Raw genomic sequence first — 142911 nt, 5'->3', positions numbered from 1 at the left:
AGAAATGAGACCCAGGAAAAAAGTTTACTTTTTCCACATGAGAGCAAGAACTTGATAACAAGGCTGTTGACAAGAAATGTTTAAAGTCCCAATTTAAGTTACTTTATATGTGAGCCAGATCAGAAAGAACAGAAATTTAAATGAAATTGCAAACTAGAAACATGTACACACACCCTTGGCCACACCTACATTCATTTCTCTAGGCTCCCAGCTCCAGGTATTATTAGATCATTCTCAGTGATCACAACTTGCTGGGATAAAGAAAGGTGGGCCAGGAGTTAGGTATGTTCTGGTCGTCCTCTCCCCATTTCAATGCCTGAGATGCCACGTCCCAGCCGGATTAGAAGGCCTGGAGGTACAACCAGTCCCAGCGGCTGAGCAATGTGTGGGGTTGTGGGGCAACAGGATCAAGTTCAGGGCCCAGGGTAGGCGTTGGAGGCATCCAGCTCCAGCAAGCCCTACATCACAGAGACCCCGTGAGGCCTCGTTCACCCAGCCAAGCTTGTGTGGGGCTCCTGAGCATGTCTGAGGCCTCGGCCTCAGATTCGCGTTTCCATACAGCACAGGTGGAACCAGAGGCCCAGGAGGAAAAATGGACAGGCCACATGGACGCCACAAAGAGTGGCCTCTCCTGGACACAGGCACAGCCTAACTGACAAGGCCCAGCCCACTAGCTCCTAGGACAGTGTGTGGATGTGCACACGTGTGTCCCATGTGGCTTCCCCTCGGTGACCTGCCAGCACTCCCTTGACCCCTAATGTCATCAGGGCTTTGGGAAACCTGAAATTCCTGCAATTACCTCATCAAGCAATGGAGGAATTTGGTGTTGGAGTCTGGCATTAAAGGTGTAAACCTGTTAATTTTTATCTTCGCACAAATAAGTTCCAGGTGATGGTGATGAGCCGCTCACCACCGCTGTGGGGGAACACCATGACCTTTGTGATTCAGTGGTTCTGGTTTAAGGCAGCCTTGTCTTGTCCCTGCGCCCGAGATGCCAGGGAAGCTGGTGCATCTCCCTGTCCCTGGGGACAGCAGAGAGCAAGTTACACGCAGCCCTTGTGCCGAGGTGACCAGCTGGAACTGAAAAGGTGCAGCTAGTGCCATGGCGATTTCCTCTCCCCTGGAATCCCAGGGCGTTTCCACGGCACCTATTTGGGAACATTCATTGGAGCGTGATGGCTGACCACCCATGAGCGCAATGCAGGGATTCAGTTTAGCGTGGATGTGCCTGAAACTGCAGGACCGACATCCGGTGGACGCCTAACAGCTGCCCGGGGTGGGTTTGCAATCATCTGCAAGTCGGTGTGAGAAAGCAGTCCAATGGAGCGACAGACACTGGCTGAGGACGCCGGCCCTTCCCTGCCGCCGTCTGGGACCTGGTGCATGTGGATCTTAAGCCAGTGGACCAACACCTGGCTGGACGCATGCCCTCCAGCCAGTGAGCACTCGGTGGCCGGACAAGCTCTTCACTGAATTACTTAATACACACAAGTCATGCTCTAGGGATCACACCAAATGGCATGTCGTTGAGTTCTAATTATAGCTTATAATGGCAGCAATGTCCTTATACTGAAAATTACCAGAAATCCCAGAAGTCCCTGAATCAGTAGTTTGTGGTAGAAAATTTGAGGAAATGAATTGTGCTGTTTTCTGAGCCTGCAATGGGGTTCTTTAAAGGAGGGGAGCACAGAGCCCAGCAGGCAACTGAAACCGGCCTTAAGAGAGAAGGGATTTGGGAGGAAATGAGCTGTACAATCTCAGGAGCCGCCTGAATAGCCAAGAGGGAGCTCAGGCTGGAGGGCACCGGGGCCGGTGTCACAGAGCCCTTGGTCGGGGCCGCAGCGCCCGCCGCGTCCGGGCGGCGGCACACAGTCAGCGCCGCGGTGCCACGGAGGCAGGGCGGCCCCAGCACCGCACAGCAGACGGGCCGCCGCACCGCCCCCTCCCTTTTAGACTGTCCTTGTCTCTTTGTACACCCATTCCCAACTTAACATCCAAAAATTTAACATTAAAGCTACAGAAATTCGGTACAGAAATTTCAAATAAAGTACTAGACTTGGCTAAAGATCTGAAAACTTAAGTTTCACTAGCCTAAGTCGGCAAAAAGGCGCTCTGAAGGGGACTTCTTTCCTCAGTGCATTTCTGGTGACCCAGCTGCTGAATTCAGAGCTGTCGGAGCCTTCAGAGTCATCAGTGGCCAGTTTGCAGCCACTGCTTTAGGAGCTCACATGAAATGCGTGCGTTCTGTGCTGCGTGGCTGAACAGGCCTCACTTCTGCTTGTTACGGGCACTTGCTGACGGCTAGTCACTGCAGATTTGACACTGGCGCTCAGCTTCAGCCATGTGGGCCTGTTTACATTCACCTCTGAGTGCCAGGCTCGCCAAGGAAACCAGCTGATCATCCAAGCAGCATCCCAGCCCCGCCAGGTGCTCAGATGGTGCTTCCAGCCCAGGCCAGGGCTGCACCCACAGCTCTGATGCTCAGCGTGCGCACAGTCTGGTGTCAGTCACCTGGCAGCAGATCGGAAACACAGAGTCCAGAGAGACTGAACAGCACCTGCATTTTCGCCATCTCCATGGGCAGTTCACGTGCACACTCCTGTTTGTGAAGCCCCAGGCCACAGCCCCCAGACTGGGGTAGGCTTCATGGGCACCCACGGTCCCGTCCTGGGGCTGCTCACCAGCTCTGCTCAGCTTGCCACCAGGTCTTGGCAGGGACAGACTCAGCTTAGAGACTGCCTGCTCGCCAGGGTACCTGTCCCAGCCTAGCACCCCTGTGCTATAGACAGCCTCTGTGTCATGACATCTTGTCATCTGTCAGCTTGAGATGGTCAAGCCCAGTTTCCCCCAGTGAGACTGTGCTGGGAACTTCACGCGTGGATTCCCCCAGATCACAGCACTTCCCTGTCTCTTCTCCAGAGAGGCACCTGCAGGGAAGGAGACCCAGCAGTAGGAGAAGCTCCGGCCCACCCCAGCAAGCACCCAGCACCTCCCAGGGCAGGTCTCTCTGGGAAATTCTGATTGCAGACCGCACAGCTGCCCTCCTGCTCCATCTGACTGCTAGCCCACCTGGACAACCCGGGGATGGCACCTGCCCACGTGGGCCAGCCCTGTGCAGCACGCTCCCTGCAAGGGGGAAAGCAGAAGGCAGGACTCCTGCTGCATGGTGGGAGAGCTTCGGCATTTTGCTCCAGTCTCTCAGGGAGGAAGTGAAAGAAGACGCGGGAAGCAGGCCTGCAGTGCCCGCCCAGGAAGAGAAGCCGCTGAGGAAACCCCTCTTTTTGGCAGGAGACCCTGCCTGGCAGGCTGACTTCTCAGCAACCGCACAGAGGGCCTGCAGAGCTTTCTGCTCAAAGAGCACTTGATGAACGTGTGCAATGTGAAGCCCAGAAACAAAGCCTATGTCTGGGTGCCATTCTGCAGGCGGGCTGTGTGTTTAGCAGAGTCCAGGCCATTCCCCAGTGATGACCAAGCACTGTTTTCCCACGTCTGCAGTAAAGGGAAGGCCTGTACCCACAACCCTGCTCCTTTCCCACCCAGGCGACCAGGCAGCAAGGCCAGTGAGATTTCTGCTGTTCAGCCTGCAGGGCAAGCGGGCAGGCCGACAATCCTTTATGCTGCCCTCTTCTGTTCTCATGGGGAGAAATTTACCTTCGGGAAGGGACAAGGCTGGTATCCAGGCCAGCCAATGCGGAATGCCAGATTAAATGTGGAGAGTTCTCACCGCCTAAGGAATCCACTTGGAATCTGTGAGGGATTCCACAGCTGGGCGAGGAAGCCCCTTCCCATCAACCACTGTTTTGTTTTCATGACCTCCTTCAGGTCAGGCCCTCCACACCACCAATGGCTGAATCATTACGAAATGTGAGATCTGCACTCACTCTCCTGAGGAATGTGCAGTGAGCCCCACCTGTGTGGCGTGATTTGTTTCGCTCTTGCAGACCTTGGGGATGGGAATTACCGCTCTTTTCTCTGTTCCCTGTTCAGCCTCTCCCATCACTTTCCAGGCCCTGTGGTCTCCAATTCCAGCCGGCTTCCCGCTTCCACAGAAAAGGAACAGGGCTGGTTCACATCCCCTTTCTGCCCCAGGGAGTGTGAAAGTGACTGACCTTCTCCAGCTCTGCATTTCGATATCTAGAAATCAGGGGTAATATCTCCCCAGACTGTCTGACAGGCCCTGGAACCACGTGGCCAGCGGCAGCTTGCCTGGAGTCCCTCCCGCCCTGCCTGGCCCTCCTCCCCTGCTCACCCCTGCCCGTCAGGTCACCCCGCTTCCTGTGTCATTCCCTGCCTTCCACCCATTCTCACAGCCTCACGGGGAGAGAGAATTAAATTTCCTAAGCACCCTGGTGGACATTTTAGGAAGAAACGCACCTATTCATAGGATGACCCTTTTTGGCACAGACCTCTGGGCCTCACATCCCCAGAGTCCTTGGGCCCTTACCCAGCCAAGGGAATGTGCATGCCTCCATCTGGAATTCCACAGCAGCCGGTCCGACTCCCCACAGCCACATGCTCTGAGAGGTGGGGACTTGTGAGGCGGGCTGTCTGCTACTTTCACAGGACTTGCACTTAAGATTCAGTGAGTATAAGGTTTCTATAAAAATAAAAGTATTTGGTCGGATGTGAGTGTGTGCATCAATGCATTAGAGAGGATTGCCTTGTTCCAGGAACTTCATGAAGCGCTGTGTGACATCTGTGTCCAGCTGCAGTGCCGCCCAGCTCTGATGGCCCCGAGGTCACCCCACCTCTGCTGCCTCACCCTGCCTACCCGAGGGTTTGGTGCACCCCATGCAAAGCTGTGTCTGCCTGGGAAGGAGTGTGCTGGTAGTCACCCGCCCTCAGCTAAACCCTTCGTATGCTGTGGCCTGAGGACGGATGCCCTGGCCCATCACACATGCTCTGCCTCCAGCCTGTGGCCCTCGCCACTCATGCCTTGGTCCAGAATCACCTGAGGAGACTGAGGACCATGGACACCTGGGCGCCCCACCAAGCACTTGCCCAGAAACCTGGGGTGCTGCCTGGTCCCCAAAAGCAGCCCAGAGGGCGAGAACCACTGTCAGGGCTGTGAGCGGGCCTTCTCGGGGACCCAGGTCTCAGGTGCGTCCACCTTGGGCAGGCTGTGAGCTTCCTCCCCTTGTCCTGATCCCAGAGGGGACAGACAGACAGGCCCCAGGCCACAGAATGGGGCTGGGGGCAGTTCTGCCTGCTCCTGCAGGGCGCGGAGGCCACTGGTGGCAGAGAAGGGGTGGGGTGGGGATGGGAGAGAAGGAGGCATGGCCTGTGGCCTGTCCCTGAGGTTGGGGCCTCCCGCCCAGTGCTTTGGGAGCAGCCATGCTTAGAAGCAGCTCGGCAGCCCGGGGGACCCAGCCGGGCTGGTGGTGTGGGTCTGCTTCAGGGAGAATTCTTTCTGACTCCTCTTTGTGTCTGGGCTGCCCAGACACGGGTGGTCACCTGTCCCTCTTACACACTTTTCAAAGCAGCCACACTGGTATATTTCAGGCATGGCACTGGCTTCTAAATGTAAACTACTGTCTTGACCCACTTCCAGAATCCAGCCAGCGTATCTAAGGTCTGTAGACCTCAACTGATGGTTAAAGCAAAAGGAAGCCATTGTAAGTGGCATTTGCTGGAGGACCCTCAGGCCTTGTAAAGGGACCAAATTTTCCAAAGAGCCTCATATTGCTCAGAGGAAAGGAAGTACAAACAACCCTTTGGCAGACTTAGACACAGCACCACCAGCATCTGGGGCTCTGCCTTGACCCTAAAGGCAGAACCCCACCAACAGCAAGCAGGAGCCTAAGCTGGGAGCTACATTTTAAAAGCCTGGAAGGTAATCACATAATAATGATGATGATGATGATAATAATTTCAGAAAAAAATCACCAGTAGATGCTAAAACCACTGGAGAAAAATGATTGAAGACCAGAACATTTACAGAATCCAAAGACTGTCCCCACAGATGACTTCTCAGTGACAGAGAGCAAGATACCTGGGGAGACTGGTCGACACCACCTTACACACATGACTGAAGTGAATGTCACCAGGGATGGGACACTCCAATATCACGTGTCTCCTGATACTGCCCGTGTGCTGCTTCTGTCAAAAATCTTCACCTTGAATCTAATTGTCAAGAAACCACTGGAGAGACAAAAATTATTGTAATATAATAACATACATAAAATAGTATTTTTTTAAGACTGTTCTGTGCTGTTCTAAAATGTAAATGACATCGAAGACAAAGCAGAACAGTTGTTCCAGATTCAAGAAAGGTAAAGAGACATGATGGCCAAATGCAAAGTGGGATCCTGGGCTGGACTCTGGGCCACAAGGGAGAAAAGGCTGTGAAGGACATTTTGGGGACAACTGGAAGAATTTGAAAAAAAGACTATTAGATAGTAATAGTACATACATGTTAAATTCCCTGAATTTGATCATTATGTTGTGATTGTATAATAAAGAAAAGTCCTTTCCTTTAGGTACTTCTTTGTTAGGCAGAAGTATTTAGGGAAAAAGGGCCATAATACCTGTGAGCTACGCTTTTTGGTGGCGGTCTGCAGAAGATGCCCAGGAATGTAGCTCACCAGGGGAACGAAAGGAGGAAGAGCAGGTCATCAGCCTGGCGCCTCGCATGGCTGAAGGAGAAAATGTATTGGGTGTCTGCCCCATCTTTGCATCCTTCAGTGACACTTTTGTCCATGTCACCAATCTTTCTGGCAAGGAAACTCTGCCGTGTGCCTGATTGAGTGAGTGTGAGGGCTGACGGAGACTAGGCCTCCGGTTTGCTCACAGGTTGGTGGCCAGGATGCAGCCCAGGGTGCAAGGAGCTGGGAGTTCCTGCCCTCCGCATCACTCTCTGTGCCCCAGGAGGAAACGGACCACAACCCATGGACCTGGGGCCCAGGCCCCTCAGGGCACTTGTCTGCTCAGGAATGAAGAGGGGCGGAGTAAGGATTATCTTGCTGATGGGTTTCAGCCCTGGGCAAGTTCGCTGTGGATTCAATGTGACCAAAGACATTGACAGCAAAACGTTCTTGGGGTGAAAGGGTTATACCCAACTTTATTTCCAGGTGGCAGGTCAGTCACTAGAATCCCATTCACTCAGAGGGAGTTTGCATGCAGCAAACTGGTCTCTGCCTCTGGGCCTCTCTGCCTGCACAACCGTCCCACACAGCCGTCCTCCGGGCCTCTCTGCACAGCTGTCCTGCTCAGCCGTCCTCTGGACCTCTGTCCTCAGCCCTGCCACCACTCCAGCCTCTGCTCTGCTCTCCTGCAGCCTTGCAGCCCTGCCACCATGTTGCGCTCAGAGCACTGGGTGGAGCTCTTTATATAGAGTCAAATTGTCCACAGGTGTGCAGTGAGCTAGTCAACCAGGTCCAGGTGAGAATCCTGGCCACAGGAACTCTCATTTTACCTACAAGCATGTCAGCCCCATCCCCTCTGACAGCACCCACAGGAATGGGGTTATGTGGTGGCCATCCGCGAACAGGACTCCTCAAATTGTTGTTTTCTGTTAATAAGTTTTCTTTGTGTGAGCTAAAAAAAAATACCTGCAAGATAGTCTCAAAAGAGTCAGCAAATAATTGTCATCATAATGTGTATATGTATATGAATTATTTTTTAATTTTATCAAATGTACATCACAGTGGTTCAACAGTCCCCCTCTCTCCACCCCTGCCTAGTCCCCTCCCCTTGGTAATTACTAGTCACTTCTCAGTGTCTGTGAGTGTAATGCTGTTTCGCTCTTTCTGTTTTGCTTTGTTTTCATACTCCACAAATAAGTGGAATCATGTGGCAGTTGTCTTTCTCTGCCTGGCTTATTTCATTGAGCCTAATACCCTCCAGCTCCATCCATGTTGATACAAATGGCAGGATTTCTTTTCTTTTCATGGCTGAATAATATTCCGATAAATGACTCATCTGATAAGGGGTTAATATCCAAAATATATAAAGAGCTCGTATGTCAGGTGCCCTCTCATGTGGCCGAGGCATAACACATTGTCATGGAGGCTGCAAATTAACTTCCTCAGGATGTTAGAGCAGGTTTGGTCCTTCAGTTGTGCTAACGGACAGATCCTGGGGCAGCAGGAAGGGGGGAGTTGCAGTCCTGACACTTGCACTGCACTGCTCTTTGTTCACTTGGGTTTGAGAAGAGTAGCCAGGTGTCTGAAAGTTTTATTTAAGGATTTCAGAATGATAGAGAAGTTGCACAGTTTTGGGTAGTTTATGGCTCATTGTGAATTGCTTGTTCCTCAGTGTGGGTAAAATCGTAACATTTCCAGAATAGCTCACCTGGCTTTGGTACATCTGCATATCAACAGGCGTTCAGAGGTGGAAAGAAGTATGGCTTTAGTGCATTTGCATTTTCCACAGGGGTGGAGAAGTGCATCTCCATATCAGTGGGTAATTACCTGGGCAACAGGGGGCTCATCTGTACCTGAACAGTAAGGGGAGGCCCGGTTTCTGCTGCTGCTGGCGCAGGAGAGAGAGATGGGCCGGACTGCAGTTTTGTAAGCAATAAACAGGTTTTAAACTTTATTTCTCCCTTTGACTAATTTCAATTTTTAGAGGTATTTTGCCCTGGGATTTCCTCTCCTCGGACTAAAACTCAGAAAGAAGGAAAATGATACAGAGGGTCAGAACTGAGATCTATAAATATAAAAAAAGTTAACTGAAGGTAAAACAAAATCTTGTGTTTTTCTCGTGGATTCTATTCCCTCATCCCCACTAACTGACCTGAACCAGGGGAGAGCATGTCAGGGTCACGTAGGCTCCTCCCCAAATAAAACTGCTTTGAAGCGTTCATTTTTAATACTTTCTGTACCCATATCCAAACTTCTCATATAGCCCTGTTTCCTATTTATCTCTTCTCCACCTCGCAAACTGACATGTAAGCACAGCTGCTGTAGGTGTAAGCATGCCAGTGTGGCCCTAGGGGATTGGACCCCACTGTCACCTCACAGGCAATCAGGGTCTGGAGGGGACTCAGGCTAACACCTGTTTTTTGCAGAAAATCCCTCTTCTTGGACGAGTTAGACATAAATAAGTCAGTGGTGCCTAACACTGAAAATGGCTTATTGTTCCCTGTCCACATCACTTTCTCTGCTCGGTTCACTTGCCTACAGCCATCAGACCTTCAGTATCGGAGTGTGAAGCATGTCTGCTGTTGTGAAGTCCAGGTGGTGCAGAAAACATGTTTATGTGCAGGCTGAGTAAGAACCAGAGGAGAGTGGCATCTGCCCCTCAATCACCGGCACTCTGGTTACCAGCTATTCCCACAGAATTGTGTTCTGCCCTTGCTTGACTTACCTAAACTGTGTCAGCCTCCTTTCTACCCCACTGATACAGTCCTGACTCCCAGACAGATTTCATTTCCTATAATTTCTGAGACAGTAAAAACAAGTAGTGTAATGTATGTTCTCAGTTTTACTTCTTTTTTCCATGTGTCCTGGGGATTCTCCCTTCCCTGTCTTACTGAAAGAATTAACTCCAGTTCTGCAAGACTTCAGCTATAGTGGGAGGAAATGTTGACATCATTTTCTCAAAAAAAAAAAAAACAAGTTTAAGAGCATGAATCCAGTCCCTTTATTAATTCAGCTAATCCTTACTGACTCATTATGTGCCAGGCCCTGGGAGTGGCAGTGGATAAAACAGACAAAAATAGCAGGACTACATTCTAGTGGGTAAGACAGGAAAGAAGAAAAACACACACCCGGCCTTTCAGCAGGAGCAGTGGAAGGAGAATAGGAAGGTGGAGGAGGGGTCAGGGAAGGTGTGGCTGCGACACGGACCCCTAAGCTACCGCTCTCCCTGGAGTCGGGGGGGGGGGGGGGGGGGGGGGCTATGGCAGCATGGGGTGTCTTGGAGCCCCACATGGAAAGGCAATTAGATGGGTTTGGAGGTAGGCGTCTGGTACCAGTTAACGATTCTGGTCACCAGTGCAGATGTGGGTTTTTTCCCCACACCATCAAGCAGTGGTCTGACGCCAGCTGGATGCCCTACAGTTTAACTTGTTAGAAAGAAAAACCACAGCCCCTTAATGGAATCACGCGAAGCTGGGGCCCCCGTGTCAGTAAAACAAGATTTAACATCTAGTTTAACAGCAGTTTCAGGACGCTCAGCAATGTCACTGTCAACCAGCCGGACTGGAATTTCCCAGCGGGAACCCGGTGAGACCACTCCCCCTATGGAGGGCAAAATTCCTAAGCAGTGCATTCCCTGCTAAGGATTTTCTCTTATGCTCTTTGCCTTTCAAAGCTTTAGCCCATTAGAGCTCCTCTCTAGTTGCAAGATGGGAGGCTGCCAATTCGTGAATCATTTCATAACGTCAGTTAGATCTTCAAATTTACTCAGTTGAATTTTGTTTTTGTTAACGAACTCAATTCTGACACTATGTACCAGAGATGGCACCAGATCCCACAGTTTAAGGCACAGTGCCCCTCACTTCAGATACCAAACCAGTCTTATCACCTATGTTTCCAAACACCCACTACAGAACAGGGCTTCACATCCCACTCCTGGGGGGTTGATCAATTTGCTAACATGGCTCACAGAACTCAGAGAAACATTATATCTTCTACATCACCAGTTTATTATGAATATATACAACTCAGGAATAACCAGATGGGAGAGATGAAGCTGGGTCCCAGAATCATTAAATGAAGAAGGTGCAGAGCTTCTGCACCCCTCCCAGTGAGACAGGGACACTGGGATTACACAGAGTACGTGTGGGCCTCCAGGAAAAAACAAAGCAGGTTAATTATAGCCAGGACAATGTAACAATGTGCAAAGAAACCTTACCAAAACTCCAGTGTTAAACACTAAGCAAAGTCAGAGTCACATTAATTCTCTAAAGTAAAAATATCAAACTAGGACTATGGGCATTCTTCAGTGAAGTTAGTTAAAACTAAAAAGCCTGAAGTAACTTGGCCTGGAATGTTTGAATATCCCCCAGATTAGAAAATACCTCAGCACAGCCCATGTCTTCATTGTGTCAATTAAATCATGCTATTGTAAGATTTACTTTAGCCTGCTAAAAGGCCCAACTTAATTTCTTTAACTTTACCCAGATGCTGCTTTTCTTCTTCCAGCCCTAATCAAATAATTTTCAACCTAGGCAATTAATTTAGCAAGCAAGCTCAGTCATAAATAACAGTAAAAACAGTAATGATTCCATCTTAAAGATAAGATTGCATTTTAAAACCCAAAAAGTAAAAAAGTTAGTTTCTTACCATAACAGACAATGACTCAGCCCACCTTGGGAGCGGGACAGGCAGTCTTGATTAATATGCTCCCAGACCAAGAAGCTGCTATCCTGGGAAGGAATCAAAGCAGTAAATGTCTTGTGTTAAGCTAACTTTGCAGAATAACCTGGAAGACTGATAAGAAACTTAGTGTCTCTTCAAAAATAAACATTTTGGGACCACTTAGCAGGTCTGCATCCCTAGCCCTCTGTCTCTCAACTGCCTGTAAATCCCCTAGACAAGGCACCATCCCAGGCTCTCTTGTCCCCTCCTGGCCTGAGCTGGGATCCCTGTCCTCTCACTTTATCTCTAAATAAAAGCCTGTACCTTGCTCTCCTACCTTGACTATTTGTGAAGCTCATTCTTCGACTCCATGAACAAGAGCCCTGGCATCACCAGCACCCCACTCTCCCTAAACCTTGTGTTCACTGACCCAGAAGCTCCCTGAACCCCATCCTTTGGGTTTTTACAAGGCTTTGTTACATAGGTATGATTGATTAAACCATTGGCTATTGACAATAGAGTGCCTTGTAAATATTCACAAATAAAGTACAAAATAAATCACTAGAACATTCTCTTTACTACTTTGACCTGATTTAGGCATATCATTCTGTAGAACTATTTGGCAATCTGTATCCAAAAAATCTCTGTAGCCTCTCATCCTATAATCCAATTCTAGAAAGAACACAATACAAAATATTCACCAAGATTTTTTTCCCTATAATAGTGTGTATCACAATGCTATTTATCATAGAAAAGAAAAAAAGAAAAACTGGAAACAGCCTTAAAGTCAACCTTTAGAGAAAAAAATTGAACTATGGAATAACTAGTTGAACAGGGAATAAAACAGGGCTTTCAAAGACGATTGAACACTCTGAAAAATGCTCATGATAAAACGACAGTGAAAGAGCAGCCCTGGGTTACAATCATCATGTGGTCTGTGTGGTAAAATGTGCATGTGTATTCACGTTTACACACAGTCACACACACACACATAATTTGTCTTCTTTATACTTTTGTTTTCTTAATTGCTTTTATAAAGAACATACTGTACTAACTTGATTTTTTTAAAAGAACTTTTATTTTCAGATATCAAGGAAAGTTGAATAAATCCGCTCTTTGTCTTTTAAAATCAGATTTTCCTCTACTGATGGTTGAAACATTTATTAAAAAATAAGAACTAGCTCAGAAGGGGGAAGTTGCTCCCTGTCAAAAAGAAAAGAGGAAGGGACAGCAGAAGTCCAAGCAACCCGGAGTCGCCTCCTTGTGCAGCAGGGCGATCAGACCCTCCCAAGCCTTGAGAGGAGGTGCCTCATGGCAGCCAAAGGCGGACTTACAACAGAAACAACGGGGATGAATCTCAAAAACATCAGGCTGGGCAAAAAAAGCCACATAGAGAAATGGACATACTGTAGAATTCCAGTTATATAAACTTCTAGAATAGTCAAAACTAATCTATAATGAAAAAGAAATCAAGCAGTGGTTGTGTCTTGGGGCAAGAGCCCTGACTCCCTGGGAAGGGGTGAGGGAGCCTTTGGGGTGAAGGTCATGTTCTGTATCTGATGGGGCGTGGGCCACACAGGAGTCTGCGTGGATTTGGGTATTTCACTGTAGGCAAATTTTATAGCCAATGAAAAAGGTGTAAATGTATACGAACCTCTAGTTAATTCTATGCATGCTTAAGTGTTTAGGGGTGAAGAACACTGATGTCTTTAACTTGCTTTTAAATGCGTCAAAAGATGAACGGAGAGATGGACAGATGGATAGACATGATCATGTGAAGTACAATATTAATAGTAGAATCTAGGTGGTGAGTGTGTACAGGTGTTTGTTATAAAATGCTTGTAACTTTGCCACATGTTTGAAATTTTTCATAATAAACCGTCAGCAGAAAGGCACCCCTCTCGCTGACCTTCCTGCCAACCCCCCACTGCTCCCCAGCCGCCTCTCCCCCCTTCGCTCTCCTCCATCTCAGGCCCCTTGGCTCCTACTTGGCAAGTATTTTCACTGTGTTCCAGGGAAAACTTGGGGTCTGGCAGAGCACCAGCCTGGAGAAATATTTTCTGACCTGGTTAAAACGATAAGGAAGACTTTATTTTAAATTATTGCAGTAAGGAATCAAGACTAACAAAATAGGAGAGTTCAAGCTCAGCTCTGAATCCAACAAGGACAAACGGGGGTTTGTAGCTGCGGGGAAGGGATTCTTGCTGACACGGCCAACAGGACTCCTGCAAAGACTCAGCACCAAAGTGAGGGATGAGGAACTTGACCAGATATCAAGGGGGGCAACTCCCACTAGGACAGGGCTCATGGGCAGGACAAGGTCAGGGCAGGCCAAGGCCGAGGCCTCACAGAGAAGTGGCTCAGACCAGCCCAACTGCAGCTTGTTCTAGTCCTTGTCACGAGGTCCCGCTCCCTGGTGGCTGGCAGGAAGGGAGGCAGAGTGCCATGTTGGGGGCAGGGCTGCCCTGGCTGGCCTTGGAGGCCCAGCCTCAGCTCAGTGCGTCCGTGTGGATTTCACGCTCTCCAGGAAGGAACAGGAGCCCCTCTGTGCCCCACATCAGACGCTGAAGGGCCTGGAATTACAGGTCACACCAGCACTAGTGAGAAGTCACAGAAGTGTCCATGTCACAGATTTGGAAAGGAGACCCCAAGCACCCAGAGATGCCGTGGGATTGCTTGACCCGACCCAGAGCCATCCTGTCTTCCCTGTGGCTGGGGCTGAGGCCCAGAGAAGCGGTGGGGTGCCAGCCACACAGGCCACCTGTGGTGTCCTGGGAGGCCCTCCCCTGATCCTGCCCCCTTAGCCGTGATGCTGCAGAGAGCCGCTCTGCTCCTGGAAATAAATGCTGATAGGAAGCAACGAGGCCGTGTACACGGTGGGCTCTGAACAGAAGCTCCCAGAAGGACCCTGTCCTCCCTCTTACCCCGTTCCGCAGGGGCTGCCAACAGGCTTTCCTGGAGTTCACAGGTTCATGATGATAGGGCGCCAGTTCCCAGCCAAGCCCTGAATGCTTCCCCAACACTGGAACACGTGTAGCAGGAGCCCGTGTCTCTCTGAGTCGGGCAGTGGGGGCCGAGGGGCAGACATGGGTACGGACTTCGGAAATTGGCCCCACAGAACCCCATGCACCCCGTCAGAGAGGTTCCGATGTTTTCACGTTAAGATGCCGCCAAATCTCGTGACTTGCTTCATCCAGGCTGTCACTGTGATGCCAGATTTCATTGCTTGAAGCCCAAATGTTCAGAACCTCAATTCTTGGCCAACTCAGTATGACCACTTGCCACTTTAGGTGAGATTTTGTGCACTTGGTCGTTTATTACAATATCATTTGATATCCACTTACTATTTGTTTATTTATTACTGAGAACTGTCACTCCCTCACCTTAATTTTTTCCATCTATTAATCCAGATCATGAGGTCAACAGTCACATACACAGCCTTGTGGGAACATGGTTTTCTCTTCATTTGGCAGAGGGAAGCATGCTCACTTCCTGGACAGAAAGCCTCTTTCCTCCATGGTGCATGGATGCCAGAAGCCCCACGCCTCTATCTTATGTCACAGTATGTCTCTGAGTCCCCATTAGCTTATTCTTGAAGCTGTAGACTACAGATCAGGGCAGGATCTGCTCTGGCACTGTAAACTATGCTTACATCACCACTAAAGGTTGCTTGGTCTGAACGCCCAGACACTGTGTTTACAGAGTAGCCCCTCTCCAGATCTGTTCCATTGCCCAAGGTCAACTGGAGGTGACCAGCCTCATCCTAGCCTTCCACTTACTAGACCACACTGCAGATTGCTCTGGTAGCTTCCGTGAGCACCTTATGTTGGGATTAGAGATGTCTCTGTTCCAAGATATCTGCCTCCTCCATGCAGCAGAGGACACACCTGACAGAGGATGGTAGCAGGCGGTGTAATTGGTGGACAGCAGCGTGTGTCCTCATTCAGGCCACTCCCCACAACACACTTGCACCTACCACTGTGCTCCAGCTACCTGGGTGCCCTGCACCTCCCTCCTGATGACAACAGTTGGGAGGATCTCTTACATTTCAGCTTATCCTTGTAAGACTGGATCCCCAGCTGTCCAGTGTGGGCGGGGAAACCACCATGAGAAACAATTCCCACCCTTCATGGACAAGTCTGCTCAGAAACATCTGGCCAGGCAGAGCCCCCTCTTTTCTTGCTCTGCATACCTGCCCCTTTTCTGTTTAAGAATGCACTGAAGACCACCTCTTTCTTACCAGGCTGCAAACACCACCCCTGTTACACTTGGGTGTATCTAGTGGGGTCTCATGATTCTTCTAGAGAACCCCAACTGGGTTAGAGGGTGAGGGGGAGAGAGGGGGAACAGAGGACACCCCAGAATGTGTCACCTTGGCATGTAGATTATTTTGAGCTGTAGGCAATCAAGACCTAGCTGACTCGGGAAAAGCTTTTTACCTCCTCAACTGCCTCCAGTAATTTAGACAGGGGCCTGTACTTTCTCCTTAATAATAAATTAGACAGGGGCCTGTACCAGAAAGAGAGCTATTGCCAGAGATGCCTTCTCCATCTGAGAGACCTGCTTGCAGGCAGGGCAAACCCCTGATTACGGAGCACCTGCTCCTCCTACGTCCTAGGGGGCCCTTCTCCCCTCTGATGCCCCAGCCCCTTCCCCTTTCCTTAGTTCAGGATGGCATGTAGCCCTCAACTGCCCAACTACCTTTGAGTTTCATATTGTCATGGGGCTCCTCCCACACATACAAAATTAAATTCGTTTTTCTCCTGTTACTCTGTCTTAGGTCAATTTAATTATTAGACCAGCCAAATAACCTAGAAGTGAAGGAAAGTGTTTTTCTGCTTCTTCAGTTGTAAGTAGGCCTTGGGCAACAGGGGCTCACACCCTAACAGTGAGTTCATTATTAATGCCATTCTGGCATACCAGACGGCTGCTGCTCCAGCCCCAAGACCACAGAGGGTCTGGGCGCACGGTGACGGGCAGTCGCCCCTCATCACTCCCAAAAGACCTTCCGGGTGCACTTCAAGGACCCAGAGGCCTCCGGATATTTCTGGAAGGTCTGCCCCTTCAGGCACGGAGCTTAAGAATAAGAGAAGAAATGCAGCTGCTATCTGCTTGGAACAGCCTCCTGTCCTCTCTACTCCCACAGCCATATTCAGGCCCAGACCTGCAAGGTCCTGAGCCAGGGGCTCTGTGGCCCACACAGCACCCGGCTGCCCCTGTCCTCTCAGTCTGCACAGGAAGAGAACAACTAGGTCAAGGCAATGACCAGGGAAACTCAAAAATGGTGCTGAGTGAAAGAAACCAGACACACATGCACCCACACCATGTGATTCTGATAAGAAAAAATCTGAAACGTCCTAAATTAAGTGACTTAAGGGTCAGAGAATGAGGGAGAGAGATAAGGGAAGGTAATCAGTCAATAGCCATGAGCCACAGTAACCCGAAACTCCACATTCTTGGATGAAGTCACTTCAACACCCGCCTAGAAGGTTCCCAGAACCACAGCATCCCTTTTGCGCATGACCAGTGTCTGACCCGCATCAACGACCCATGCACAAGCCTCCTCTGCAGACTAACCACCTATCCCAGGACCTTCCCCACCTTCCTTCAGGTTAGCCCACCTTCCTTATCTGTAGCCAATTGAATTTGGCGAACTTTGTTTTCTTCAGACCCCTTCATAAACGTGCCTGTTTCTTCAGTCTGGTGGACAAGTTGTTTTTGTTAACTGGCCTTGCTGCTGGCAAAGCAGAAACTGCCTACCCTGGGGCTCAGTCCTTTTTCTGGCTACACCTGTAATGGCTCAATAAAAGCTTTTGTTTCAGAGATCTCTCTGTCTCTAGAGTTTCTGGTTTGTTAATTTCATTTGCGGGGAAGTTCAAGGACAAGTGAAAACCGGGGTCTGCAGGGACATTGCCAGGAGCCTGGGTGGGCACGGGGCCTGACTGCACACAGGCGTGAGAAAGCCTTCTGGAGTGATGGAACTGCTCTGGATCTCGATGGACAGCTTATGCTCATGTGCACATTTGCTGAAATTCCTCAGTCTGGACCCATAAAATCGGATGTTTTGTTGTATGTAAATGATATTTTATTTAAGTAGATTTTTTGAAAACCAAGACAGTTTTCCAAGGGGTGCACAGAAGACCACAGGCATCACGTGGCTGCCTAAGGGGGAAGCTAGAGCAACCCACGCCCTGGGCCATTCGTTCCCTCGGAGGCCCGCCTCCCTTCACTGTCTCCTCCCACCCAGCACCTGCACCCTCCACCTTTGACCCCCACCCACAGTGAACTGTCCACACAGCTGCCAGGGTGGGCTTCCAGATCAAATCCCTTTCCTGGACAGGGTTGTCCAGCTCCCCCCACCCCCACCCCAAGGCCTCTGCCCCTGCTATTCTCCTATTCTCTCTGCCCAAAGCTCATTCCCTGTCTGGGCAGGTCTCCTTGGCCTTTAGGTTTCGGCTTAAACGTCTGTCTTCTCAAAAAGGCTCCAATAGGCGTTCCATTACACTTCCCACGGGCCATCCATCACTCCCTGATCTTGATCGCTGATCACTCCCTGCGGCCTCCACCGACACCCTCACGCTGGGCTGTGCAATGCCACAGCCACTAGCACACCTGGCTGTGGGCGCTTGAGATGGGCCGGTCCAAACCGACACCTGCTCTACAGGTAAAATATACACACCACTTCAAAGACTTGGTACACACACAAAACCATGTAAAATATCTCATTTACAATTGCTTGTATATGTTGAAATATTCTGGATATATTGGGTTGAATAAAAAGTATTAGTTACTGTCACTTGCTTTTCCTTTTTTTAACGTGTCTACTAGAAAATGTAAACACATGCGTTCACGTCGCCTCTCTATTGCGCATTCATTGTACAATGGCAAGTTTGTGGCTCACAGCACATTCGCTCACGCCACCGGTTTGTTGACTGAATACATAATTGAACTGTGAAAAAGACAATCCGATGATCACTTCCCAATAAAGGTTAATTCCTTTATGTATAGTAGAGAAGTTCCCCAGAACTGGACACCGACAGGATCTTCCTCCGCCTCTGAAACCCACCCCTTCTCCAGATTCCTAGACTTCAACCAAGGGCTTTGACAATCCCCGGAAGCTGGGCCGCCTTTCCCCCTTTCAAAGGAGAGAGATCGGGGGCTACAAGCTTCGCAGTCTGCGGGACGGTAACACCTGAGACCCCAAAGTGGGCTGGGCTTGGCAGCGCTCCAGAGAGCTCGAACTGGAGGTGGGGCGCTGGACCTGGGGCAGCGGACCAGGGTGGAGGGGACAGGCCAGGGGACAGGAGGGGTGGCGGCGGAGCCGCACTGTAGGGCAGGGGGAGAAGGGGCGGGGATGGACTCAGGGGCGGGACCGGGAGGGGAAGAGCCCCTGACCGGGGAGGAAGGCAGGGCTGGAGAAGAGTGCAGGACTCGGGGACGAGGCCCGGAACTGAGGGTGCGGACCCAGACTCGGGGAGCAGGACTGGAAGGGGCCGGGCTGTGGGAAGGACCGGCGCGGGCACGAGCGCGGAAGAGGGGCGAGGCTGAAGCGAGCCCAGGGGCGGGACCGGGGCGGGGCGGGACGAACCTGGGGGCGGGGCCTGGGCGGTGGGGGGGGCGAAAGGGGAGTGGTGGACACGTGGGCGGGGCTGGTGGAAGCGGCGGGGCGGCCGGAAGGGGCGGGGCGGACCGCAGGGAATAAAAGCGAAGAGGCGGGTGGGGCAGGGATCGCGGCCTCCTTCGCTCCTTGCTGTATGTGCCTCCGCTCTCCGTGTCCCGAGCAGACCATGGCCCTGCGTGCCCCGCTGCTCCTGCTGGCCGCCCTGGCTCTGGCGCTGGCCGTGAGCCCCGCGGCCGGCTCGAAGTTAGGCGGCTCTCAGTTGGTGGGCGGCCTGATGGACGCGGACGTCAGCGAGGCAGGCGTGCAGCAGGCGCTGAACTACGCGCTCAGCGAGTACAACCAGGCGAGCAACGACGCGTACCACAGCCGCGTCCTGCGGGTGTTGCGCGCCCGCAAGCAGGTACGTGCGGTCGGGGCCCGGGGCGATCGGCCTGGGCTGGAAGTGCTCCGGGATCGGGACGCGGCTTGGCGGGGGTCCGGGAGGGGCCGGGCCGGGCCGGGGATGTGGCCTAGAGGGAGACCGGGAGGGGCCGGGCCGGGATCGGGACGCGCGCGCTCCTCAGCCGGGCGGTGTCCGGGCCTTTCCCCCCGCCCACAGCCGTGCGCGAGCGCGTTCCCGGGCGTGCCAGGGCCTTCGCGTCCTGCGGCGCCAGCACGGCCGGGAGGCCGCGGCTCTGGGATAAGGTCCGCGTCCCGCCCGCGTGGCCCCCGCGCAGCCCTGCGGGACACAGGGCTCGGTGCGAGCTGTCAACCCAATGACCGCAGGGGAAGGAAAACAGACCCTCAACCTTGGCTGCCTTTCTGGTCTGTCAGTAAATGGTTTTTTAAGCATTCTTTTCCCTTTAACTTCTTAAACTCAACTTCAGATTTACAGAGCAGTTGCATAGAACACCGCAGATCCTTCATGCAAATTCCTCAAACGTTAAAATTTTGTCAAATTTGCATGATCCCACATACGTGTGTGTAGGGTTATGTGCACTTTGCTGAACCTTTGAAACACATCAGTGTATATTTCTTAAAAACAGGGTCATTTTCTTACATAACAGTATAGTTTAAAACCAGGAATCAATACTGGCAGTTACCTAATGTACAGACTTACTCAGATGTCTGTGGTCATCCCACTAATGTCCTTTGTAGCCAAGGACACTCCTGGGTCACGAACTGCAGTCACTGTCCAGCAGCCCCACTGCTCTGGGGCAGCCCCTTGTCTGTTTCAGGACTGGCCTTTTTGAAGGGTCTACCCAGTTGTGCTGCCGACTGTCACCCAGTTAGGGCTGGCCTGATGGTTCCTGGCTCCTCAAGATGACACTCATGTTATGCAGAAGAGCTGCGTTCTCCTCCGTGCCTCTCAGCTGGTGCCTCTAAACTAACATGGCCTCATCCAGTAATGGCGTTTTGGACCAACACTCCAAACGTCCTTCCTGAGGCAGGGACCCTCACTGCTTCCCTGAACACCCAGAGGTCATCAGCAAACATAGATGAGCCCGTGAGCTGCCTTGGTGTGCAGTGCATCCCAGAGCGGAGGGTCTTGTATAAAAACCAAACCTGTCTAGAGATCGTGGAGCATTGCTTCCCAGCACAGGTCGCATCTATGGGAGTAGCCTCTTGACCGTCACATCTCATCCCCACCCCATCACTGACAGCAAGGGTAGTTGCATGTCACTGGGGGCAAAGAGGACCACACCTGGCCTCTGCGTCTGCCAGCCTGCTGGGGAATTCTGGCCAGATAAGGAGCACAGTCATCAGAGTCAAGAGCAGGCCAGGAGGGAGTGCTGAGAGCGGCTGCTGGCCCTTGAAGGAAGGCTAGCATTAAGACCAGCTGGACTGTGTCCCACTGGAGAGCAGAACACAGCCACTCAACAGCGGAGTGTGGTACTGCATCAGCAGTTAGGGCTCATTTCCACCTTCTCTTGAAACTTCAGAAGATGATGGGTCAATACCAGACCCATTTCTCCTCCTGCAGCAGTCTGCTGGCACTGTCCCCTTCGGACGGGACCTGCTTGCTCATCCAGTCCTTGCCAGTCTGCTCCTCTCAAGTGTGACACTAGCTTGGTGTCACAGCCCATCAGCCCACATGGGAAAAGTGGCACCAGAGGGCTAATGGGACTTCCCTGTGGTTCCACCGGGCAGAGGCTGGTGCCTGGCCCTGGCCACTCGTCCCTTGTTCCCCAATTCTGATGAGGCACATCTGTGCTTTACCCTTTGTGAAGGCAGGGCTGACTTCTGTAATCTCAAATATAAAAGACACACAACTGTGTGACACACTTCAGAACTATCCCATCAAAAACAACACTTAGAAGGTAGGCATTCTAGGGGCAGTCTGTTATTAGCCTAAAACATCCACGTGTGTGTGAAGCATCTCATTTCCTACTGTTAAGCAAGGGAGTAAATAAACCTGGGTTATTTGGTGGGATTGAGGTTCTGTACAGACTGAACACTGAACTGGAACTCAGCTTACACATAGTCAGCAGGTTAGTGTCCCCAGATTGCTGTCGTGTAGGGCCATCACCATGCTTGGCCCTCGCTCTGGCTCCGGGCGCTGGCACCGTTTATTCACTGACACCCTGGCTGGCTTCCCAGAGCTGCGCCTTCTTTTCCTGAAGTTAAGTAACAGAATTTGGGCCCCTGGCTTCCACCATCTCTTTTCCTGCTTCTCACACTCATCTGCGTGAGACAGCTTTTGGAGCTGCTCTGTCAAGTCACAGCAGGCGGCCTGGGGCACAGCGGCTTGGCCGCCTGAGGAGATGGCCAGGTGCCCTCTGGGTCCTGGCTCTGGCAGCCTGTGACTGCTGGCAGTAAGGCCCAATGGCAGGAGGGTGACTGAGTGTGTGCAGAAGCGGCTGGTGTCCTGAGCAAACCCTGCTGTCGGCATTTACAGGTCGTGGCCGGGATGAACTACTTCTTGGATGTGGAGATTGGCAGAACCACATGCACCAAGTCCCAGCCCAACTTGACCAGCTGTCCCTTCCATGAGCCACCACACCTGAGTGTATGTGCCTGATGTGGGCTGGGACCCAGCCATGCAGGGTGGGGGGCTGGGGCGTGCCGGGGGTACTCCATGTGTGAGTGCTGGGGGGGGTGCTGTGTTGGGTGCATGGCGAGGAAGGGTGATGTTTGTGCGTGTGACTGAGGAGCTGGGGCTCTGTGTGTCCGGGATCATTGCCTGTTGCTTAGAGGAAATAGTGGCAGGGGTTTGCTGGGACAGGAGACGCGGCCATTTAATCCCAACCTCAGCCACCCAAGCAGGTTAGAGGGAATTAAAGACCCGTATGTGTAGACCCTGCTCAGTGAATACCAGACTTTCCCAAAGGGCTTGGCTAGATCGTAGGAGGTCTCGGTCCTTGGAAAGAGCTGTGCTCCTCCTGCCCCACCTCTTTTAGGGGGTTTCCGAGACCCAGGTCCCAGCCCCTGGGTTCTTCCTCTGGCCCACTGGAAGTGGAGGGAACTTAGGGATGGTGCCCTGCACCCTCTGGGGCTTTGAGGGACAGGCTGCTCCTCACAAGGCTGTGTGGGTATGATGGGACTCCTGCTGGCTGGGGCTGGGGGCTTGAAGCCATCTCCGGGACCTGGAACAATGGGAGGGGTGACCATGAGCCACTGCAGTGACCCCTTCGTGTCCCGGGGCCCGTCCGGGTAGAGGCAGAGAGTCCCGTGGCCAGCATCCCTTCCTGCACTCCCTGGCAGGCTGTGGCTGGGCATTGTCCTCCTTAACTGTCACCCAACCTGACGTGCCTCTCTTCCCTTTTACAGAAAATGCTCTGCACTTTCGAGATATACACTGTCCCCTGGAAGAACACAAATTCCCTGACGAAGTCCAACTGCCATAGTGCATAGAGGACCTTGTGACAGACTGGGCAGCCTGACCACCTCCCACCCGCAGCCCACCTCGCACTCCTACCCCTTGTGAGCTCCTAAAGCCTTAGGTGGGCACCCACCCTGGCAGGAGCTCCCTCAGTGTGCCAGCCCCAGGAGACAGACAGAGAAGGCTTCTCCAAAATTCTTGGAGTAGTGGTACGACCCTCATTTCTTTCCTTTAATTGCTTTCCGAGTGGACAGACACAGTGCATGTGCTTTCCCATGTCACCCAATAAAGCAGGAATGTCAGCTGCTGCTTGTGTGGTTCACTGTCTCGGGGATGCGCCCAGAAGGCCCAGGCAGCTACCTTATGAAGAGTTGCTTGCACAGTGCTATCTAGAGGGCAGGCAGGGAGCGCAGCCCAGACCCATCGTGGCAGGGGAGTGTTCTGACACCTTGCTGGGTGACTGACAGGCAGAGCTGGGAGCTCAGGCTCCTGGTAGTCAATCCGCTAAGGGAGAGGAGAGGACCCAGCTGGTGGCCCTGAAACAAAGATGGCAAGCCAGGGTTGGACAGCAGGGAGGGGACTGGGAGCCCATTCCAAGCCGCCCTGCAGGGCTCCGCCAGGTAACAGATTTCAGCCATGCGTCCTGAGCTGATTGGACTTCTGGGGCTGCTCAAGTTCTCTGGAGGCCGATACAGTGATTTACGTCTCCTTTCCACAGAAGGCTTTAGTCACCTATGGAGACAGGACTAAACTATGTATGTGTAACTGATGGGGAAATACCAGCCAAATCAAGGTCAGGAGTGAAACGAGTGAGAACAGTGCTTCTCTGATAAATGCCATTACTTTGTGACCTACCAGGGCTTTACTGATTTATACCGTACAGTCCTTTTCTAGGATCCCATTTAAAATGCCCTTCTGTGGAGTTTCATGTAAGGAATGTAGAATTTAAAATAAATGAGACTGACACACGGTAAACTTTCTTTTTTTGAGGACTTGAATGAACAGGGAACATCTCTCCATGTCAGTGTCCATCTGTGGAATGGTGGGTGCTTTCATGCCCAGAACAGGAAGGAACCAGTCCTAAACGGAAGACAGCTGAACATGCTCTCTTTGGCTCCTCCCTTTCCTGTCCACCCCAGGGGCAGCCTTCTCAGGGCTGGTGCGGCTGGGCTGCCTGCAGGGCCTGCTGTGAGCAGCAGGTGTGAAACTGGGCTCGCAGCTTCAAACCCGGAGGGTGAAATGATGGGAAGCCCACCAGGCCACTCCCAGGCCCACTGCTGCACCCCACCTGGCAACCCTAGAACTGGGGGTGCCATTCCCTTCCAGTGCACCTCCCAGCAACTAGCTGGGCCCCACGAGTTTGCGCCCCTGTCTCATCTCCACCACACTTGCAGGCAGAGCCTGCTCCCCTGGACTCTCTTTAATGAAAGGGTTTTGGGATTAGAGAAGTGAAGCGCTGCCGCCAGGCCTGAACTGGTGAGATTTGGACCCAGTCCCGGGCCCTGCAGGGTGTCATGGACTTGGGGATGATACATTTATGTTGGCGTGGAGGAACCGAGGCAGAGATGCTGAACACAGAGCGGTGGGCTGGGGCAAGGGCCTTCCCACAGCATCTTTCCTGCCTTGGTGAAATATGGTGATTGCACAAGCAGCCAGCATCCAGGCACCACAATGACAAGCTGATTTCATGTAAAGCCACCCCTTTGTGGACACTTCCCACTCTTCCTCGTGGAAGTTGGGAGCAGGGGTTGGGTACACAGTTCAGCTCACTGGCACTCCCCACACCTTCCCCCATGGGTCTGCTCCCTTCTTCCGCTACCAAGGCCTCCACAGCCCAAACCACAGGAGCTTGGCTTGGTGCCACTCCAGGTCCCCCCAGGTACCCATTGGGCCTATGGATGCAGTGGTGTGACCCAGAGGATCTCCAAACTGTTGTCACTGATGCCTAGGGGAGGAAGGACCCCTGCAACTTTTATCTGCACAGTTTTATGTTCATTTTAAATGTAAATATGTGTGTATTTTTCATAAAATTATCCATATAAATAGATTTAGCATAGCGCCTGGCTCTGAATAGGTTTTAGGTAGTTTTTCATTATCTAATTATAAATTTTGGTAAGTTTAAAACATGGTCCTGATAGTCTTTATACATTGAGAGGAGGAGTCTGTGAGCCTCCTCCTGACCCTGGGTGGGCGTGTGACTGCTTCAGCTGACATCTGCAGAGGAAGTGACCCTGGACCTCCAAGGAAGGGTCGGAGAAGGCCCCAGGGTTTCTGGCGGGCTCGCTCGCACACCTGCCTGGAGGGGAGCCAGCAGTCCACGTAAGAAGCCCGAGCCCCCTGAAACTGCCATGCTGGAGAGGCCCCCGCAGGGTGGACAGCCCAGCCAGAGCCAGCAGCACCTGCCAGCCAGGTGGGTGGGCCTCCGAGGACGTCCAGCCCAGCTGAGCTCTCAGGCGGCCACAGCCCTGGCTGCATCTGATGGTGGCCACCTGAGAGCCCCCCACAGGAGCTGCCCAGCTGCTCCCTTTCCAACTTCCTGATCAGCAAAACTGAGCAAGAAAAAAATGTTTGTGATACCATACCTCCAAGTGCCAGGGTGACTGGTCACACAGCAGTCGTGTCTGGGACATGCCCGGGTGTGTGAAGGGGCTGCAGCCCAGGCGCCGTGGCGTCAGAGGCCCGGGGTGAGAAGCCGGCTGTGTGGCCTGGGCAGCTGTGTGCTCTCGCTGAGCCTCAGCCTGTGGTCGGGCCTCGGGTAGCACAGGCCCTCCGGGTGGGGCTTTCAGAGCCCAGTGTGTGCACATCCCTAAAGCCTCTGGAAGAGCACGGTGTGTTATTCCAGACTGCCAACAGATTTTACTTTTGTATGGTATCTTATGAGTCTAAGTAAATGCAGACAGACAAAACCAAGTGACAGGGTGCTTGGCCCAAATTGTTTGTTAGGTGGGCGAACCTCTGAGAGATTTCAGACAGCTCAGCAGGTGTGCAGAGCAGTGATTCTGACCTCCTCAGTGCCAGCACTGGACATCCCTGGCCTTCAAATGCCATTGGCCTCACTTCCAGCAGTAGTGCCCCCTGACCTTTACCACCGAGTCATGGACCTTATCTGTCTCACTGGCTCCTCTTCCCCACAGCACTTCCCGTTTGTCCACCCCATCCCTTCCCTCCAGATCCCTCAGCAGGTCCAAACCCTCCCTCTGTGGGCAAAACAATTCAGCTCTTTCCAGAACTTCCCACACCCATGAAGGTGTTCAGAAAATATACGGCTTCCTAGTGGAGAGGATCCACCCTCTTGACAAGGTGCTTATGATCATGAATTGCAACACTTATTTTTCTTTTATCCAAATCCAGTCCCCTGAGGAGCAGACTAAGGAAAATGCCCACCTTTCCTGAATGATGACCAGTCGACAGATGGCACTGATGACCGCTTACCCCACGGGCTGTGGTTTGTCATGGGTCACACTGTCCAAGTGGAGGCAGTATCCCTGAGTCCCTGGGGTCTGTGCTGATTCACAAACCAGTAAACGCTCATCTTCTAATGGTAACATGGAACGATCATCCATGCAGCCACACCCACTCCCTCTCACTCCACCTGTTTCCAGAACACGGACTCTACCTGTTGCACCAGGACTTAGAGAATGTGACCTTGCCAAAGGCTGTCAGAGCAGCCCATTTCCTGCCCCCACAAGCCTTAGTGATTGGCTTAAAGGTGGCACGTGACCCAAGTCTTGCCACCTGTGGATCATGAAGCTTAATGGTAGGATTTGTTTGAACAATTTGAAAAGGAGTCTCTAACTTTCTCAACATGAAAATGGGAAGACAGAGAAGCTCTTTGAGAATGAAGCCACATTACTGGTGGCATCAGAACTGAATAGAGAGAGAACAAAAAGCAGGCCGGTTACATCACTTGAGCCCCAGGACCAAGCAGAGCCCAGTGACAGCCCTTCCTCTGAACATCTTAGGTATATGAGCCAGTAGTTCCCCTTCTCTGGACCTGTCGGGTTGGTTTTCTGGCATTTGTGCTCTTAGGAGTCCTCTAATTGCTAAAGAAGGGTAAGGAGTGAACTCACCACTCATTTCTCAGACCTCATAGTCCCAGGACATTTCTCAGATGTTTCAAAAATAACACCCCAAGGGATCACTTTGCAGAAAGTGGAGGCCCTGCCCTCTGGACCTTGGAGGCATCAGACCACCCTTAATATCACAGTGGTGACAGTGCAACTGTGGCTGACAAGTAGAGGCATGAATCAGACCATTAAGAGACAGTAGGGTGTCCACCCACTATAAAGAAATCTTAATGTGAAAGGAAAAACAGATGTTGTCAATGGAATCTTGGAAGCCAAAGCTGTAAAACTGGTCGATCATTTAAAGGTTGTTAGAACACAAGACTCCTGTGCTGACGACCTCAAGTAGTTTCTGTGCAGTGATGTACACGAACGCAGCACGATCCCCAGCCCAGTGGCACATCCTTGTAGGTATTGATCTGTCCGGGAGACTCAGGCCCAGCTGGAGGAATGGGATTCTCGGGTATGAGGGACTGTGTGCTCCACCTTCTGGCACACATGCTCATTTATGACTAAGGACGGTGCTCCCAGAAGTTGTAGATGTCTACAGAAATGCAAAAATATTACTAAAAATCTTAGAACTTCAATGGCCAGTAAGAGGGACATCCCAGTTAGACAAGATCATTCACTGATGAAGTGCCCTTGAATGCAGGGCTTTCCAGTCAAGCAACTGAAATGGGATTAAATTAGTATACAGACGGCTCTGAAAAAAGTCAAGATTCAAAAATAACTTCATGAAAGATTCATTTCCAAAGGTAAATAAGAAAGTGAAGACCTGAAACAGAAGCCTGTAAGACCAGTGTGCCCCTCCTGCTCCCCTCTTTTCTCCCTTGCCTGAGTGCTCGCAGCCACTAATCCTCTGTCCAAATTGCCTTCCCACCCCGAGACTAAAGGCCCAGAACTAAAGCCTACTCGTTAGTGGTTTCACAGCTGCAAGAGCTCCAAGACCAGAACCCTAAAACCATACCTGGGCTTCCCCGCTGCCCCTCCTAGGGGTCCACCACCAAAACACTAGCCCAGAGTCAGCGTCTCATTCGCAGGCAGCCAAGGCACTCACCCCGAAGGTGGCCCCCACCTGGGCGGTGCCGGGGTTGGCAGAACCCCGGGAGGCTCTCCAGTACCTGCTGCCAGTCATCCCCTTAAACAGCGAAGAGGAAACCAAAACAAAAAGTAACAGAAAGCCCTGCCAGATGGATGCCCTCTGGTAGATACTCAGGCTGCACTTTCCACTTTAAAGCCCCTTTCTCTAGAGCCTGCAGATGGGATCCTGAGAAGCCAGCCAAGGGTGAAAATTCTTACCAGAGCCAGCTCTCCCAAACCCATGCCCATAGTGCCAGGCTGAGAAAAGAAGGGCAGAGTTTCATGCTGTCCTTCCCTTTCCAGATCCAGACTCCTGTGAATCTGGCTTAGGGGTGCCAATTAACTAATCCCTCCCCCTGCCCCAGGGACAATCATTTCCTTCACAGTTAACACGATTAGTGCAAGGGAACTAAAGATATTTGGGGCTTTTAGTCAATCTGTGTTGTGCCACATTGAAAAATTTACTATGAGGAAAATACACTTCTAGAAATTGTGAAATGTATTTATGAATTTGCCAATCCACTGGATGCTGCCCTAAAATCGTATACATTTTGGCTTTCACAAAGAAGTACTAATTCTAAAGATTAAGAATTCTTATCAATTAAAACTGCTTGGAAATAATAAGAGTGAGAGGAATCAACTGTATATGAGAAGTAGGTAAGGAAAGTAGATTGGGGTTTTTTTTTGTTTTTTGTTTTGTTTTGTTTTTTGGTGGAATAAGGAAAGGTATAAAGCACAGGTTTTTCAGCTGTTAAGGGAAGAAAAAACTAATTTTGTCCTAAGGTAAAATAACATGTTGTTCCAAATTGAGATGGTAGGGAAAAAACCCATAGGACAGAACCTGAATGGATACTAAAAAAGTTGTAGAAGGTTTATTATTATTAGAAAAGGAATCTGAGAAAAGGAATTTTATATGTAGGTAAGCAGGCTAAGATTGGAATGGATGTATTTATATATTTTAAGAATAAATTTTAATAATAAAAGTACACTGAAGCAAAATCAGAATTTGGTTTCTCTCTGTTAAATGGGCAAAGTTTTCTTAGATTATTGATCTGCTTTTAATAAGAAATTGTAAACAAAGATTTTTCTTTATCTTTTAAGTAATCAGCCTAGAAAGCAAAAATGTGTCTTACCAAAATAACTTACTATGTTTCACATTGTTTTATTGGGTAGTTGATTATTTAGGACAACCCAGTCCTTTCAATATTAAAAGAGCTAAGGCTTTTTTTTTAAACAACTATGTACATTTCTGTATTTGCCTTCAAAATCTTTGTCACTTTAAATGGAAAATAAGTGTTATTTCACAGTGAATTATGATCCAGTGTAATGAAGTGTTTTAAAACCTTTGAAATTTTTTTTATTTTATAATTTATTTTATCTTAATTTTTTATTGAAGTATAATTGGCCTACAGTATCCTATTAGTTTCAGGTGTACATCAGAGTGATCTGATATTCTTACACATTGTGAAGTGATCCTCACAATAAGTCTAGTTAGTAATCATCACTAAACAAAGTTATTGCAATATTATTAATCCCTATACATCACCATGAGTTTTTTATTTTATAACTGGAAGTTTGTCCCTTTAGTCCCCTTTACCTATCACACCCATCCTCCAAACCCTCCCAGCTCTGGTAACCAACAGTTTGTTTCCTCTGCCTGTGAATCTGTTTCTATTTTGTTTTGCTTGTTTATTTGTTTTGTTTTGTTCCACATTCAGATTCCACATATAAATGAAACCATATAATATTTGTCTTTCTCTGTCTGACTTATTTAACTTAACCCTCTAGATCCATCCATGCTGTTGTTAATGGTAAGATTTCTTTCTTTTCTATGACTTAGTAATATCCCACTAAATATATGTGCCATATATTTTTTTATTCATTTACCCATCAATGGATATGTAGGTTGGTTCCATATCTTGGCTATTGTAAATAATGTTGCAATTAACATACAGCTGCATACATCTCTTTAAATCAGTGTTTTCATTTTCTTCAGATAGATACCCCAAAGAAGAATTGCTGGATAGTATGGTAGTTTGATTTTTAATTTTTTTGAGGAACCTCTATACTGTTTTCCATCATGTATACACCAATTTATATTCCCACCAGGAGTGTACAAGTGTTCCCTTTCCTCTATATCCTCAGCAATACTTGCTATTTTTTGTTATTTGGTAATAACCAGGCTGATAGGTGTGAGTCTCATTGTGGTTTTGATGTGCATTTCCCTATTGCTTAGTGATGTTGAGCATCTTTTCATGTTGGCCATCTGTACATCTTCTTTGGAAATTAAAAAAAATCATAAGGTACTATTATGAATAATAACATATGCCAATGAATTCAACAACTTAGAAGAAATGGATAAATTCCTAGAAATATACAACCTACCAAGACTGAATCAAGAGTAGACTGTATCAAGTGCATAACAGTAACAAATAAGGAGATGGAATCAGCAATCAAAAAGCCTACCAATAAAGAAAATCTTGGGACCAGATGGCTTCACAAATGAATTTTACCAATACCCATCTTTTACAAATGTTTCTGAAAAATAAGAGAGAGAATGCCTCCAAGCTCATTTTATGAGGCTAGCAGCCAAAGACACTACAAGAAAAGAACACTTCAAGCCAATCAATATCCTCAATGAACATGTATGCAAAAATCTCAGTGACATATTAGCAGACCAAATTTGATAGCCCATTAAAATGATCATAGGCCATGGCCAAGTAGGATTTATCCCTGAAAAACAATGAGGATTCAAGATACATGAATCAATTAGTGTAATACATCACAGTAACAGAATGAGGGACAAAAATCATGTGCTCATCTTAATAGATGCAGAAAAATACGTTTGACAGGGTGGATGGGTGAAATTGGTGAGGGGGATAAAGAGGCATAAAATTTCAATCATAATTAGTCACAGGGATGAAAGTACAGCATAGAGTCACAGGGATGAAAGTACAGTCAGTAATTCTTTAACATCTTTCTATGTTAACAGTAACTACACTAGTTGGGATGAGAGTTTAATAACATAGATTACTGTTGAATCACTATGCTGTACACTTGAAACCAATATAATATTGTATATCAACTATATACTTCAATTAAAGAAGTTAAAAAGCATTTGACAAAATTCAATACCCTTTCATGATAAAAATCCTCTAAATTAGGTGTAGAAAAAACTTCTCAACACAAGAGAGGCCATAATGAAAAGCCCAGAGCTAACATTGTACCAACAGTGAAAAACTGACAGCTTTTCCTATAAGATCTGGAAAAAGCTACGATGCCCACTCTCTCACTTCTATTCAAGATAATACTAGAAGTCCTAGTCAGAGCAAATATGCAAGAAAAAGAAATAAAAGTCATCCAAATTGGAAAGGAAAAATAAAATTATCTCTGTTTGCATATGACACAATCTTACAAGTAAAAACCCTTAAAGACTCAGCAACAACATTAAATATGTTAGAACTAGTAAATAAATTCAGCAAAGTAGCAAGATACAAAATCAATATACAAAAATCAATTGCATTTCTCTACATCAACAATGAACTATCCAAGAAGGAAATTCAGAAAACAATCCCATTTACAATAATACTAAAAGGAATATAATAATACTTAAGAATAAACCTAACCAATAAGGTAAAAAACTTGTAAGCTGAAAACTATAAAATGCTGATGAAAGAAATTGAAGCAGACATAAATAAATGGAAAGTCTTCCCATGTTTATGGATTGGAAGAATTAGTATTGTTAAAATGTCCGTACCACCCAAAGCAATTTACAGATTCAATGTAATCCCTATCAATATCCCAAAGACATATTTTACAGTAATAGATAAAACAATCCTAAAGTTCCTACGGAACCACAAAAGACCCTGAATAACCAAAGTAATTTTAATCAAGAAGAACGAACCTGGAGGAATCACGTTCCTGATTTCAAAATATATTACAAAGCTACTATAATAAAAACAGTGTGGTCCTGACATAAAAATAGACATATTAATCAATGGAACAGAATGGAAAGCAAAGAAATATATTTTTTCAACTGATTTTCAATGAGGGTGCCAAGAATAAACAATGCAGAAAAATAATCTCTTCAATAAATAGTGTTGAGAAAACTGAATGTCCACACCCAACAGAAAAAAATTGGACCCTTATCTTTCACCATAACAAAAATTAACTAAAGATGGAGTAAAATTTTGAGTAAAGGTTTTCAACCCTAAACTCCCAAAAGAAAACATAGGGGAAAACTTGACACTGGTCTTGGCAATGATTTCTTGAATATGACACCAAAAGGACAGGCAACAAAAGCAAAAACAGGTAAGTGCTTTTTTTAACATCAAACTAAAGTGCTTCTGAACAACCAACAGGGTGAAAAGATAATCTACACAATGGGAGAAAACATCTGCATATATACGACAAGCAGTTAACTTCCATAATAAAGAACTCCTAAAACTCAAAAGAGAAAAAAACCCAATAACCAAATTAAAAAATGGTCAAAGGACTTGACTAGATATACAAAGGGTCAACTTGTACATAAAAAGATTTTCAGCATCACTAGTCATCAGGGAAGGGCAAAGCAGAACCACAATAATATGTCACTTCACACCTGTTAGGATGGCTATTATCAAAAAGCTAAAGATAACAAGTGTTGGGAAGGTGATAGAGAAATTGGAGCTGATACACCGTCAATAGTAATGTAAAATGGTGCGGCTGCTTTGGGAATAGTATGGAATTTCTTAAAAAAATTAATAAAGAGCTACTACATGTTCCAGCAATCCCACTTCTGGATATATATATATACAAAATAATTGAAATCAGGATCTCAAAGAATCAGCTGTATTCCTATGTTAGTTTCAGCATTATTCAGAATAGCCAAGATATGGAAACAAACAAATTTCCATGAACAGATGAATGGATATGGTATAGATATATACATACATATATATATATATATATATATACCACCATACATACATACATACAATGGACTAATTATTCCTCTTTAAAAAAAAGAAGGAAATCCCATTTGTGACACCACAGATAGGCCTGGAAGACATTATGCTAAGTGAATTAAGTTAGTCCCAGAGGGACAAATACAGCAGTATTCCACCTATCCGAAGAATCTAAAATAGTCAAGGTACAGAGGTAGACGATGCAGTGGTGGTTACTAGGGAATGGGGGTGAACATGAGGAGTTGTTCAAAGAATATAAAGCTGGTTTTACAAGGTGAGTAATTTCCAGAGGTCTGTTGTACAGCATGGTGCCTATAGTTAACAATATGGTATTGTGTTCTTAAAAATTTGTTAACGAGGTACATCTCGTGCTAAGGTGCTCTTACCACAAAAAAAGAGGGAAACACAAGGGCACTTTGGGAAGTGATGGATATGTTTATTGCTATGAGTGTAGTGATGGTGACATGAGCGTATGCATACGTCCAAGCTCATCAAACTGTATATATTAATTATGTTTGGGTGTTTTTATATCAATTATACCTCAATAAATCTGAAAGAAAGTTATTTTAAAATAAACACACCATGTGATTCTGGATTGCATCTTGGACTGGTGAAACAATTGCTGTGATGAACATTATGTGAATGAAATTTTTATGTGAACTATAGTTTAACTGTTATTATTGTATCAGTGTTCAATGTCCTGATCTGTATAATTGTCTTGTATTTATGAAAAGAATGTTCTTGTTTTTAGAAAATATAACTGAAATATTTAGGGGCATATACATAATAACAAAATACACATACAAAGAAAAAATGATAATAGAAATGTGGTGAAAAATGTTCATAATTGGTGAACCTTGATATATGGGAGGTTTGGACTATGTTTGCAACTTTCTTATAAGTTTTAAATTATAGCAAATAAAAGGTTAAGAGGCAAAAAATAACAGTGAAAGGGCAGAATTGCTCAATACCCTCACTGACCCACAATCCTTCTGCTCACCTCCCAGCTAATCATGACTCACTGGGTCACACCCAGAGGCAAGGGGACTGGAGGTAGTGTCTAGGCAGATGGTCATACGCCAAGTTACAGATCAAGAGTTCTGTTATTAAAGAAAAGAGAAAAGATGTAATATAGTAAGAGTGAGAAGATGGACCCACTGTTATTCACATAAATTAAAAATACGAGCATATCTGCTTTCTGTATTCTATAAGTTAAATTTCACCATTCATGATATTAAGCAAAAACTGACATTTTGTGAATGCAGAAAGCACCATCACCCTTATATGTGGCTTTAGAATCAAGGAGGGAATCTCTACCTCCATGAAACATCTGCCTGCTCTTGTCTGTCCTGGGTCCATTTGCTTGCGATACGCACAGCCTGCGGAGAGGAATTCCCTGTACAACGTCCCTCTCGCCTCCTCCTGGTGGCAGCCTTCCCCTGGCTCTGTCCCCTGCCGTCCCTCAGCAGAGCCCGGCAGGGAGTAGCTGGCGGGAATATGCTTCAGCCTGGGCGCCAGCGCCCCGGGCCAAGATCGGAAGGGGAGCTGTACTGCCCAGAGGTGCAGTCACTGAGACGGGAACGTGGTCACGGCCCCTTGTTCAAGATAAATCTAAAACTTTAAGCCCAGCTTACCTGTATCCAAAATTTTTTCCACCTTTTAGTAGTTTTGATCCCTCTTTAAATATGTGTGTATGAGAGAAAGAAAGAGAGAGGAACTGATGGACTCTCTGGCAGGCTAAACCCTTCGCCTGGCTTGGGAAGGCAGGAAACATTACATCAGACCGAAACGCAGGGGCTCAGTTCCATGGATTTCAGGAGGTGTGAGTCAGGCCCCAAAGGTGGGTGAGTACTTGTCAGACAAATGAGAAATCAGCGGCGGGCAGTCCAAGCGTGGAGCAACAGTCCCGTCACTCCATCTACCTGCCCTTTGGCTCTCCCTTTTTCAAATAAAAAGTTCCCTCTTGGGTCTTGGTTAAGTAAAATTCTGCATGATCATATGTGTTTTATTCTTTTACCCACCTTTCCCTCCATCTAGGACAAGAAAACAAAGACCAGCACATTCTATTTCCCTGGTAATAAGCACATTTTTTTCCTAATTGTCTAAAGTTCCTTTTCCTTAAAATTCTTACTGGTGCTTTAAAAATATTTGCGCGGACCACTCCTCTGCCTACCAAAGTAGCCGCCTACTCTGAGTGGAGCCCTCATTCCCTCCCTCTGACCTTCTCCTCTTTTGGCAATTCTCCTTTCTGCCCTTTGTCCTGTTCCAACAGGCACTGGCACTCTGCTTTTCCTTTCCCCCTTCTCTCTAAGAGCTCCTATTCAGTTCTAGAAATTCAATGATCATGTTCTTTCAGATGGATAGTTTCCCCATCTCTAGCTTAAGTGTCGTTCCCAACCTCTTGCTGGAGAGTTCCTTTTAGAGGTAAGGAGAAAAAAAATCAGATTCAAACTCACATCCCACATGGAAACCTGGGCAACCCCAAGAGGTAGTGAGAATATTCTAAGCCTGAGGCTGTACACTAGGGAACAGATGCCATATTTTCTCCCACCAAACTGAGCAAACTGTTTTAACACCATCCCACAGGTCACTGTGATGATGGACACGTTCTGTATCTATTTGTGGCAACTGAACATTGAAGTCTAGCTGATGTGAGAAACTGAATCTTTAATTCATTGAATTTTATGATTAAAAACTGACCAGTGTAAACATTTTTTTCATTAAACAGAACTTTATTGTTTTGGTAAGATTGCATTTTAATTTAACTGCTGAAAATTTATCTGGATCAAGATGAACTTGGTATTAAAGAGTCTCATTAATAATTTTTGTAATAGTTATATATTTAAACAATAATACCTTGAATATATTTGGTAACATAAAATATATCATTAAAATTAGTTTCATCTTAATCTTTTTACTTTTGATATTGTATCTCCAAGATAATTTGAAGTTACACATGTGACTCACATGTTTCTGTTGGACCATGCTGGTCAATGTAATGTACTTCAAAATACTGCCTCATAAACAGTGGGACATGTGTGTGTTTGTGCAGATGAATTGTCCACTATCTGAGGACAACTGTGAGTGCTCAGGGCTCCTTCATCAGGAGTCTTCACCCCAGGGGGTTTCATTAGAATCAGAAGCCCCTAATTAGTCAAGTAGCAGATGAGGTCATGTCTATCATTATTGAAACCTACACCAGAAAGTTTAATCAGCACAAGAGTTGATAGAACTTAATTTTGTTTGTGAAAATAGTATAAAGGTTTGGTTGGAGGAAGGCTGCACAGACTCTGCCACCCTAGGCCAGGCCAGCCAGGAGCTGCAGGCCTGGGCAGTGCTCGAGGGCCAGCGGCACTGGCCTCGTCTCCTGGCTGGAGGGAGGCTCCTGTCCTGAGTCAGGCACGCACAAGGCCAGTCTGGTCTTTCCACTCTTGAGCTGCCTTTTTAAGTAGCCAGCTGGAGAACAGTGAGCTGAGAGGGGAGACCACAGGACGGCAGATCTTGCTGGTTAACAATTAATGCTTTTTAATAATTTCATGAATGTTTGGAAGAGTTTGATTTGAGGCTTGTTTTTACAACTGGATGATGAGTCGGGAGGGACGGAGGACCCCGGAGCCCCCTCCCAGCTTTGATTCCCAGACGTCACTGATACTGGCCCAGAGAACTGGACTTGTGCTGGGAGTCACTGCACTGCCCCACGAGGCTGGGACAGCTGAGTGCATCACAGTGCGTCAGCTGCTACCAGAGCCACATGTTTTTCTGTCTCCCTTTCCCTCCTGTCCTCTCAGCCCACTTCTCTTCCCAGTCCACTTTCTCTCTCTCTTTCCTTTCTTTATCACAAGCCACCTTCTCTCCCTAACTTCGTCATCTCTGTTAATGGGACCATCCTTTTTCTTACTACCCAAATTTAAAATTGTTTTGACTCTACCTCCACTTTCCATTCTCATCTTTTCTGATATTAAAACAATCCCCAAGATTGCACACTAATCAAAGACTTGCCAACAGAAAAAAGGTCCAAAGGAGATGACATACACCTTTCAGTAGGTAAATGAATAAGTAAACTGTGATACATCCAGACTATGGAATATCATTCACAACTAGAAAGAAATGAGCTATGAAACTATGAAAGGATATGGAGGGAACTTATATGCATGTTACCAAGTGAGAGAAGGCAGTCTGAAAGGTCAAACACTGTATGATTCTAGCTACAGGACATTCTGGAAAAACAGAGCTATAGAGGCAGTAAAAAGATCAGCATTTGCTAGGGACTAAGGGGGAAACAGGGGTAAATAGACAGAGCACAGATGACTCTTAGGGCGGTAAACCTACTCCATATGATATTCTGATGGCAGATACATCTGCCCGTATCACAGAATGCACAGCCCCAAGAGTGAACCCCACTGTGATGATGATGTCACTGTAGGCTCACCAGTTTTAACAAATGTACCATCTGGCTGTGCACATGTGGGAACAGAGTATATGGGAAATCTCACCTTCTGCTCAATTTTTCTGTGAACCTAAAACTTCCCTAAAAATAAAGTCTTTTATAAAATTTCAGCACCGTTTTATGATAAAAAAATCAACAAAATAGAAAGAAGCAACCTCAGCATAATGAAGGCGCATATGACAATCCCACAACCTACATCATACCCAGTGGTAAGAGAGTAAAAGTTTCTCGGTTAAGATCAGGGACAAGACAAGGATGCCCACTTTTCTTTTACTCAACATAGTTCTGGAAGTTCTAGCCAGAGCAGTTAGACAAGAAAAAGTCATAAGATTCATCCAGATTGGAAAGGCAAAAGTAAAATTATCTCTGTTTGCAGACAACATGATCTTCTATGTAGATTACTCTAATGATTGCTCATATACTCACAATTTTTTGAACTAATAAACAAATTCAGCAGTTGCAGAACACAAAATCAGTATCCAAAAATCAGTTGCAGTTTTATACGCTAACAAGGAACAATCTGAAAAAGAAATTAACAAAACAATTCTATTTACAATAGCATCAAATATAACAAAATACTTAGAAAGACACTTAATTGAAGAGATGAGAGAGTTATACACTGATAACTTCCATACACTGATGAAAGAAATTAAAGCAGACACAAATAAGTGGAAATACATGTATGTTCATAGAAAGGAAGACTTAATATTGTTAAGATGTCAATCCTACCCCTGAACAATCTATACCTTCAAATAAATTCCTAGCAAAATCCCCCATGATAACACTACAGAAATAGGAAATTCCATCTAAAATGTATATCTCAATGAATAGCCAAAACAACCTTGAGAAGAAGAAAAAGTTGGAGTTCTCATATTTCCTGATTTCAAATTGAGTATACACATATAGTAATTAAAACAGGATGGTCCTGGCATAAGAAAGACATACAGACTAATGAATAGAGCCTGGGAATAAACTTTTATATATATGGTCAGATGATTTTTGACAAGGGTACCAAGACCATTCAATTGAGAAAAGAGTCTTTTCGACAGATGGTTAACGCAGCACAAGGATGCCCAAGATGTTGGGAAACCTAGATATCCACATGCAAAAGAATGAAGATGGACCCTTACTTCATACCATCTACAAACATAACTCAAAATGTATATAAGACCTAAAACTTAAGAGCTAAAACCATACAACTCTTAGAAGAAAATGTAACATAAAACTTCATGGCATTGGCCTTAGCAATGATTCCTTGGATACGACATCCAGAGCATGAGACACAAAAGAAAAAGACAAATCAGCACATCAAAGGGGACTTGCAACAAAGTGAAAGGCGATTCATGGAATGAGAGAAGATACTACAAATCACATACATGAAAATGGTTAATATCCAGGATATATAAAGAGCTCCTATAACTCAACATCCCTCAAAAAAATCTATCAAAAAATGGGCAAAATATTTAAATAGACATTACTCCAAAGAAAATACATAAATGCCAATAATCACATAAAAAGATGCTCAACATCACCAATCAGTAGGGAAATTCAAATGAAAACTACACCCACTAGGATGGGTGCTATTTTTTTTTTGTTTTTTTGTTTTTTTTTTTCCTTTTTAACACTTTTAATGACTTTTTTTTTTTTTTTTTTAATTATTTTTTATTGAAGTGTAGTTGACATACAGTATTACATTACATGAGTTTCAAGTGTACAACACAGTGGTAGAACATTTATATACATAATTCTAGGTTCCAGCTATCACCCTACCAAGCTGTTACAATATCTTGACTATATTCCTTATGCTATACATTACATCCCGGTTACTAATTTATTTTACCATTGGAAGTCTGTCCCTTTTTTTTTTTTTTTTTTTTTTTTTTTGTGAGGGCATCTCTCATATTTATTGATCAAATGGTTGTTAACGACAATAAAATTCTCTATAGGGGAGTCAATGCTCAATGCACAATCATTATTCCACCCCAAGCCTAATTTTTGTCAGTCTCCAATCTTCTGAGGCATAACAAACAAGTTTTTACATGGAGAACAAATTCTTACATAATGAATAAGTTACATAGTGAACAGTGCAAGGGCAGTCATCACAGAAACTTTCGGTTTTGCTCATGCATTATGAACTATAAACAGTCAGTTCAAATATGAATACTCATTTGGTTTTTATACTTCATTTATATGTGGATACCACATTTCTCTCTTTATTATTATTATTTTTAATAAAATGCTGAAGTGGTAGGTAGATACAAAATAAAGGTAGAAAACATAGTTTAGTGTTGTAAGAGAGCACATGTAGATGATCAGGTGTGTGCCTGTAGACTATGTGTTAATCCAAGCTAGACCAGAGCAATAAAACATCCACGTATGCAGAAGATTTCTCTCAGAACGGGGGGGTGAGGTTCTAAGCCTCACCTCTGTTGACCCCCAATTTCTCACCTGATGGCCCCCCTGCGACTGTGCCTGTCTTAGGTTGTTCCTCCCTTGAGGAATCTTACCCGTCTCTGGCTAACCAGTCATCTTCCGGGGCCATACAGGGAAATGTGAAGTTGGTAAGTGAGAGAGAAGCCTTATTGTTTGAAAAAGTTAGCTTTTTACTTCTTTGCATATTTATGCCCTGTGGCTTCTATGCCCAGCATTTGTCTTGAGGTATCTTTACCACTTGGAAGAATTATGATACTCGGTAAATTTGATATGAGGCACGAATTCTATTTAAGGGTTGTAATTAGGAAGGAAGAAGAAAACCTATAGAAGTAGCAGGTGGAAGAAAATATGGGAAGATTGATTATTTCTTTGATATATCTTCTTGTAGAGTAACTTCAGCATGTATAGGTTTTAAGCTACTACTTAAATTGCACACACACATTAACATAATAGGAGTATAGTTACATAACCAAAGCATATCTGTAATTACTAGCCATCTGCAGTGAAACCAAGAAAACCAGTTAGGCACCTTAGGCATTTGTGAAAACTTATCTATGATATGGTGGATATTGTCCAACTGAACTTGAACAGTCTGAGAGAAATCAGACAAATTAAAACAACCCATTCCTGGGGACTGTTCACATGCCATATGTTCTTTTAACAATAAATAGTTTGTAGTTGTAAGACTTTGGAGCGCTACAATTTGCACTTCTCCAAATTCTTGGTTGAGTTCCAACAGTATAGATCCAGTCCAATTTTGTTGTTTTACTGTATGCACAGGCCAGCTTAGATATCTCCTTCCTCATTCCCATGGCAAGTCCAGGAACTGGTGGGATGAGTGCATCTACAGCTGTAGCAGTGCGTGGATCTTTGTTGGGGTTTTTTGATGATCATCTTCTGGCATGAGTCTTCCAGAGAGTGCAGATGTTGGAAGTTCTTTTTCATATCGTATCTTAGTTCATTTTCGGGGTAGCCCAATTAGGCTTTGATCCTCTGTATAAACACAAACAGACCCTTTGCCTACACTTTTATATGCCCTTTATACCCTTGTGTAGAACTCGTTGGAGGTTACCACACAGGAACTGCCCTTTTTTTTTTTTTTTTTTTTTTTTTTGCTATCACTAATCTACACTTACATGACGAATATTATGTTTACTAGGCTCTCCCCTGTACCAGGTCTCCCCTATAAACCCCTTTACAGTCACTGTCCATCAGCATAGCAAAATGTTGTAGAATCACTACTTGCCTTCTCTGTGTTGTACAGCCCTCCCTTTTCTCCTACCCCCCCATGCATGTTAATCTTAATACCCCCCTACTTCTCCCCCCCTTATCCCTCCCTACCCACCCATCCTCCCCAGTCCCTTTCCCTTTGGTACCTGTTAGTCCATTCTTGAGTTCTGTGATTCTGCTGCTGTTTTGTTCCTTCAGTTTTTCCTTTGTTCTTATATTCCACAGATAAGTGAAATCATTTGGTATTTCTCTTTCTCCGCTTGGCTTGTTTCACTGAGCATAATACCCTCCAGCTCCATCCATGTTGCTGCAAATGATTGGATTTGCCCTTTTCTTATAGCTGAGTAGTATTCCATTGTGTATATGTACCACATCTTCTTTATCCATTCATCTATTGATGGACATTTAGGTTGCTTCCAATTCTTGGCTATTGTAAATAGTGCTGCAATAAACATAGGGGTGCATCTGTCTTTCTCAAACTTGATTGCTGCATTCTTAGGGTAAATTCCTAGGAGTGGAATTCCTGGGTCAAATGGTAAGTCTGTTTTGAGCATTTTGATGTACCTCCATACTGCTTTCCACAATGGTTGAACTAACTTACATTCCCACCAGCAGTGTAGGAGGGTTCCCCTTTCTCCACAGCCTCGCCAACATTTGTTGTTGTTTGTCTTTTGGATGGCAGCCATCCTTACTGGTGTGAGGTGATACCTCATTGTAGTTTTAATTTGCATTTCTCTGATAATTAGCGATGTGGAGCATCTTTTCATGTGTCTGTTGGCCATCTGTATTTCTTTTTTGGAGAACTGTCTGTTCAGTTCCTCTGCCCATTTTTTAATTGGGTTATTTGTTTTTTGTTTGTTGAGGCGTGAGAGCTCCTTATATATTCTGGACGTCAAGCCTTTATCGGATGTGTCATTTTCAAATATATTCTCCCATACTGTAGGGATCCTTCTTGTTCTATTGATGGTGTCTTTTGCTGTACAGAAGCTTTTCAGCTTAATATAGTCCCACTTACTCATTTTTGCTGTTGTTTTCCTTGCCCGGGGAGATATGTTCAAGAAGAGGTCACTCATGTTTATGTCTAAGAGGTTTTCGCCTATGTTTTCTTCCAAGAGTTTAATGGTTTCATGGCTTACATTCAGGTCTTTGATCCATTTTGAGTTTACTTTTGTATATGGGGTTAGACAATGGTCCAGTTTCATTCTCCTACATGTAGCTGTCCAGTTTTGCCAGCACCACCTGTTGAAGAGACTGTCATTTCGCCATTGTATGTCCATGGCTCCTTTATCAAATATTAATTGACCATATATGTCTGGGTTAATGTCTGGATTCTCTAGTCTGTTCCATTGGTCTGTGGCTCTGCTCTTGTGCCAGTACCAAATTGTCTTGATTACTATGGCTTTATAGTAGAGCTTGAAGTTGGGGAGTGAGATCCCCCCTACTTTATTCTTCTTTCTCAGGATTGCTTTGGCTATTCGGGGTCTTTGGTGTTTACATATGAATTTTTGAATTATTTGTTCCAGTTCATTGAAGAATGTTGCTGGTAGTTTCATAGGGATTGCATCAAATCTGTATATTGCTTTGGGCAGGATGGCCATTTTAACGATATTAATTCTTCCTAGCCACGAGCATGGGATGAGTTTCCATCTGTTAGTGTCCCCTTTAATTTCTCTTAAGAGTGACTTGTAGTTTTCAGAGTATAAGTCTTTCACTTCTTTGGTTAGGTTTATTCCTAGGTATTTTATTTTTTTTGATGCAATTGTGAATGGAGTTGTTTTCCTGATTTCTCTTTCTGTTGGTTCATTGTTAGTATATAGGAAAGCCACAGATTTCTGTGTGTTGATTTTGTATCCTGCAACTTTGCTGTATTCCGATATCAGTTCTAGTAGTTTTGGGGTGGAGTCTTTAGGGTTTTTTATGTACAGTATCATGTCATCTGCAAATAGTGACAGTTTAACTTCTTCTTTACCAATCTGGATTCCTTGTATTTCTTTATTTTGTCTGATTGCCGTGGCTAGGACCTCCAGTACTATGTTAAATAACAGTGGAGAGAGTGGGCATCCCTGTCTAGTTCCCGATCTCAGAGGAAATGCTTTCAGCTTCTCGCTGTTCAATATAATGTTGGCTGTGGGTTTATCATAGATGGCCTTTATTATGTTGAGGTACTTGCCCTCTATTCCCATTTTGCTGAGAGTTTTTAACATGAATGGATGTTGAACTTTGTCAAATGCTTTTTCAGCATCTATGGAGATGATCATGTGGTTTTTGTCTTTCTTTTTGTTGATGTGGTGGATGATGTTGATGGACTTTCGAATGTTGTACCATCCTTGCATCCCTGGAATGAATCCCACTTGGTCATGGTGTATGATCCTTTTGATGAATTTTTGAATTCGGTTTGCTAATATTTTGTTGAGTATTTTTGCATCTACGTTCATCAGGGATATTGGTCTGTAGTTTTCTTTTTTGGTGGGGTCTTTGCCTGGTTTTGGTATTAGGGTGATATTAGCTTCATAGAATGAGTTTGGGAGTATCCCCTCCTCCTCTATTTTTTGGAAAACTTTAAGGAGAATGGGTATTATGTCTTCCCTGTATGTCTGATAAAATTCCGAGGTAAATCCATCTGGCCCGGGGGTTTTGTTCTTTGGTAGTTTTTTGATTACCTCTTCAATTTCGTTGCTGGTAATTGGTCTGTTTAGATTTTCTGTTTCTTCCTGGGTCAATCTTGGAAGGTTATATTTTTCTAGGAAGTTGTCTATTTCTCCTAGGTTTCCCAGCTTGTTAGCATATAGGTTTTCATAGTATTCTCCAATAATTCTTTGCATTTCCGTGGGGTCCGTCGTGATTTTTCCTTTCTCGTTTCTGATACTGTTGATTTGTGTTGATTCTCTTTTCTTCTTAATAAGTCTGGCTAGAGGCTTATCTATTTTGTTTATTTTCTCGAAGAACCAGCTCTTGGTTTCATTGATTTTTGCTATTGTTTTATTCTTCTCAATTTTATTTATTTCTTCTCTGATCTTTATTATGTCCCTCCTTCTGCTGACCTTAGGCCTCATCTGTTCTTCTTTTTCCAATTTCGATAATTGTGACATTAGACCATTCATTTGGGATTGCTCTTCCTTTTTTAAATATGCTTGGATTGCTATATACTTTCCTCTTAAGACTGCTTTTGCTGTGTCCCACAGAAGTTGGGGCTTAGTGTTGTTGTTGTCATTTGTTTCCATATATTGCTGGATCTCCATTTTGATTTGGTCATTGATCCATTGATTATTTAGGAGCGTGTTGTTAAGCCTCCATGTGTTCGTGAGCCTCTTTGCTTTCTTTGTACAGTTTATTTCTAGTTTTATGCCTTTGTGGTCTGAAAAGTTGGTTGGTAGGATTTCAATCTTTTGGAATTTTCTGAGGCTCTTTTTGTGGCCTAGTATGTGGTCTATTCTGGAGAATGTTCCATGTGCACTTGAGAAGAATGTATATCCCGCTGCTTTTGGATGTAGAGTTCTATAGATGTCTATTAGGTCCATCTGCTCTACTGTGTTGTTCAGTGCTTCCGTGTCCTTACTTATTTTCTGCCCAGTAGATCTATCCTTTGGGGTGAGTGGTGTGTTGAAGTCTCCTAGAATGAATGCATTGCAGTCTATATCCCCCTTTAGTTCTGTTAGTATTTGTTTCACATATGCTGGTGCTCCTGTGTTGGGTGCATATATATTTAGAATGGTTATATCCTCTTGTTTGACTGAGCCCTTTATCATTATGTAGTGTCCTTCTTTATCTCTTGTTACTTTCTTTGTTTTGAAGTCTATTTTGTCTGATATTAGTACTGCAACCCCTGCTTTCTTCTCACTGTTGTTTGCTTGAAATATGTTTTTCCATCCCTTGACTTTTAGTCTGTACATGTCTTTGGGTTTGAGGTGAGTTTCTTGTAAGCAGCATATAGATGGGTCTTGCTTTTTTATCCATTCTGTTACTCTGTGTCTTTTGATTGGTGCATTCAACCCATTAACATTTAGGGTGACTATTGAAAGATATGTACTTATTGCCATTGCAGGCTTTAAATTCGTGGTTACCAAAGGTTCAAGGTTAGCCTCTTTAGTATCTTACTGCCTAACTTAGCTCGTTTATTGAGCTGTTATATACACTGTCTGGAGATTCTTTTCTTCTCTCCCTTCTTGTTCCTCCTCCTCGATTCTTCATATGTTGGGTGTTTTGTGCTGTGCTCTTTCTAGGAGTGCTCCCATCTAGAGCAGTCCCTGTAAGATGTTCTGTAGAGGTGGTTTGTGGAAAGCAAATTCCCTCAGCTTTTGTTTGTCTGGGAATTGTTTAATCCCACCGTCATATTTGAATGATAGTCGTGCTGGATACAGTATCCTTGGTTCAAGGCCCTTCTGTTTCATTGTATTAAATATATCATGCCATTCTCTTCTGGCCTGTAGGGTTTCTGTTGAGAAATCTGACGTTAGCCTGATGGGTTTCCCTTTATAGGTGACCTTTTTCTCTCTAGCTGCCTTTAACACTCTTTCCTTGTCCTTGATCTTTGCCATTTTAATTATTATGTGTCTTGGTGTTGCCCTTCTTGGATCCTTTCTGTTGGGGGTTCTGTGTATTTCCGTGGTCTGTTTGATTACTTCCTCCCCCAGTGTGGGGAAGTTTTCAGCAATTATTTCTTCTAAGATACTTTCCATCTCTTTGCCTCTCTCTTCTTCTTCTGGGACCCCTATAATACGGATATTGCTCCTTTTAGATTGGTCACACAGTTCTCTTAATATTGTTTCATTCCTGGAGATCCTTTTGTCTCTCTCTATGTCAGCTTCTATGCGTTCCTGTTCTCTAATTTCAATTCCATCAATGGCCTCTTGCATTCTATCCATTCTGCTTATAAACCCTTCCAGAGTTTGTTTCATTTCTGCGATCTCCTTTCTGGCATCTGTGATCTCTTTCCGGACTTCATCCCATTTTTCTTGCGTATTTCTCTGCATCTCTGTCAGCATGTTTATGATTCTTATTTTGAATTCTTTGTCAGGAAGACTGGTTAGGTCTGTCTCCTTCTCTGGTGTTGTCTCTGTGATCTTTGTCTGCCTGTAGCTTTGCCTTTTCATGGTGATAGGAATAGTCTGCAGAACTGGGACGAGTGACGGCTGGAAGGACTTCCTTTCTTGTTGGTTTGTGGCCCTCCTCTCCTGGGAGAACAGCGGCCTCTAGTGGCTTGTGCTGCGCAGCTGCGCGCAGACAGGGTTTCTGCTTCCTGCCCGGCTGCTATGGAGTTAATCTCCGCTGTTGCTGTGGGCGTGGCCTGGCTCGGGCAGCTACTCCAAAATGGTGGAGTCGCTTTGGAGCAGGAGCTGCTGGGAGGCTATTTATCTCCGTAAGGGGCCTCCTTGCTCCCTGCAGCCCAGGGGTTAGGGTGCCCAGAGATCCCGGATTCCCTACCTCTGGATTAAGTGACCCGCCCTGCCCCTTTAAGACTTCCAAAAAGCACCCGCCAAAACAAAACAACGACCACAAAAAAAAACAAGAAAAAAAATTTTTTTAATTAAAAAAAAAGGTGGTCGTTCGTTTTTCTTTATTCTCTGGTGCCAGCCTCAGTCCTCTGCTCACCGGTCTTTCTGCCCTGTTTCCCTAGTATTGGGGTCCCTGTCCCTTTAAGACTTCCAAAAAGCGCTCGCCAAAACAAAGCAGCAAAAAAGCAAAAAAAAAAAAAAATGGTCGCGCGCTTTTCTTATGTCCTCTGTCGCCCAGCCTCCAGTGCCTGCTCAGTGTTCTTGCTGCCCTGTTTTCCCAGTATCGAGGGCCCTGCACTCTGGCCCGGATGGCTGGGGCTGGGTGCTCGGCAGTCCTGGGCTCCGTCTCCCTCCCGCTCTGCCTGCTCTTCTCCCGCTGGGAGCTGGGGGGAGGGGCGCTCGGCTCCCGCGGGGCCGGGGCTTGTATCTTACCCCCTTCGCGAGGCGCTGGGTTCTCTCAGGTGTGGATGTGGTCTGGATATTGTCCTGTGTCCTCTGGTCTTTATTCTAGGAAGGGTTGTCTTTGTTATATTTTCATAGATATATGTTGTTTTGGGAGGAGATTTCCGCTGCTCTACTCACGCCGCCATCTTCCGCCCCCTCTTCGGGTGCTATTTTTTAAAACTTTAAAAAAAAAAAGAACAGATAGAGAGTAACAGGTGCTAGTGAGGATGTGGAGGAAACTAAAACTGTGGCCACTGCTGTGGGACTGTAAACTGGTGCAGCCACTGTGGGAAACAGTGTGGTGGTTCCTAAATAAGTTAAAAATAGTTACCAAATGACCCAGCGATTCCACTTCTTGGTATACACCCAAAGGAATTGAAGCAGGGACTTGGACAGATATTTGCACACCCATGTTCCTAGCAGCACTGTTCACAACAGCCAAAAGACAGAAACAAGCCAAATATCCATTGACAGATGGACAAACAAAATGTGGTCTGTACATAGAAAGGGATGCTATACAGCCATAAAAAAGGAAAGAAATTGTGACACATGAGCATCATGGATAAACCTTGAGGACATCATGTTTTGTGAAATAAGCCAGCCACAAAAGGGCAAATACTCTACAATCCTATATATATGAGGTGCCTAGAGTTATCACGTCCATAGAGACAGAAAGTAGAGTGATGATTGCCATGGGCTGGGGCAGAGATGAGAATTAATGCTTAGTGGGTACCGATGGGGATGATGAAAATGTTCTGCAGGGGGCTGGTGAAGACGGGCACACAGCAACTTGAATGTGCTCGATGTCACTGAACTGTACACTTAAAAATGGTCAAGATAGTAAATTTTATGTCAGGTATATTTTACCACAATAAAAAAAAAAACCTCCAAATTCAGCCAGATTTCTTTTCTCCCCAGAGTGTTTCTTGTATCCTTCACGTTCTGGCCAGTACTGCAGACACTGAAGTCTCAATCCTGCCAAAATGGTTTCCTAAAAGGGCAGGTTCTTTACCTGTCACCGAGAGGGGATGGGCAAAGCAGGGCTGGGACTCTTCCCATGGGAGGTCCTGCCAGTTGTCAAAAGCAGCCACAACTTGAGAGGCAGGGTGCAGGCTGGGCTCCTCAGGTGGGCGTGCACGCAGTGTCTTGCTGTGAGCAGCCAGCAGCCCCGGAAGCCCCTGCCGGACCTCCCACTGACAAGCTGCTCTGTCTGTACTAGGTGAACATTTGCTGAATCAAGGATCACAAGACCGGAGCTCTCAGAGGACCCGTGAGACCTTCCATCCAGCGGTTCCCAAAGGCCGCCCTGAGGATGACACTGCTGGCTGCAGCAGATCCTCCTGGAGGGTGCATTACAAATGCAGGTTCCCAGGCCTACTGCCCAACGATCTGAGAACCTATGCACAGTTTGAACTCCCCAGGTGTTCCTGATGGGCAATCAGGTGGGAAAAGTGCTGACTACATCAAGGAATGATGGGCAGAGTCCATGGACAGTAACTGGCAACTTGAGGTTGGAGGACATGAGTCTGAATCTAACGGAGCTCAACGGCCTACCCATAGCACACGGAGGGTTGAGCCAGCTAAGGCCTCACCATCCCCTCCAGGGCCCAAGCAGAGAGCGAGACCAGTCGCACGTCTAAGGTACAGTGAGGTGAGCAGAGCTGCGGGGCCGGGCACGCCTGTCCCAGGGTGACTTCAGCGCTCGAGCCCCACTTGGAGCCCTTTGATCACTGGGGTTTTGTTTGGTTGGCTGGATTTTTATTTTTTTCAGTGTCAGAGTGAGTAAACATTTCTGTGAATTCCGTTTTTCCAAAGCAACCTCACAATCATATGAGACAGGATCATGTGAAAGCTCTGGCGGGGAAAGTCCTGAAACAGAGATGGGATTTAGGCTTGGGAGCCTGGCGGCAGAGCCCGGAACCTTAGGGTTTGACAGTGGTGACCAGGCTTTAAGCCCTTGAGACACGGCAGTGAAGGAGGCTCTCCCCGTGGCTCTCATAGACCAGCTGGCTGGAAACCCACAGACGAGTGCCACGAATCACTCCCCGGAGGGCTCGCTGGGTCCGCCAGGAGCCCCTCACCTGGGCAGCCCCTAACGGGGCACCTCTGAGGAAGACGCCCCCTCACCCTGCCCCAGGCCCCAACCTTTATCACATGTTGGGTCTGACAGCTTCCCTTTGCTTTCAAAGCGGATGCAAAAATCCTGAAAACCAGTATTTTAATTTTGTCAAAGTAATGTCACCCCATGATTTTCTATGTGCAAATGAGCTTAAGATGAAAAGCTAGTCTTCCCCAAGAGCAGGTTGTTATGTCCCAGTTCTTCTGGTGTCTATCCTTATGATTTGTCTAGTCATGGGATGACACCATTTTAACTGTATTTGTTGATATTAGACAGTATCTTTCCATTTCTGATATGAAAGGTGGCCCACATAGGCATAACCTCACCTGTAGTATTTGATAGTTATATTTCAGTACCTCTAGAGGCTATCTTTTAACTCAAACCATTGTGTGTGGACATGGGAGATACAGATTCTTAATTTAATTCTATAGCCTGAATTCTCATGGCTTATGAGGAGGCTTGGGCATTAGCTTCGGCAAGAACAGCTGACATGCCTGGAAAAGTAAAGAAGGTAGAAAATGGACTGAATCAGCATTTTTGTCCCTGAAAGGGAGTGTTATATCTGCAATGAATTTATTGTTTAATGTTTCCAAAATAGGTGTCAATGTTGGACATTTGTGGTTGATCTCCAAATAAAGCTAATTTGGGAAGTGGAAATTTGGCTGAGTCAGCAGACACTGCGGTAGGAGACCCAAAAAGGACTCTAAATGGAAGCATTTCGAGAGAAAGCAGCCATTGTCCGAGCCTGGGAACCGTTGAGGAAGGCAAACAGGACACATTTGTCAAGTTGGCCAAGTCTACAGAGACCGTTTTCAAAGGAGCAGTGGTAAACATTGCCCAGAACTGTCAGAATCAGAAGTATTGAGAACATTGTGACCAGTGTGAGAAAACTGTCAAAGGCAGGACAAGCCCAGATGGTCTGTACAGAAGCAGCTCCAGGACAAAGGGCCAGGGTGGAATGAAACAGAATGGTTGACATGGAAGGTTTCTGGCATCTCGCAGGATGACTCCACCTGTCACTTACTCCTTAATTTGTTGTGCAATAATACTAGCTCCCAACAGAGAGCAGGAAGGTCGCTCCAACGGGAGCGTGGGGGCAGAGGATGCACATGCTGTGAGCCGGTGGTTAAATGGTCCTGTGAGAGGCCGCACACCACTGCACATGTCCCTCGTGAAAACTTGACACAGACTGTATCCTAGAAGAGGAGAAGGGATGGCAGGGTGCTGAATGCAGGGCCAGGGTATCCCAGCTGCAAGGTCAGGAGAGGAGGACAGGAACCTCAGCTCCTCGGCACTTTGAGTTTGAAGTTTAGGAGGCTGCATTTGGATTCCAGAACCTTTCAGAAAGAAAAGCACATTTGAGTCTCCAGAATGAATCAGAGCTCTGATCCCCAAAGAATCAGACTGAAAGTCCAAACTCAAAGCCAAACAGCAAGTCTGATCCTGTGACTGGGTCCACCCCCCACCAGGGGACCTGACAGAGGGTGGCGGGGTGGTGGAAACTTCCCCGTTCCTCTGCCTTCTCCAAACACCTCCCAGGCCCACAGCTCAGACCGTGTCATGCACGCCTTAGTTCAGCTGCCACCTCCCTAGTGATGAGCTTTGTCAGATCAAACATGGCCCCTGGACATTTTTCCAGCAGTCAAGAAAAAAAATGAAGCACCACAGATATCATTTGTTGAGTGCCTAGTTCTGCCAGGCATTCTGCCAATGCCTATGTCCTTTATCTTGTTCATTTCATGACATCCTCTTGTGGGGGACACCAAAGAATTCTAATTTTATGGCTGTGGAAACAGAAGCTCACATAAAGTAAAAATGTGCCCCAGGTACAGCAAACAGTAAGAGGTACAAAGGAGACCTGGACTGAGTGATGTCCAAGACTCCTCAACGCTGCTTCAACTCTGCTTCATCACCTTCCATGGTTCCTATAAACTACAACATACCATACAGATCACCTGACCCTGAAGCCTGTGTAAGTGAATATGAAGATGGAGCTGCTTCTCTGCAGTCAACCCTTACTCCCAGCCTCCACAGTCCCAGTGTGTTCCATGGTGGGCGCCCCAGATCCCCGCTTACTCTTCTGGGCAAGCGCTTGCCTGCATCTAAAAGATAACTCGTACTTCTCAGGAAGACAAGCTCCTTGAAGAATAAAAATAAAAGTTCAAAAAAGAGTGAAAGAACAAATCTCATGCTTCCAAATGAGGAAGAGCTTGCATGGCTGGATGCCTGAGATACTAACCATTCCTTAGGTAGGAGTGGCTAATCCAGGAAAGGCTCCCTAAAACCTGGGATCAAGCCCAGGCCACTTGCCCCAAAGTCGGGATCTGAGCGCAGAGCACAGAGGCCAAGCCCAGCACAGAGGGCTCTGACTGCAAGTTGGGGGCTGGCAGGGACCAGCCCCACACAGCAGGCAATACCTAGGCCCAGAATGTGCCCTGGCATTTTACTCCATTTCTGGCCAAGGTTAAGTGAGCACCTTCTGGCCTCTGCTTCACCACCTTCCATGTGCCTCCACCAGCCCTGTGCCTCCTTCCCAGCCAGTACAGTAGGAGAGAGAATCAAAAGCAGTCAACATGTTTTGGAAAATGCTCCATGAACAGTGCTGAGAAAGCCAGCTGTGTATCTGGGGCTGAGCGGGGGCTAAGCATTCGATCCCTACCTCACACCCCACATGCACTCAAACTCCAGCTAGATCACAAAACTAAAGGTGAAAAGCAAAGAAAATAACATGGTTAGAGGGAAATACAGGTGATTATAGAAAATGAATTTAAAAACAAAAGCAGAAAAGCACAAACCCTCAACAAAATTGATACATTGATCCATCTTAATTTCATCTGCATAATAAAAGAAATAATTAGCACCGTGGTCCCTAATAAAGCTGAAGGAGGGGCTATCATAACAGCAATCTGCCTTCGTAGGCCCACCCTGGAGAAATTCACACTTGCATGTGGAGACCAGGGTGAGGGTGCTTCTTGCAGGCCTGGATTTAATAGGAAAAGAGTGGCTCAACCCTGCCACCCCAGAGGGAATGGTTTCACTAACTGTGTGGTCTGCAATGTTCTAAGGAATAAAGCAGAAGTGGTGCCAGTGGGGGAACAAGACAGCAAGTGCCAGCATATGGGGGACTGCCACTGGTATGACGTGAGGAGCAGGAGCCCTGTGTCCTGGATGGACATGATTGCTTCTGCTATCAACTGTCTGCCTCACCTGCAGCTCCCTGGAGGAGCCCCTGCTGGTATTCTCTGATTGTTGGAAGGCATGCTTCCAGAAATGCATCCCCTAGTCTTTGGTTCTAGGGAATAAGGCCCATTTCAGTGAGCAGTTACTGAGGCCTTCCTGTGCAACTCATATGGGGTGCTCTGTGCCAGCAATGTGAAAGTGAGCACAAGAGAAGCCCAGCCACCCCCAGGAGACAGGTCAGCAACAGCCCACAGCTCAGCCTAGACACGGATGTCCCCATCCAGAGTCAGGACAGATTTAGAAAAGCAGGACATTGAAGGATGAGTAGGAGTCCCTGGAGAAAAGGCATCCCAGATGCCAGATGGAATCTAAGTTCTTTTCCTTCAAGTTTGACTATTTTGGATTCCACATAAAGGTGGAATCGAGCCACATTTGTCGTTCCGAGTCTGACTCCTTTCATCTACCACAGTGCCCTCCGGGTCCATCTGCACTGGCACAGACATGGCCTGAGATACCCCTCCTGGGATGGAGCGTTGCTGCCCACCTGGCAGCCTGACAGTATGGAGTTCCAATTCATGGCAAACAATACGTCCCTACTTGACAACATCCTGCCAGGAGAGAGTCGTTGCCTGGTGGGTGACGATGAACAATGACCGTGGAATCTTGCCCCAAAACAGAAACTGCAAAGACGTGTAGAGAACAAAACACAGGGATGCTCATCTCGCTGGGAACAATGAGACCCAGCTCTTGGGGAGAGCATTAGTTGGGGCATACAGCAGGTCCCGAATGTGGGCACCCTGGAGGCAGGGGCCTCTATGGGTTTGAGACCCCTGCTCAGGGCAGGATGGCAGTGCTAGGACCTCTGTGCACTGAGCCCGGGCTGTCAGGTTCAAGCAGCCCCTCCTGTCTGGGCACAGCCCGCCACTCACACCACTGGAAACCCCCATTTCCTTTGTCACCAGGCATGGAGGTCTGTCACTGTCTCTGACCCAGGGTGGTCCTCAAACCCACCCCCAGCCCCCTCCACACATCCACACAACTGGGTGACTTCTCAATGTGCTTCGGCCGCACCCACCCCCAAGGGTTCACTCTGAGCTGAGCTGCTCAGTGTGGTCCAGAAACCATGGCCCCACCATCCCCTGGGAGCCAGTTAAAAATGCCAACTCTCCAGCCCTGCCCAGACCTGCTGGCTCAGAATCCTGGGGGAGGGAAGGGCCAGGGCCAGGCTACCCACAGGCCTTCAGGGATCCTACCCTCTGCAGTTCACGAGCGGCTGCAGACCCACCGCGGGCACAGAGCGGAAGCCTTGCAAGCCGAGTGTTGCCTGGTCATCCCACAGCCCCATGGGCTGCTCCACTGGGACGGACTCTCTTCTGGAGCCCCGGCTATGCACACGGTGCCGCTGAGCCGTGCCGACCACGGCCACAAGAGGGCACCAGTGGTCACCGGAGGGACACAGTACACCCTTTTCCATTTCTCTTTCACTGTATACCCCTCCTTGCGGGGGAGCCTAAGAAGAGAACTCACAGATCCTGGAGCCTGACTTGCTCCGCTGTCCAGGCCCTGGGCCCCAGAGTCCGCACCCCAAAGGGTCCCGCAGTACCCATGGGGCCCCAGTTCACCCATTCCTGAGCTGGGTTTGCTTCTCTGCTCCAGCCCCCGGGGCCCGAGGAAGGGACCCGTCTGAGGACAGAACACTGACCCCTGCTCCTTCTGACTGCTTCCTGCTGGAATGAGTTCTGAACTCTGACCTTAGGGGGCCCCTCCTGAGACAGGGCCCCTGGTCACTGCTCACCTGCAGGCAGTCGCTGTCCCTCCCCTGCACCTGCCCTCCAGCCTCTGCAGGCTCACATCCTGTCTCTCTCAGGGAAGGCCTGCAAAGCAGCAAATGGTCAGGACCAGGGCCTCCTCTCAGGGCTCTGCGACTTCCCACTCCACCCACAGAACGTACCACAGCCATGCTCGGGGGCCTACCCAGGTCCCCGGATGGCTGGTGACAGCTGTAGGGGGTGGTGAATGGATTCCTGGTGGTTTCTTGCCAGGCAGACCTCAGAAGCTTCCAGGTCAAAGGGGAGGTGAAGTGTCACCCTTGAGTTCTGTGAGCCCCTCCCCTGTCCAGAGAGGGGGCACCCCAGAATCCCTCTCCTCACTGGTGGACATGGAGTGCGGTGTGGCACCCTGAGGGCTTCCTTGAGGAGGTGCAGCCTTTGAATCAGCCTGGGGAAAACCTGGGGGCCAATGCCCAGAGGGTGGGGCAGGCAGGCCGGAGCCCCTGGACCAGGCCACAAGCGTCCCTGCTCCTCTCCCTCTGTGGCTTAGCGGGTCTGGGGGTCGGGACATACATTGAGCGCCCGAGGCTGGGGTTCCTGCTCACCGGTGGGGCTTGGGGTGGTGCAGGCACCCAGGACTGGCCTTGGCCTGGGAGGGGCAGTGGCCTTACCTGGTGGTCCTGAGCAAGTCACTGCCCCTCTGTGGCAAGTGAATCATTCTCACAACTACAGACCATTTCCTTCATGTTTTCCTTTATCCAGGTGTCTGGTGTAGATGAGTCACATTAAATGCATCATGTCCCTGTGCAACCACACAACGCTATGGGAAAGGCATGGAGGTACCTTCTGATGTGCATCCTGCCCTTCTGCATTTTCCAAGGAGCAGCTGGAAGGCCCAGGACCATTGACACTGAGCAGCAGGTGCCCCGGCAGACCTGTCCCTCCTCCAGGGCAGCCCCAGCTCCAAGCCCTCCATCCCTCTTTGTCAGTTTTGATTGAGTCTGTCTCCAGACTGACCCCTGAGGGCTTCACCAGTGGACCCCCAGCCCCGTCTGCCTGAGTCTGGACGTGTCCTTCCACCTCCCTGGCCTGGGACCCCCCAGCACAGCTGCCTCCTTCTGGGGAAGAAGGTGCTGACAGCCAGGCCTACAGAGGCCAGCTACCCCAAGCCTGGTCCCTGTGAAGCCCCAACACTAGGAGGACAGGGCTGCAGATTTCAAGAAATTCTGGGTGGCAGAAGGGACAGAAACAGGTAACTGGCCAATTACCTGCCTAGGAGCTTTCTGGGTGGGGGCTCACAGTGGCTCACTTCCAGACACCCAGCTGGACCTCACAGGGCATATGGGTACTTGGGATATCACCCCTCCGGGCAGCAATGTGACTCCAGTGTTGGGACTGCCTGGCAGCAGAGACTCCAGCCTGGAGAGGGTGGGTGGGGTGGTTCCGGAGGCTGAGAGGTTGGGGCACCTGAGGCCAGAACCCTCAGCCAGGCCAGTGCCCAGATGGCAGCCACCCCCCCACCCCCCACCAGCTGTGGGTGGGGAGGGGCTCACCCAACAACAGGAGCCTTCTACAAACGGTGCTGCCCTCTAGGGCACAAAACAGACCAAAAGGGCCCTTCACCTGCGTGGGCTTACATTCTAGGTTTACAAAAAGTCAGCCTGCCTAATGAAGTGGGGGTAACAGGTTTGAGATTGGAACTGGTGATAGTGGTCCTGGGCTGGGGCAGGGGCAGGCGGCCAGCACACTCACAGCCCCCTCAACATAACTGACCCAGAAACTTGCATCTGATGGCCAAAATTGGGCTACAAGTTCTTTAAGTGGCCCATATCCTTCAGTACTTATGGTTTTATAGGTATCATGGCACTACCACTCAAACAGGAGGTCTCCGTGAACACAAAAACTGGTTAACTTAGCTGAGCCACTTAAGGCAGCTAGGATGTGATCCCAGTGGTGTACATAACACATCCCAAGGGGTATGAGTTTGTTAGATGGTTGAACAAAATAACTTTGTGTTTTAAAACAATTTTATATTTGCAGAAAAATTGAGAAGGTGGAGTTTGCACATCACTAACATTGGTGTGATACATTTGTTAGATCAGTGAACCCAGTCTGATACATTGTCTTGAGCTCACATTTCCTTTGTTTGCAGTAATTTTGCAGTGCCTCTCTTGTCCCAGGAACCCATCTGGACACTGTGACTTTCAGCCAACCCTGTTCCTTTGACTCTGGCTTTTGGGCCCCTTGACAGCTTTGAGTGTTTGCCATATATTCTGTAGGGTGTTCCTTTACTACTGGAATTTGTGTGTTTTCTCATTACTGGACTGGGGCTCGGTTTGGAAGACTGAGGTGCCCTTCTCGTCCCATCCTGCCCAGGTGCATGTGGTCAGCCTGCACTTTGCTGTGATGCTGATGTTGGGCCACCTGGCTGAGATGTGTCTATCACGTGTCTCCACTCTACAGTTAGTTTTTCTCTTCCTTTCACACTGTCCTATGGGAGGAAGCTGCTACACACAGCCCATGCCTAAGGACTGTTTCTCTCCTTGAGGGTGAGGGAATTTATTCTGTGCATGGGGGTTGAGGGAATTTATCCAGACAGCTTTTCAATTGTTAAAAATGTTAAGACTCATAGCTAACATTTACAGAACCTGTCTAGAATGGCCATGGAAATAATTCTAGAGTTCTGAGGAACACAGTTTGAAAAGCACTGACCCAAGGACGTGGACAAACTGCTCCTGGGCCCCCATGTGGGTTTAAATGTATTGCGACACACAAAGGTTGAGATTCAGGCATAGACCTGGGTTAGGGTTAGAAGTTTGCTGTGGTTTGCTGGCGCTGCCTGGCTAACCCCAGGTTTTATGAGACCTGTCTTATATTCGCTTAAACCACACAATTCTTTGCACAACTCATCACACCAAGGGCTGGGTCTGACTGGAGAAATGCTTTCTGGTGGCTGAGTTTCCAGCTCTCCCTGACAATGGTTGCCTAGAATCCATTCTCACTTAAGTTGAAAGATGAGCATCTGTCAGGGTAGGGAAGCACCCGCCCCCTCCCTCTTCCCAACTGTTCTATATAGGACAGCTGTCCATTGCTTCACCCAAGATGTCTGGCCTTATCCATGAAACCTTGAAAACACAGCATGTTGTACCCATGAGTAAGAAGTAAGGGCCTTGAAGGCTGGACACGGGGCCATGAAGGCCACAAGCATGCGCGTCTTCAATGCTTATGCAACCATGAATCAGCACAGTAACAGTAAAAAATACAGCTTTATGCAGAATAAAGAGGCTTCTTTTGAGCACCCTTCATGACGACTCCCGCTGCCTTCTTTGCTCTGTGTCGCCCCAAGACCTCGACAGTTACCTGGACCTTGACAGTCTGGCATCACCACAGCACGTTCAAGGCGGGGCACCGTCGCCTTCATTCAGTCTGAAGTGGAAGGGAGCACACGGCCCTGCTCAGGTAAAGGCTGGGGCTGGATTGGTGAGACAGGACCCCATGACTTCTGCCTGGCGCTCCGTACAAGGCTGTTCATGCCTCCGTCTCTAGTGCTGGCCACCTGCAGTACTGTCATCCTATCTAGCTCTTCAGCTGGCCTGGATCCGCAGTGGCCAAGGTTCACTTCTTACAGAGGGAAACTGAGGCATAGCTGTTCGGCGGCTTCCCACGTCTCTTCTGGAGTTTCGACTAGTCATCTGACTGGACTCTGGTTTCCTAGTCCACCAACTTAAATGTGTTCTGTTTACTCAAACATGGGGCATTGCTTTGAATTTTCCTTTTAATGGTTGACAGGGTGTCACCGACAGTGATGAGATGAGGCACCGAGGGGCTGTGGCATTTAGGTGAAGTACTCACTTGGAGAGCGTCGCTGCTCTGCCAGGCCAAGCAGGCTGGGAAAACTCACCCAGGTACAGTTACGTTAAAGTAACAAGATTGCAGGAGATGCTTTGGATTAATGCCAGCTAGTCAGCTTTATCAGCCCCAGCAGAGCCTGATTACACGGAAAGCATTTGATTGTTTATCAAAAGCGTAGGCTCAGCATAAAACTCTTACATTGTTTCCTTATCTGAACAAACAGGTTCAAGTAAAGTTTGGAGTTAGGGAACAATGATTTCATGAGACTTCAGATTCCCACACACACCATCAATTCATAATGAAAGTCACATTCTTTTTTTTCTTTTTAAAGTTCTAAGACTATTTTTTAGGGTAGTTCTAGATTCACAGCAAAACTTGAGCAGGAATTACAGCAAATTCGTTTTTAACAACCACTTTAACAACCACTTGTATTTGGAATGGTTGACTCAAATTTTCAAAACCTTAATCCTTTTCCATTTGAGAAAATACTTTTTTTTTTCCTGTCACTGAACCAGTTCTCTCCCTCTCCTTATCTGGGTGTCATTTAAAACTGCATCCTCACCGAATTCTTTTCCTCAAGGAAGACCACAGGCCACCTGGTGAGTTGGTCAGAGGAGACCCATCCAGTCTGGGGTCCACAGGCTGTCCTATCAGGAGTGGGTGTGTGTTCCAGGTCTGGGTTTGCCCTTCCTGCCGCAGGGCCTCAGCTTGCCTCTCTCCAGAGCTCCCTGCCAGCACGGGATCCCTCCTAACACTCTTTGGTCCAGGGAGCAGCTCTAAGGTAGAGGCACCCGAATGGATCCATGCTGCACAGCCCAATGGCTGCAAACTTGAGGCTGCTGTATTACATCTGGGCTTCCGTTTCGCAGTGTCCTCAGTGGTGAGAACACACAGGTCCAGGAGCCGCCGCGCTCCCAGCGGCTTTCTGCCCTTGCAGCTCTGGGCTCTGAGGGCCGGGTCTGCCACCCCCACTCCCCCCACGAGCCGCCCTGGCACTCTCTGGGGTCGTGCCCTTCTCCCGCGCTCCCCTCCGGCCGCCCAGGCCCTGGGTCTCTGTGAGGCCCTGCTCTTACCCCCACCGTGGGGGGCGTGGGCATTGGCGCCAGCTGCCCGGAGGCAGGACGGCCGTTCTAGCCGGAAAAGGGCCGGAGTGCAGCGCTTCCCGTTCCGGGCGCTCACAAGCCTCTCCGGGAGGTCAGCTGCTCCTCCGGCAGCGCAGCCCCTCCTTCCCGGCCGGGGACCAGGGCGCAGCCACACCGCCCACCGGCCCGGAAGAGGAGGCGCGTCACCCCCGGCGGGAGGCCCGCCGGCGGGCGCCAGGAACGCGCATGTGCGGGGGCAGCAGCGTTGCCCTCTGATTGGCCTCGGGGGCCGACCGTGTCTGCGCGACAGCGGCGGGAGCGGACCAACCCGGACGTCGGGGCGGGAGTGCGCGCAGAGCGGAGGCTGCGCCGCGCCAGCTCCATTAGCTCCCGGGTGCCCGCGAGGAGCCCGGGAAGAAAACGGGGGATGAGCGGGAACGGCGGCGCAGAAAGGTGGAGGCCGGGGAGCGGAGACAGACGGCAGCGGCTTCGGCCCTTTGCGCCGGCGTGGACTCGTAAGTGCGGCTCAGCACGTGCCAGCAGCCCCGCCGGGTGTGGGCGCGGTCGGGCGCGTGCCGAAGTCCCGTCCTTTCCTCTGACTCGGTTGGAAACCGCCCCCTGACGTCGCCATTTTGAATCCACCACCCTTGACCCTCCCGCTGGGCCGCAGCCAATCAGCGGTGAGGGACGCGCGGGGCACGCCGGGTGTGGCCCTGCGGGCGGGGCGGGGCGTGCGGGCGGAGTCCCTGTCCCGCACTCCGGGACCCGAGCGCCTTAACGGGCAGTAAGGCACAGGAGGGTCCCGTCCGGCAGAATCCCGGGAAGGCTGCCGGCGGCGGGGTCGTCCTCGTGGGCGGCAGGCACGTCGCCCACCTGCGCACGCCGGTGCTCACCTACGCCCTCCTGCACCTGTGCGCTCCATCTCGTCGGAGCCCAGGATTCCTGGAGGTCTTCCTGTGACTGCCCTGCAGCCCTCGGCGGCGCAGTCGCGCCACCTGGGGCTCAACGCCGCTAACGTGCATTTAAAACGGCACGCAGATTTTCATCGTACTTGGAATTGCGCGGGGTTTTGTTTAATGGAAAAAGCCTCCAAAGGTGTTCTAGGAGCACGTGACTTGTTCACATCGCACGGACCTCCCGAGGACCTACTGACTAATACACCCCGGGTCCCGCTGTTACTCCCCTGGGGTGGTGGTGGCCTGGTGAACTCGCTGTGTCCCTGGAGTGATGTGTCTGCAGGGACGCTTTCATCTCCCTTCTGCGCTAGTTCTCACAAAACGCTGTCTGGTACTCACTGTTTTGGGGCATTTTGTGGGGTTTAAGCCATATGTTGAAGAGGCTCGGGCTCTAGAAGCAGAGGGGAGAAAGCGTGGCCGCTTTTGCTAGGACTCCGTGCCCTCCCTCTTCCCTGCCCCAAACCTGTGGGTAGTTACCCGCTCTTCCCAGGAGTGAACTAGAGTCTCAGTAGTCCCAACCAGCATCAGGAGGGGCACGTGGGTTGCTGTGTTTGGGGTCGGACATGGTTAAACATTGGGAATTTCATACGGACCAACTGGTAGGAGGGCCGGTGCTACTTCCTTTTAGGAAACCACAGTGCCGGTGCTTAAGGAGACCATTCATAACACATAGTGACTGGCGTGAGGCCATGACTGGTGCCCCGGTGACAGGCAGAGAACAGTGGCCTTGTTCAGTCTTCCTGTGAAGGTGAAACTTATGACTGGTTTGAAGAGGAAGATGTGTGTTTTTTTTTGCTCCCTGAGTGTGTGCCTGGTGCTTTCACAGACCAGGAGATGGAAGAGCCTGAGTGGAATATTTACTGTGCGTTCACCAAACTTGCTGTGGTCTGTAAATGTGTGTAGGTGCACGATAGGCACTGAGGGGGGAGATCAGCTTCATTGCAAGAAGACCCTCTTGTTGGGCGCCCCCAGGCCAGAGAGAGGATGGTGGGGGGCTCACAGGGTCGGCTTGGGTGTTGTAGGGGGTCAGATGGTGAAGACAGGCTGGCTCTGGGGGCAGGGTCTATCCTCGAGACTGTTTTCTCACTAAAATGGTCTGTATTTTCCTGTGTTCATGAAATTGTGAGCCTGTTATCATTTGGAAAAATGTTTAACACATTTACTTTTATGACCACAGCTGCCATTTCATGGGACACATGTCCCACTGTGCAAAGCTGATGTTAAACTCATACCTTCTGAATAAGGTATTAGTGGGAGATGGTGTATGAACAGAGCTAGGTTGTGCCTTCTGATGAGCACCGTTCTGTGGAGGCCCCTGGTGATTTGGGGAGCTGTGTCATGAAAAAATAGAACGTCTGATTCTGTAAGGGAGGATGTTAGATTGACCTGGCTTAATTAATATTTTGCTATTTCTGTACCTTGTTTCAGAATCTTTAGCTAGGAAGTTTTAAGTAGGCTATATATTTCCTTGATCTGGGGAAATTGGGGACAAAAAAGAGACTTAGCTTTTATGTAGTTTTAAATCAAACATGTCCTGATTAAGATACCAGATTTTTAAATAAAATTAAAAATTTTTTATTTTTTGTAAATTGCCAGGGGTAGGGAAGCTGTTCTGCCCCTTGGCCCTATTGCCTTGTCTATATACAGGCATAATTAACAGTTCTCGTTGTCGGACTCTTCAGATACAACTCTGAACTTAAATGCTCAGTCACAGACACTGGTGAAGGCAGTGTTTGTGGGGCGGGAGCTGTGGGTTGCTGTGAGCCTGGCCTGGCTGGCAGAGTCTGCCCCAGAGCCTCATGTTCCCCATGAGCTTGGTGGCCGTGTGGTTCTGCTGCTTTTTTCTCATTTACCTTTGCCTCTACTACTTCTCTACGTTTCTGCGCAGCTTGCTCACTTCCGACAGAGGAAAACAAAAGGTGACTGTGCGCATTCGAAGAAAGAGAAGGCGAAGAGGCCGGGCCCGGCTGTCCATGCGACTGTCTGTGCGGCCGGCCAGGAGGCGAGTCCGGTAGATGCTGAGGACAGCGGACTTCTTGGGAGAGGGGACATTTGCAGAAGCCCGTCATGCAGCCACACCCCCAGTGAGGCAGGAGTGGCTCAGGTACATTTATTCCTGTTCTAACATTTTGCTTACCATCCAGTTAGTGTTAGCATAATTTACTAAAAGTGGTCTTTGGTCTGCTTTTGCCTGTCAAAAGTGGGGAGAGAGGGTTTTATTTTAGTTTACAAAAAGGGAGTCTGTTTTTGTGGTTTTACTCCTAATCCGTGTTTTTTTATATGCTGCTGAGAAATTGTAGATCACCTGCAGGAGTCAGCATTGCGCTTGCTCTGGTGATAGACGTTCCAGATCCTGCGTTCCTCCACCAGGCTGCACATCAGCCTCTCCAACAGGTGCTTCTTTGCACACTTAGACTGCCATGCTTCTTCATCCACTCTCAGATCCGCCTCCTTGTCGTTCTTGCCCTTCACCTTCTTTCTGAAGGAGGGGTGAGGAGGGGAGGGCTGAAGATGCCGCAGAGATGGAGTCTTAGAGGAGGTGCCATCATCTGCTGCTCGAGGCTCTGGATGCTGCAGGGGTCAGGGTGGCGGGTGAGTGGATGTGGGCTTTGAGCATGCTGGGCCTCGTGGCCTCCCTGGAGCTCGCGAGTGACCGTGGGTGGGCTCCCCTTGGGGCTGTTTCTTGTTCTATAAAGGTGAGCCCTGGCCTGTGAGAGCACCCCTCGCTGAGTGCAACAGGGCGCCGTACGTTCAGGTGTTTGCTAGAAGGAGCTGGCATGCTGGTGGCTGAGGGCAGAAGTCAGCTCAGAACCAGGATGTACCTGGCCTGCCTTCCTGAGAAAAGGGGCATTGTCGTCAGCATGTGAAGTTTATGATTTTCTTCTTACTAGTCTGGAATTTTGCTCCTTTTGAAAAACTAAGACTGAGCCCTGGTGTCCCCATGCTGTCCTGGGGCATTCCAGCTGACTGGGACTCAGGGGCACCCAGCCTGCGAGGGGCTCAGTTCTCAGCAGTGTGTCTCCATCACAGCTGAGAAAATGGCAGCTACTTTGAGGGTCAAGTATTACCTCCTGGGGTCACTTCTCTGTATGTTCCTCCTTGGCTCCTTGAAGAGAAAAGCTCGTATTATATAATTAGAAGTCATTAGTCTGTATTTTCATTTTCAAGTCAGAGACGGCTTTTTTTATTTCAAATTAAAAGTTTTATATGTTTTAGCTTTTCATTTTGAAATGTTAGATCTATAAAATTTTGCACAGCCTAGCAGAGTTCTGATGCTGTTCCCCTGGCTTCCCGAAGGTCCCCGCCTCGTGCTGTCACAGTACAGTCGTCCTAGCCTCTCTGTCTCGGTCCAGATGGAAACTGAACCCTTCAGTAGACCTGCTCGACGCCCCCGTCCCCCTGATGCGCTTCCTCCCGTCCAGCCCTTGGTATGCCTTTTGCTGCCATGGCACCTTGTCTCCTCCGTCTGGGACAGTTGCTGGGTCTTCCTTCCTCTTCTACAAGTTTGGGGCTTGAAGAGTACTGGCTGCTTTGTGACCCTGTCGGTGTGGGTTTGTTAGACGTGCCCTCCGGGTTAAAATCAGGTGGTGCGCTTTGGCGAGAGCCTTTGTGGGGAGTGGGGCCCCGTGGGGCCGCACGGGGTGCTCAGGGCTCCACGCTGTCACCCTGCTATGCTGCTACGTGGATCGTCTAGTTACGGGGCCTGTTGGTTTCTCCTGGTGGGAAAGTCACTGCTTTCCCCTCCGCAGTTAGTGAGCACGTCGCGCCGAGGTGCTTGAAGGCCTGCGACCTGCGAGCGTGCTGCTCCTCACCCACCGCGGGTCCAGCCACTGCCGCCGTCCCTGCTGGCAGCGGTGGCGGGGTGGTGATGCCAGGTGAGGGCTTGTTTCTTCCACCCGTCTAGTGGGTAATGGGCATTCTTCCCCACGGAGGAACTGTTGCTTCTCCCCAATTTATTTATTCATTCAATTATATCAGTGTGGGTGCATGGATATTGGTTATAATCCATCATATTAGACGTATCAGTGTTTACTCTGTTGCTGAAATACGTAGGCCTTTGGGAGTGCTTTGGCGGCCGAGTCCTTCCAACGTGCCCTCGTTTCCAGCACCTCACATCCTCACTGTCTGGTACCAGGATGTCCCAGGCTTATTTTTCCTTTCCCTGACACAGCCCTGTTACCAGCCTTTCCTCCCAGGAGCCCTGGTCTCTCTTAGTGGAGAGTGGTAGCTAGAGACCCAGGTCTGTGTGCTGTGGCTAGTGGGGAATCTGCTTCTAGGCTCCAACAGAATTAAGAAATGTAAATATATGTCTATACACACATCTGTATCTATTTTTGTCTGTTTGTGTGTAAATAAATACCATTAGTTCTCACTAATACTTTGATTCCAATCCAGCACCTTAGAATTCAATTCCTTTTTCCAATAGTGAAGAACCTGGCTAATTTATAAATTATTTGCTCAAATACACACATATTAGTTTCAAAACTGCTAGCCCTCACCCCTGTGACAAATTTACTACCTGGAGTAGAATACCTGTATATGGTTCTTCTTGTCTTTATTGTCCGAAAGTTTATTGTTGATTGTTCCAAAATTATTTAGGTTACTTCCTTTATTTCTTACTTCTTAATTGTGGTTGTTTTTTTTTTTTTTTAACAATTTTGAGTTTTTATTAGATGAAATTTGATGCAGGTAATTTTTGTATCATTGCTATACAATCTTATGAAGGTTTCACATGAACAACATTGTGGTTTCAACATTCACTCATATTATCAAGTCCTCAGCTCCCCCCCCAACCCCATTGCAGTCACTGTCCTTCAGCGTAGTAAGATGCTATAGAGTCATTACTTGTCTTCTCCATGCTGAACTGCATTCCCCATGACCTACCTATATTGTGATTGCAAATTATAGTGCCCCTTAATCTCCTTCTTCCTCCCCAACTGCCCTTCCCTCCCCTTCCCTTTGGTAACTGCTAGTTCCTTCTTGGAGTCTGTGAGTCTGCTGCTGTTTTTTTGTTCCTTCAGTTTTGCTTTGTTGTTATACTCCATGAATGAGGGAAATCATTTGGCACTTGTCTTTCTCTGCTTGGCTTATTTCACTGAGCATAATACCCTTCAGCTCCATCAATGTTGTTGCAAATGATAGGCTATTTTTTTCTTCTTATGGCTGAATAATATTCCATTGTCCAGTAAATAATGTTCCAGTGTTCAAAGTTCCACACTTCTTTATCCATTCATCTGCTGATGGACACTTAGGTTGCTTCCATATCTTGGCTGTTGTAAATAGTGCTGCAGTAAACATGGGTGCATATGTCTTTTTGAATTTGGGATATTGTTTTCTTCCAGGAAAATCCTAGGAGTGGAATTCCTGAGTCAAAAAGTTTTCTATTTTTGTTTTTTTGAGGAACCCCTCCGTATTGCTTTCCACAATGGTTGAACTAACTTACATTCCCACCAACAGTGTAGGAAGGTTCCCCTTTCTCTGCATCCTCGCCAGTGGATTTCTTGTCTTTTGGATGTTGGCCATCCTAGCTGGAGTGAGGTGATATCTCACTGTGGTTTTCAATTTGCATTTCCTTGATGATTAACGATGTAAGCATCTTTTCATGGGCCTGTTGGCCATTAGACTTTCTTTTTTGGACAAGTGTCTGTTCAGATCCTCTGCCCATTTTTAATCGGGTTATTTGATTTTTTAGGTGTTGAGGCGTGTGATCTCTATATATTTTGGATGTTAACCCCTTGTCAGATATGTTGTTTACAAATATGTTCTCCCATACTGTAGGATGCCTTTTTCTCCTGCTGATGGTGTCTTTTGCTGTACAGAAGCTTTTTAGCTTGATGTGGTCCCATTTGTTCATTTTTTATTTTGTTTCCCTTGCCCGAGGTGATGTTCAGGAAAAAGTTGCTCATGTTTATATTCAAGATATTTTTGCCTATGTTTTCTTCTATGAGTTTTATGGTTTCATGACTTACATTCAGGTCTTTGATCCATTTTGAGTTTACTTTTGTGTATGGAGTTAGACAGTAATCCATTTTCAGTCTTTTACATATAGTTATCCGGCTCTGCCAACACCATTTTTTGAAGAGGCTGTCATTTCCCCGTTGTATGTTTATGGCTCCTTTGTTGTATATTAATTGGCCATATATGCTTGGGGTTATATCTGGGCTCTCTGTTCTGTTCCATTGATCTGTGGGTCTGTTCTTGTGCCAGTACCAAATTGTTTTGATTACTGTGGCTTTGTAGTAGAGCTTGAAGTCAGGGAGCATAATCCCCCCAGCTTTATTTTCCTTCTCAGGATTGCTTTGGGTATTTGAGGTCTTTTATGGTTCCATGTGAACTTTAGAACTGTTTGCTCTAGTTCGTTGAAGACTGCTATTGGTATTTTGACAGGGACTGCATTGAATCTGTAGATTGCTTTAGTTAGGATGGCCATTTTGACAATAGTATTTCTTCCTATCTGTGAGCATGGGATGTATTTCCATTTATTGGTGTCTTCTTTAATTTCTCTCATGAGTGTCTTGTAGTTTTCAGAGTATAGGTCTTTCACCTTCTTGGTTAGGTTTATTCCTAGGTATTTTATTCTTTTTGATGCAACTGTAAATAGAGTTGTTTTCCTGATTTCTCTTTCTGCTAGTTCATTTTTAATATATAGGAATGCAACAGATTTATGTGTATTAATTTTGTATCCTGCAACTTTGCTGAATTCAGTTATTGGTTCTAGTAGTTTTGGGGTGGATTCTTTAGGTTTTCTATGTACAATATCATGTCATCTGCAAGCAGTAACAGTTTAACTTCTTCCTTACGAATTTGGATGCCTTTTATTTCTTTGTGTTGTCTGATTGTCATGGCTAGGACCTCCAGAACTCTGTTGAATTAAAGTGGGGAGAGTGGGCATCCTTGTCTTGTTCCTGATCTTAGAGGAAAAGTTTTCAGCTTTTCACTGTTAAGTATGATGTTGGCTGTGGGTTTGTCATATATGGCCTTTATTATGTTTAGGTACTTGTCCTCCATGCCCATTTTATTGAGGATGGGTATTAGGTCTTCACTAAATGTTTGATAAAATTCAGCGCTGAAGCCATTTGGAGGGATTTTGTTCTTAGGTACTTTTGATTACCAATTCAGTTTCATTGTTGGTAATTGCTGTGTTCAGATTTTCTGTTTCTTCCTGGGTCAGTCTTGGAAGGTTGTATTTTTCTAGAAAGTTGTCCATTTCTTCTAGGTTATCCAGTTTGTTGGCATATACTTTTCCATAGTATTCTCTAGTAATTCTTTGTATTTATGTGGTATCTGTAGTGATTTTTCCTTATGTATGTAGACTCTTTTTTTTTTTTTTGATAAGTCTGGCTAGGGGTTTATCTATTTTGTTAATTTTTTCGAAGAGCCAGCTCCTGCTTTCATTGATTCTTTGTATTGTTTTATTCTTATCAATTTTATTTATTTCTGCTCTAATCTTTATTATGTCCCTGCTTCTAATGACTTTGGGTCTCATTTGTTCTTCTTTTTCTAGTTTCATTAATTGTGAGTTTAGGCTGCTTATACGGGATTGTTCTTCTTTCCTGAGGTAGGCCTGTATTGCAATATACTTTCCTCTTAGCACCACCTTCGCTGTGTCCCACAGGTTTTTGCGGTGTTGAATTATTGTTGTCATTTGTCTCCATATATTGCTTCATCTCTGTTTTTATTTGGTCATTGATCCACTGGTTATTTAGGAGCATGTTGTGAAACCTCCATGTGTTTGCGGGATTTTTCGTTTTCTTTGCGTAATTTCTTTCTAGTTTCATTCCTTTGTGGTCTGAGAAACTGGTTGGTACAATTTCAATCTTTTGGAATTTACTGAGGCTCTTTTTGTGGCCTAGTTTATGATCTATTCTTGAAAATGTTCCATGTGTACTTGAGAAGAATGTGTATCCTGCTGCTTTTGGGTGTAGAGTTCTGTAGATGTCCATTAGGTCCATCTGTTCTAGTGTGTTGTTCAGTGCCTCTGTCTCTTTACTTATTTTCTGTCTGGTTGATCTGTCCTTTGGAGTGAGTAGTGTGTTGAGGTCTCCTAAAATGAATGCATTACATTCTATTTCCCCCTTTAATTCTGTTAGTATTTGTTTCACATATTTAAGTGCTCCTGTTTTGGGTGCATAGATATTTATAATGGTTATATCCTCTTGTTGGACTGACCCCCTTATCATTATGTAATATCCTTCTTTGTCTCTTGTTACTTCCTTTGTGTTGAAGTCTATTTTGTCTGATACTAGTACTGCAACTCCTGCTTTTTTCTCCTGATTATTTGCATGAAATATCTTTTTCCATCCCTTCACTTTTAGTCTGTGTATGTCTTTGGGTTTGAAGTGTGTCTCTTTTAGGCAGCATATAGATGGGCCTTGTTCTTTTATCTATTCTGTAACTCTGTGTCTTTTGATTGGTACATTCATTCCATTTACATTTAGGGTGATTATCGATAGATATGCACTTATTGCCATTACAGGCTTTGGTTTTATGGTTACCAAAAGCTCAAGGGCAGCTTCCTTCCTATGTGACTGTGTCTTAACTTGCTTATTATGCTATTTCAAACACAATCTAAAGGTTCTTTTCTTTTTCCCCTTCTTCTGCCTCCCCCATTCTTTACATATTAGGTGTCATATTGTGTACTCTGTGTGTCCCTTGACTGACTGTGTGGGTAGTTGATTTAATTTTGTGTTTGCTTAGTGTTGGATTGCAGCTTTGCTCCTTTACTCTTCTCTGCAAGGTCTTCTCTTTTCCCCAGATGTAGGCTATCTGTTCTGCAGTCTTCTGGTAACTCTTCAGGATTGGTTGTATTTGCTATATTTTTGTGTTATATGCAGTTTTGGGAGGAGGTTTCTGCTTCACTTCTTGTGCCGCCATCTTTTTCCCCTGTCGACCATGTGTCATTTTGCACAAAGTTCCATGTTATTTTGGCTTTGTTCATGTGTCTTTTACTTGTTAGAATGCCTGGCAGTGTGCTTAGGTGTTAGGTACTCCTTCCTTTTTTTTTTGACAATGCAAAGAAATGGAAGCGATTACATTTTTACTTATGATTATAACTAATATTTATTTTTTACATATTTTTTCTTTAAAATAAATATTGTGCCAGACATGATTGTACACATTTTATGTATCCTATTTGGTCTCAGTGGCTGGGCTTTGACAGGGACTGTGGTTACCCCTTTGCAAGGACGCAGGAGCTGCGGGGCTGGGGTCCCCTCTCCTTGCAGGCCACAGAGCTCACCTGTGCCCTCAGGTTCCTGGGCACCCAGGTTTCTGCTTCCTCTGGGAATTGTACCTGTGACTTCATTCTTCATTCTGCTTATTCAATTGCGTGGAATCTTTAAAAGAAAAATGTGCTGTTTGCATCCATTTTTATAATCAGAATTAGGGTTGGCAATGCTTGAACAGAGGCTTTAGTGACCTCCCTGTGTTGTGTCACCATCACACATCCCATTCCAGAGCATGTCATTGCCTGAAAGGGAACCGCAAACCCGTGCACAGTCACCCCCGACACCTCCCTCCACCTGCACGTGGCCCCACCAGTCTGGATCTGTCAGGATTTTCCAGTTTTTACCCTTCATGCACATGGACCTGTGCAGCATGTTTCTGCTTCGCTGAGTGCCCTCGGAGCTTCCTCAGCATGGGTGCATGTGTCCATCACCCCTGTCTCCTAGGCCATATCCTATGTGTCCGTTCACTCGTCAGCAGGCATCTGGGCTGCTTCAACCTTTTGTTAACTGAACATCTGTGTGATGTCTTCTCGGAACGGGCTTTCGGCTCCCTCTGGCACATTGCGACTATTCCTAGGCTCTGTGTGATTCCTCTGGGGCACATCCTTTGCTTTCCTTCTCTAGGAACATGAACAGGAACGTAAACCCAAAATTGTGGGACTACTGAGCTGACAGAGAGACGAGACTGGCAGACACCAGCGGCTGGTGGACGGCCAGCTGCAGACCCAGGTGACCCGGCCTCATGCCTGTCAGTCACAGTGGTTTGAGGTCTGGGGGGTTGGCAGAGGAGATACTTGTCACCAAGTGGATGGGGGCTTGCTCTCCACTTTGTCTTCACGCCTGTGTGTGGGGCCATCGAAAGCACAGGTGGGGGGACACACATGGTCCCCTGGGGACAGTGAGTCTGGCAGGTGCCAGGCTGTGTGAGGGGCCCCCATGCTTCCCCATCAGCTGCATGCCTGGAGGTGAGGGGCCCTGTGAGGCAAGGTGCCACATATGAGGCCATCCTGGAGACACACCCCAGGCCCCTGGGTGACTGGGCCGCTGTGAGCCTCGGGTTGGGCTGCCCTGGAAGTGTGGGTGCAGTGAGGGAGCCCCAGCCTCCCAGCTCCTGGCTACATCCCCGCCCTGCCTGGGGGCTCCTGTGGGCCTCTTCAGGGACCTGTATTCTGCTTGTTCCTCTCCTTTGTCCATGTCACACTTTTCTGTGTGTCCCTGGAGCGTTTGGTTCAAGGCACAGTTTTCTGTTATTTGTGTTAATTGGGAGAAAAGTGTCACTCTTACAGCATTAACAATTGGATGCCCAGACCCCAGCCTCCCTCTACCCCCCCCTCCCCGTGGCTCCTTGTCCCCCACCCATCCAGGCAGTGAGGTCAGAGTGTCACCCACAGCCAGCTCTGGGCTTTGGGCCCAGTTGGTGCTGGCAGCTATTGCTGGCCACTGTCTGGCCTCACATTACTGCCTCTTTGGTCCTGACTGTCCGTTCAAGGGCCCCTGGTCCTGTGTTTCTTCATGGGGGTCTTGCAACATCCCCCAGCCATGATGGGCCCCTGCATGTGGGCTCTGCTGGGAGGGAAATAGCTGCACCCCGAGCTCCTCCTGTGGCGTTTGGGGGCTTTGTCTTCTGGCCCTTTCACACATGGCATCCTGTCAGCGTTGTAGATAGATGGAGTCTTGTGCCCTCTGAAGGCAGCTGGGGGTCACAAGGTTTCTCATGCCTCCTGTGTGTCTTTGTGGCCCATCTGTCCAGGTGCTGACCTGGGTGGTCCTTGCGCTGGTCGGTAGCCAGTGGCCATGCCTTCACGGAAGGTAGAGGACTGTTGGGTATTGGAGCTCTCCAACCAGCTGCGGAACCCCACCTGTGGGGCTGGGTGTTGGCCTTCCCTGCAGGGTCTCTGAGGAGAGGGCCTGGGTGCTGTACTGGCCACTTTTGTTGGCCAGGTCCCCACCCCACACCCCTCCCTGTCCCGTGGACCCTGGGGGTGTGCATCATTTCTGCCCCTGGGCCGCCTCCTCCTACCCTCTGAGCTGGACCGAGCAGCACCCAGGGAGGTGTGTCCAGCAGTCAGTCTATTTTGCTTCATTAATTTTCTCTTCCCCTGTTTCTTCTCCTAGTTTATAAATTGGTATTTTCACTATTGTTTAGTCATGTTTCAGGAAGGAGGGATGATAAAATGGAGTCATATGTTTGCATGTGCCTGGTGTGTGCGCACGTGTGTGAACTCTCGGCAGCCCACGTGCCCTCCTGAGGGTACCTTGCTGGGCCCTATCCGCCCTCATGTCCCTATTGCGGGGTCACTGGCCTGCGTCTCTGGTCACTGAGGCTCAGTGTCTTTGCCCAGTTACTGTCTCGTCTTCACATCTCTGCTGTTGTCACGTTCCCTTTTCTCTGTGGATGAGGCCCTTGAGCCCTGCCACCCTCCTCGGGCGTGACTGTGTCCCCGTGTTTCTGCTGGGTTCTCAGTCCCATCCATCTGGAGCCCAGCTGCTGCCAGGGGCCGGGAGGGGGTGCCAGCTCGACACCCACCCCTTTTCCCCAGGGGTGTGCCCTCTGCGCCTGCTGCTGCCTTTGTCCCTGTGGGAAGCGCGGCCCATCCTCAGGCAGTGTGCAGCCTCGTCCCCCAGGTCACAGTGTCTCTGGGCGCGAGTCTTCTCACTAGTCAGTCTGTTTGTTCCCGTGACAATGTAAGTCTTGACATGAAAGATAATTTGAGCTTTTGGGAGCTTGAAGTTTAGGTTGATGTGACTCCTGATTTTTGAGGAAAGTGGGTTTACTGGATGCATCTGAAGAGAACAGTAAATGTTGAAGCATGCTGTAAGTCTGGGGAAAGGAAAGCCAAATACCTCTAAAAACCGAAATCAGTCAAAGGGAGAAATAAAGTTTAAAATCCATTTATTGCTTACAAACTGCACTCCAGGGCCTTCTGTCTTTCTTGCTCCAGTAGAAGTAAAAATGGCCCTCCCCTCACTTCTCAGGTACAGATAAGCCCTCTGTTGCCCAGGTAATTACCCATGGGTATGGAGATGAACTTTTCTCTTCCCTTGAGGAATGATGCAAATGCACTAAAGCCATACTTCTCTCCACCCTTGAGCACCTGTTGATATGCAGATGTACTAAAGCCAGGTGATATTCTGGAAATATTGCAATTTTACCTACACATGCATTGAACTCTTCTTTCCTTCCTTCCTGTCTTCCTCCCCCTCCTTCTCCCTTCCTTCCTCTTTTCCTTCCTTTCCTCCCACCTGCCTGCCTGCCTGCCTTAGGACAGTTGGGCCAGACCCTGTTGTCAGGGCTGGTCACAGCAGCAACCAGAGACCCTGCCCTCAGGGAGCTCCTTCCCTGTGGGGACAGGTCCCCAGCATCCTGTTCTGGAAGGGTAAGTAAATGCACGGTCAGGGAGACATGGGGAGCCTTGGAAGCAAGTCGGGTGGAGAAACCAGGGAGCCCCACAGTGGAGCAGGGTGCCCAGCCGAGGCCCTGGCCTGTGTGGCTGGTCAGGGAGGCCACGTGGCCTGTATGGCTAGTCAAGGGAAGACACCTGAGCCTGGGAAACAGAGAGTGAGGGGAGATGTGGTCTGCCTGCAGCTCAGCTCCAGGAAAGTTGTGATCAGGCTCCAAGGAGCCTGTCCCTGCAGCCTGGGTTGAGTGTCAGCCTCAGTGAGTACAGCACAGGTGTGGGGGTTGCTGCTCTGGGGCCGTGAGCTCCAATAGAGCACACCCTTCTCCTCCTTGGGGCTGCAGGAAGCCGTATGCAGGAGCCAGTGCATATGGAGGGAGATGAGGGGATGGGGAGAGGTGGCGTGAATGTGCCCAGCCCAGCGAGGTTTCATGGGGGCAGTGATGAGGTAATAAGCAGAGATGCTTACCAAGACATGTCCTGTTTGATTTCCCTGCAGGAGAGCCTGTGTTTGCACGCAGAGTTAGAAGAGAACCACCTGCACCAATTAGCAGAGTTGATGTCCTCCCTGGAAGTGCAGCAGGCGACAGATGTCGAGGGGACCCAGGCATCAGGTAGTGAGCAGCCTGTGGGGTTCTCGGAGAAGCCGGGCCCAGGTATGTTTCTGTCACTGCTGCCAAGGCCACAGGCGCCCGGCTGGTGGGGAGCGTTTGTGGGAGGGTGGGCACCCTGGCCGTGACAGCCTCCGACGTGAGTCACATGGACACGCTGGCCCTCGACTCTAGCGCCAGTACTGGAGGCCTCCGGTGTTCTCACGCTGGGGTCTCAGGGCAAGCAGAGGGTGTTGGGTGCATTAGGAGAGGGCCTGACTGGGTGCAGTGCTTGGAGATGGGCAGGCCTGGACTGATTCCAGGAAGGGGTTGGGCAGCCAGGTGCTTGCTGCTCCAGCTCTGCCCGCCTGCAGTGGAGTGAAGCCGAGGGTAGAGGGGCCAGGTGGAGGGCTGCTCAAGGGCATTGTGGGGCCGGGGGGGCCAGGGTGCTCTAGCTGAATCCCTGCCCTGGCTGTGGTTCCCTCAGGGCTGGGCAGGGCAGCTGAGGAGCAGCCCTTGAGAGCCAGCCGCTGAGCACCTCTTCCAAGGCTCAGCTCCTTCTCACGCCCAGAAAGGTGATGGGTCTGGCCAGGGCAGCTCAGGGGGACCTGGGTCCCCCATGGCTGATAAGTCATCTGGTACCTGGACTGAAGGGTCAGGGCTTATGGCCAGGTGTGGGCGGCTCAGGCTGCCGTGTGGTCTGGGTCTGAGGCAGATGGAGGTCAGTGTCCTCCTTGTGCAGCCCATGGGTGTCCCCAGGGTCATGCTGACTGTCCTCCTGCCTTCTCGTCCCCTCAGAGAGCTTACATAGGTGCCGCTCCGGAGTGCACGGGACATGGCCTCAGAGGTGCAGACAGAGGTGGTGGCCAGCGTCCTGGGTTTGGAAGCTGAGCACAGGGTTAAACTCTCACTTCTTGAGACAGAGCTCATCTACAGACAGAAAGTAGGAATTTACATGGGAGGTTGCGGCGTGAAATTGCCTCAGAGGGAACTTAGGGGAAGTAAGTTGTGACCCCTCCCAGCAGGACAGCGCTGAGCTGCTTAGGCTCTGTGTGGATGCGGCCTGTACCAGCCGTGGTTGGACAGGTCCACTGAGACCTGGCTGCCCATCCCCCGCTGGCCTGTTGGGGTGTTGGCTTATCACCTTCCTCAGACTCAGGACTGGACTCCACCCAAGCCAGGGCCTGAGTTTTGATCTGGTTGCTACTTCCACCTGCTGCCAGGGGTAAGGGACTGGCCTTGTGCCCTCCAGGGCGCCAGGAAGAGAGGTGGCCACCTGCAGGGGTCCTGCTGACTATGGGTCTTGCAGCCCAGAGGGTGCTGCAGTTGAGCGGTGAGGTCTCCATGTGCCGACAGGGACACCATGATGTGCCCTCCACTCCGTCACCGGCGGGCCTGCCACTCCCAGCATGGGGTATGCAGCACTGTTCAGGGAATAGAGTTGGCAGGCCTGGAACTCAGCTCTCGGACATCCCCAGGAAGCTCTTCTTGGATTTTCATTCTCCATCCAGTTTCCTTGGAAGATATTTCCTGCAAGCGGGGCCGATGCTGTCTGTACACCCAGCACCGGTGAGGGCCTGGGGCGCATGGGGCGGGAGGGCTCTGCGGCGCCCATGGGGCAGCAGGCGCTGGGGGAGTCTGCCTCCTGCCCGTGGGAACTGGTGCACATGGCTGAAGGGCAGACTTCTTGTACGTGGCGCACATGGCTGAAGGGCAGGTGCTTGTACGTGGGCCTGTGTTTCCTGGCCACCACTTTACCTCCCTAGATCCGTTGCTGCAGGTGGGTGGGGAGTTCCTCACCCACTCCCCTGTCAGTTTTTGCCTGTTATGAAGCTCTGTTACATATCTATCCACTGGGATCATACGCCTTCCTGAAAGATGCACCCTTGTATCATACTGAGATGCCTTTTCTCTCCTATAGTGGTGTTAGTGTTGGAATCCACCTTCTCTTAGGTCAGTGTAGTCATTCTAGCCTTGTTTGCATTTCTTCTGAACGATGTCCCTTTATTCTGTCCATTTTACTTTTACTCTATTGAGAGTAATTCCCTGAAGTTAGTGGCAGGCCCCATGAGTTTACCCACACTTTGGAGGCCCGCTGCCAGTCCTGGGGCCCAGGTTCCCACACTTCTGTCTGACGTGTTCCCTCCCCCAACTTTCAGACTCAGTAGCTCACAGAACCCAGGCACACAGTTTACTAGTGCCAGTTTATCATAAGGGATGCAAACAGGAACACCCAGATGGAAGGGGCATACAGGGCGAGGTGTGCAGTGGCACACAACTTCCATGCCCTCTGGACACACACCCTGAAGTGCTCCAGATCCCAGCATGTAGGTTCTTATGGAGCCTCCCCTATGTAGGCATGGTTGCTTAACCACTAGCCATTGGTGATTGAGCTCAACCTCTAGCTCCTCTTGTCCTGAGAGTTCCCACCCTCTGGTCCCACGTTGGTCTTTCTGGGGACCAGCCCCACCCCAAGGCCCTCCAGGGGTCTCCAGCCACCCACTGTCTCATGAGCACACAGAAGACACTCATCACTCCAGAGAGGCCACGAGTTTTAGCAGCTGTCTGTCATGAACTGGGAACAGAGACCAGACACCTCATTCCTGTTAGATTGCACATATGGGCAGCATATATATGGTGGGTACTTTTTTCTGCCATCTTGACAAAGTCTACCTTTTAATTCGAGTGCTTGGTCTGATAACATCCCATGTCGTGGACATGCTCAGACTGACGTCTCCCAGTTTACTGTGAGTTTACTACGTGGTGCATCTGTGTTTCTTTGTTCCTTTATTCTTTCTCCCTCTCTTCCTTCTTCCTTGCCTTTTGGATGACTGGAATATTTTAGAATGGAGTTAACAGGCCTGTTGCCATCTAAGTTACACCCTTTGCAGTGTGTTTCTAATGGCTGCTCTAGGGACGGGACTGTGTGCTCTTCTGGTCTGAGGCTGATCACCATGCCAGTTCACATGGAGCCCAAGGGCCTTGTACTTTAAAATAGATACACCATGAACTATATAAAACAAAAATGGAAAACTCAACCAAAACCAAACACAGACACTAACGGGAGGGGAAGGAGGTTCTGAAAGGGGAGCAGGTAGACTGAGTGGTTGGGGAGCCGGTGCTGAGGGCGGTTCTAGAACAGGCTGTCCCTGCAGGGCTGCAGGGTCCTGAGTCGGCTCTGGGTCTCCGCAGAGGCTGGTGCAGGAGGAGCTCTCCTAAAGGGATGTGGGCTCATGATCCAATCCTGGGTCCCAAGCCGAGGCAATGACTGGAGAAGTCCTGGCTCTCCCTGCAGGGTGCACGGTCCTCAGGAAAAGGAAAAGAAGGGACACACACTCCATAGTCCAAGCAGGTTTATTGCTAAACCTGAGAGGGAACCCTCTGTTCTGGTGAGCAGAACAAAGAAAGCGTCTCTTACAGGCTAAGAGGCTTTTTACGGCCGGTTTTTTGGGCTTTTGAGGGGAAGGATCAGGGAAAAGGTGGGCCTGTGGCTTGCTGACGTGTCCTCTGGATAATACTTGTAGCCTAAGATGTAACCTAGTCTCTCTGGGATGGCGGGTCGCTTATTCAAAAAGGTGGTACTCCAGTCCTCCGGTCCAGGCTCTATCATTTCTGGCTCTAAAGGGGTATAGGGAGACGGGTCACCATTCTTTTCTTGGATATTTCCTGCTGAGGAGGGGGGGCGGTGAAGGGGGTTTTCTGCTATTTTGAAAACCCAATTGGAGGTGTTGTCGAATAGTTGCCCTGAAGATAGCTGCCATTCCATCCTTTAAAAATCTTTGGAATAAGTTAATTTAGCAGGGAAGGAAAAGAAGGAGGAGGGTGATAAAGGCTAATGGGGCCAGGAGAGCTAGAAGATAACTGAGGGTTGTAGAAGCTGAGAGTGTAAGATTTGGACTCAGGCTGGGGAGAGAAGGGTTAGAGCATGGCTGCTGAGAAGGTCGGAGAGGTATCCCTCTTTCCCCAGGCATCTAAGGAGGGAGACTGTGGGGGTATAGAATTTTTTGAGGGGCTGCAAAGCAAGAGGTCGTCGACATACTGGAGCAGGTGGCTAGGGGAGAGGACGAGGAATTGGAGGTCCTCTTGCAGTGCTTGGCTGAAGACAGGGTCTTGTCCCGAAATCCCTGGGGAAGAACTGTCCAGTGAGTTGTTGGCTCAACAGATATGGGGTCTGTCCAGGTGAAGGCAAAAAGTTGTTATCAGGGCTGAGGGGAATGGTAAAGAAGGTGTCTCTGAGGTCTAGGACAGTGAGTCCTGAGTACTGGCGGGTATGGGAGAGGAGGGTGTAAGGGTTGGGGACTACTGGGTGGGTGGGAACAACAGCTTCGTGAATCTTTTGGAGGTCTTGGACTAATGGGAAGGAGCCAGCAGGTTTTTTTACAGGAAGGATGGGACTATTGTTGGGGGAAGTGGGTAGGGATGAGGATCTGGGCCTTAAGAAGGCAATTGACGGTGGGCTGGAGGCCAGGATGGCCGTCAGGGCTCATGGAGTATTGGTTAACTGTGAGCTCCAGTAGGATCTCTCGGGGCTGTTTTGAAGGGTTGGTGGTGTGAGGCTCTAGAAGGGTTTTTCGTGTCCCAAACAATAGGGTCAACTTGTTATTTAGTAAGCTGTACCTCCTTAAGGGGTATGACTGGGAGAATGAGGGAGGGTTCCCAGGGAAGTGAGGGGAGGTGTAAGGACACCCCCATGTGGTGGAGAATATCTCCTCCCAGAAGGTGCTGGGGCAGTGGGGCATTACCGGAAAGGATGCGTGAAAGTAAGGGCCCACGGAACAATATAAAGGAGGGATTTGGGCTGGTGTTTCTATTAAGACTTTCATCCCAGCAACCCAGATAGAGGAGGGGAGCAGAGGTCCCAAGTATTGAGTAGGCACAGAGGGGCTGGCCTCTCGACCAGGACAGAAACCTGAATTCCTGCCACCACCATTGTTACCCGGGATCCGCTGGTGTCGTTGTGGAGGGGGCCTTGGGATCCAGGCTGCGTCAATCTGTCGCTGAAGACAAGGCCGTGAGGACTGCCAGGTCCTCTCTAGATGTGTCCGGTTGCCTAGAGGGGAGAGAACTCAAGGGAGGGGCTGACTTCCCTAGACGGCAATCCACTCTCCAGTGACCTCACTGTGCAGACACGGCTTTGTAGGAGGCCTGGGATGGGGCAAGCTCCTGCCCCGGGGCCGACTGCCACAGTGGAAACAGTTGCCAGGCTGGTGTGGGGTGGAGCCCTTTGCAGGCTTGTCAGCGGGAGGTCAAACTAGAGAGGCCAGGATCTGATACTCGGCTTTAGCCTGTTTTTCTTTCTGAGTTTTTTGTTCTTCATCCCAATTGTTGAAAACTAAACCCAAGGCCTACAAGCTCTTTCTGGGGTGTTTGGGGTCCATTTTCTAATTTTTGGATCTTTTTACGAATATCTGGCTGAGACTGGGAAATGAAGTGTAAGTGTAGGAGAATAAGGCCCTCAGGGGGTTAGGGCTGGTGTGTGTGCACCTCTGAAAGGCGGTTCATAAAGAGGGCTGGGTTTTCATCTGCCCCCTGGGTCATTTCCCTGAGGCGCTCCTGGTTGACCTGTTTACTTTCATTTCTTTCCATCCCCGCCAGGAGGCAAGTGATCATGTGATCACGACCTCCCCTCCCAGGGCCCCCAAGTGGGTGTCCACTTGGGCTTTGGGTCTCGGTCCCGGGGACCGCTTGGGCTGCCGGAGCGTGATCAGCAGGGTGCTGGCGCTGTGACTCGTCAGCCTGGTTTTTGGCCGCACGCCAAACGCGTTCCCTCTTGTCATCTGTGAGGGTCCCCATGCACACAGAGGGGTCACTGCAGACCACCTCCTAGGAGGTCACCGGGTGTGCAGAGCTGTAAATGCCTGGAGCTCCTGCTTTCACATGTCGCTCATGTGCAGACTCAGCAATGGCAGCACAAAGTGGAGGGCTGGGGGGCCCCAGAGTGCAAATGAAATGGGCCTGGGTCTGCTTGGGGACTGGGGTCACCTCCCCTCCTGTCTGTTCCCAGTTCCCCATGGCGCTGGCAGATGCAGTCCCCACAGACACACACACCTCTAGGGGCTCTGCCAGGCTCACACTCAGGTCCAAGGGGCTTGTCTCAGGGTGTAGGGGTGGCAGCAGGACGGCCCCAGGGTTCCCTCCTCCTGGTTCTCATCATGTGCCGTCCCCCTCACTCCCCTGGAGGGCGGGTGCAGTTTGTGGCTGGGTCTAAGGAACAGCAAATGGCAAATGGGGGGGTGTCACTTCCAAGACTGGCTATAAGACACCTAGCTTCTGCTGGACCCCTCTCTTCTGCGTTCTCTCTATCTCTGTCTCTCAGAACAGCACTTTCTGTGGCTCCAGGAGCCACCTTGTCCATGTTTCACTCACATGTCCTAATGTCCAGGGCACCCCTGAGGCCTCCCCACCCAGCCAGGGCAGTGACTCAGATGCACGTCCAAATGAGGGCCCCATGGTTCCCACCAGAGCGTCTTGTCCTGGGTCCAGGGCTCTGCCATGTCCTGCAGTACCCAGGTCTCCAGCAGCCCTGGGGAGGCTGCTCTCCACTCAGGACATGGACACAGTGGGACATGGAGCACCCTGGGGAAGGTCCCAGCTGTGCAGCCACCTGGGCCCCGGGGAGCCCCACCATCAGCCTGGCATGCCTCCCCCGCCACGGCTACGTGCATCCCCAGGGCTCCCACGCATCTAGCATGTGTCCAGCTGCCAACTGCTCTGGCGACCCCAAGTCTCCTGAGCTCAGTGACCACCCCCACTCCAGCCAGGTGGGCTGCAGGGTGTGGGCCGGTGGGTTGGACATTTGGGGCCAAGACAGTCACTTTCCAAAGAATCTCTCTGTCTGCTGTTTTTAAAAATTAATCCCCAACTTAATGCTGTGCCAAAGAAGCATACTTTGGGGTGGCATATTCTGCTCTCCTTCCCATGGATGTACCCCAGTTTGCTACCCCATTCATCTACTGAAGAACATTCTGATATCTGTAAGTTTGTAGGCATTATAATAGAGCTACTGTGTAAAATTGCATGGTGGTTTTTGTTGGGACATAGGTTTTCTAAGCAGTTGTCTAAATACTGGAGCAGCAATTTTGGATCCTAAGGTGAGACTTATTTTTTTTAATGGTAAAATATTTTTTAGTGGTTCTTTTTTGTTTTATGGATTTTTAAAATATCTTGAGTACAAATTCTTTATCAAATATGTATTTTGCAAATATTTTCTCCCAGTTTCTGTCTTGTCTTTGGGTCCTCTGAACAACGTTTTTAGAGTAGAAAATTATAATTCTATATAACCCACATGATTAATTATTTTTCTTTTGTGTTTAGGCTTTTGGTGTTGTGTGTTAAAAGTCAACAGCAAGATTGTGTAGATTTTCTTGCTCTTATCTAGAGTTTTTGTAATTTTGCATTTAAAATTTGTCCATGGACAGTTCTGAGTGAATTTTTGCGTGAGTTGTATAGCTTGTGTCTACCTTCATTTCATTCCGTATGGTCTCTAACGAACTGTTTGGAGAAGACACGGAAAATTCGTGCCCATTGCGGTTTGAATTTCCAAAGTTTTGTGGTTCATCAGTTTAGCCTCGAGGGGGCGCCACCTTTCCCGGGCTGTGAGCGCGCCTATGCTCTTTGTGGACCCGCGAGGCGCATGCGCATTCGGGCCGCGGGACTTTCCTCTTCGCGCTGACGGAAGCCGGGATTCCTCCGGGGGCCGCCGCGGGTCGCGTCCGCAGTGATGGCTCGGTTTCCTTGGGAACCGCGGAACGGAAACGTGAGGAGAGGCTCCCCGTACGCCGCCTGACGAGCGCTCCCTTCCAGGGGCCGGGGGAGGAAGGGCCTGCGGCGGGGAACGGGGTCTTCGCGGAGTCTGGGGGCGCAGTGGGCGCAGGTGAGTTCGGGTCGCGGGTGCGGCGGGCGGTGCGCGGGACTAGTTCGGGGTGCTGCCAGGCCGGGGCGGGTGTGTGGCGCCCAGTGCGTCCCCGCAAGCCTGTGTCTCTGCGCCGCGCGCCCCTGGCCCCGGGCCCCGGTGGATGGGCCGCATCTGCGGGACGCCCTCCAGCTCCAGGCGTCCTTTCTGACGAGTCTCTGAGACGGGAGTGGGGTCAGGGGACTTGTCTGCTGAGGCGGCCCGCTTACCGGGGGTGCAGCCCTTGCTGTGCGTCGAGTGCACAGGGAGGTTTCCTGGGAACGGTCCCCCGGGGTGGCGGCCGCCTAGGAGGCCCCCGGGGCGCAGCACGGCGCTGACACAGCCCGGCTCCCCCAGGGCGGCCCCCACCCGCGGCCTGCGCCCGGGCCTCGTGAGCCGGCTCCTTGGGCAGAGCGGGTTTGGGGGGCGGAGGGCGCCCGGTGTCCTGTTTCCGCACCCGCGTCTGCTCTCCCGCCACGCGGCATCTCAGTGTACTGGGCGGTCAGGGTGCGACGCCCCGGCTCTGCTCTCCCAGGACGGCTGTGGGGATTAGACCCTGTGAGGTTCCATCCAGACTGCGGGGTATTTGCTGTGCTTCTGTGAGGAGTGCGACAGACTTTCGGTGCGGGTCACACGGAGTCTGCACGGTGCTGTGGGCGGAGGGGACTTGTAATAACCTAACTCTTCCCGTCCACGTCCGCAGCGTCCACAGTTTTCAGAGCTCAGGCCTCCGGCCTCCTTCGTTAAGCTTGTTCTTAGGTACTTGTAACTCCAGGGGAAAATTCTGGGGCAAAGTACATTTAAACCGAAATCAGTCGAAGGGAGAAATAAGTGGGAGAAAGCAGTTTATTACTTACTAGCAGCCATACACTTCTGCTCACTAGTGTCTCTCACAACCTGGCTGCAGAAGAAGGGGCCCTGCTGAACGTCTCCAGTCCAGATATGCCCTCCCTCACCCCTGTAATTACCTGTTGATATAGAGATGAACTACTTCTCTCCACCCCTTGGAAACACCTGCTGATAAGGTGATGCACTGAGGCCAGGCAAGAGATTCTGGAAATACTGCAGTTTTACCCACAGTACGTTATATTTTATGATGCAGTTTTAAAGGGCATTGCTTTCTTAATCTCTCTGATGGTTGGTTATTAGTGAATACAAGCAACCTACTTTTGTATGTTGGTTTAGTCTCTTACAAGTTTATTGAATTCATTTTTAGTTCTAACAAGGTCTTTGGTGGAGTGGCGTGGGAAACTGGAATTCTAAAATCCCACTGTTTGTACGGCAGGTCATCCCAAGGCCAAGTGGCTGCAGGGGATCCTCCCATGTGCCTTCTAGTGACCCCTGGACCACTGCAAGGTGAGTAGCGCACCCTTCGGGTGAACTGGAAGTGGAGGCGTGGCCCCTGTTGACGCAGTGTGATGTCTGCTCTGCTTTTCTCATGGTTGTTTTGCAAAGTAATTTACTTTCCAGCAATTTCAAGAATACAGAAAACTTGCAGTGTCAGTACAAATTCTCTTTATACTGAATTCGAATTCCCCAGCATCTCATCTCACTTTACTGTAGTTGCCACTTCACACAAAATGCTGGAGCGTCTACCCCAAACAGGGACACATTCCCAGGGAACTACCACCTGACACCAAATGAAGGAAGCATTAGGGTCTCCGCATGATGATCCAGTCACAGACCCACCGCAGCTGTCACCACCCGCCCCAGCTGTGTGCACACGTCTTTCTGTCCTGATGCAGTTTCCTTTTTCTGGGACTGTTTCTGAGACTTTCCCTCAGTTGAGCTCTCCAAGACTTCACATAAATGGGATCACATAGAATTTGTCCTTCTTTGAGAGGGGCATTTCACTGAGCATAATGGCTTTGGGGTCCATCTGTGCAGCAGGTGCCAGGACTCCCTTATTCACTCCACTGTGTAGAGACCACATTTTGTTCATCCGTTTGTCTGTGGACACCTGGATCGTCTCCACCTTTTGGCTGTTGTGAATCATGCAGCTGTGAACATGGGTGTGCAAAAAAGTCCCTGCTTTTGTGTCACTTGGGCAAATGCCCTGAAATTGAATTGCTAATCATGTTAATTCTATGTTCGAGTTTCTGGGGACCCCCCACTGTTTTCAAAGCAGCTTAGGACCATTTTTCTTTATTTCTGTATTTGGCAGAATAATGCAGTTTATGGGTCAACACTGTCTTGTTCATCCATTTACATCTTGATTGACATTTGAGTTGTTTCTACCTTTTTGCTGTGGTGAGCAATGCTGCCAAGAACTCATGGGCCAGTTTCTGTTTGAACAACATTTTGATTTCTTTTGGGTATTTATCTAGAGTGGGTGTTTACCCAGAATTAGGTAATTCTATTATATATTATGAGGAAATGCCAAGCTGTTGTACACAGGTTGCACATTTTACATTTCCACAAGCAAAGATTACGGGCTCCAATTCCTCTACATCCTTGGCAACATGTGATTTTGAATTTTCCTGAGTATGGCCATTGATGCATGCATGCAGGGGAGCCATTGTGGTTTAATTTGCATTTCCATTATGACTAATGCTGTGTGATGCCTGGTCATGTGCTTGTTGATTGTTTGTGTGTCTTACCTGGAATCTTTTGTCCACTTTAAAAATTTGGGTGTTGTCTTGTTGCCCTGTATGAGTTTGTGGTGTTTTCTGGATAACAGGCTCTTGTCAGATATACAATGTGCAGATATTTTCTTCCATTCTGTGGCTGTTTTTCACTTCCTGGTTGGTGACTTTTAATGCAGAAAAGTTTTTAATTTGGGAGAACTCTAATTTATGCTTTCTTCTGTTGCTTGTCCTTTGGTGTCAGATCTGAGAAACCATGGCTAAATCCAAAGTCATGAACGTTTATCCTCATGTTTTCTTCTAGAGTCTAATTTTACCTATTACATGTAAGCCCTTTACCTTGAGTTTATTTTTGTATCTGGTATCTATTAAGGGTCCAGTTTCATTTCTCTGCACGTGGACAGCCATTTGCCCAGCACCATTTGCTGAAAAGACCATTCTTTCCCTAATTTAATGTTGTCCACCCTTGTCAGAAAGTAAATGATTGTAGATGGTTGGGGTAATTTCTGGGCTTTCCTCTCAGTTCTGTTGATCTGTACATACAGTTGACCTTTGAACAACATGGGGGTTTGTGTGGCTGACATCCCACAGAGTCAGAATCCACATAAAACATCTGACTACCCCAAAGCTTAAGTTAGCCTAAATCTGGTCGTCTATTTTGACTGAAAGCCTTACCAATAATATAAACAGTCAATTAACACACATTTTGTACATTGTATATATTTTGTGCTGTATTCTAACAGTAAGGTAAGCTAGAAAAAAGCAAATGTTTCAAATTTTCGTAAGTCTTTAAACATTTTTTCAAAATATTTGTGGAAAAAGTCTTCTCAAGTGGACCTGGGCCGTTCACACCCCTGCTGTCCAAGGGCCACCTGTGTGCCTTTATGCCAGTGTCACAGTGTTTTGTTTACTGTTACTTTGTACTAAGATTTGATTTTGGGAGGCATGAGACTTCAGCTTTGATTTTCTATTTCAAGATTGTTTTCAAGGGCTCTTTGGGGCCCCTTGAAATTCCATGTGTCAGGATCGGCTGGCGCATTAAAGCCTGTGTGAAATTTCAAAGGAATCATGTTGACTCTGTAGGCGGAATTTTTGCCATTGCCCCTTAACAGTATTTAAGTCTTTCCATCAATATGGGTAGACTTTACATTTATTTAGCTCTTCTTTAGTTTTTAAATCACCAATGTTTTATAATTTTCAACGTACAAGACTTGCACCTTGAATATCTCTAATCCTAAGTATTTCATTAATCTTGACATTATTTAATATGGAATTAAAAAATTCCTTTTGAGATTATTCATTGCTCATGTATACAAAAAAACATGTTTGTGTCCTGGTGTGTTCTCTTTTAACTTCACTCAGTTAGATTACTAGCTTAAATTTTGGAATTTAACAGTTCAAAGCTTTGGGATTTAAGAATTTAGATATTTAGGATTAGAATGTTAATTACTAGAATTTAAGAAATAGAGGTTTGAAAACCAGTGAGGAGTAGTTTGTCTTAGGGATTTGGTTTCAAATCAGGGGATAGGAATGAGAGGAGGGGTTAATGAGGGTACTGGTCAGGGTTAGAGTTACAGTACAGGTTAGGATGCAGGTATGGTTTACGGTTAGGGTTATCGATTAGGATTGGAGTGGGGATTAGGGATTTAGGGATTTAGGGTTTTAGGTATAGGGTTGTTAGGGTTAGGATTAGGGGGGTAGGTTTAGGGTTATTAGGAACCAGGTCTAATGTTAGGGTGAGGGCGAGATTGAAGTTCAGGGTTACGGTGAGGTGTGGGTGACGATGATGATGCTGAGGGGTTGGGTTCAGGGTCCGGTGTTACGGTAAGGGTTAGGTTTCTGGTAGGAGGTATGGAAAGGATAGGCCTAGGTTAGAGTTAGGATCCGGGGAAATGTTAGGGTGAGGATGAGTCTAAAGTTCAGGGTTACAGTGAGGTGTGGGTGACGTCGAGGGTGATGGTGAGGGGCTGAGTTCCTGGGCCGGGCCTAGGGTTAGGGTTAGTGTTCTGGTGTGGGGAACGGGAAGGATAGCATTACAGTTAGAGTTGGGGACGAGGATTAATATAAGGGCGAGGGCGAGATTGAGGTTTAGGGTTATGTTGACATGGGGGTAGCATTGATGGTGACAGCGTGGGGCCGGGTTCAGATGTCAGGCCTAGGGATAAGGATTAGGTTTCAGGTAATGGGTACGGGGTGGAAAGGATTTCGGTTAGAGTTGGGGTCCGAGGGTAATGTTAGAATGAGGGCAAGATTGAGGTTCAGGATTATGAAGAGGTGTGGGTGATGTCAATGCTGATGGTGAGGGGTCAGGTCCAGGGGCCAGGGCTAGGGTTAGGGTTATGTGTTTGTTTAGGTGTATGGCATGGAAAAGGTTACAGGTAGAGTTAGGGTCTGGCTCTGATGTGAGGGTGAGGGCGAGATTGAACTTCAGCTTTATGGTGAGGTGTGGGTTATGTCGATGATGATGGTGAGGGGTCAGGTCCAGGGGACAGGACTACGGTTAGGGTTAGGTGTTCTTTAAGGTGTACAGGGAAGATAGGGTAATGGTTAGAGTTAGTGTCCGGCACTGATGTGAGGGTGTGATTGAGGTTCAGGTTTATGGTGTGGCATGGGGGACGTTGATTGTGATGGTGATGAGTCAGGCCATGGGCTAGGGTGAGGGTTAGGGTTCGGTGTTTGGTAGGTGTATGGGGAGGATACATTTATTGTTAGAGTTAGGGTCTGGCTCTGTTGTGAGGGCAAGGGCGATATTGAACTACATTTACAGTGAGACATGGGTGAGGTCGATGATGACAGTGAGGGGTCAGGTCCAGGAGCCAGGGCTAGGGTTAGGGTTCGGTAAGGTGTACGGGGAGGATAGATTTATGGTTAGAGTTAGAGTCTGGCTGTGAAATGAGGGTGAGGATGAGGTTGAGGCCCATGGTTATGGTTAGGTGGGGGTGAGGTCGATGTGGATGATGAGGGGTCAGGTCCAGGGGCCAGTGCTAGGGTTACAGTTAGGTGTTCGGTAAGGTGTATTGGGAGGGTACTGTCACGGTTAGAGTTAGGGTCCACCTCTGATGTGAGGGTGAGATCGAGATTGAGCTTCAGTGTTATGGTGAGGTGTGGGTAACATTAATTCTGACCATGAGGGGTCAGGTCCAGGGGCCCGGGCTAGGGTTGTGGTTAGGTGTTCGTTAAGGTGTCAGGGGAGGAGAGGGTTATGGTGAGAGTTAGGATCTGATGTGTGGATGAGGGCCAGATTGAGCTTCAGGGTTGCAGTGAGGCGTGGTTGATGTCAGTGGTGACTGTGAGGTATCAGGTCCAGTGGCCAGGGCTAGGGTTAGTGTTAGGTGTTTGGTAAGGTGTTTGGGTAGGATTAGGTTACAATTAGAGTTAGGGTCCAGCTGTGATGTGAGGTTGAGGGTGAGGTTGAGGTTCGTGGTTACGATTAGGCGGGGGTGAGGTTGATGCTGATGGTGAGGGGTCAGGTCCTGGGGCCAGGGCTTGGGTTAGGGTTAGGTGTTTGGTAAGGTGGATGGGGAGGATACGGTTAGAGTTAGTGTCCAGCTCTAAAGTGAGAGTGAGGGTGATACTGATCTTCAAGGTTACAGTGAGATGTGGGTGACATCGATGGTGATGGTGAGGGGTCAGGTCCATGGGCCAGGGCTAGGGTTAGGTGTCGGTAAAGTATATGTAGAGGATAGCATTATAGATAGAGTTAGGATTCAGCTCTGATGTGAGGCTGAGGGCGAGATTTCGGTTCAGGGTTATGGTGCAGTGTGGGTGATCTTGATGGTGTTGAAGAGGGCTCAGGTCCAGGGGCCAGGATGACCAGGGTTAGGGTTAGGTGTTTGGAAAGGTGTACGGGGTGGATAGGGTTACGGATAGAGTTATGACCTGGCTCTGATGTGAGGACGAGGGTGAGATTGTGCTTCAGGGTTGTGGTGAGGCATGGGTGACGTCAATGGTGTCTGTGAGGGGTCAGGTCCTCTGGCCAGGGCTAGAGTTAGGGTTAGGTTTTTGGTAAGGTGTATGGGGAGCATCGGGTTACGGTTAGAGTTTGTCTCCACCTCTGGTGTGAAGGCGTGGATGAGATTGAGTTGCTGGGTAACCGTGAGGCATGGGTGATTTCGATGAACCTGGTGAGGGGTCAGATCTAGGGGCCAGGGCTAGGGTTAGGGTTAGGTGTTTGGTTAGGTTTACTTTGAAGATAGGGTTGTGGTTAAAGTTAGGGTCAGGCTCTGATGTTAGGGCGAGGGCGAGATTGAGGTTCAGGGTTATGGTGATATGTGGGTGATGACGATGGTGATGGTGAGGGGTCAGGTCCAGGGGCCAGTGCTAGGGTTAGGGTTAAGTATTCGGTTAGGTTTACATGAAAGATTGGTGTGTGGTTAGAGTTCAGGTCCACCTATGATGTGACGGCAAGGGCGAGATTGAGGTTCAAGGATACGGTGATATGTGGGTGATGTTGATGGTGACAGTGAGGGGTAAGGTCCCAGGGCCAGGGTTCGGGTTAGGTTTAGGTGTTCAGAAAGGTGTACGGGCAGGATAGGGTTATGGTTAGAGTTATGGTATAGCTCTGATGTCAGGGCGAGGGCGAGGTAGAGCTTCATGGTTACAGTGATATATGGGTGATGTTGATGGTGACAGTGAGGGGTCAGGTCCAGGGGCCAGGGCTAGGGTTAGGGTTAGGTGTTCAGTAGGCTTTACAGGGAGGATAAGGCTATGGTTATAGTTAGAGTCTGGCTCTGATATGAGGGCAAGGGCAAGATTGAGGTTCAGGGTTATGGTGCATGACATCGATGGTGATGGTGAAGGGTCAGGTTCAGTGATCAGGGCTGGGGTTAGGGTTAGGTGTTTGGTAAGGTGTACGGGGAGGATAGGGTTAGAGTTTGAGTTACAGTATGGCTGTGATGTAAGGGCGAGGGTGAGGTAGAGCTTCAGGGTTATGGTGTGGCCTGCGTGAAGTCGATGGTGACAGTAAAAGGTCAGGCTCAGGGTACAGGGCTAGGGTCAGGGTTAGGTGTTTGGTAAGCTGTATGGGTAGGATTGGGGTATGGTTAGAGTTAGGTTCTGGCTCTGATCTGAGGGCAATGGTGAGATTGGGCTTCAGGAATAAGGTGAGTTGTGGGTGACATCGATGCTGACAATGGGCAGTAATGTCCAGGGGCTAGGGCTAGGGTTAGGGTTAAGTGTTCGGTTAGCTTTACGTGGAACATAGGGTTGCGGTTAGAGTTAGGGTCCAGCTCTGATGTGAGGGCGATGGTGAGATTGAGCAAATTTACGGTGAAACATGGGTGATGTCGATGGTGATGGTGGGGGGTCAGGTCCAGGGGCCAGGGCTAAGGTTAGGGTTAGGTGATTGGTAAGGTTTACATGGAGGATAGGGTTGCGGTTAGAGTTAGGGTCCAGCTCTGATGTGAGGGTGACGGTGAGATTGAGCTTCAGATTTACGGTGAAGCGTGGGTGATGTCAGTGATGATGGTGAGGGTCAGGTCCAGGGTCCAGGGCTAGGGTTAGGGTTAGGTGATTGGTAAGGTTTATGGGGAGGATAGGGTTAAGGTTACAGTTCGGGTCCTGTTCTGATGTGAGGGCGAGGGCGAGGTAGAGTTTCAGGGTTACGGTGAGGTGTGGTTGACGTCGATGGTCAAGTGTTCAGGGCTAGTTTTAGGGTTAGGTGTTTGGTAAGTTTTACAGGGAGGATATGGTTATAGTTGTGTTAGGGTCTGGCTCTGATATTAGGGCGAGGGTGAGATTGAACTTCAGTGTTACTGTGTGGCGTGGGTGATGTCGATGCTTTCGGTGAGGGTTCAGTTCCAGGGGTCAGGTCTAAGGTTAGGGTTAGGTGTTTGGTAAGGTGTACGGGGTGGATAGGGTTACGGTTAGAGTTAGGGTCCAGCTATGAGGTGAAGGCGAGGACGAGATAGAGGTTCAGGGTTATGGTGAGGCATAGCCATCGATGGTGACAGAGGTAATGTCCACGGGCCAGGGCTAGGGTTTGGGCTAGGTGTTTGGTAATGTGTACGGGGAAGATAGGGTTACGGTTAGAGTTAGGGTCCGGTTCTGATATGAGAGAGAGGGCGAGATTGAAATTCAGGGTTATGGTGAAGCGTGGGTGATGTCGATGGTGATGGTGAGTGGTCAGGTCCAGGGGCAGGGCTAGGGTTTGGGTGGGTATTCGGTAAGGTGTACGGAAAGAATAGGGTTACAGTTAGAGTTAGGATCCGACTCTGATGTGAGGATGAGGGCAAGATTGAGCTTCAGGGTTATGGTGATGTGTGGGTGACATCGATGGTGTTGGTGAAGGGTCAGGTCCTCTGGCCAGGGCTAGGGTTATGGTTAGGCATTCGGTTAGGTTTACTTGGAAGATAAGGTTGTGATTAGAGTTAGGGTCAGGCTCTGATGTGAGGGCGAGGGCAAGATTGAGGTTCAGGGTTACAGTGATATGTGGGTGATGACGATGATGATCGTGAGGGATCAGATTCAGGGGCCAGTGCTAGGGTTTGGTTAAGTGTTTGGTTAGATTTATGTGGAAAATTGGGGTGTGGTTAGAGTTCAGGTCTGCCTCTAATGTGAGGTCAAGAGCGAGATTGAGGTTCAAGGATACGGTGATATATGGGTGATGGTGAGGGTTTAGGGTTAGGGTTAGGTTTCGGGTTCAGGGTTCGGGTTAGGGTTAGAAGTAGATATGTGTCTACAGAAATCTAAATGTATGTAGATAAGTAAGTACATATGTAGATACATGTAGTTTGTATTTGGGTTATCATTAAAATAAATCTCTACCCTCCCTTTGAAATGCTGATTTGAAATACAAACTGCTGTGTTAAGTGGCTCACCATCTGCTTGCATGAACTGCTCAGGTCAGTGAGGGCTGCTGTCCCCTAACTGTGGAGCGGCTGGCTGTTGTGGTGTGACCGCACTGGAGTCTCCGAGGGCTGGCCCTTACTGACCCACTCGCATGGTCTCCTGCAGGAAGAGACTGACTGGCTTTCAAAAGAATGACAGTTTGGCCAACACCTGGACAGGCCTGTCCCCCTTTCTTATCACATTTACAGTTGTGTATCTTTCCTCTGTGCCTCTCAGATATCTGGGTGTCTGCACAACCCAGGACTGTGTCTCTGGGACCTTGGAAATGCAGTCCTTGGGCAGGATGGGCCTCTGACTCAGTGCTGTCAGAGCTGGTGCAGCACCCACACAGCAGGGCTCTCGTCTGCAGATACATGGACTCTAAGACCAGGTGTTTGTCTTCTGCAGTGTGAACGTCCTACAAGCTCTCATGCGTGAGCTGATGGTAAAGTGTGAATGTGGGGGTTGTAGGGAGTAACAGGGGCTCAGTCAGTAATCTCAGTTTCCTTGTTGATTGTTTTCTTGCCAGGCCACTTTACTGCCATGGAGCCAGCGTTTAAACAGCAGATAAGGAAAAGGAAAAGCAGCCAAGAAATTGAATAGGCCACTTTCATAGTTTGTTCCTAAACAATTGAATTTGATAATTAAAATCATTTGTAGTATGAGAGATAATTAAAAAACAAGGTAGTCAAAGGTAAGTTATATCTCGGTCCTAGAACTATGTGAACCAGCCTCACCCCTTGTGGGTCATTTGGCGAATGTGCCAGTTAGACTGTCATCTCCCTTCTGTGTCTCCAGTGCCCTGCTCATTCTGACCTGCAGTTCTGGGAATTCTTGCTGGTGTCAGGCAGGGTCACCACCCCTGGTGCTTCAAACTAGACCCCCTGGAGTGGGCCCAGCCAAGGGTGCTGTAGGCAGTTAGGCACTGTGTCTGCCGCTGCACGAGATCCTGGGCTGGGTGTGCGGCTGTGGGATTGCATGGGACGTGTGGGGTCAGGAACTGTGGCAGAGTTGGACTTGGTGATGGGTGTGTCTGACCCATCCAGTCAGGCTTGGGAGGCAGACCAGCCCTGTGGGGAAGGGTGCTAGCGCCCAGGCTCAAGGAACCATGACTGTTTCCCACACGGGGCAGGAAGCAAGGCCGCTCACTTCCTCTAAGCACTCCTGGACGTGCAGCCAGCCAGTTAGTGGATATTCCGCTTTCGCCTTTGCTGAGCTGAGCTGGCGCTGGGTGCTGATGGCGGGAGGGGCACTGTGCTGCCAGTCCAGGACACCTCAAGACCTTGTGGGAGTCAGTGCCATGCGCTGAGGGGCTTGGAGGCAGGCCCAGGTGGTCGAGCTGTTTGGCTGGGATGTGGTATTCCTTCTGCAGATCTATGTGCTTTGGGGAAACTGCTTTCTGGAAATAAGTGGGACCAGGGGGGCTGCCTGAGACACCCAGCCTGAGCTGGGGCTGTTCCACCCACGCAGAGGGGTTTCTGCCCTGTCGTCAACCCTTCCAGCAGCACACACTGTCTTTGGACCATGTGTTTGGAGTTCGAACTGTGTGGAGTTTGGACTGTTTGTTTGGAGAACATCATAACCTCTATATAGAGCTTGTAGCTTGAGAGAGAAAATAGTTTACATTTCAGAAGGTGTAAGTTGTAGTTACACTAATTGCAGCTGATCATCTTACACACTCCCTTACAGTAGACTCATTTTGTTATATAGACCAACTTATCAAAAAAGAATATGTTTTCTAGTGGTAGTACATCACAGTAAATTTCGTGAATATTGTATACTTTGGCTAGATTCTTATAACTGATTTTTTACTCATTCCTAATTAATATGCTGAGGGGCTGACTTGAGCTCTTCCTGTGTGCTTAATTTTCACATCACAAGGAAGATGTTTGGTGGCTTCTCCATGAATAAGTTTTTATTTTTCATTTGCACATTTGCTTTAAATTTGAAACACACCAAATTTTCCCTTAGTTGTACCCCTTAAGGCAGTGCCTCTCAAAGGGAAAATGAAACAGGATGAATTTGTCTTGCTTTCTGGCGGGAACACCCTTGGCCGGCTTGCTGAGTGACTCTCCTTCAACATCCAGCTGTGTCTGGCTCAGGCCTGGCCCACGGAGGGAGCCCTGATGTTGTGGGGAAGGTGAGGGGTGAGTGCGGTCTGTGCCCAAGCCTTAAAGCAGCAGGGAATTTATATTGTGAAGCAGCCAAAGGAGCACCTTATAATTGTTTACTGGTGATTTTAGACTGGTGAATGATTTCTGAAAATCTGTATTTCTCTTACCTTTCATTCCAGTAGACAGACAGTAACTTCTTGCATATCAAGGACTAACTGCTGTTGACTTAAATGGCCTAAAGAAAAAGCAGCTCACTAGAGCATACAAAGTTAGTTATTTAAAGCCATAAAATTTCTAACTTGATGAACTTTTTTCTGTGTTGCTTCAATAAATTAAAAATAGCAAATGTAAAAACAGAAGTTCTTTCTGTTTTTCTTTTTAGCGAGAAACCAAAGATGACACTTGGAAAGCAGACGACCTGAGGAGACACCTTTGGGTAATGTGCTCACAGAACTGAGCTGGGGTCTCTGGGGCTGGGCTGGCTTACCGGGTGGTGGTGCCCAGGTCGTGCTGCACAGTTGCACCTGCATATGGCTCATTTCAGAGACAAAGCCCTGGAAGTGGTGGGACCAGGTTTCCCAGCCCAGCCTGTGTCCCACCTTCATGGTCGGGTTTCTGTCATGGTTCAGAATTTGGGCTGTGTGTATGTGTTTGTGTGTGTAAGAGAGAGTATGTGCGTGTCTGTGTGCAGATGTGCATGCATGTGTGGTATGTGCTTGCACATGCATGTACATGTGTAGTGTGTGCATTTATCTGGTCTGTGTATGTGTACATGCATGTGTGTAGTGTGTATGGTTTCTGTGTATGTATACATGTATGTGCATTTGTGTGGTTTCCATGTGTGTATATGCATTTCTGTGTGTATGTTTATATGTGGTGTGTACATTTGTGTGTGGTCTCTACACATGTTTGCATGTGTGTGAGGTCTCTGGGTATACATGTACATGTATGTGTGGTCTCTGTGTGTATGTGTATGAGTACATTTGTCTGTGTGGTCATGTGTGTGTGTGTGCATGTGTAGAGGGGGCTTGCGGTTGGGATGGAGGCTTCCTGAGAATTTTATAAAGAGGGTCTTTGCTCCTTGAGTGGGACCAGGCAGTTCATGTCTCAGATTTAAAGCCCAGCCCAGTGTACCCTTCCTTTTCTTTTCAACCAGTGTAGAATTTTAGATTTGATTTGCCAATAGGTGTGAGGGTCTGCTAAGTGGGTACCATGGCCAGCCATAGAAATGCTACGTCTGATCCCCTTTCTGTCGGTTCTGAAAGGCTTGGTCCAGGCCCGCCTTGCTGGGCTGGCACACGGCTGGGGGTCTGTCCCTGGGTGTGACTGTTAGGGCCTGTCTCCTGCTCAGAACACACCATCAGGTGGTCCCACGGAGGAGAAGCACAGGGAATGGAAGCTGTCCAAGGAGTCAGGAGCGGACTCCCCACAGTGCAGAGAGCACAAGCCCTGGGAGAGGACCACTGGGTAGGAAGGCCATGGTACCAGGGAGCAGGCTCATGGTGAGCAGCACAGGGACAAGCAATGGGAGAGGAGAAAGGACACCTGCGAGTGGGGCAGAGAGAAGCTGAGAGAGAAGTCCCAGGAGCAGGATGCAGAAAAGCCCTGGAGCCGAGGAAAAGACAGGGACAGAGGCAAGGAGCCCCGGGCCCAGAGGGCGGAGCTCCGGCAGATGGCTGCCCCCCACGGCCTGCGGGGCCTGCAGCTCCTAGAGAGAGCGGAGCACAGGGTGCAGTCAGGTGCATGTGCAGCAGGGCCTGGGGTGGGACGTGGGCCTGTCGGGGGTCGCAGGAGTGTCCTGGGGGAACCTAGGTGCTGGCAGGTGGTGCACAGCTGGTGTGTCTCATCCTCTGCATTTTCCCATGAAGTAAAGGGCTCACAGTTTGGGGGCACTTCCTCTTTTATAATGTTCACTCATTTGTTTTGTTTTCTCTGGTGCTTTTCATAAATGTCCGAGTTCTGAGTTTGAAGCTGTGGCCCCTTTGAGTCTCACTGTTGTTTTCTTTTTGCTATTTTAGAAACTTACTTCATTCAATGAAAGCAGTAAAAATTTCTCCTTATTTACTAGAGTTTTGCTATTGAAACATTTCAGTTTTATTACCAATAAATGTCAACCCACAGTGTAAATAAAAATAATGCTCTTTGATAAAAAATAATTCATCAGAAGTACCATTTTTATTTCAGCACTATTTAATTATTATTTATCTAAATTCCTAGGAACTCTAAGGTAAAGGTGCGTATCTTCCCCCTCCATAATGGAAATATCTTCACTATTTTATTATTATACAAATAGTATATTCTCCTTATAAAAATGTGAACTAGCCAACTTCAAAAGAAAAGGAGTATATGAGAAGAAATTGTGGCAGCTCTTGGAGTCATGGGGAGCCAGGAGGGCCTGGAGGTGGGTGGGACCGTTCCCTGGTGCTCACCACTCCCTCTGCTGCTGGGGCATTGCACATCTCTGCAGACAGCCCACTGGGAGGCTGGGGGCGTCGCCTTGTGTTCTGTTGGGTGAGGTGTATTTTAACTGCTGGTTAACAGGTTCCCTGCCACTCGTTAAGTCTAACAGCAGCTACCTTACCCTCCATTGCCTCTTTTTAGGGTCATTATTTTGATGTTCTTTGTATTTATTTCCAATGGAATCTTGTTTGTCCTCAGAACATTCTTTTCCGGTCGCCTCCCGATCTTGTTTCTTCCACGCACTATTCGAGAGGGGCGCACTGGGAAGATCGTGCACTTAGACCCCGACATCCCTTCCTCCTTCCTGGGCTGCTCTCGTGTCTCCCTCATCCCCTCTGCATCTCCCCTTCTGTGAAACGGGCCCCTGTTCCGCACCACCTCTGTAGCTGCTCTCTGCCTTGGTGAATGTGTCCAGTCTCATGGTTTTAAATACCATTATCTGTTCCTGATTTCCAAGTTTTGATTCCCAGCTGGGCCTCATCCCTGTCTGGGCTTGTATGTCCTCCTGTACATGCTCTCTGATCATGTCGCAAACTTAATGACCTTCAAGCTGAACCTCTGGGATCTCTGAGACACCTGCTTCTCATAGCCTTCCCCGTCTCAGTGGACGGCTCCCGTGTCCTTCCCTTCCTCAGATGGGAAAACATGGGAATCACCCCAACCCTATTCTGTCTCGCCACCCCATTTTTTGATCCATGGTACTTCTGGCTATTAGAAGAGTGGCCAATGCCCAGCCAACGCTTTTTGAATGAATGAACTTTGTTTCAGTGATCTCTGAATGTTTAATTTTGTCCTCATCTTTAAAAATATTGATTCTCTTAGTTTAAGCCTAATGACTTTTTTTTGCATATTTGAAAGTACAGGCTGTTTCCACCATTGGGTGGTACTGTGGGTGTCAGCAGTGGTCGTGTATGGCTCTCCTGGGTCCCTCCAGGCAGGGAGAAAGGGCAGACCGTGGGTGGGACCCTGCCATGCCCTCAGCGGTGGGCTCCAGGGGCAAGGGGTGGGGCGCCTGGTGTGGTTATGAAGTTCATCCCTGAGGCGACGTTTACTTCCTTGTAGCTGGGCCCTTGGCAGAAACGTCTGCTCAGCTGGGCAGGCTCTTCTCAGAGATGGGGCCCTGCTTCCCAGGGCCTCTGCCAGCTCTGTGAGCTCCGATGGCCTTTTTTTCTGTCTGGTGCACCTCTTCAGTGTCCAGGGTTCAGTCTGACATTTTCTGGGTTGCCTCAGTGGCAGTTGCCATTGATGTCCCTCTTCACTCCATTTTAGGGTCAGATTCTAGAACTTCCCATTCTTGGGATTGGAGGATGTGTTTTAATTGAAGAATATCTTTTCATGTGTGTTAATATATACTGTGTAGTAATGTGGTACATACAGTAAAGACCAGCAAGAGGTTAGAAGATCTTTTTTATGTGCTCATTTGTGAATGTTAAATATATGTTTTATTTTTGTAGTTAGTAAAGTACAAACTGAAGAGAAGGAGATGGTAGAGGAAGACTCCAAAAGAGGAGACAGAGAGAGAGAGCAGAGACCCCGGGAGAGGAGGGTGGGCTGCGGGCCGGGCAGCGGGCTCTCGGGGCTGCTGGGTGGAGGGTGGCGTGTTCTCTGTGGAGGGCTGGCAGGCTTTGTAAAACAGAATTCCAGGCCCGAAAAGCTCTTGGCCCCATGACACTCAGTTATTTCTCTTTAGTCAAGTGTTTTTCTGTGATTCCAAGAGCAATACTTTGTCATTTTGGAAAATTTAGGAAATAATAAGAAAAAAAATGAATCCCAGCCCAGAGACAATTACTGATAATGTGTAGCTATATGTCTTAACACATTCATGTATATATATTTCTAAGTATGTATATGTCTATGTACACATACACCATTTTTCTTAAATTAGATTTTTGCTGTTTTATAAACTTTAAACTGAGTACATTTTGAGCATTCTTCAAAGTCATCATATTTCTCTATAATATTATTCTTGTGGCTGCATAATTATAATATTCAGTGATATGGACGTATCATAGTTTTCTTGACACATCTGCCTTTTTTGGATGCTTAGGTTGCTTCTGAATTTTTTAATTAAAAAGACATCCATGGGATAAAGTTTTTGTATTTATCATAATTATTTCCATATGATTAATTTCTGGAAATGAACTTGCCAGCTTAAGGTGAATGTAAACTTACCCCACTTGCTTTCCATGAAAGCTGTAATTATTTATATCATTAGAGTATGATTCCCCAGGTCCTAACCAGCAACTGGGCATTATAATTTCTAATCTCTGCTCACTTGATTCAGAAGAAAAGGACTTTCTGAGCATTTAGTAAAGGTTCCTGCCCTGCTCTTACCACTGGTGCATGTTTTCTTCCTGCCCTAGGACCACATCTTGTTGATTTTAAGGATGCTTTAAAGGTAAGCTCCCTGCTGCACATCCTATTGCCATTCTCCATTTTGAATTTTATTTGTGGAATCTTTGTTTTTGTAAGTGTGTTTAAAATTATGAAGTAGCCAAGTCTGTCTTTCATTATTTCTGATGTAATGTATACACAGCCTTTTCCCTACACCAGTGTTAATAGTCACCTGTGTTTTGTTCTGAGTACTTATAATTTTTTTTACCAATTAAATCTTTAACCGCCACAGAACTTATTTTGGTGGCGGGCTTGTGTTGGTAATCTCACTTAACAGCCGAGGAGTTTTGTCAGGGGCTTGGCACCATGTTTTCTGTAGGAAGATCACCCTGGCAGCTGAGCAGAGTGGGTGGGAGTCGGGTGGTGGGAACGGGGACCAGGGTGCACCATCACTGCAACATGCATGAAGCGCTGCGTGCCTTCCTGTGTGCTCATGTGCTTGTCCCTGTGTTGTGTCCACAGCTGCAGTACGGTGACAGTAAAGACAGCCCTCTTAAGTACTGGCTTTATAAGGAAGAAGGTGAGAGAAGACATAGGAAGCAGAAAGAGCCAGATGGAGAAAAGAAGCATCAAGAAAAAAGCAGCACAAGGAAAAGAAGAGAAAAGCATCCCAAAGAAAAAAGCAATTAATTCCCTGACAAGGAAGCAGCAGAGCAGAGTACAGAGAAACGCCACAAGGAAGGCTTCCACTTAGGTGATGAGAGGCACCGGGGCCACATGGACAGGAGATAGGCCCTTGGGACAGGAGCACAGGACAGAGGAGCCCAAGGCACTGTTTTTTGATGATCACTGCCTTTGTGGTCGCCCTGAGACCCAGAGGTCGTCTTCATGCAACCAAATGATCAGACTTGTCACCTAAAAGTAGTGACCTTGGTAAAAATGTGATTTAAGTCTGTACTGTTGACCTTTGATCAGCATTTGTTTGAAGTGTATGGGGCCACTTATATGTGGATTTTTAACTGGGGTTGGGGGTCGTTGCCCATGACTCCTGTGTTGATCAAGGGTCACCTATACGTGAAATCAATATGGGATGATTACTGACCTTTTAGGGAATAGGCAGTCTAAGGGTGTGATTCTATTACAGATGTACTTGCAACATATTCAGAAATCTGCATAAAATTTTGAATTTAACATTAAAAAGGAAGCTGACATTTTTACAAGAGGAGATTAAGTAAATAATTCAGGGTAATGTTCACCAGAATTGGTAGTGGTTTTGCAAAAAAAAAACCAAAATTTAAACTATTGATTTCAAAGGATCTAATTTTCCTCCATATATACTTACATGATCACTGTAATTGCTTAATATTTTCCTATACTGATTTTAGTATCTTTGGTTCTCATATACACTTTCTGCTGTGGTGTTTTTCTAGACTCTGAAGTGAAGCAGTTCCTTTCTCCCATTTTTTGATGTTGTTCCCTCAGGTGGAAGCGAAGCAAAAGTCAGGTCCTTGGGGGCAGAGGCTGGCACCTCTGATTGGCCGGGGCTTGTCTGGGGAGGTGTGTGTGTTTCCGGATAATCTTTTGTTCTGTGCGCTGTTTCTCAGCGCTGCACTGAGGTGCGTATTGGGGGATTCTGGCCGCCTTTTCTGTCCCCCATGCAGCAGTTTCCCCTTCATCGTGGAGGCCCCCAGCTCCAGGGCAGATCTCACTCAGCTTTCTGTGGCTCATTGTCTTGAAGTGAGCTACTGGCTGAAAATACACAGATTTTTAAAAATGTTTTCCTTACGTCTCCCAATTTTTTGGTAAGTTCTAGAGTAACATTGCTCACTAGAATTTTAATGTGAGCCACATTTGTAACTTTTAGTTTTCTAGCAGTCACGTTAAAAATGTAAAAAAGAAATGATTAATTTTAATAACATATATAACCCAGTGTTTCTTAAATATGCTTTCAACATGTAATCATTAAAATAAATTATCAATGAGACATTTAACATTATTTTTTTCACTAGAGGTACAAAATACGTGATATATTTATCCCTGAAAGATCCCAGAAGTGATCTTGAAGATATCAACAGCTTGCTTGGCTTTGATGAGGCCCTGTTTTATAACATCAACACTGAATTTATCTTGGTTTAATTTTTCAGTATTTATGGATACAATAAGATTAGTTTTCTGGACACAAGGAAGGCTTCATATTTTCTTTTGGCAATGCACCATGCTGTTTCCATCTTCTGCTCTGAGTAGCTGTGGGTAGTGATGTCTGGGTCCTGCCTTCCTGGTGCCAGTGACCCAGCAGGTCTGGCTGTCAGCTCTTCCCTCCTGGTGCGGGTCATATCACCCTCTGCTCGCTGGCACTGGAAGGAGGTATAGTCGTCCCCTCCTTATCCATGGTTTCAATTATCATGTCAGCCGTGGTCTGGAAGCCAACCTGTGGCCGTAGGTGGGAAGCTCTGCAGCAGCCTGACGCAGTGGCATGGCGCCCATGTCCTCTCCTCGCCCCATCTCATCATGTGGGCCTTCACCATCTCGCATCCTCACGGGAAGGGCGATGCAACACAGGGAGATATTTTGATGGACAGACCATATTCACATCACTTTTATTACAGCATATTTTATAATTGTGCCACTTTATTATTAGTTACTGTTCATCTCTCACTGCCTCATTTATAAATTAAACCTTACAGGCCTATAATCATTTATACATAGGAAACAATAGTACACGTCGGCTTTCTGACTGTCCTTGGTTCAGACACCCACTGGACTCTGGGACCTTGGCCCCTGTAGTGAGAGGGGAACCTGTACCGCTGTTTGCCTACTTCTCTGAGTTAACACTACTCACCCTAAGTCACGCCATTTGTATGTCAGGCTGGGGCCCGAGTCCCTCGCCACTGAGGGCAGTGCCTGCCTGGGGGGAGCAGGTGGGCTCTGGCTGCCCTGGAGATGCTCCCTCTGCTGGCTGCGCCCTGCTGTGCTCTCCAGATGGGCTCCTGGGGGAAGCCAGCTCAGAGGCATGGACGCAAGGGAGAGCCTTTAACTTTGGCGTCCCATCCAGATGAGCGTTTTGACTTGTGTTTCTGTGCTGTCCTCATACTGTCCAGCATACTTCTTCTGGACAACAGGACTTAGTATGGAGGGAGGGGCAGATTTTAAATGGCACCCTGTTTGCACTTGTTCGGGATTCCTTGCCTGTGAAGGCCGTCTAGGTTGTCAGACGCCATGGCCCTACTCTGCGTGGACAGAGGGGAGCATTTGCAGAGGGCTTTGCGGGGACAAGGATCAGACCGAGTGACTGGCTGGCCTTCTCAGGTGTTGCTCTGCATTTAAATTGAAGAAGGTTATGAAAATGCAAGAAACTAAACAGATGTGCTTCAGGCCATTGTCAGTGTGAAATATTCCAGGTAATGGTAGCTTTCAGAAATACATGCCAAACTGGAGAGCTCAAGGAAGTGGGCCTGTTCTCTTGTAAGAGGGCCGCTGGTCATGGCAGCGCTCCTCCCAAAGCCGTGCTGATGCCACCTTCCTGTCATCATCCACAGCCAGTTCCTGCTGCTAGGACGTGCCAGCTCGCCACTTCCCCTGCCCCCGGCACAGAGCCTGGCATGCCCCTGGGTGCCTCATTTGCTGCGTGGACGCTGTCTGGGATGGAGGGGCTTGGGCAGCAGTCGGCAGTGAGTCTAAAACTCCCATGTGGTGTTTCAGCTGTTTCTCCTGTCAGTTGGCAGGCACCCTCCTGACTGGTGCAGCACGTGCAGTATGTGGCCCTCAGTGTATTGTACGGTGACTTTATATAACTGTGCCAAAAGGACCATTTTACAGGGCAGTTGTAACTATAAAGTATTTGTTCAAAATAATTCCTTGGCCCCCAGGTGGTGAGATGTCCCTGGTGGTCCCCTCAGTCCTGTGGTTGTGCAGGACCATGCTGCCACCTGGAAAGTCAGCACTGACTGTCCTTGTGAAGAGCAGCCCACCTTCTGTGCGGCAGACCTCCTTGATTCTGTGGCACTTTGTCGCACAGCTGGTCACAGGGGTTTCAAGATGGAAGATGGTGGGCCTCTTGCCCAGCCCTGCCCACCTGGAGGTGCCTCTCCCTCTTCACTCTCACACGTCATAGCTGAGCCCCCCAGCCCTGTCCACCTGGCTCACCTCCCTGTCCACCTGGCTCACCTCCCTGTCCCTGTGTGGGCCGTGCACTGACATCTGCCTAGTTTCCTTCTGACCCTGACAGCAGGTCAGCCTCGCTCCCCTGGGTTTTGTGGTGGCTGCTCCACCAGCCTAGCCAAGTCCGTCCTGCCTGTGGTGCCAGAAGGTCCATACACACGTGTTTGGTTCGCCCCTCGTCCAGGAAGAAACCGAGCAAACTGGGGTGCATTTGGGCTGTCCACATGGGTAGGGAGCTGCTTAGGCTGAAAGTGGGTATGGCGAGGCTTCTTTCTGAAGGACATCTCTGACCCCAAGTGAAGGAGAGAGGCCGTATGGGAATGGTGGGTAGAGGGGAGGGCAGGCCTGGTGAGAGGCTGCAATACTAACCCCATGTGGGGAGGGGGAGGCCAGAGGACTCCTGACATGTGCTGGTGAGACATGGAGGTGCCACATTGCCTTTAAGTAGGATGCGGAAGCACAGATAGAGGTAAGAGGAGGGGCAGCTTTTTGTGCAAAATACAAGTTTTCTTAACATTTGGTTTCTGCTGCCGTCTTTGCCTGGAAACCTGGAATGTAGTTCTCCTTCGTTTTCCTGGTCACCTCTTACTCATCCTGAAGACACAGACCAGGGCAGCCTCAGGGTGGCCTGTGTAGCCACCCGACACCTCCAGAGCACCCCCAAACCTGCCTTCCCTGCAGGCTCACTGAGCCCCTCCTTTATCCCAGACCACAGGTGGTGACGCTGAGGCTGGGAGTGGATCAGCAATGAGCCAGGTGTACCCTGATGCCCAGGGGCAGGCCCAGATCTGAGCAGTCTGTCTTGCTCTAAGTGACAAGGATGGGAACGTGAGGACTTCACACATGAGCTTTTCTGTCACTGGGGCAGTTCAGTCAGCCCTTGCTGGTGTCTGCTTTAGCACACATGTCTGTGTGTCTGTTCTTGACAGTGTGGATGTGGGGATTTGTTCACGGGCAAGAAGGGAAGCCAGAGAGGCGTGCTGGAAGTTTGGAATTTGTTCATAGAAATAATTTATTTGCCATTTATTTGTATTTTATTTATTTACATATATAAATTTTTTCTTCAGTTATCAGAATTATAGAAGTTTTTCAAAAAGGATGTGTTTATTAACTGTTTTCTCTTTTTGATCATATTTATAAGTTAGCAAGGTGTTTCTTAAATAATTTGAAGTCAGGTTATGTTAGTTTTATAAATACTTAACATTTTAAAATTAGCAACATCAAATTAATCTCAGAAAACATACTTTCCCAACCCATTTGCAAGATTCAAATTTATAATCGAATTTTTTGTTATATGTTTGATTTTTATCTCTAGGAAATTGAAAAGGACATTATAAAATGCTGTAGTTTTGAAGATAATTTTGAAGTATGTATAAAAGTTAAACTTTTTGGCTTAAAAAGATTTGTTCTTAAAAATCAGCTTGAGCATAGTAACTTAGTAGTTTTTTTGTCTTTATTGTTACTCTATGTACTTCGTATCTGTTTGATACAGGCCTTTTGCCTCTGAAACGTTTGCCATACCTCTGTCAACTCTTATCAAAATGATGTAATTAAATAAATTTACAATTTAACCCATTTTCGAGTGTACTGAATTCAAACATACATATTAATATGTGTATGTGCATACATGTGTGCATATGCATGTATGCACATGTGTTTGCATGTGTATATATATCGTGTGTTTATATGTAGAGTATAAGTATTCTGTGTGAATGTGTATATATGTATGTATATAGAACATGTATAGTGTGTATATGCATGTGTGTGTTTTTAGAGTATAGTGTGTGTATGTATGTATATAGAGGATGTGTATATATAGTGTGTGCATGTGTATATGTATGTATATAGAGCATATATAGTGTGTTCATGTGTATATGTAGCATATGTATAGTGTGTATTCATGTGTATATATGTATGAGTATAGAGCATATATGTGTGTGTGTGTATGTGTATAGAGGATGTATATAGAGTGCATGTGTGTTTAGTATATGTATAGTGTGTGCATGTGTGTATGTATGTTTATAGGGTATATGTTATGTGCATGCAGAGTATATATATTGTGTGTGTGCATGTGGAGTATATACATAGTTTATATATTTGTATGCACAGATACATTCTCAGCACAAAATTGCATATTATCATTACTAAGCTCTTAGTGTATATGGTTCTACATAGTGTGGTTCCTTTTTAGAGAAAAAAATGAGTGCACAGATTTATAATTCAGTGCCATTGAAATCAATGAACTATAAAAAGCTTTCTTAGCCACAGTGAGGACTTTGTCTATTTTAAATTATGATTTGTATGAGTGTTCTTTGAAGTCACTTTTCCCTAACATTTCCAAAGTGTTGTTACTTTTTGTAGGACTATGAAGAGGACTTTGAGGTTTGTGATGGAGAGTATGATGATAGTGCTAATGAGCCAGAACTGAAAGAAAAAATAGAACTTCCTCCAGCCAGAAAAAAGCAGATACAAGAAATTCAAAAGCCATTAATGCAGAAAATGAGAGGATTGGAGAGTAGTCATTTAAACTGTTTCAGAAGCAAGGTCTGATGGCAGGTGCAAGGGAATCCAGTATGCAAATCAGTATGGTGTGTGTCCATGCGCCCAGACGGCACCAAGACCCTGCATACGTGTGTCATGGGCCGGATCACTCTAATCAGATGGCGGATGTGTAAGCATTTCAACCATGACAACACCGTGCTAGGCACTCAGCAGACACTGATGACGCATGTGTTAGGTTCCCTCAGAGACGAAGCTCAGCCAGCCTTCCTGAGGTGCCTGTGGCCAGGGCAGCTGTGAGCACTGTCACAACGGTGTGTCCTTGTGTTGTCAGCCGGTGCTGTCTGCCCCACATGCTCTTGTTCTCTGATGCCACTGTCCTTGAGGTTCCCTCCTTGTCCAGGAGGGAAAGTGGCTCGGAAGTGCCAGCAGAAGGAGCCTTGTGGTGCGGCCATGGCCAAGGACCAGGAACACGGCCCCTTTAGCCTGTTCTCAGGAGCACTTCTGAGTGAGCCTTCTCTCCCAGGGATTTTTTTTTTTATTGAAGGGTAGTTGACACACAGTATTACATTACATTAGTTTCAGATGTACAACACAGTAATTCAACATTTATATACATGATAATTCTAGGTACCAGCTATCACCATACCAAGTTGTTACAATATTTTGACTATATTCCTTATGCTATACATTACATCCCGGTTACTTATTTATTTTACAATTGGAAGTCTGTTTATATATATATATATATATATATATTTTTTTTTGTGAGGGCATCTCTCATATTTATTGATCAAATAGTTGTTAACAACAATAAATTTCTGTATAGGGGGGTCAATACTCAATGCACAATCATTAATCCACCCCAAGCCTAATTTTCGTCAGTCTCCAATCTTCTGATGCATAACGAACAAGTTCTTACATGGAGCACAAATTCTTACATAGTGAATAAGTTACATAGTGAACAGTACAAGGGCAGTCATCACAGAAACTTTCGGTTTTGCTCATGCATTATGAACTATAAACAGTTCAAATATGAATATTCATTTGATTTTTAAACTTGATTTATATGTGGATACCACATTTCTCTATTATTATTATTTTTAATAAAATGCTGAAGTGGTAGGTAGATACGAGATAAAGGTAGAAAACAGAGTTTAGTGTTGTAAGAGAGCAAATGTAGATGATCAGGTGTGTGCCTGTAGACTATGTGTTAATCCGAGCTAGACAAGGGCAATAAACATCCATGTATGCAGAAGATTTCTCTCAGAACATGAGGGGGGAGGTTCTAAGCCTCACCTCTGCTGCTCCCCATTTTCTCACCAGATGGCCCCCTCCCAGGGATTTTTTAAATGAAATTAGAAATGTATTTTGCTCAGAAATTATTGGCATCTGGTTATGTTAAAATTACTTGTAGGAATTAGGAGTAAATATTTTAAAATCAGTTAAAGTGAAAACTGACATTCATAGAAAAAATTATCACTAACATAATAGCACAGAAGGTCAAGTAGGACAATATTGAAAATATAGGGTAACATACTATTTTAAATTATTAGTAGGATAATTAGTCACCAGTACAGTTAGTGTGATTAGTAATTAATGTGATGTGATAATCCAAATGAAGGTCAGGCAGAGGGATTATTTGTGCCTGCAGCAGAGGTCGGAAACAGCTGGTGAGTGTGGATATGCAGAAAAGTGTCTAGACTTGTAGCTAAAAGATTCCCTTTTCTGGTGGTGATGTCCAGCAAGTGCTCACCCCATGCCCCTCAGTCATGGCTGTGTGCACAGGGAGGTTTTGGGAAGCATTCCCAGCTTTGCTGCGAAGTTGCTGAGAAGCATATAGGATTGTATTCCAAGTTCCTAGGTTCCTAGCCAAGCTCTGAATGACCTTTTCTTCATGTTCATGTCCTGCAATTTGCTGGGCCTTGTGTCCTTGAAGAGCATGAATTAACAAGATAAGAATCCCACCTCCCTGCACAGTATAAGGCATTGTTTTTTTAAAGAGGGCCCGGGCTGTGCGCTTGCCGCTGAGTGTGAGTGCGGAGCCAGCACGGGTGCCGCCTGCCATGGGAGGCAGTGGGATGGTGCTGGAGGGTGCTGGCTCCAGCACTGGCTGGCCTCTCTGGGCTCTGGTCCCTCATCTACAGATAGGTGGAGGGTCTTCAGGGCCATGACCATGGGGCATGCAGGGTCAGGCGCACACTGAGCATGATGTGTTAACTGCTAGTGTTGTTAACAGCCATGGCCTAGTAGGTGATAGAGTGCTCCTCGTCTACACCCTGTGTAGCCCACACCCTGCAGCCCTCTGTGGTGGTTGACCTGTTTGGTTAAAGCTGCACCCTATCCTCCTTCAGGGCCTAGGAAGCCAGGGGTCAATAGCTTCCCAGGGTGCTAGGTCATGCCATGGTATTTAGGGTTTGTATACCTCCCGAAGGTGAGCCTGAGTGCTGACAGCTGGTGCATGTGGGTCCTGCTCCATGGGCACCTCCATTCTAGTCCTAATCCTGTGACTTTGCACATGGGCCAGTTTCCTCACTTCTAAAGCAGGAACAGTGGTCAGCAGTTCTCTTAGTGTTCACATGGTGCCTCACACTTGGCAGGACTCACTGTGAGCACAGCCTGCCTTGGCCCTCATCTCGGTCCTGTGTAGATGTCCTGACAGGTGAGAATGTGCAGGCACAGGTGAGCCTCTTGCTCACAGCCACAGAGCAAGTAACAGGGACAGCTGGGCTTTCCAGCCCAGATCGGGCTGCCCCTCTGGCTGCTTGCCCCGTGGATTTGATTGAGCTGCTCATGCTCCTCTGAAGAGTCCAAACACATATCTGAAGAATGAAAAGGCAGATTAAGATGCAATTGTAATAAATACACAAACAAAGATGGGGTAAATACATACGGGGAACTATGGACATCTGCAGAGGGAAGAGGAGCCAAGGGGGTCCTGGCCACCAAGGGTGCTGGGTGGGGCTGTTCACGTAGCAGGAGCCTAGTGAGCCAGACCCATGGCTTCTCCCCCACCCAGCCTACCCCCTGCCCACTACAAAGTCTTTGGATGAACCCACGCCTGCTCTCCTGTTTCTCTCTGTGACGGAAATGACAGATTCATTAGGAACTCAACATCTGCTTCTGTTTTTCAGCTATTTTGCACGTTCATGTTCCGATTCCCTTACTAGAAGGTACATTTTTTTGTAGGGGCTGGATGGGGCGACTGGGGTGGGAATTCTTAAATATTTTTAAAACTCTTAATCATGAGATTGACTCACACAGTAAATTTGGTTTTGTTGCCTCAGAGTTTTGGATGAAATTGGCGAAGCAGGCCTGTTATGTGCTTGTGGCTGTCTAGTTGTGTGCAAAGGCCTTACTAAGTTTATCATACATGCTTCTTATTGTTTTACTCTTGATTTGTTTTGATTGTTGAAAGAAATGTTTGTTTCCCAAAAAGTCTTATCTGTACAGATAAAAACAGTTCCCCTTCCAGAGCCCCTGTTTGTGGAATTTTTGTGGATTTTGCAACAGCCTCGCACCATCAAAAGAGTCAGACTCAGGCCCTGAAGCAAAAGTAGGTATATTGGGAGATTGTGTAAAGCACAATGGTGTTTTAATGTGCTTTTCTTCAATATAGTTTAAAAACCAGGGCTTTTCCCTCATTTGTGGCTGGCTGCTGAGCTGCCCAGGCGCCTTACCTTGCACTGGGCACCTCTGGGCTGGGAGGCTGGGTGGGGGCTGTGCTCCAACCGACGTGCCCTTGGGAGGTGCCGCGTACTCAGCCGTTGGGTGCGCGCGCAGAATACGTAAGTTCGGCGGCTGCGTATTAGCTGCAGGCGCCGCCGCCCGCCATATTCAAGTCAGTAGCATCGCGAGTGCTTGGTGGAGAGACATTCCTCTCGGCTCCCTCCGTGCTTCCGTCCGCTGGCCCTGTCCGGGCGCGTCTGGCCCGCAGTCCCATTCGCTCAGGGGACCCCGCGGAGACTAGATGTTGATGGACCGTGAAGTTCTGGGCCCGCGCTTGCTTGGCTGCGCTGTCCTCCAGCGCGCACGTGGGGGCGGCACCGACCTCGTCCCCCAGCCTCGGATCGCCTCTTGGCGCCCGCTGGGCTGTTGGCGCCGCACTCGCCCCTTCTCGGCTCTCCCGCGGAGGGCGGAGGGCGGCGATCGGCCCGGTCTTGGAGCCGCTGGCCCGGCTGGACTTCAGAGACCTCGGCCAGTGATCGGCTCCTGCTCCCGTGGATCTGCGGTGGAGGGTCCAGAGCGGGCCCCGCTTCAGGGGTGACGGCGACAGCGACGGCTCTGCGGGCTGGAAGGTACGAGGCCGCGGGGCGCAGCGGGACCCGAACCGGGCGCGGGGATCCCTGCCCCCGCCTGAGGGCGCGAGGCGGCCGGAAGAGGGGGTGGCCGTGCGAGTGGCTCAGCGGGCAGCACGTAGCTGGCGGGGCTGGGAAGCGGCCGACGCGGGTGGTGGGCTCGAGGGGCCTGGCCGGGGGTTGTGAGTCTGCGCGCTCCACCAGAGGGGCCTCCCGGGAAGGGAGGGAGCAGAGCGGGTGCGCCCGGGGCGGGCGTCCGAGCATCCGAGCGGCCAGTGAAGTTCGCCGGGGCGGGGTGGGGGGAGGAGTCCGCCGGAGCTGCCGCTCCTCCGTCCGGGCCAGGGTGGTGAGGGCGGCTACCCTCTGCCCCTCGGAGCGCATCCGCCCGGCCCGGGGCCGCCCCGCCGACCTCCTCCCGCCACTCTGGCCGGGCCGTAGGTGGAGGGGATGGGCCGAGTCGCGCAGACGGGGAGGCCGGTGGGCGTTTTGCCGTGTGTGGATTTTCTCGGCGGGGGCCTCGAGGGCGAGGGCCTGGAGGGCTGAAGTTCAAGTGTGACCCGCGGCGGGACGGCCGGGGCGAGGCCGCCTGGAGGCAGCGCCTTTAGAATTAAAATTTTTTCATGAGGTACTTCTCGTATTTTTAATTTGTGAATGAAGTTTCTTTACTTTGATCTGGGGACTGACGGTGCATTTTCTTGTATTTAGAAATTCATCTTTCTGTCTTTTCGGTTTGTAATCTGCAGCTGAGTAATTTATGACTGGCCACAGAGATTCTGAGACAGGGACCGTGGCTGTAGTCAGAGTACGGTGGGGGCCTCTGGGAAAAGACCCCTGCCAGAACTCTGTATTAAACAATTCAGCAGTCAGTCACATTAATTCTCTAAAGTAGAATATCAAAGTGGGAGTATAAGCATGTTTCAGTAAAGATTGGTTAAAACTGAAAAGCCAGGAGTAACCTGGCCTGGAATGTTTAAACATCCCCCAGATAAGAAAATACCTCAGCACAGCCCATTGTCTTCATTGTGTCAATTAAATGAGGCTATTGTGAAATTACTTTAGTGTGCTAAAAGGCCCCGTTTATGTTTAACTTTGCCCAGATGCTGCTTTTCCTCCTCCAGCCCCTAATCAACTAATGTATAACCCGGGCAATTAATATGGCAAGTGAGCTCAGCCATGAACAATATAGTGAAAGGCAGGAAGGATCCCATCTTAAAGATAAGATTGCATTTTAACACCCAGGACGTTAAGAAGTAAGATTCTTAACTTACTCTTTAGCAAACAGACAATACCTCAGCACACCTTGGGAGAACCGTCGGGAGGGGTGGAGGAGGTCGGGGAGAGGGTTGGGTGGGGGGTGGGGGCTGAGCAGCGTTCAGAGGGGACGTGTGATCAGGCTTTGGAAGGCCGGGTGCTGTCTTTACAGGTGCCTCCTGCTTAGGGCAGCCCGCGCGTGTGTGTAGGCCCCTCAGTCCCAGGACTGAGTCACCTCCTGAGTGCAAAACCAGTTTTCATACTAGAGTCTTTACTTATTTACTTACTTACTTACATTTATTTATTTATTTAGGTATCATTAATCTAGTTACATGAGGAACATTATGTTTACTAGACGCCCCCCTATACCAGGTCCCCCCCACATACCCCATTGGTCACTGTCCCATCAGTGTAGTAAGATGCTGTAAAATCACTTCTTGTCTTCTCTGTGTTGCACAGCCCTATCTGCGCCCCTCCCCAACATTATGTCTGCTAATAGTAATGCCCCCCCTTTTTCCCCTTATCCCTAGCTTCCCACTCATCCTCCCCAGTCCCTTTCCCTTTGGTAACTGTTAGTCCATTCTTGGGTTCTGTGAGTACCGTCTTTTATTTTACATGGATGCTGCACAGAAAGGGGAGTGTGGTATTGATGCGCGTGGGCTCCGTCTTAGGGGATTGGGGGCAGCTCCCGAGGGGTGCGGGGTCCGCCCGCAACCGACACTGCGCACGCTCGTCCAATCGTCCAGCACCGCCCACTTCCTGCGCTCACTGCGCATGCTTGTCCCGCCAGCCAGTGCCGCCCACTTCTGGTGCCAACCGCGCATGCTCATCCCTTCGGCCAGCACCGCCCACTTCCGGTGCCCGCCATCTTTCCTTCCCACTGCGCAGTCACTCCCCACAGAGAAGGAAGCTTTCCTCTTAGCTCCCCCGCTGCTCACCTGTGCCTCCCGCTCACACCGTTCCCGCCGGCTGGTGCCCCGCCGCCTCCAAGGCCTCCTCCCGCTGATGTCACTGTTGCCCGCCGAAGCGCTGCGCCACCGGCCGGAGCTCTCCAACAGCGGCCGCCTCCAGCCAGCTCGAGGGGCTCTCCTCGCCAGGGACCCTGAACCTTCTTCCTCGCGCAGGCCTGTCCTCGCAGCGGCAGCTCACAGTAAGCAGCCACCCTCTGGGGGCAGGCGGCGTCGGCTCGGAGAGGGATCGGGCGGGGAAGGAAGACCGCTGCGGAGAGCTGCGGGCTCGGGCGCCTCGGCAGCGGGGTCTGCAGCTGGGGGCGGAGTCCAACCCGCTGTCTGCAGGTGCGCCGTGTGAGGTGGTAGAGGCAGCGGCGGGGAGCGGGGTGTGCAGTGGGCGGCAGCGTGGACGGGCTGCGCTCTATGGTGGGCCCTGGCGTCGGCAGAGGCGGGAGGCGCGGGTGTCTGTGCCCGAGGCCGACCTCTGACGCTGCCGTCGGCAGGTGCGCAGCCAGAGGCGAGGGCAAGGCATCAGCGGTGTTGGCAGTGGGAGGGCAGCGTGCGTGGCTGGCGATGGCGTCGTTTGGGGGCGGTAACTGGAGGTGGTGAGCGACAGTTGGTAGTGGCTGGCTGTGTCGGTTCCAGGGGTGGAGGGGCAGCAGCGTAAAGGGCGGAGTCTGCCTGCAGCCAACGCCCAGCATGTTCCCCCCCACCAGGCAAAGCCAACGGCCTCCTACGCCGCTTTCTTCCACCAAAGCGCAGCCACTTGTCCTAAAGCCCGCCTCTCTCTCCTGCCCACCGGTGCCTCCCGCTGACACCGGCCCTAGACTCCTGCCGCCACTGCCGCCCTCCAATGCCTTCTGCCGCTGACGCCGAAGTCGCTGCCTTTGCCAACGACGCTCACGGCCCTCCGCTGCTAGACGCCCTGAGACTCGTACCGCTGCCAACAGGGACCCCATTGCCAGGGACCCGGGTTCCTGGTTCCCACGCAGGCCTCACTGTCTTGCAGTAGCCTCAGGGCATAGTAAGTAGCCACCCCCATGTTGGCTTTTTTAATTTATTTTTTATTTTTATTTTTATTGAAGGGTAGTTGACAACAGTATTGCATTACATTAGTTTCAGGTGTACAACACAGTGATTCAACATTTATATACATGATAATTCTAGGTACCAGGTACCACCATACCAAGTTGTTACAATATTTTGACTATATATTCCTTATGCTATACATTATATCCCGGTTACTTATTTATTTTACAATTGGAAGTGTGTTTTTATATATATATATACATATATATATATATATATGTATATATATATATATTTTGTGAGGGCATCTCTCATATTTATTGATCAAATAGTTGTTAACCACAATAAATTTCTGTATAGGGGGGTCAATACTCAATGCACAATCATTAATCCACCCCAAGCCTAATTTTCGTCAGTCTCCAATCTTCTCATGCATAACGAACAAATTCTTACATGGAGTACAAATTCTTACATAGTGAATAAGTTACATGGTGAACAGTGCAAGGGCAGTCATCACAGAAGCTTTCGGTTTTGTTCATGCATTATGAACTATACACAGTCAGTTCAAATATGAATATTCATTTGATTTTTAAACTTGATTTATATTTGGATGCCACATTTCTCTATTATTATTATTTTTAATAAAATGCTGGTGGTAGGTAGATACGAGATAAAGGTAGAAAACAGAGTTTAGTGTTGTAAGAGAGCAAATGTAGATGATCAGGTGTGTGCCTGTAGACTATGTGTTAATCCAAGCTAGACCAGGGCAATAAACATCCATGTATGCAGAAGATTTCTCTCAGAACATGAGGGGGGAGGTTCTAAGCCTCACCTCTGCTGCTCCCCATTTTCTCACCAGATGGCCCCCTGCGACTGTGCCTGTCTTAGGTTGTTCCTCCCTTGAGGAATCTTACCCGTCTCTGGCTAACCAGTCATCTTCCGGGGCCATACAGGGAAATGTTAAGTTGGTAAGTGAGAGAGAAGCCTTATTGTTTGAAAAGGTTAGCTTTTTATTTCTTTGCATATTTATGCCCTGTGGCTTCTATGCCCAGCATTTGTCTTGAGGTGTCTTTACCACTTGGAAGAATTATGATACTCGGTAAATTCGACATGTGGCACAAGTTCTATTTAAGGGTTGTAATTAGGTAGGAAGAAGAAAAGCTATAGAAGTAGCAGGCGGAAGAAAATATGGGAAGATTGATTATTTCTTTGACATATCTTCTTGTAGAGTAACTTCAGCATGGATAGGTTTTAAGCAACTACTTAAATGGCACACACACATTATCATAGTTGGAGTATAGTTACATAACCAAAGCATATCTGTAATTACCAGCCATCTCCAGTGAAACCAAGGAAACCAGTTATCACCTTAGGCATTTGTGAAAACTTATCTGTGATATGGTGTAGATTGTCCAACTGAACTTGAACAGTCTGAGAGAAATCAGACAAATAATTAAAACAATCTATTCCTGGGGAATGTTCACATCCCTTATGTTCTTTTAACAGTAAATAGTCTGTAGTTGTAAGATTTGGGAGCGCTACAATTTGCACTTCTAATTCTTGGTTGAGTTCCAACAGTATAGATCCAGTCAAATTTGTTGTTTTACTGTATGCACAGGCCAGCTTAGGTATCTCCTTCATTCCCATGGCAAGTCCAGGAGCTGGTGGGATGAGTGCATCTACAGCTGTAGCAGTGCGTGGATCCTCGTTGGGGTTTTTTGATGATCATCTTCTGGCATGAGTCTTCCAGAGAGTGCTGATGTTGGAAGTTCTTTTTCATATCGTATCTTAGTTCATTTTTTGGGTAGCCCAATTAGGCTTTGATCCTCTGTATAAACACAAACAGACCCTTTGCCTACACTTTTATATGCCCTTTATACCCTTGTGTAGAACTCATTGGAGGTTACCACACAGGAACTGCCCTTTTTATTTGTTTTTTTGTTTTGTTCTTGGTATCACTAATCTACACTTACATGACGAATATTATTATGTTTACTAGGCTCTCCCCTATACCAGGTCTCCCCTATAAACCCCTTTACAGTCACTCTCCATCCGCATAGCAAAATGTTGTAGAATCACTACTTGCCTTCTCTGTGCTGTACAGCCCTCCCTTTTCTCCTACCCCCCCATGCATGCTAATCTTAATACACTACTACTTTTCCTCCCCACCCCTTATCCCTCCCTACCCCCCCATCCTCCCCAGTCCCTTTCCCTTTGGTACCTGTTAGTCCATTCTTGAGTTCTGTGATTCTGCTGTTGTTTTGTTCCTTCAGTTTTTCCTTTGTTCTTATAGTCCACAGATAAGTGAAATCATTTGGTATTTCTCTTTCTCCGCTTGGCTTGTTTCACTGAGCATAATACCCTCCAGCTCCATCCATGTTACTGCAAATGGTTGGATTTTCCCTTTTCTTATGGCTGAGTAGTATTCCATTGTGTATATGTACCACCCCTTCTTTATCCATTCATCTATCGATGGACATTCAGGTTGCTTCCAATTCTTGGCTATTGTAAATAGTGCTGTGATAAACATAGGGGTGCACTGATCTTTCTCATACTTGATTGCTGCATTCTTAGGGTAAATTCCTAGGAGTGAAATTCCTGGGTCAAATGGTAAGTCTGTTTTGAGCATTTTGATGTACCTCCATACTGCTTTCCACAATGGTTGAACTAACTTACATTCCCAGCAGCAGTGTAGGAGGGTTCCCCTTTCTCCACAGCCTCGCCAACATTTGTTGTTGTTTGTCTTTTGGATGGCAGCCATCCTTACGGGTGTGAGGTGATACCTCATTGTAGTTTTAATTTGCATTTCTCTGATAATTAGCGATGTGGAGCATCTTTTCATGTGTCTGTTGGCCATCTGTATTTCTTTTTTGGAGAACTGTCTGTTCAGTTCCTCTGCCCATTTTTTAAATTGGGTTATTTGTTTTTTGTTTGTTGAGGCGTGTGAGCTCTTTATATATTCTGGATGTCAAGCCTTTATCGGATCTGTCATTTTCAAATATATTCTCCCATACTGTAGGGTTCCTTTCTGTTTTCTATTGATGGTGTCTTTTGCTGTACAGAAGCTTTTCAGCTTAATATAGTCCCACTTACTCATTTTTGCTGTTGTTTTCCTTGCCCGGGGAGATATGTTCAAGAAGAGGTCACTCATGTTTATGTCTAAGAGGTTTTTGCCTATGTTTTCTTCCAAGAGTTTAATGGTTTCGTGACTTACACTCAGGTCTTTGATCCATTTTGAGTTTACTTTTGTATATGGGGTTAGACAATGGTCCAGTTTTGCCAGCACCACCTGTTGAAGAGACTGTCATTTTGCCACTGTATGTCCATGGCTCCTTTATCAAATATTAATTGACCATATATGTCTGGGTTAATGTCTGGATTCTCTAGTCTGTTCCATTGGTCTGTGGCTCTGCTCTTGTGCCAGTACCAAACTGTCTTGATTACTATGGCTTTATAGTAGAGCTTGAAGTTGGGGAGTGCAGATCTCAGCATTTTTTATCCCCCTAGGTTCACTTACACTTTGGAGGTCTACCTCCCATCCTGGTTACAAGGTTCCTTAATTGATAGAGGGGCTGGAAGAAGCAGAACAGCATGTAGATGAAGTTAAAGTATGAAGTGGGCTTTTTCTAGCCTGAGTATATTTCACAGTGTCATGACCCTCATCCCATTTCTGTGCTTTGTCTCACTGCAAATGCAGAGAGTGGATTGAGAAGGTGTCTCCAAAATTTGCACTTTTGTTTTGACAGTCAAAACTTCCTAGTAACATCCAGCTAGTCCTCATCTTGGTCACCAGAGGCAGCAGCGAACGGGTAACGTGGGTGCTGTCTCTCAGAAGTGGAACCTGCTGCTTAGACATTCTTTGTTCTCCAGTGTAGTCAGAGCAGCAGAAAGTCTAGTCATCATACTCAGGAAATTAAAATTCTAGATTTGGGAATTTTCCCCCTAACTACACCCTATCGTGCTGCCTTGCAAGTGCTCAGAGACAGCCAGGAAGCATCTCCAGCGGAAGTGGAGCTTGCACTGCCCCATTCGACGTGGCAACAGGGAGTCGCTGGACCACCTCATCTTCCCTGTCGGGTTTTTCCAGTCTGAACCCCGAGAGGAGTGGAACCCCTCGCATTGCAAAGCTGAGCACACACGGCAGCTGTTCAGCTGCTCTGACTCCAGGATTTTTTTCTTCGCAAGCCCCTGTGTGTCAGGCTGGGTGGTGAGGTGACAGCTGAGGCTGGGGGAGTGGAGAGCGGCTGACAGGAAAACAGACTCCTGAAGCCATTTCTCCCATCTCTCTGCCCCGTGTCCCTGGGGAGGAGGGCCTCCTTGGCCTTGGCATTATGCCGGAAGCCTTCACTTTATCCTCCTGAAAGGGATCGTCCTTGGTGCAGATCAATGTCATGACTGTGAAGGAAATTATGGTGGAAGCGGGAAAGCTCTGTGCCTCGTCTTGGGGAGAGGGAGGTCCCTGCAGGCATTATGGGTATGTGGGGACACCTGTTGTGATATGACTGATGATAAGTAAATATTTGGTAATTGAGATGACCAAAATACATTTCCTAGGTATTTTTGCTCCTCGTGCACAATTCCTGAAAATCCTTCTGAGCCATAACTGTCCAATGGGTGTCTTGTTAGGTTAATGCAGAGGCTTTGGGGCCCTATCCTAGGTTAGAGGCTGGTTGCCAGGGGCACCAAGCTTGTGATTAGAGGATTGAAATTATTAGCCCTCAGCCCCCAGGGAAGAGGAAAGGGATGAGGGCTGGAGGCTGAATCAGCAATGGCCAGTGATTTAGTCAGTCATGACTCTGCAGTGAAGCCCTCACAAAACCCTAAGAGAAGAGCACATCTCTCTCATCTCCTGTTTCTCTGTCAGAGCTTCCATGCCTGGGGAACCAGGTGGCCTGCACATGCCACCAGGCCAGGCCCCAAGCACCCCAGGAGGATAGAAGCTCTTTTATTTGGGACCTTGCCATATGTGTGTGTTCATCCGGCTGTTGTGTCCTTTATGGTACTCTTTGTTAAACGTGAGTGTTCTTCTGAGATTCTGAGGCACCTTAGCAACTTGGGCAGACCTAAAGGGGAAGTTGTTGGAACCCGCAATCTTAGCCTGCAGGTGGGAAGCACAAGCTAATTGCGTGGGGCTTGCAACCAGGCTCTGGAGCTGGGGGAGGAGGGCAGTCTTGAGGATAGAAACCTTACCCTGTAGAATCTGGTGTTGTCTCCGGGCAGATAGCCTCAGCATTGAGTTCTCAGACACCCTGCTGGTGTTCAAGAATTGCTTGGTGGTGTATGCATTGGAAACAGGTCCAGTATCCTGAAAGGAGTTACACTGCTGTGTATGAAAAAGAACGCCGGGTCACATGAAACCGCTATTAATATATGTAGGAACCACCACACTGTTTTCCATAGTAGCTGCACCAATTTACATGGTCACAAACAGTGCATGACGGTTCCCTTTTGTCCACATCCTCATAAATAACTTGTTATTTCTTGTTTTTTGGGGAACTAGCCATTCTGAATGCTGTGAGGTGATAGCTCATTGTGATTTTTTTGTTGTTGCCATTAGAGTACAATTACATGAGCAACATTGTGGTTACTAGACTCCCCCCCCATTATCAAGTCCGCTCCCCGCACCCCATTACAGTCGCTGTCCATCAATGTAGTAAGATGCTATGGAATCACTACCTGTCTTCTGTGTGTTACACTGCAATCCCTGTGGCCCCCCACCCCCTACATTATGTGTGCGGATCGTAATGCCCCCTTTACCCCCTTATCGCTCCCTCCCCACCCGTCCTCCCAGGTCCCTTTCCCTTTGGTAACTGTTAGTCCATTCTTGGGTTCTGTGAGTCTGCTGCTGTTTTGTTCCTTCCCGTTTTTGCTTTGTTCTCATACCTCACAGAGGAGTGAAATCCTTGGATACTTGTCTTTCTCCACCTGGCTTATTTCACTGAGCATAACACCCTCTAGCTCCGTCCGTGTTGTTGCAAATGGTGGTAGGATTTGTTTTCTTCCTATGGCTGAGTGATATTCCGTAGTGTGTATGTACCACCTCTTCTTTATCCCTTCATCTCCCGATGGACACTTAGGTTGCTTCCCTTTCTTGGGTATTGTAAGTAGTGCTGTGATCAACATAGGGGTGCATCTGTCTCTTTCAAACTGGGCTCCTGCACTCTTAGGGTAAATTCCTAGGAGAGGAATTCCTGGGTCAAATGGCATTTCTGTTCTTTGGTTTTTGGGGGAACCTCCATACCGCTTTCCACAATGGTTGAGCTGACTGACATTCCCACCAGCAGTGTAGGAGGGTTCCCCTTTCTCCACACCCTTGCCGACATCTGTTGTTGTCTGTCTTTTGGGTGGTGGCCATCCTAACTGGTGTGAGGTGATACCCCGTTGTGGTTTTAGTGTGCATTTCTCTGATGGTTAGCGATGTGGAGCGTCTTTTCCATGTGCCTGCCGGCCACCTGAAATTGCTTCTGTGGAGAAGTGTCTGTTGAGAGCCTCTGCCCATTTTGTAACTGGATTCATTTGCTTTTTGTGTGTTGAGGTTCGTGAGCTCTTGATACATGTTTTGGATGGCAACGCCTTATCAGATATGTCATCAGTGAGTATATTCTCCCATACTGAAGGATGTCTTTTGGTTCTACTGATGGTGGTCAAACAGAATCTTACGAAACCCCCTACCACTTCATTCCAAATCTGACTAATTTTTTTTTTTTTTTTTTTTCCCCAGAACACCAACCAGCCGAGAAAACGGGAACGAAGAGGAGAAGCTGTGATGCGGGAACATCTGGCGTAAAACTGAGAGGTGAGGCGGTGTGGAGACTGGTAGGTTGTATCTTTCCATGTGCTGCTTTCAAGGGTCATAGGGAAAAAAGATCGCCAAGGAGATGAAGCCCGGGGTGTTGACGTCACCTGGTATCGGTGGAGCCACGTAGCCTCTAGCCATTGACGGGGAGGCTAGCATGCGGCACTGTTGTCTTTCCTGCGGAGTTAAGACGAGCGGCGTCCCCCGTTTGCAGTTCAGTCAGAGCCCGTGTGGGACTGTCCTGGCACCGGCCGGGGTGGACCCGAGAGCTGTGCCGTTCCTGCTGGGCTGTCGCAGCACCCCTCTCGGAACAGGGCCTCAGCAGCGCTCCCGGGAGAGAGAGAGAGAGAGAGAGAGAGAGAGAGAGAGAGAGAGAGACAGACAGACAGACAGAGAGAGAGAGACAGAGAGAGACAGAGAGAGACAGAGAGAGACAGAGAGAGACAGAGAGAGAGAGAATTGCGCTCGAGAGACAGGGGCAGTTATATTTTCTGTAGCTCCCTGAGCATGCTCCTGGTGTTTATTTTGAGATCTCTTTCTCAGGAAGATTGATTTGAGTCCAGTTACCAGGTTCCTTTGAAGGTTCATATTTGTAGGTGGCGCCCTCTAGCTCCCAGAAGCTTTACTCTCTGGAGATGCTCAGCCCTTGGGGTGGGTGGGGGGTGGGGTGGCAGGGGTCCCAGGGGAGAGGTGCCGGTGCCCACCCCCGCCGGGAGGAAAGAGGTCTTTCCTGCTTCCCGACCGCAGTGCCCGTCTCCACTGCCGGGGCCAGTTTGCGGAGCACGCGGGGAGAAGCTGCCGTAGGTGGGGGCGGCCGTTTTGCAGGCCGGTGCCGGCGGGGAGGCAGGCCGTGTACCAGTCACAGCACGGTAAGGGGCCTCGGAGCTGCGAGGCCAGCCAGGGGGATGGAGCGCCCGGAGCTCCTGAAAGCTCCCCCGCCTGCCGGGCAGAGTGCACCCGGGCAGTTTGGCGCACCTGTCCTTTCTCCTGAGCGGCAAGCCCTGCGGAAGCCTTGCCCCTTTAGCAGTTCTCTCGCTGTCAGGAAGTCTCTCAGACTGTCCGCCTTTCTTTTGTCCCACAGCGGCCGGATGTGGATCCCTGTGTTGTCCCACAAGTGGCTGGAATCTCAAGTCTCTCGAAGTCTTCCGCCTGTCTCTGCTTTCCAAGCCCACCGATCCTCCAGAGCGCAGCACGTGGACGGTAGGTTCGTGCTCCCAGAGCACATCTCCGGGGCTGTACGTCACACGTCTCCTCGAGGTGACAGCCTGCCGCAGCAGCGTTCTTCCCTGCTGCTCTTCCAGGATTTGGTGTAGTTGTTCTATTTCCATATAGTACGTATGTATGTGGTTTTGGTTTTGGGAGGAGGTTTCCGCCTCCCCTCTCACGTGAGCCGCCGTCTTTAATCCCAGCAGCACATCTTTTTTCTTCTTCTTTTTTTTTTTTCTTTTCAGTTTCACTTGTCTAGGGTACCTGTCCCCACCCCCTCAACTTCTGGTTTGTCTTCGTCCTTGGATCTCAAGTGAGTCTCCTGTAAGGGAGCACGTAGGTGGTCTTGAGTTTTCATCCCTTCTTTTAACCCTGTGTCTTTTGATTGGAGCCCTCAGAGCCTGTCCTTTTATTCTGACAATTGAGAGCTGTGTCCTTATTGCACTTAAAAAATTTTTTTTGTTATCATTCATCTACAGTCACGTGAAGAACATGATGATCACCAAGTCCCCCCCGACACACCCCGTTACAGTCGCTGACCATCAGCGTGTAGTAAGATGCTGTAGAATCACTACTTGTCTTCTCTGGGTTGTACAGCCCTCCCCATGCTCCCCCCGCCCCACACGTTATACATGCGAATCCTGATGCCCCCTTTCTTTCTCCCCGCCCTTATCCCTCCCTTCCCACCCACCCTGCCCAGTCCCTTTCCCTTTGGTAACTGTGAGTCCACTCTCGGGTTCTGTGAGTCTGCTGCTGTTTTTTTCCTTCAGTTTTTCTTTGTTGTGATACTCCACACATGAGTATAAAGACGGCGTGATCGCCGCTGATCGGAGGGAGGGACAAACAAAAAGGAACACCCAATTTCTAGACAGGAGCAGTTGGGAGCAAAGAGTGTGTTGTGGACTGACGTGTTTATTTGAGTGTCCAAACTTCCCTCTTTATGTGGCTATTACTTCTTTACATTCGTGAACATCATAAAAGCCACTGATTTCAAAGGCCCAGACGCATACTGAGGTGAGAGAAGATGAGAAGGACGTTGCTGCACCACTAAATCTATGGCTGGGCACTGCTGAAACCAAACAAAAAGAATTCACGGTGGCCAGATAGGGCTATTTTCTAGTGGCTGTCTCTGGGGACTCAGACAGAATCCATTTGTTTGATTGTTTGTTTTTTCAGTTTCACTTGTGTAGGGTACCTGTCCCCACCCTGTAAGGGAGCACGTAGGTGGTCTTGAGCTTTCATCCCTTCTTTTAACCCTGTGTCTTTTGTTTGGAGCACTCAAAGCCTGTCCTTTTATTCTGATGATTCAGAGCTGTGCCCTTATTGCACTTCTTAAATTCTTTTTGTCATCATTCATCTACCGTCACGTGAAGAACATTACGTTTACCAGGCTCCCCCCTTCACCAAGTCCCCCGCGAAAACCTCTTACAGTCACTGTCCATCAGTGTAGTTTGGATGCTGTAGACCCCTTCACCATGTCCCCCCGACACACCCCGTTACAGTCGCTGTCCATCAGCGTGTAGTAAGATGCTGTAGAATCACTACTTGTCTTCTCTGGGTTGTACAGCCCTCCCCATGCTCCCCCCGCCCCACACATTCTACATGCTAATCCTGATGCCCCCTTTCTTTCTCCCCGCCCCTATCCCTCCCTCCCCACCCACCCTCCCCAGTCCCTTTCCCTTTGGTAACTGTTAGTCCACTCTCGGGTTCTGTGAGTCTGCTGCTGTTTTTCTCCTTCAGTTTTTCTTTGTTGTTATACTCCACACACGAGTGAAATCATTTGGTACTTGTCTTTCTCCGCCTGGCTTATTTCACTGAGCATAATACCGTCTAGCTCCGTCCACATCATTGCAAATGGTAGGATTTGTTTTCTTCTTATGGCTGCTTGCTGCACTTTTTAAACTGGATTTTTCATTCTTCTTTTTTGTTTGTAGTTTCGCTATGTGCTTTCACCATTACTCTCCTGGTTTATGAGCAATAGCTTTTATTAATTGATATGTACCTACATCTCTCTGTCTCTCTATCTCTCTGTCTCTCTATCTATCTGTCTATCTGTCTGTCTATCTATCTATCTATCTATCTATCTATCTATCTATCTATCTATCTATGAATCAATCATCTTTTTGTCTGCCCTTCTGTCCTTATGTACAAGAACAGTCAACAACATAGGCTATGTCACTTCCCTACATTATGCCTCCAAAAATCTTGCAAGGTAACTAGGCCGTAGGGAGAGCACTGGGTTTTCACCGAGACACTTGCAGGTCGAGTCAGCCGCGTGCACCTACAAAACCAGGAAATGGTGGTGCAGGGACTTGAACCCGTATCTCTGTCCTCTGTCCTCTTTTACCTCCTTCTCGCTTGCTGACTGTATTTAGCCACATTCACTGACTAAGTGCTCCCTGAAGACCACAAGTATCCTTCCTCTGGGCCTGTTGTCGACAGAAAAGTAAACTTGGTGCTTTGCTCACCACCATGTTTGAGGGACATCGGCGTGATCGCCGCTGATAGGAGGGAGGGACAAATAAAAAGGAACACCAGTTTCTAGACAGGAGCAGTTGGGAGCAAAGAGTGTGCTGTGGAGTGACGTGTTCGGTTAAGCATCCAAACTTCCCTCGGTATCTGGTTATTGCCTCTTTACATTCGTGAACATCATAAAAGCCACTGATTTCAAAGGCCCAGACGCATATTATTACCGCAATTCAGTTGTTGAGGTGAGAGAAGATGAGAAGGGCGTTGCTGCACCACTAAATCTATGGCTGGGCCCTGCTGAAACCAAACAAAAAGAATTCACGGTGGCCAGATAGGGCTATTTTCTAGTGACTGTCTCTGGGGACTCAGACAGAATCCGTTTGTTTGTTTGTTTGTTTGTTTGTTTGTTTGTTTGTTTGTTTGTTTGTTTGTTTCTCAGTTTCACCTGTGTAGGGTACCTGTCCCCGCCCCTTCGGCTTCTAGTCTGTCTGTGTCCTTGGATCTCAAGTGAGTCTCCTGTAAGGGAGCACGTAGATGGTCTTGAGCGAGAGATAGCTTTGTTTAGTATGATGCTCTCCTATCTACCTACCTACCTATCCCTTTATCTATCTACCTATCTATCTATCTATGATCTATCATCTATCTACTCTCATCTGTGTATCTATCTAATTAATCTATCACCTATATGTATGTATATCAACCCAATCTATGTATCAATCATCTGTCTGTCTATGTATCTGTTGTCTCACTTTTGTCAACGTTCTGTCACTAGGTGCAGTTTGATTCCTCTGTGTCCTTCTCAGTCTCAATTCCTTGTGTCTGTTTATGTGAGTTAGCTGTGTGTTTGGGTCTTGAGAGGAGTGGCCTTGGGTGGGAACTTCTCCTGCGTAGGTGGCACGAGTCTGCTGGGTGTGGACGGTGTGGTTGGCGGGCTGGGCTCTTGAACCTGTGCGGGCCAGGGCCCTCCGGCTGCTCTGCCCCTGGGCCGTTCCCGCTGTGGCGGCTGCGTGAGCTGCGGGGCATATCCGAGGCCCCACGCAGGGAGCACCCTGGCTGGCCTGCGGGGTCCGAGGCAGGTGCATGCCCAGTAGTAGGTCTTTTTGCCTGTGCACCGATGTCACCTCGGCGGCCCTGCTTGCTGGCCCATCTCCAGAGAGCATGCGTGTAGTCACTGGTTAAGGGAACTGCCTTTTGGTGACACGCAGGGCTCTTGTGGGCCGGTGGCCCGTGGGCTTGCTGAGGTGGCAGGCCAGCTAGCTTGTGGGGAAACTGCTCCCCTCTGCTGTCAAGGTGGAGGTGGAGTTTCAGTGCATTTAGGCATTTAGATGTGAGTGAGGTCTCTCTGAAATGGAATAGTAGCGTTGAGAGCTATGTTTCCGTTCGTATGAAAAGGGTGCTGAGCATAAAGAGTTGGGTGATGGTGGCAGGAATTCTAGGAATGTTTATGTCCCCGCACTTACTTATTTTCTGTTAAGGGAGGTGATTCTGAAGTAACTTTTTACTCACGGATGAAGGTGGTGCATAAGGTCATCCCACGTCAGCCATGGTGAGATGAAGTGGTGTAGTAGAATTAAAGCCTGTACACCTTGGCCTGATACATAGGAGACACACCGTGGGTGCTCTTTGCTGCCCTCCTGTCCTGGCTTATTACCTTAACTAACTCGATGGTTCAGAGTGGTCCCAGCAACATTTCCGGCAAGATCTTTCTAAAATTGCATAGAATCACTTGGCAAAGATATCCCCAGAGGCTAGTGGAGAACTTTACTCTTTCTGGTCATAGTTTGCAAGATGTTTGCCCTATCCTGCGTTCCTTTGTTACTTTTGCATCTCCTGTGATTGTAGACCGATGGGGCAGTGGCGTACACACACGCACGCACACACGCACACGCACACGCACACGCGCGCGCGCACGCACACAGACACACAGACACACAGACAGACACACACACACACACACACACACACACACACACACACACACACACACACACACGGCTGAGAGTTAACGGAGACCCCAGTTATAGGAAACTGCAGCCCGCACTTTAAAAAAGAAACGCGCATAAGTTGTGCTCCTGGCGTGCCCCCCATAGGGAGCGGACTTCAAAGTGCAGAGGTGGTTGGACACAGATACCTATGCAGACACCTAAGCACAGATATCTATGCGTAGGCTCTCTCCATCCATCGTCTTAAGTGCGTCTCTGTTTACCTACATATCTATGTTAGTCTACTCAAGCTGATAACCAGAGTGTCATTGAGTGGGGGCTTCATCCATAGACACTGATTTCTCACCATTCTGGAAGCAGAAGTCCAAGACCAAGGCAGGTTCAGTTCCTGGTGAGGTCCCTTCTTCTGGCTTGCATACGGCCGCATCCCTGCTGTGTCCTCACAGGGTCGAGGGAGAAAGCTCTGTCCTCTGTTCCTCTTAATAGCACTGATTGCATAATGGCAGCTCCACCCACACCCTCATGATAGCTTCCGAACCAAATTACCTCCAAAGGCCCCACCTCCCAATACCATGACAGTGGGGGTTAGGGCTTCAACCCTGACTCAATTCAAATATGAACTTGTGTGTGTGTGTGTGTGTGTGTGTGTGTGTGTGTGTGTGTGTGTGTGTGTGGTGGCGGCGGCGGGGGGTTAGGAGGAGCAGAAGATGGTGAGGTGAGGGCCCAAAAATTCAGTTCATAACTCTGTATCTATCTATCATCTATCTATTCTCTATCTAATCTATCAATATCTTATCATCTGTCTTTCTAACGTAACCTACCTATATCATCTATCCTATCTAGTCTGTCATCCGTCATCTATATATGTCTTATCTATCTGTCATCTCTGTCAATCTATTCGTCTAACCTATGAATATCTATCATCTATCTAATGTATCTATTTCTAATCTATCATCTGTCACCTATCTGTCACCTACCTGTTGTCATCTTTTTGTCTACCCATCTATCCTTATGTACAGAACAGTGTAAGATAAATTCTAGCTGAAATAAGCAGGTGAAGGGAGGCAACAAAGGGCCCGGTAGTTTATTTGAACGCAAATACCCGGGCGAGATTTCCCCGGTCTATAGAAATGGAGGCTGGGGAATTCACACTTAAGTAGACAGGCAGGCAGCGAGATTTTCAAGAAGGTAGGGGGAGGCAGAGCTTAGATTTACAGCAGCACGAGGATTGGCTAGCCCAAGGCATATTTTTCAGGTTGGGAGGGGGCAACAGCCAAGAACTTCGGCCCATCATCAGTGTCCCATGTGGGAGGGGGCAGCAGCCGGAGACATTGGCACATCATCAGTGTCCGACGTGCTCGCTCCTCCCATCAGTGCCCCCAGCCTTACAAACAGTTAACAACACGGCTATCTAACATGGCTGGCTATCTATCTGTCTGTCTGTCTGTCTGTCTGTCTGTCTGTCTGTCTGTCTATCTATCTGTCTATCTATCTGTCTATCTATCTATCAATCATATATTCAATCTATCTATACCTGTCATCTATCCTATCTAATCTATCATCTATCTATCTGTCTATCTGTCCTATCTATCTATCATCATGTTTTTGTCTACCCATCTATCTTTATGTACAGAACAGTTCACAAGATGGCTTATATGTCACTTCCCTACTTATGTTTCCAAAAGCCTGCAAGGTAACTAGGCCCTAGAGACAGACAGCACTGGGTTCACCGAGACATTTGCACATCGAGTCAACAGCGTGTGACTACAAAACTAGTCGATGGTGGTGCGGGGACTCCAACCCATATCTCTGTCCCCGGTCCTCTTTGCCCTCCTTGCTGACGGTATTCTAGCCGCATTTGTTGACTGACTGCTCCCTGAAGACCACAAGCATCCCTCCTCTTGGCTTTTTCAGTAATTTATCCCATTGTATGGAATGCTTTTCCCTCAGATACCTGGTTCTGTCACCTCCTTCTAGACTGTTCAAGTCCCACCTCCCTGGTGAGGCTTACCCTGTCCACTGTTTATTTTGAAAGCCCTGCTTCTCTCTGCCTACAATCTCAGTCCTCCACATCCTGCTTTTCATTCTTCATAGTGTTTGTTACCGGCTAAGCTACCGGAAAACTTACAGATGTTCGTTGTCTCTTTCCTCCCCTCCAACTAGAACGTGGTCTCCACAGGTTAGGAATTCTGCGTGTATTGAGTCTGGTGGAGACCCTGCAGACTCTAGGGTCAGCGAGAAGTGGGCACAGTTGTAACTCAGCGTGGCTTGACATGTTAGCAGTTTAGGTTAGAGTCAGGCCAGGCGGTCATTAAAGAGGACCTTTTCTGATATTACTAAGCTACTTGGTAAATTCTAAGTAAGCTTACATTTTCAATAATCACACAGCAGGCAGAAGCACTTCCTTCTGTCGTTCCTCCAGCCTCGAGGACCTGGATGCCAAATCCGTTCTCTCGTGGGGAAGTGGGAGTGTGTGAGGATGATCGGCCAAAGTCTTAAGTTACACAAGGCACACACATACAGAATTAAACATGTTTAAAAACCAAAATGATGAGAGAGGTTGCCTGTGTCACAGCAGGGATTCCCTAGCCCCCAGTGAGCTCAGAGCAGTGGGAGAGGAGAGGGAAGGGGCCACATAAGCCAACCCGGTCTCCTTCCTCTGGACTTGCCTCCCCCTGGGTTGTCATCCATTAAACGCTCAGCACGCAGACCTCGCGGTGAGCACGCACAGTCATAAGACGCGGCTACTTCCACATCCCAGTCGCTGGGGCACGGAACACGTTGCGTAGTTGAGTGTGGCTCAGAACACTATCACTCATGTATGTGTGTTCTTCCTCTGTCGCCGAGTCAAAGAGTAGACAGAGCAGAGGCATACTAGCAAGAGCAGGGTTTAGTGTGAATATATAATATACGCACATACTGTGGGAAAGATTTTGTTAAATGGATAGGAGGACATAGGCCTTGTCTGGAGCCGGGGGAGGCCTGTAGGTGCCGTTGGCAAGGGCTGTGGCGTGTCCACCGGGTCGGAGGCCGAGTTAGGGGTAGGGCCGAGGCCGTCGGCTGTGCCTCCCACGGCATCGTGTGGGTCCAGGGCTGACCGGAGGATGACCGCCCGCGCGGTGGGTGTCTGAGGTGCGCAGGAGGCCGGCGGTGGCGCCGCCCACGGCCTCGTGCGAGGCCGGTGGGGACCGGAAGATGACGGCCACCGAGGGTGGCGTCGTGTCCATCGGCTCGACCCGAGCGTCATCGTCGGCCTTCGGGCCGGCGGTGGTGCTGCCCACGGCCTCGTGTGGCGCCGGGGGAGACCGCAAGATCACGGCCAGCCAGGGTGGCGTCGTGTCCACTGGTTCGTCTTGAGCGTCAGCGTCGGCCTTAAGGCCGGCGCTTGTCCTGCCCATGGCCTTGTCTGGGGCCGGGGATCAGTTGTAGGTGCCTTTCCCGAGGGTGGTGGCGGGCCCATCGGGTCATCGTCCGACTTGGGGGTAGGGCCGAGGCCGTCGTCTGTGCCTCCCACGGCATCGTGTGGGTCCAGGGGAGACCGGACGAGGACCGCCCGCGCGGTGGGTGTCTGAGGTGCGCAGGAGGCCGGCGGTGGTGATGCCCACGGCCCGGTGTGGGGCCCGGTGGGGACCGGAAGATGACGGCGAGCGACGGTGGCGTCGTGTCCATTGGCTCGCCTTGAGAGTCAGAGTGAGCCTTCGGGCCGGCGCCTGTGCTGCCCACTGCGTCGTCTGGGGCCCGGGGGGACGAGTAGGTGCCTTTCCCGATGGCGGTGGCGTGCCCATCGGGTCCTAGTCCGACTTGCGGGTACCGGTCCGAGGCCGTCGTCTGTGCCTCCCACGGCATCGTGTGGGGCCAGGGGAGGCCGGCGGTGCCGCTGCCCACGGCCTCGTGTGGGGCTGGGGGGGGGGGGGGCCGGAAGATGACGGCCATCGAGGGGGGTGTCGTGTCCCATCGGCTCGTCTTGAGCGTCAGCGTCAGCCTTCGGGCGGGCGCTTGTGCTGCCCTGGGCCTTGCCTGGGGCCGGGGGGGCAGTTGTAGGTGCCTTTCCCGAGGGCGGCGGCGTGCCCATCGGGTCCGAGGCTGACTTACGGGTAGGGCCGAGGCCGTCGTCTGTGCCTCCCACGGCATCGTATGGGGCCAGGGGAGACCAGACGACGACCGCCCGCGCGGTGGTTGTCGGAGGCACACAGGAGGCCGGCGGTGGTGCTGCCCACGGCCCCGTGCGGGGCCGGGGGCGACCGGAAGATGACGGCCATGGAGGGTGGCGTCGTGTCCATGGGCTCGTCCCCGGCGTCATCGCCGGCCCTCGGGCCGAAGGTGGAGCCGCCCACGGCCCCGTGCGCGGCCGGGGGCGACCGGAAGATGACGGCCATGGAGGGTGGCGTCGTGTCCATGGGCTCGTCCCGGGCGTCATCGCCGGCCCTCGGGCCGAAGGTGGAGCCGCCCACGGCCCCGTGCGGGGCCGGGGGCGACCGGAAGATGACGGCCATGGAGGGTGGCGTCGTGTCCATGGGCTCGTCCCGGTCGTCATCGCCGCCCTTCGGGCCGAAGGTGGAGCCGCCCACGGCCCCGTGTGCGGCCGGGGGCGACCGGAAGATGACGGCCATGGAGGGTGGCGTCGTGTCCATGGGCTCGTCCCGGTCGTCATCGCCGCCCCTCGGGCCGAAGGTGGAGCTGCCCACGGCCCCGTGTGCGGCCGGGGGCGACCGGAAGATGACGGCCATGGAGGGTGGCGTCGTGTCCATGGGCTCGTCCCGGTCGTCATCGCCGCCCCTCGGGCCGAAGGTGGAGCTGCCCACGGCCCCGTGTGCGGCCGGGGGCGACCGGAAGATGACGGCCATGGAGGGTGGTGTCGTGTCCATGGGCTCGTCGTCCTGAGCATCAGCCTTCAGGCTGGCGCCTGTGCAGCCCACGGACTTGTCCGTGGCCAGGGGGCAGTTGCGGGTGCCTTTCCCGAAGGCGGTGGCGTGCCCATCGGGTCGTCGTCCGCCTTGCGGGTAGGGCCGAGGCCGTCGTCTGTGCCTCCCACGGCATCGTATGGGGCCAGGGGAGACCAGACGACGACCGCCCGCGCGGTGGTTGTCTGAGGCGCGCAGGAGGCCGGCGGTGGCGCTGCCCATGGCCTTGTCTGTTGGCTGACTCTGGATGGCGGTTTCACAGAGGCAGGACACCTCGAGGCGGGCTATTAGTGGTGCCCGTGTGCCCTGCAGAGGAGGAGCTCGTCTGGGTGGTCTCTCTCCAGCCGTCTGCTGGGAGCCTAGGATGGTCCAGAGGCCCAGGACTGCTCCCCGTGGAAGTGGGAACTCTGTTGGGAAAAGTGGGAAAAGCCAGCCGCTAAGGGCACAGGATCCCGGTGGAACAGCCTGTGACCAGGGCAGCGGGCAGGTGCAGGGTGCTCCCTGGCAGGAGGGGTAGGGGCCAGCGTCCCGGGGACGGGAAGGACCGGCGGGCGAAGAAGGTGGGGCTGGGGAGGCGGCGGGCGGGGTGGGGCACGAACCTTAGGAAGGAGGAAACTGTCCACACGGGAAAATGGGTTGTGGTGTGCGCCAAACGATCCGAGGAAAGGGTCTGAAGCTAGGGAGAGGGTCTCCTTTGCCACTAACTCCTTCTCAGGCCAAGCACGCACTGAGCTGCCCAGCTAGGGCGAGCCTGGTATGTATGTCAGCCAGGGGACGCATCACAAAGCGGCCTGGGCCGCTGTGACGTCACCCAGGGGCCGCATCACCAAGCCCCCCCCCCCCCCCCCCACTGCCTTAAGCACACCGGCCCCGCCCAGAGGAGACCCTGGGCCAAGGCCACGGCGCGGCCCCAAGGCCAACCCCAGTAGAATCCCTAGCCCCCGGGACTGCCCGCTGAGGGCCGTGCGGGTGTTCGGACCGACGAGGCCACCGTGCGGACCGTCGAGGGCTGCAGTGCCCGCGTCTGTCGGAGCTCAGCCCGCCCGGGTGCCGGCTCTGCATGTTCTCGGCACCCGGGGTGCGGCGGGCGGCAAGTGCCTTGCCCCCCACCCCCACCCCCCCGCCCGCCCCCCCGCGCTCCCGGAGGCCAGGGCCTGCTCACGGCCCGGCGCGGAGCCACCCAGAGGCTGCCCGGGGCACGGCCCGCCCTTTCCCGGGCGTTCCCAGCTTCTCTGGGACACCGGGAGCCAGGCATGCCTTCTCGGCCATGGCCAGCCAGGCGGCTGACTTCTGAGGAGGGCGCAGACCCCATGACTTGCCGTCCTAGCTAGCGGGCAGGTTCTTTCTTTGCTTCTCACAGAAAGCGTAGGTCGGGGACCACCGGGTCTCAGCATAGCCACATCCCGCATTCTGACTGGGCCTGGCTGCCCAGATTTTCTCTCTCTGATCTAGTTTTGGGGGCCTGTGTCTCGTACGTGAATAACACAGCAGAGTATAAACTGGGAAACACTTTTTATTTTTAAAATGCTTCTCCTTTAGACTCTCGGTCTCGATGGCGTCGCCGTTCCTGCCCGTCAGCCAAGCTGGAAGCTTGCGGGGCGACCTCGCCTCCTCTCAGCAGTCAGCCTGTCCATTCCCGATCCCGACTGTTCATCCTTTTCGTTTTGTTTTGTTTTTTTTTTTTTTAAACTCTACTTTTTATTTTTATTTTTATTTTATTTATTTTTTTAGTTTATTATTTTTTATTGAAGGGTAGTTGACGCACAGTATTACATTACGTTAGTTTCAAGTGTACAACACAGTGATAAAACATTTATATACATAATTCTAGGTTCCCGCTATCGCCCTACCAAGCTGTTACAATATCTTGACTATATTCCTTACGCTATCCATTACATCCCGGTTACTTATTTATTTTACCATTGGAAGTCTTGTCCTTTTTTTTTTTTTTTTTTTTTTTTTCTGTGAGGGCATCTCTCATATTTATTGATCAAATGGTTGTTAAGGACAATAAAATTCTGTATAGGGGAGTCAATGCTCAATGCACCATCATTAATCCACCCCAAGCCTAATTTTCGTCAGTCTCCAATCTTCTGAGGCATAACAAACAAGTTCTTACATGGAGAACAAATTCTTACATAGTGAATAAGTTACATAGTGCAGAATAAGTACAAGGGCAGTCATCACAGAAACTTTCGGTTTTGCTCATGCATTATGAACTATAAACAGTCAGTTCAAATATGAATACTCATTTGGTTTTTATACTTGATTTATATGTGGATACCACATTTCTCTCTTTATTATTATTATTTTTAGTAAAATGCTGAAGTGGAAGGTAGATACAAAATAAAGGTAGAAAACATAGTTTAGTGTTGTAAGAGGGCAAATGTAGATGATCAGGTGTGTGCCTGTAGACTATGTGTTAATCCAAGCTAGACCAGGGCAATAAAACATCCACGTATGCAGAAGATTTCTCTCAGAACGGTGGGGTGAGGTTCTAAGCCTCACCTCTGTTGATCCCCAATTTCTCACCTGATGACCCCCCTGCGACTGTGCCTGTCTTAGGTTGTTCCTCCCTTGAGGAATCTTACCCGTCTCTGGCTAACCAGTCATCTTCCGGGGCCATACAGGGAAATGTAGAGTTGGTAAGTGAGAGAGAAGCCTTATTGTTTGAAATGGTTAGCTTTCTATTTCTTTGCATGGTTATGCCCTGTAGCTTCTATGCCCAGCATCTGTCTTGAGGTATCTTTACCACTTGGAAGAATTATGATACTCGGTAAATTTGATATGAGGCACGAATTCTATTTAAGGGTTGTAATTAGGAAGGAAGAAGAAAAGCTATAGAAGTAGCAGGCGGAAGAAAACATGGGAAGATTGATTATTTCTTTGACATATCTTCTTGTAGAGTAACTTCAGCATGTATAGGTTTTAAGCTACTACTTAAATTGCGCACACACATTAACATAATAGGAGTATAGTTACATAACCAAAGCGTATCTGTAATTACCAGCCATCTCCAGTGAAACCGAGAAAACCAGTTAGGCACCTTAGGCATTTGTGAAGACTTATCTATGATGTGGTGGATATTGTCCAACTGAACTTGAACAGTCTTGAGAGAAATCAGACAAATTAAAACAATCCATTCCTGGGGAATGTTCACATCCCTTATGTTCTTTTAACAGTAAATAGTCTGTAGTTGTAAGATTTTGGAGCGCTACAATTTGCACTTCTAATTCTTGGTTGAGTTCCAACAGTATAGATCCAGTCAAATTTGTTGTTTTACCGTATGCACAGGCCAGCTTAGATGTCTCCTTCATTCCCATGGCAAGTCCAGGAACTGGTGGGATGAGTGCATCTACAGCTGTAGCAGTGCGTGGATCTTTGTTGGGGTTTTTTGATGATCATCTTTTGGCATGAGTCTTCCAGAGAGTGCTGATGTTGGAAGTTCTTTTTCATATCGTATCTTAGTTCATTTTCGGGGTAGCCCAATTAGGCTTTGATCCTCTGTATAAACACAAACAGACCCTTTGCCTACACTTTTATATGCCCTTTATACCCTTGTGTAGAACTCATTGGCGGTTACCACACAGGAACTGCCCTTTTTTTTTTGTTTTTTTGTTTTGTTTTTGGTATCACTAATCTACACTTACATGACGAATATTATGTTTACTAGGCTCTCCCCTATACCAGGTCTCCCCTATAAACCCCTTTACAGTCACTGTCCATCAGCAGAGCAAAATGTTGTAGAATCACTACTTGCCTTCTCTGTGCTGTACAGCCCTCCCTTTTCTCCTACCCCCCCCCCCATGCATGCTAATCTTAATACCCCCCTACTCCTCCCCCCCCCCCCTTATCCCTCCCTACCCACCCCTCCTCCCCAGTCCCTTTCCCTTTGGTACCTGTTAGTCCATTCTTGAGTTCTGTGATTCTGCTGCTGTTTTGTTCCTTCAGTTTTTCCTTTGTTCTTATATTCCACAGATAAGTGAAATCATTTGGTATTTCTCTTTCTCCACTTGGCTTGTTTCACTGAGCATAATACCCTCCAGCTCCATCCATGTTGCTGCAAATGGTTGGATTTTCCCTTTTCTTATGGCTGAGTAGTATTCCATTGTGTATATGTACCACATCTTCTTTATCCATTCATCTATCGATGGACATTCAGGTTGCTTCCAATTCTTGGCTACTGTAAATAGTGCTGTGATAAACATAGGGGTGCACTGATCTTTCTCATACTTGATTGCTGCATTCTTAGGGTAAATTCCTAGGAGTGAAATTCCTGGGTCAAATGGTAAGTCTGTTTTGAGCATTTTGATGTACCTCCATACTGCTTTCCACAATGGTTGAACTAACTTACATTCCCAGCAGCAGTGTAGGAGGGTTCCCCTTTCTCCACAGCCTCGCCAACATTTGTTGTTGTTTGTCTTTTGGATGGCAGCCATCCTTACTGGTGTGAGGTGATACCTCATTGTAGTTTTAATTTGCATTTCTCTGATAATTAGCGATGTGGAGCATCTTTTCATGTGTCTGTTGGCCATCTGTATTTCTTTTTTGGAGAACTGTCTGTTCAGTTCCTCTGCCCATTTTTTAAATTGGGTTATTTGTTTTTTGTTTGTTGAGGCGTGTGAGCTCTTTATATATTCTGGATGTCAAGCCTTTATCGGATCTGTCATTTTCAAATATATTCTCCCATACTGTAGGGTTCCTTTCTGTTTTCTATTGATGGTGTCTTTTGCTGTACAGAAGCTTTTCAGCTTAATATAGTCCCACTTACTCATTTTTGCTGTTGTTTTCCTTGCCCGGGGAGATATGTTCAAGAAGAGGTCACTCATGTTTATGTCTAAGAGGTTTTTGCCTATGTTTTCTTCCAAGAGTTTAATGGTTTCGTGACTTACACTCAGGTCTTTGATCCATTTTGAGTTTACTTTTGTATATGGGGTTAGACAATGGTCCAGTTTTGCCAGCACCACCTGTTGAAGAGACTGTCATTTTGCCACTGTATGTCCATGGCTCCTTTATCAAATATTAATTGACCATATATGTCTGGGTTAATGTCTGGATTCTCTAGTCTGTTCCATTGGTCTGTGGCTCTGCTCTTGTGCCAGTACCAAACTGTCTTGATTACTATGGCTTTATAGTAGAGCTTGAAGTTGGGGAGTGCAGATCTCAGCATTTTTTATCCCCCTAGGTTCACTTACACTTTGGAGGTCTACCTCCCATCCTGGTTACAAGGTTCCTTAATTGATAGAGGGGCTGGAAGAAGCAGAACAGCATGTAGATGAAGTTAAAGTATGAAGTGGGCTTTTTCTAGCCTGAGTATATTTCACAGTGTCATGACCCTCATCCCATTTCTGTGCTTTGTCTCACTGCAAATGCAGAGAGTGGATTGAGAAGGTGTCTCCAAAATTTGCACTTTTGTTTTGACAGTCAAAACTTCCTAGTAACATCCAGCTAGTCCTCATCTTGGTCACCAGAGGCAGCAGCGAACGGGTAACGTGGGTGCTGTCTCTCAGAAGTGGAACCTGCTGCTTAGACATTCTTTGTTCTCCAGTGTAGTCAGAGCAGCAGAAAGTCTAGTCATCATACTCAGGAAATTAAAATTCTAGATTTGGGAATTTTCCCCCTAACTACACCCTATCGTGCTGCCTTGCAAGTGCTCAGAGACAGCCAGGAAGCATCTCCAGCGGAAGTGGAGCTTGCACTGCCCCATTCGACGTGGCAACAGGGAGTCGCTGGACCACCTCATCTTCCCTGTCGGGTTTTTCCAGTCTGAACCCCGAGAGGAGTGGAACCCCTCGCATTGCAAAGCTGAGCACACACGGCAGCTGTTCAGCTGCTCTGACTCCAGGATTTTTTTCTTCGCAAGCCCCTGTGTGTCAGGCTGGGTGGTGAGGTGACAGCTGAGGCTGGGGGAGTGGAGAGCGGCTGACAGGAAAACAGACTCCTGAAGCCATTTCTCCCATCTCTCTGCCCCGTGTCCCTGGGGAGGAGGGCCTCCTTGGCCTTGGCATTATGCCGGAAGCCTTCACTTTATCCTCCTGAAAGGGATCGTCCTTGGTGCAGATCAATGTCATGACTGTGAAGGAAATTATGGTGGAAGCGGGAAAGCTCTGTGCCTCGTCTTGGGGAGAGGGAGGTCCCTGCAGGCATTATGGGTATGTGGGGACACCTGTTGTGATATGACTGATGATAAGTAAATATTTGGTAATTGAGATGACCAAAATACATTTCCTAGGTATTTTTGCTCCTCGTGCACAATTCCTGAAAATCCTTCTGAGCCATAACTGTCCAATGGGTGTCTTGTTAGGTTAATGCAGAGGCTTTGGGGCCCTATCCTAGGTTAGAGGCTGGTTGCCAGGGGCACCAAGCTTGTGATTAGAGGATTGAAATTATTAGCCCTCAGCCCCCAGGGAAGAGGAAAGGGATGAGGGCTGGAGGCTGAATCAGCAATGGCCAGTGATTTAGTCAGTCATGACTCTGCAGTGAAGCCCTCACAAAACCCTAAGAGAAGAGCACATCTCTCTCATCTCCTGTTTCTCTGTCAGAGCTTCCATGCCTGGGGAACCAGGTGGCCTGCACATGCCACCAGGCCAGGCCCCAAGCACCCCAGGAGGATAGAAGCTCTTTTATTTGGGACCTTGCCATATGTGTGTGTTCATCCGGCTGTTGTGTCCTTTATGGTACTCTTTGTTAAACGTGAGTGTTCTTCTGAGATTCTGAGGCACCTTAGCAACTTGGGCAGACCTAAAGGGGAAGTTGTTGGAACCCGCAATCTTAGCCTGCAGGTGGGAAGCACAAGCTAATTGCGTGGGGCTTGCAACCAGGCTCTGGAGCTGGGGGAGGAGGGCAGTCTTGAGGATAGAAACCTTACCCTGTAGAATCTGGTGTTGTCTCCGGGCAGATAGCCTCAGCATTGAGTTCTCAGACACCCTGCTGGTGTTCAAGAATTGCTTGGTGGTGTATGCATTGGAAACAGGTCCAGTATCCTGAAAGGAGTTACACTGCTGTGTATGAAAAAGAACGCCGGGTCACATGAAACCGCTATTAATATATGTAGGAACCACCACACTGTTTTCCATAGTAGCTGCACCAATTTACATGGTCACAAACAGTGCATGACGGTTCCCTTTTGTCCACATCCTCATAAATAACTTGTTATTTCTTGTTTTTTGGGGAACTAGCCATTCTGAATGCTGTGAGGTGATAGCTCATTGTGATTTTTTTGTTGTTGCCATTAGAGTACAATTACATGAGCAACATTGTGGTTACTAGACTCCCCCCCCATTATCAAGTCCGCTCCCCGCACCCCATTACAGTCGCTGTCCATCAATGTAGTAAGATGCTATGGAATCACTACCTGTCTTCTGTGTGTTACACTGCAATCCCTGTGGCCCCCCACCCCCTACATTATGTGTGCGGATCGTAATGCCCCCTTTACCCCCTTATCGCTCCCTCCCCACCCGTCCTCCCAGGTCCCTTTCCCTTTGGTAACTGTTAGTCCATTCTTGGGTTCTGTGAGTCTGCTGCTGTTTTGTTCCTTCCCGTTTTTGCTTTGTTCTCATACCTCACAGAGGAGTGAAATCCTTGGATACTTGTCTTTCTCCACCTGGCTTATTTCACTGAGCATAACACCCTCTAGCTCCGTCCGTGTTGTTGCAAATGGTGGTAGGATTTGTTTTCTTCCTATGGCTGAGTGATATTCCGTAGTGTGTATGTACCACCTCTTCTTTATCCCTTCATCTCCCGATGGACACTTAGGTTGCTTCCCTTTCTTGGGTATTGTAAGTAGTGCTGTGATCAACATAGGGGTGCATCTGTCTCTTTCAAACTGGGCTCCTGCACTCTTAGGGTAAATTCCTAGGAGAGGAATTCCTGGGTCAAATGGCATTTCTGTTCTTTGGTTTTTGGGGGAACCTCCATACCGCTTTCCACAATGGTTGAGCTGACTGACATTCCCACCAGCAGTGTAGGAGGGTTCCCCTTTCTCCACACCCTTGCCGACATCTGTTGTTGTCTGTCTTTTGGGTGGTGGCCATCCTAACTGGTGTGAGGTGATACCCCGTTGTGGTTTTAGTGTGCATTTCTCTGATGGTTAGCGATGTGGAGCGTCTTTTCCATGTGCCTGCCGGCCACCTGAAATTGCTTCTGTGGAGAAGTGTCTGTTGAGAGCCTCTGCCCATTTTGTAACTGGATTCATTTGCTTTTTGTGTGTTGAGGTTCGTGAGCTCTTGATACATGTTTTGGATGGCAACGCCTTATCAGATATGTCATCAGTGAGTATATTCTCCCATACTGAAGGATGTCTTTTGGTTCTACTGATGGTGGTCAAACAGAATCTTACGAAACCCCCTACCACTTCATTCCAAATCTGACTAATTTTTTTTTTTTTTTTTTTTCCCCAGAACACCAACCAGCCGAGAAAACGGGAACGAAGAGGAGAAGCTGTGATGCGGGAACATCTGGCGTAAAACTGAGAGGTGAGGCGGTGTGGAGACTGGTAGGTTGTATCTTTCCATGTGCTGCTTTCAAGGGTCATAGGGAAAAAAGATCGCCAAGGAGATGAAGCCCGGGGTGTTGACGTCACCTGGTATCGGTGGAGCCACGTAGCCTCTAGCCATTGACGGGGAGGCTAGCATGCGGCACTGTTGTCTTTCCTGCGGAGTTAAGACGAGCGGCGTCCCCCGTTTGCAGTTCAGTCAGAGCCCGTGTGGGACTGTCCTGGCACCGGCCGGGGTGGACCCGAGAGCTGTGCCGTTCCTGCTGGGCTGTCGCAGCACCCCTCTCGGAACAGGGCCTCAGCAGCACTCCCGGGAGAGAGAGAGAGAGAGAGAGAGAGAGAGAGACAGACAGACAGACAGACAGAGAGAGAGAGACAGAGAGAGACAGAGAGAGACAGAGAGAGACAGAGAGAGAGAGAATTGCGCTCGAGAGACAGGGGCAGTTATATTTTCTGTAGCTCCCTGAGCATGCTCCTGGTGTTTATTTTGAGATCTCTTTCTCAGGAAGATTGATTTGAGTCCAGTTACCAGGTTCCTTTGAAGGTTCATATTTGTAGGTGGCGCCCTCTAGCTCCCAGAAGCTTTACTCTCTGGAGATGCTCAGCCCTTGGGGTGGGTGGGGGGTGGGGTGGCAGGGGTCCCAGGGGAGAGGTGCCGGTGCCCACCCCCGCCGGGAGGAAAGAGGTCTTTCCTGCTTCCCGACCGCAGTGCCCGTCTCCACTGCCGGGGCCAGTTTGCGGAGCACGCGGGGAGAAGCTGCCGTAGGTGGGGGCGGCCGTTTTGCAGGCCGGTGCCGGCGGGGAGGCAGGCCGTGTACCAGTCACAGCACGGTAAGGGGCCTCGGAGCTGCGAGGCCAGCCAGGGGGATGGAGCGCCCGGAGCTCCTGAAAGCTCCCCCGCCTGCCGGGCAGAGTGCACCCGGGCAGTTTGGCGCACCTGTCCTTTCTCCTGAGCGGCAAGCCCTGCGGAAGCCTTGCCCCTTTAGCAGTTCTCTCGCTGTCAGGAAGTCTCTCAGACTGTCCGCCTTTCTTTTGTCCCACAGCGGCCGGATGTGGATCCCTGTGTTGTCCCACAAGTGGCTGGAATCTCAAGTCTCTCGAAGTCTTCCGCCTGTCTCTGCTTTCCAAGCCCACCGATCCTCCAGAGCGCAGCACGTGGACGGTAGGTTCGTGCTCCCAGAGCACATCTCCGGGGCTGTACGTCACACGTCTCCTCGAGGTGACAGCCTGCCGCAGCAGCGTTCTTCCCTGCTGCTCTTCCAGGATTTGGTGTAGTTGTTCTATTTCCATATAGTACGTATGTATGTGGTTTTGGTTTTGGGAGGAGGTTTCCGCCTCCCCTCTCACGTGAGCCGCCGTCTTTAATCCCAGCAGCACATCTTTTTTCTTCTTCTTTTTTTTTTTTCTTTTCAGTTTCACTTGTCTAGGGTACCTGTCCCCACCCCCTCAACTTCTGGTTTGTCTTCGTCCTTGGATCTCAAGTGAGTCTCCTGTAAGGGAGCACGTAGGTGGTCTTGAGTTTTCATCCCTTCTTTTAACCCTGTGTCTTTTGATTGGAGCCCTCAGAGCCTGTCCTTTTATTCTGACAATTGAGAGCTGTGTCCTTATTGCACTTAAAAAATTTTTTTTGTTATCATTCATCTACAGTCACGTGAAGAACATGATGATCACCAAGTCCCCCCCGACACACCCCGTTACAGTCGCTGACCATCAGCGTGTAGTAAGATGCTGTAGAATCACTACTTGTCTTCTCTGGGTTGTACAGCCCTCCCCATGCTCCCCCCGCCCCACACGTTATACATGCGAATCCTGATGCCCCCTTTCTTTCTCCCCGCCCTTATCCCTCCCTTCCCACCCACCCTGCCCAGTCCCTTTCCCTTTGGTAACTGTGAGTCCACTCTCGGGTTCTGTGAGTCTGCTGCTGTTTTTTTCCTTCAGTTTTTCTTTGTTGTGATACTCCACACATGAGTATAAAGACGGCGTGATCGCCGCTGATCGGAGGGAGGGACAAACAAAAAGGAACACCCAATTTCTAGACAGGAGCAGTTGGGAGCAAAGAGTGTGTTGTGGACTGACGTGTTTATTTGAGTGTCCAAACTTCCCTCTTTATGTGGCTATTACTTCTTTACATTCGTGAACATCATAAAAGCCACTGATTTCAAAGGCCCAGACGCATACTGAGGTGAGAGAAGATGAGAAGGACGTTGCTGCACCACTAAATCTATGGCTGGGCACTGCTGAAACCAAACAAAAAGAATTCACGGTGGCCAGATAGGGCTATTTTCTAGTGGCTGTCTCTGGGGACTCAGACAGAATCCATTTGTTTGATTGTTTGTTTTTTCAGTTTCACTTGTGTAGGGTACCTGTCCCCACCCTGTAAGGGAGCACGTAGGTGGTCTTGAGCTTTCATCCCTTCTTTTAACCCTGTGTCTTTTGTTTGGAGCACTCAAAGCCTGTCCTTTTATTCTGATGATTCAGAGCTGTGCCCTTATTGCACTTCTTAAATTCTTTTTGTCATCATTCATCTACCGTCACGTGAAGAACATTACGTTTACCAGGCTCCCCCCTTCACCAAGTCCCCCGCGAAAACCTCTTACAGTCACTGTCCATCAGTGTAGTTTGGATGCTGTAGACCCCTTCACCATGTCCCCCCGACACACCCCGTTACAGTCGCTGTCCATCAGCGTGTAGTAAGATGCTGTAGAATCACTACTTGTCTTCTCTGGGTTGTACAGCCCTCCCCATGCTCCCCCCGCCCCACACATTCTACATGCTAATCCTGATGCCCCCTTTCTTTCTCCCCGCCCCTATCCCTCCCTCCCCACCCACCCTCCCCAGTCCCTTTCCCTTTGGTAACTGTTAGTCCACTCTCGGGTTCTGTGAGTCTGCTGCTGTTTTTCTCCTTCAGTTTTTCTTTGTTGTTATACTCCACACACGAGTGAAATCATTTGGTACTTGTCTTTCTCCGCCTGGCTTATTTCACTGAGCATAATACCGTCTAGCTCCGTCCACATCATTGCAAATGGTAGGATTTGTTTTCTTCTTATGGCTGCTTGCTGCACTTTTTAAACTGGATTTTTCATTCTTCTTTTTTGTTTGTAGTTTCGCTATGTGCTTTCACCATTACTCTCCTGGTTTATGAGCAATAGCTTTTATTAATTGATATGTACCTACATCTCTCTGTCTCTCTATCTCTCTGTCTCTCTATCTATCTGTCTATCTGTCTGTCTATCTATCTATCTATCTATCTATCTATCTATCTATCTATCTATCTATGAATCAATCATCTTTTTGTCTGCCCTTCTGTCCTTATGTACAAGAACAGTCAACAACATAGGCTATGTCACTTCCCTACATTATGCCTCCAAAAATCTTGCAAGGTAACTAGGCCGTAGGGAGAGCACTGGGTTTTCACCGAGACACTTGCAGGTCGAGTCAGCCGCGTGCACCTACAAAACCAGGAAATGGTGGTGCAGGGACTTGAACCCGTATCTCTGTCCTCTGTCCTCTTTTACCTCCTTCTCGCTTGCTGACTGTATTTAGCCACATTCACTGACTAAGTGCTCCCTGAAGACCACAAGTATCCTTCCTCTGGGCCTGTTGTCGACAGAAAAGTAAACTTGGTGCTTTGCTCACCACCATGTTTGAGGGACATCGGCGTGATCGCCGCTGATAGGAGGGAGGGACAAATAAAAAGGAACACCAGTTTCTAGACAGGAGCAGTTGGGAGCAAAGAGTGTGCTGTGGAGTGACGTGTTCGGTTAAGCATCCAAACTTCCCTCGGTATCTGGTTATTGCCTCTTTACATTCGTGAACATCATAAAAGCCACTGATTTCAAAGGCCCAGACGCATATTATTACCGCAATTCAGTTGTTGAGGTGAGAGAAGATGAGAAGGGCGTTGCTGCACCACTAAATCTATGGCTGGGCCCTGCTGAAACCAAACAAAAAGAATTCACGGTGGCCAGATAGGGCTATTTTCTAGTGACTGTCTCTGGGGACTCAGACAGAATCCGTTTGTTTGTTTGTTTGTTTGTTTGTTTGTTTGTTTGTTTGTTTGTTTGTTTGTTTGTTTCTCAGTTTCACCTGTGTAGGGTACCTGTCCCCGCCCCTTCGGCTTCTAGTCTGTCTGTGTCCTTGGATCTCAAGTGAGTCTCCTGTAAGGGAGCACGTAGATGGTCTTGAGCGAGAGATAGCTTTGTTTAGTATGATGCTCTCCTATCTACCTACCTACCTATCCCTTTATCTATCTACCTATCTATCTATCTATGATCTATCATCTATCTACTCTCATCTGTGTATCTATCTAATTAATCTATCACCTATATGTATGTATATCAACCCAATCTATGTATCAATCATCTGTCTGTCTATGTATCTGTTGTCTCACTTTTGTCAACGTTCTGTCACTAGGTGCAGTTTGATTCCTCTGTGTCCTTCTCAGTCTCAATTCCTTGTGTCTGTTTATGTGAGTTAGCTGTGTGTTTGGGTCTTGAGAGGAGTGGCCTTGGGTGGGAACTTCTCCTGCGTAGGTGGCACGAGTCTGCTGGGTGTGGACGGTGTGGTTGGCGGGCTGGGCTCTTGAACCTGTGCGGGCCAGGGCCCTCCGGCTGCTCTGCCCCTGGGCCGTTCCCGCTGTGGCGGCTGCGTGAGCTGCGGGGCATATCCGAGGCCCCACGCAGGGAGCACCCTGGCTGGCCTGCGGGGTCCGAGGCAGGTGCATGCCCAGTAGTAGGTCTTTTTGCCTGTGCACCGATGTCACCTCGGCGGCCCTGCTTGCTGGCCCATCTCCAGAGAGCATGCGTGTAGTCACTGGTTAAGGGAACTGCCTTTTGGTGACACGCAGGGCTCTTGTGGGCCGGTGGCCCGTGGGCTTGCTGAGGTGGCAGGCCAGCTAGCTTGTGGGGAAACTGCTCCCCTCTGCTGTCAAGGTGGAGGTGGAGTTTCAGTGCATTTAGGCATTTAGATGTGAGTGAGGTCTCTCTGAAATGGAATAGTAGCGTTGAGAGCTATGTTTCCGTTCGTATGAAAAGGGTGCTGAGCATAAAGAGTTGGGTGATGGTGGCAGGAATTCTAGGAATGTTTATGTCCCCGCACTTACTTATTTTCTGTTAAGGGAGGTGATTCTGAAGTAACTTTTTACTCACGGATGAAGGTGGTGCATAAGGTCATCCCACGTCAGCCATGGTGAGATGAAGTGGTGTAGTAGAATTAAAGCCTGTACACCTTGGCCTGATACATAGGAGACACACCGTGGGTGCTCTTTGCTGCCCTCCTGTCCTGGCTTATTACCTTAACTAACTCGATGGTTCAGAGTGGTCCCAGCAACATTTCCGGCAAGATCTTTCTAAAATTGCATAGAATCACTTGGCAAAGATATCCCCAGAGGCTAGTGGAGAACTTTACTCTTTCTGGTCATAGTTTGCAAGATGTTTGCCCTATCCTGCGTTCCTTTGTTACTTTTGCATCTCCTGTGATTGTAGACCGATGGGGCAGTGGCGTACACACACGCACGCACACACGCACACGCACACGCACACGCGCGCGCGCACGCACACAGACACACAGACACACAGACAGACACACACACACACACACACACACACACACACACACACACACACACACACACGGCTGAGAGTTAACGGAGACCCCAGTTATAGGAAACTGCAGCCCGCACTTTAAAAAAGAAACGCGCATAAGTTGTGCTCCTGGCGTGCCCCCCAT

General features: G+C 48.7%; 1 protein-coding gene and 2 long non-coding RNA genes across 3 annotated transcripts; 2 read left to right on the top strand and 1 right to left on the bottom strand.

Moving 5' to 3' along the window:
- Positions 1–18971: 18971 nt before the first annotated feature.
- Positions 18972–22976, top strand: LOC118924185 (cystatin-C-like). Its single transcript, XM_036908683.2, has 3 exons — positions 18972–19267; positions 21746–21856; positions 22618–22976. The coding sequence occupies exons 1-3, from the start codon at positions 19001–19003 to the stop codon at positions 22699–22701; spliced, it is 462 nt and encodes a 153-aa protein (XP_036764578.1). The 5' UTR covers positions 18972–19000; the 3' UTR covers positions 22702–22976.
- Positions 22977–49452: 26476 nt separating this feature from the next.
- Positions 49453–54846, bottom strand: LOC118924184 (uncharacterized). The gene is made up of 2 exons (XR_005029482.2): positions 53358–54846; positions 49453–50261 (listed from the first exon to the last, which is right to left on the bottom strand). It is a non-coding gene; the product is annotated as an uncharacterized LOC118924184 (long non-coding RNA).
- A 4732-nt stretch (positions 54847–59578) lies between these two features.
- On the top strand, positions 59579–102917 carry LOC118911093 (uncharacterized). The gene is made up of 8 exons (XR_008993598.1): positions 59579–60094; positions 61652–61867; positions 72255–72367; positions 72888–73044; positions 82155–82225; positions 92779–92832; positions 97220–97254; positions 97713–102917. It is a non-coding gene; the product is annotated as an uncharacterized LOC118911093 (long non-coding RNA).
- Positions 102918–142911: the final 39994 nt, after the last annotated feature.

Source organism: Manis pentadactyla, chromosome 14, assembly GCF_030020395.1.
Source record: "Manis pentadactyla isolate mManPen7 chromosome 14, mManPen7.hap1, whole genome shotgun sequence".
Taxonomy (NCBI): domain Eukaryota; kingdom Metazoa; phylum Chordata; class Mammalia; order Pholidota; family Manidae; genus Manis; species Manis pentadactyla.
The sequence above is the reverse complement of the archived record's forward strand: the minus strand, read 5'-3'. Positions and strand labels throughout refer to the sequence as shown.

Coding starts and splice junctions, on each gene's coding strand:
- LOC118924185 (XM_036908683.2), top strand. CDS start 19,001: ATGTGCCTCCGCTCTCCGTGTCCCGAGCAGACCATGGCCCTGCGTGCC. Junction 19,268..21,745: donor TGTTGCGCGCCCGCAAGCAG/GTACGTGCGGTC, acceptor CGGCATTTACAG/GTCGTGGCCGGGATGAACTA. Junction 21,857..22,617: donor ATGAGCCACCACACCTGAGT/GTATGTGCCTGA, acceptor TCCCTTTTACAG/AAAATGCTCTGCACTTTCGA.